Below are 117,540 nucleotides of genomic sequence, written 5' to 3' on the forward strand. Positions count from 1 at the left end.
ACGAAATGTAAAACTTTTTTTATGAACAACTTTTGAAAACACTCATCAATATCTGTAGTTAAATCTGTTTAAAATAATTACGTCATCTAAATGGGTTTGCAGTCAAAAAAAAATGAGTTATAAGTATAGTGTTCATGTTGTTATTCTATCTAGGTATGGGCTCCTAGTTATGAATTGATGTTTTGTTTTAAACTCTCCGAGGGACTACATTTCTGCCATGCATATAATGCGGGAAATGACATTGGCAGTTTGTTGTATTTAAACCTTCATGATCACAAAACAATACAGTACAATAGTTTTTTTTACCTCGTTTGTACATTAAGCTCAGAAATTTGGGGGTTCAATGAATATTATATGATTGTAAAGGTACACCTATTATTTTGTAAACAATTTCTCAAAGTTAAGAGTTCTGTAAAAAATGTGTGGCTTTAAGTGAATGTGGTATATTACCAATATTCTTATTTTATGTCTTTGTGTAGAAATTTGTGCAAAGTATTACAAATGCCTGTAAAATATGATAAACATTCTGGATAGTCAAGTTAGGCGTACATGGGCAACTTATATCAAATAAATATTGTTTTCATATGGTTTTGGCTATACTTGGATTGCCAAGGGTGCTGGAGATATAAATATATTTTTGTATAATTTTAAAACAAGAATTGCTGATTTATGTAGACAAACATGGCTTGATGATGTAAACAAATCCTCACGTTGTTATTCTTATAAATGCCTTAAGTCTTATTGAATGTTGAAAAATACCTTAATATCAGATTACCGTTTCCTGTACGAAAATCATTGGCTAGACTTAAAACCTCTAGTCATAAACACCATATTGAATTGGTCGATTTTTTAGTATTGTTAAAGATTATCGCTTTTGTATTTCTTGTTTATTGGAAAAAGACATACTTGGTATTGAAGATGAATATCATATATGTTTTACGTGTTCATGACATCCACGAAAATTACTTGTTTTCTTGCTATCGATGAAATTGTGGCATTGTTCATTTCTATAATCTGATAGCATCGGAAAATTTAACCCATATTAAATCCACAGCTTATTGCGTTCACGTAAACTAATGTAAGCTATAGATAACACTTAACGTTTTAAACCAAGAGACACAACGCAACTCATATTTATCATGGGTTGGAGTCCTTTTATTGAATAAAATTTCGTTCATTCCTTTATAGGAAAAAAACTAAAATCTGAAACGCATCATATGATAGTTATAAAGCTCCCAAAAGGCACACTTTCTTAAAATGTAGTGAACTTGTTGAATAAAATTTTGTATTATATAATGAACCCAGATGGATCCTATTATGTATGAAACAGTTTTGTCAGGTACAATAATTATTCAAGTTCATTTTGCTCTTGAATTAGATATTCATCAGCAAAATTGATTAATGGTCATATTGATCAACACAGTACATACAATGTTGCTTTGTAAAAAAAGGAGTAAATCATTTATAATATTGAATCATGTTATGTCATGCTTATATGTGGAAAAATGAGTTTGGATTGAGACTGAAAAATGACTTGAGCCTTTTCGTGAAATTGGGGTCTTATGTTGACTGAGTGATCAGAACAGCGATTTGGCCTGGTCACTGTCTTATCTTGATCTACCTCGAACGTTTGTTTAGATAGTGTGTCCGTTTGATGGATACGTCACTAGTCTGGGATCAAATGTACATTGCATGATGTCCGTTCGATGGATAAGTCACTAGTCTAGGTTCAAATGTACATTGCATGATGTCCGTTCGATGGATAAGTCACTAGTCTAGGTTCAAATGTACATTGCATGATGTCCGTTTGATGGATAAGTCACTAGTCTAGGTTCAAATGTAAATTGCATGATGCCCGTTCGATGGATAAGTCACTAGTCTAGGTTCAAATGTACATTGCATGATGTCCGTTCGATGGATAAGTCACTAGTCTAGGTTCAAATGTAAATTGCATGATGCCCGTTCGATAGATAAGTCACTAGTCTAGGTTCAAATGTACATTGCATGATGTCCGTTCGATGGATAAGTCACTAGTCTAAAGTCAATTGTACATTGCAAGTTTAGATGTTGCTTCCCTTCGATGGATAAGACACAAATCAAAGGTGAAACAAATGGAAACGATTTAAGCCCAATAAGATCATACTTTAACGTTATGTGACATGAAGGCAAAATGGTTCACTTGTATCTATTGTTATAGCATTTTAAAAGCAACTTTATATTAAGCCTAGAAAACCCATTTTCTATCATAGTTGTATAAACTATCAACACAGTCAACTGTCAAGGATAAGCCTTTTTGAAAATCTCATTTGCGTCAAGATATTACGGAAAACAATATACCACCAAAACTTAAACGGATCTATAAAGAATAATACACAAGCAATTTAATCGTTACTTTTTCTATGGTGCAAAATAGCCCCAAAACTTTATCACTTGAAATATTTGTCTTGATATTGAAACATATGAGAGGTATAATGATAGCATCTGAAGTTTAGCTAAAAATATTTATATAGTTTTTGGTCCAATTTTTGATCGTTTCTATAATGATTTAAGACTATCAGAATTTGGAAAGAAAACATCTGTGTTAACCTTCTGCAGAGAAGTTTGTTAAGATTAAACGAGTTGTCACCCAATTAATTCCCTAACACTGGTCAAGCAAAAATGATTATGCTATCATAATATGCAAATATGCATGTAAAATGTATATAAGTATCCATTTTTTATATATAGATCTATTTTAGAAACTACTGTTTATATTTTAATATCCCAAACAACATTTGTTTTCGCATTTTTAGCCTAATTCCGTTTCGAAATATCAAAGATCCGTGGTAAAGATAACTCACTGTACATTAATATTATTTTGTTATTACAACTATTTTATGGTTTACCACTTAAAGTCATTAGTCTTCAGGATTTTAAGAAATGATTTATCTTGAATTAAAGAAAGCGTAACTCAAATAGTCCTATAGGGATAGGATGATCAAGATGCCAAGATACCATACTTATGTAAAACTGAAGGGCTAATGTTCAAAACTACACAAACAATCATTACCAAAGCGGTGAAATTATTACTTCGTTTTGAAGATCTATAAATAAAAAGCTTACAAAAAATTCTTGATTATCATATTTATTCAAGTATTTATTAAATTTAAAGGGTATATATTCCGGTTTCTTTTATCCCTTTATATCGTTATCAGTGCTTTTTTAAGTCAATATTATACACTCCCATCTCAGATAAGCGTATAGAAGTCGAAACCTTACGGCAGTTTTGTTATTGAGATGTTTATGAGCTATCTTTTATATAAACGGTTGTGTTTCGTTCGGTAAAAAGATATCTTTGTTTAAACAATCATCGCTGAGACGGTTTTTATACTTTACCTCAGGAAGTGTTCATACATGTAACATGTATATCTAAATCATATTAAATTTAACATGAATACATATGTTCTTAACACTGTAAATGATAATGTTTGGTATCATTATAAATCTTTTCTCATGGCATGAAAAGGTGTTTCCCATTGTCGATATAACAGAGTGGTCGATGTTTGATAATGTCCTTGTCGATGAAAAAGTGGTATCCATGGTCGATGTTTGATAATGTTGTTGTCGATGAAAAAGTGGTACCCAAAGTCGATTTTTGAGAATGTTCTTGTCGAGAATAATTGCCCATGATATTTGTTTGTGACTGTTGTTGTGAATGAAAAAGTGTTTCCCTTGGTCGGTGTATGAGAGTGTTGGTTTCAATGAAAAAGTGTTACCCATTGTCGATGTGATAGAGGGACTAGCAGGGCAGGATAATGGTTTCCAGAGTCGTCCTATGCGGCGTTACTGTTTCATGTTTTGTTTTTCAGCATTTCGACTTGAGCCTAAAATATAATTGAATAATTATGAGCTTTCACGTTAGACAAACTCAAGCAAAAAGCCATAACGCACAATTCACTAGAAAGTAATATTCATCAAACTTGATGACGATGTATTGTGGCATTTGATATCGACCCTGTTTGATAAAAAACAATTTTATACAATTAACAATCATGCATATTAGCTTTTTCTACTAAAAATGGACGCTACGGGCAGGCGACATATTCAATTTTAGGATATTATTTTATAAATAGTCTTACAGTGCTTAAACGCTGTTACAATTTGTTTCCATGTATTTTGAGGCTATAGGCGTTCGTGTTATATGCAAATATGATAACCTTTATTATCAAACCTTTATCTCCACATGTGTTTGCATACTTGCCTGATACGTTTTGAACCATTGCAAAATAGGGGGTTCGGGTGGTGGTCATACTTACGACTCAACACTTTTGAATGCTTAGAATCTTAATATACTGTACTTTCTATTTTTTCTTGATCATATTCAAACTGGCATGCCGTAATGTCAGTTATATTGTATCAGTTTGCTAACACCTATATTCATTAAACTATAACATTTTGCAGATGATGCGGTAATATTCTCTTATTCTTTACAATCGTAACAACACATAGTTTCGCAAATAAATGATTACTGCGATATGTGGGGTTTAAAACTTACTAAAGTAATGATATTCGAACAAGGAAGACACACACCATATAATAAATTCATAAATAACCATACAATAGAAGTTGTACAGTCCTGTAAATATCTTGAAGTTCACCAATTTAAAAATATGTATTGGTACAGAACACAATATAAAATAACACAACACGCATCACACTCATTGCGCAATCTTTTTATAATCGATAATCAAACAGATTTACCAATCTCTGAACAAAGCTCGAAATATTCAGCACATTAGTTGCATACTATGGCGCTGAAATAGTTTGAAATCACGAATGTAAAGAAATCAAACTAAAAATAATCAAATACTGCAGAAAACGTTTATTTGTTAATAATCAACAACTACAGATGCATTAAATGGAGGATTTGGGATACTTCCAATGCAAATACAAAAAGGTCAAATTATTTAAGAACTAGTCAAAATTGCAAAAACGTAGATAGAACTCGTGATTATTCAAATCATATCGCATGCTGAATATTCAGTTGACAATGGATCAATAAATAAGCCAAATAAGCACTTCAAATGAATAACATTCTACAAAAATATGAAATGAGTGACATTTGTATAAGTCAAGCAAGAATTCAGTTTAATACTGTAATAACTATACAAAGAATAACAGACAGCTATAAACAATCGTGTACTCAAGAAAAAAAATCGCAAGTAAACTTCAAACATATTGTCTATTTAAACACGAAGTTGTACTTGAAAATATTTAGTTCGAATTGTAAAACAACAAACAAACACTTAATACCACTAACAAAATTAAGAACCAGTTCTCACACACTGCTGGTAGAAGCTGGATATATAACTATAAACTATGAACACAGAGTGTACAAACTGCCATTTGAACCAAGCAAAATATGAATTCCATTTTCTTTTCGTATATCCTAGATTCCGGGATATACGTAAACAAACCATGCTATTGCCTCTGGCCTAATATACACCAGTTTGCAAAATTATCATGCGAATAAACTAATAAACAAATAACATGACCATAATATGTAAAAATGAAGCATGTATTACAAATGGTTGCAACAAATTATAAAGTGCTGCAACAAATTCACTATATATTTATATAACTGAACATATATCTTTTACATGAACATACCACTATATATAAAATGTAAATAATCTTGTTAGAAGTAATGCAGTATTAAGATAATGATAAATGTCTGTTTTCTATTCTATTACTATAGGATCATAGCTGTTAATCTTGTACATTGACGCCTACTTGTAGAACGTTGAACAGTGTCATCGCCGCTGCCATAGGGAAGAATGACAGGAAAAAGAGTGGTACTACTTTTTGTTTTCATTCGATTGTGAAGTTTGTTTAATAGCTCAAAATGAAGTGTTCAAAATCAATACCGGGTGAAAATCTGGGGGCTGTTTAAGTACGGCATTTAAACAATAAATTGCTTGTAAATATGTTCACTTTTTTATTTTTTTATGTTTGTGTTTTCTTTCTTTAAACTAGTTTAAGTTCAATAAAATCTGATATATTGCACATTAATAGAAATTTGAGACTAAGATCATTTCAATTTACGACTATGATCGACCAAAATCTTTATTTAGACGGCCCTCAGTACTGGTTCCTGGTATTCGAGGCATTAAGAGTTTCTACCCGGTATGATATGAACCTACATGTAGAATGTATACGAAGTCGCTATAACTTGCAAAGTCTTTGACGTGGTAACACACGACACTTGAGTATACGAGACAATGCCTTGCTGTTTCTTACTTATGCACTCAAGAATATGTTGATTATCATGCATGCTGATGTTCATCTCAGCAGTTTAAATTTTACCTTATAACAAAATATCATGGTACTACGATTTGGTCCCATGTAATTTAAAATGATTTTTATGTATTAAATGGTCTTTAATTTCTCTTAGCTCGTGATCTTGTTTTTGTTTTTGCTGCAGGTTTATCCAAGATGCTGTTTCAACCAACGAAGAGGTAGACGCCATATTGTTATGGTGCTCTTTTCGGCTGTTCCTCTGTTGCTGGTGTATTTTACATTTTACAAGTATCATGTTGGCGTTCTGAAGAGTGATTTCCTTATACAGATGAAAGAAAACAAAAATCAAGTGAACCCAAACTTTCGGAGCGAAGAGATTGTGCGAAACAGAGGCGTTTCATCAAAATCTATAAAGGGATCGGAAGACAATGGGCAAGATTCAGAGATACATTATGAGACAAGTACAAAGAATTTGATTCCACCAAATAAACTATTAGCAGATAAAATCGACCATAAAACAGACAAATGGCAGAAAATTAGTTTGAACTCAGGCGTTAAAGCAGTATCTAATGAGTACAACAAAGCATTTAATGTCACATTGAATGAGAACAGAAACATCGCCAATAAGAATGGCTCAAAATATCCTAAAACGAGAAGAAACAATCGAAAACAGCCAGCGCCTATAAAACTGTTCCCAAGAAATATTAAACATGTTGACCTTATGAAAATGGTAAGAACCTAATTATTCGTCACTATGTCGGACATACTGCCAAAAACTGAGCTCTCTTGTATTTGTAAGGTACGGCTTTACACGTTTATTGAGAAATGGTGTTTTCTGTAAGTGTGTTTTGTAAGTGTGATCTGTTATTATCCGATATGACTAGTTATCACATTATATCCCAGTTATACGGTTAAAAACAAATATTTCGAATATGTTTATATTGCACATATGGAATATAACCTTGCTTTATTTCTTTTTTGGTCATTAAATTAAGCACTCAACGTTTCTGTAAACACTTAATTTGCGTTTTTGTTAATTATCAGGAAATTCGTACATATATTTTTTATTATTTTTTTTGTGATAAAGATTAATTTACACAATTGTGCAGCGTTAAAATGTTAAACAAAATAAACATATTCTCTGAAATCCTTTGGCCCAGACCCATATTGGTAGTCAGTGTTTGGTCCTTTACCAAGATTGTTAAAATGATCTCCCTGCAGTCAAAAGTGGACCCGCTCCAGGGGAAACTAGTTTTATATATACAGTTAAATATTCTTTTCTGCAACCACAAGGCCAAGACCCTTGACATCTGGTATGTAGCCTCATGATGTTGTCATTAAGAAAAGTGTTCAAATTATGTCTCTGATTAAAACTAGCGCCTCCGATTAAGTCACAAGTTTTCTATATTCTTATAAGGTGGATTTATGAAACTCGTCTTTGTTATATTGCATGGCATCGAAGTTTGATATTTGGCATTGCAGCCTTATGCGGATGCATTTTAGCAAGGTAAAACAAATTATGTCTCTTGGTCAAAGTTGGCCACGCCCCAGGGTAATAATGTTTTCTGTCATAATTCTCTGAAACCTGAATGCTTAGGCCTTTGATACCTTTTGGTATGCAGCCTGCTGTAGAGGCCTTTAAGCAGTAACTTTCAAGTTATGTCACTGGGATGAAAAATAGCCCCGCCCGAGAGATCATACTGGAGAGTACCAGATTTCAATATTCAAAGCACTGACAGTGCTGATGGACGGTGCCATTTTTCGGTCTGCTGCAAGTATACAACTTGTTTTTTTTCTCTTTTCAACACAGGTGATCATCGGGACCAAATCTTGAACTTAGGGCATAATTTTAACACTCTTATTTGAGGACAATAAGACAATGCTTCAAACCAAATATCTTAGCTTGATTTTATTTTCAAAACATGCAAATCTTATAGCTGTAGCTTTGAAAATAATACAAATTGTAAAAAACATCACCCGGCAATGTCAATTTTAATATTTGTTTGCAGAACCTTATCATGGTCCAATTTTCATTCCAGTAGCATAACACATACGCCAAAAGGACACAATCAAGATCACGGAAGCACAACATTTAAAGATGTTTTCAAAATGATACACATGGTAGAAAGTTCATTGTTGTACTCAAAAATAAGAAAGTAGGCCTTAGTTAAGGTAATCCAAGAACAACAACGATATATTGGTCAAGATTTCATTGCAGTAGCTTCAAAAACAAATAAGTAGGTCAAACGGTCACAATCATGGTCATGCAAACATAACTGCAACGCGTGTAGCGCGATAATAACCAATGATTATCAGCAGCGCAAGTGGAACAGGTACTTCTTTTTCGGTATATTTTACTCGTAAAAAGCACGTGATACACATAATATGACGCAATCATTATTCAGTACACATTTATCAACTCGTTCATTTTACATGTAAATAAGCTCGCCTACTAACAAATTTCAGAAACTCGATCAACAAACTGTTTGTTATAGGACGACTCGTGACAAATCCTCTGCAGATGAATTCAATCTCAAAACAACTTCACAACACCCTGTTATTTTTGTACTGTTTTGTACTTCATTAATGCCATAAATAGTTTATCATTGTACGACAAATAAGAAATAATTGGTAACCGTATTGCTTCTTGGACCGTTGGACTACACTTTGACCATTCTGTTATACGGTTGTTAGGAGAAAAATGTTACATGTTCGAAACACAAGAGCATTCGAATTACACATAGTGACACGTACCATTTGAACGTTTCAGGAGCCGTTTACATTTCTCGAAGAATATAGAAACCCATGTTACGCTGTTGAGAATGACCGGCTCTTGCCTTTACGGTGTATACCATACTTTTATCTTATTGGTGCCCCAAAGTCCGGCACTACGGACTTGTTTAGCAGGCTGATCAAACACAGGGAAATCTCAGAGAATGTTATAAAAGAACCACAATGGCTAGCGAAAAGGAGATTCTGTAAGTAATTTGGCATTTACCACAGAGACAGAGTGGTCTTTAAATTAACAAAATTAATGTCTTTGTATTGGATAATTTAATCGTTTAAGGCTATGCATTTGCTAAATGTTTAAACGTTAAATTGCTTAAATAGCTTCGACTCAATCAATACCATGACAGGGTGTTGCCATAATTCGCGTTAAATGTCCAAAATGCTATACATTTGACTTATCGCTCAATATTTATAAGGTTTTATTCATTAGTGTTATCCTTTAACGTACGAAGGGCTGAACTAGTTGACTTATAGTTTAATATTTAGACTTATATTTAGTCTACAGAATGAAAAAAGATGCCTGATATTAATTTGCGTCTGAAATATTTGAATCAAAATACTATGCAAGGCCTAGTATGATAAGATTTGTTGATTTGTTACAGTCAAATAATAAGAAAGGTCAGCTAAGATTGTGTAAATATATATTTATTCATCGTAAGAATATTGTCAATCAAATTGTTTAACATTCTATTTACAATTTACAATTGATAATTGTGTGGTCATTTTGTATTTTTCGTAAATATTGTATATATTATACAGGTTCACTTTACTATAAAGTCCACCCTCTCCTTACTATTTCTTACTTTACTTTTCATGATTTAAAAATACTATGTTATGTAATTACTGAACCATCTTGTTGTGATATAACCTTAATGATATATGATTTTCTTCTTTTTCACGTTTTATTCTAAAACTATTTACGTTTCTGTATGTTGTTTAACTCATTATATCATGTAACGAGAAGCATGTATATGTTTAAGTTTCTTAAAGAATATTTTGAACCTTGAATCTTGAATCTATATTTGACGATTTAATCTTTGACATGTTATGTTTATATTTTTATTTATCATATGCCTATTATATTCCCTTTCCCTATCATACAGTGAAAATACAGCACGTCGTATTGAAAAAAACGTATCATGATACTGTCGTTTTCTGATTCCGTATCATGCGAGTACCGTGTGTAATCTCGGAACTATTTTCGCGTTGCAAAAAATAACATGACCAAAATTTTGGTAAAACCTGCCAACTTTTTAATATATTAAACTATCTAACTTTACTCACGCTCCAGAAGCATGTAAATATTCAGGAACATGGTTCTCATGTTCTTCAAAGGACCATAAAGATAAGCATGAAACAAAGAACACTTCCAGTCTATCTAGATAGCTACTTCAGTGAACTAGTTGTTTGTCATTTCGAAGTTCATATATTATTGCATTAATAATTATCCATGTTTATTATCATAAATGTGAGCAGCTCGCCAATATAAAGGAGAAGACGAATTCGCGTCATCGATAGAAATAGCGATTGACTCACGAACTTCCCTCAATTCTGCATTTTTTTATCGTAAAAATAATCCCACGTATATATTTTCTTTTTTTAAAAATGTCCGCGTTACGTCTACAGGAAATGACGATTAGTTTATACTCATAAAATAAGTACCGCTTTCTGATGTTTGTTTTTGTGCTGTGACATTTAATATATGTTTTCGTTTCAGCAATTTGTTAATTTTGCTAAAATATAAAATATTTTGATTTTTTTGCTCAAGAAAGTGAATTCTGTAACTTTTGACTTCGTTTCGCTGTGGTAGCCTCTCTTGACTTCATTACACAAATTACACTAACACATTCGAATTCATACGCGCATTTAACAAAAATTAATTAGGAATAATTAAATAGGCATGTATATAATAAATTGAATATTACGATAAAACAATTTTCTGGTGACCTGCATCACGTCGAGTTTGGTGAGTGAACATGCATGCGTATTTACACACCGAACTCGAAATGAAACAGGTCACAAGAAAAGCGTCCTATCATAATATCCCCTATGTATATCGAGCAAAAATACTGGACACGTCAATTATTTTATGTTGAGACAACATGACTGCATGTTTTATTTATTGATTGATCGGTTGATTGGTTGATTGATTGATTAATTGATTGATTGATTGACTGACTGATTGATAGACTGACTGACTGATTGATTTACTTATTGATTGACTGATGGATTGACTGATAAATTGACTGATTGATTGATTGACTGGTTGTTTGTTTGATTGATTGAATGATATATCGATTAATTGATTGCCTGACTGGTTGATCGATTGATTGAGTGATGAATGACTGATTGATTGATTGATTGAGTAATTGAATGATTGAATGAATGACTGGTTTACCGATTGATTGATTGATTAATTGATTAATTAATTGAGAGATTGAGTGATTGAGAAAATGAGTGAATAAGTGATTGATTAATAAAGTGATTAAGTGATTGATTGATTGGTTGATTCATCGAATGATCGAAGTGTAGATTGACTGACTGGTTGATCGATTGATTGAGTGATTGATCGTTGAGTGATTGAATTTTTGCTTGTATGGTCAGTAACCGAGCGTACTCTTCTACAGTAACATAGTATTTGAACCATTCTTTTCAGCTTCAAATCCTAATTGGGCTTCTTATGAGAAATACTTCATAGCTGCAACAAGCGATATTTACGCCAAGAAAGACCCCGACGGTTTTCATCCAGTTATTGTTGGTAAGGATGCTAAGAAAATGAATAGCAGAAGCTACACAATTGGTCATTAGTGTAAACGACAAGGGCACCACGTTCTCTTTGCCTCCTCATTAGAGGTGGATCAGTACTCGTGTCTAGCCAGGAAATGGTCTCAGTAATGAGGTTATTGCTGAAGTAATTGCTAACATAAATGAATGTTAACTTGCTGCTACGCAAAGCGTTTTACTGTCGAACCCCGTTGGCTCGAACAGGGACCAAAGAGTTCGAGTCAAGCGGGAATATTTCCCTTCGGTATAAAAAAGTTGAAAGAGGTAATATTGCCAAGCGAGCTCGAACCAGCGGGGTTCGACAGCATAGTTTACATGTCAGTGTTTCTTCAGGCGACGGCAGTCCCTCAACTATGTGGGTCAACGATTATTGGACCTTTCTGCCAGAATACAAGAACCTTACTGAACCTTTATATACAAATGCCGATTATATTCACCATTTTAATCCAGATGCAAAAATTATTGCGATTGTGAGGAATCCTATTGACAGGTATGTTAGATATTTCCGTATTAAATACTGAATATCATTCTTCCAAAGAAAATATTAGTGTGTTGTATGATCGACAGTAATCTCTTTTTTTTAAAGCGTTCTAAAGAATCTACCACAGCCCGCAGTTTTATACTATTGGCGGCAGAAGGTTAATGGAACTGAATGTAATCATATTATAATACATATACAGCCGAACCCCGATGGCTCGATTTCGCTTGGCTCGATCTTCTCGTTAGCACAGGTCCGACTTCTTTTTACTGATTCCCGCTTGGCTCGAGCTCCGATAGACTTCGAGATATTTTCGCCGGTCGCTGTGAATTCGAGCCAACTGGGTTCGACTGTAACTTATTTTGTGTCAAAGTATACGAACGAGGTCAGTAGTTGTGTTGCTTCCGTTTGAAGTGAACACATATATATCACACTGTTGTTCTATTTTTCAGATTGTATTCCGATTATTTATATTTCACATCAGGCAAGGACAAAGGACCAGATAGATTTCATGAAGGAGTGAAGTTTGTCTTAAACACGACCAGATCTTGTCTTGAACGGAATACTTTACGGCATTGCCTATACAAGCCTGATGTTACCGTTACTAAATCTAAGGTAACATCATTAACACGAAATATTTACACCTCAACTTCCTTTCCTTAAATGAACTGCCTTTCGGCAACTGCGCTTTTCAATCGATGAACGCAACATCTTCGCATATGTTCGGATCGCAATTCTTCGCATAACGATATACATGAAAACTATTGATCTTGTTATTGTTTGTATTGTGTCAGCAGGTCCCGTTAAATATAAATCAACATTTTAGAAAGTGTTAATTTATTATATTTTAAATGTATTGTGCCATAAGTGTTTCATTGTTACATTTAAAAGTGAATTCAAGTGGTTAATCTTTTCTCGCGTTATTGTGATGTCATTTGAAAAAAAATGTTTTTGATTATGTCGGCTCGTTCTAATTACTGAATGGGTAAGAAAGGATTAGTGAAAGGTTTTCTTAAATGAAATGAAGTATTTTTTCAACAAATCTTGAATGAAACAATGAACTATTGTTGTAAATATAAGGAATGCATTGCAGAGTTGATGTCAACAAAAGGGATATGAACGTAATTGGGCTGGTCAAAGTTCGCATGGAGTCCATCAAGCCCGCAATTCCTTTAATAAGTCCCCAAAAACCTTTAATCGCATACAGTACTGTTGAGACCAAACTTGACAGTATGTACACTTCTTGTGCATTCTCAGTTCACCATGACTGCACTTCGTAGTGCACTAGGGTAAGACAAAGCTAAGACTAAATGTAAACAAGGGGCTGACCAGATAAGGCTTCTTCTGTCTATAATAAATGCTATCTTTACAGTGAAACTTCGAATGATGTGTGAAGTTTCAACAGATATTTTAATGTTAATTAATATATAGAGAATAATTATAATTGATTTGGTCCTTTCATCTTAATAATATATTATTAATATTTTTTTATAAAATTAAATAACTGATGTTGTTTAATAAAAATAATTCATTTGTCAAACATTAAGATATCTAAATGTTTTTTTTCTTAAAAATATGCATTGAATTATTTTGATATTAATTGATAGGTATACTGATATAATTCTTGTTCTAAGTTAAAGGGTTTCATCTTCAAAACTTATTAGACATAAGGATGAAAGGAATTCATGAGGAATAAAAGAATCTATCTATCTCTATTTTTACGCCTTATTGTTCTTCAAGCTCAAACTGTGACATTGTTGATTCATTCAAGGGATATATAAACCATGAGTTTCTTCCATTTTTTCTGATACTTCAATTTTATGTTTATTTTTGTGTTGTAAATGCGATCGGATTTAAGATGACAGTCAGACAGCAATCAAATACAGCATTATTAATTATAATATATTTTGTACATTGTACCAAGATTTGATAATTGCATTTCTAATTTGAATCTACATAATAATATATAGAAACACATATATTTCAGAGGTATAGTATATTTGATGTTGCGGCTTCATTATTTAAAATACTGTCCATTGAAGGCGTAATTTAAGCCTTCTTTAAGTGCCCGCACCCCCTCCCTATAGTACACAATTATGTGTATTGATCTTTATCATTACTGCCTCCTGCTGTCTATCAAATCTCAGATCTGCCAGTGTTAGCTGTGCAGAACTGGAGGTTTTATAAAAGAAACCAACAGAACATCTTAGCATTTCATTTTGTTTACTTTTTAAATCATATTAAAATCAATATTACAATGATTTAAAGGAAGAATAAGAGTAATGTTAAATGTAATATATAATAGCACAATAATATGATTTATATTATCCATTAGTTTATCCAAAGTGCACATCTTGTTCACTATGACTGCACTCCTAGTGCACAAGGGTGTAACGTTTGGTCTTAACAGTACTGTATATGAATACCTTCTAGTGGTCAACATAAAATGATGCCCTAACAGAATGTTCTTCGATATTGACGGTTGACTCAACACCCATATTTCATGATACAAACTCTAATACTAAGAAAAATGTGTTATATCCAATGATTATTCGCAATTGTTTGTGCTAACACGATCTTCAAATTTGTATTTAATAAAAGGCAGCGTATTATTTGGTCTCGTATTCATGCCCTGTTTAATTGTGAAGTGCTTTCGTTATATTTTGGAACATAGATGAACTTAAAAGACTTCTTAGATTAATGTTTATATTATGTTTGCACTAAAAAAAACGAGTGAATAATATAGTATGAAAAAGGCATCGGATAATTTTTTCTCAACGAACCGGAAATAGAAATTGACAGCTACGTCATCAGCTTTAATTTTGAGTCCCACGGGTAGCGACGGAATAGAACTATCTATTCAAGAAGAGGGTATTAAGGAAAATAAAATTAAATACTAATACAACTCCGAAAGTAAGCATAAAAGAAACAAAATAATTGTTTATTGCAGTTTACGATCGTATTTTTCGCCACTCATGAACATATGTTTTTCTATGACACTCGTGAAATAAAATACGACCTTAGGCTGAAATCAACAAATATCCTTAATTTGTTTGTTAGCATATACTAACATCAAATAAGTTTGCAAGAACATACTAACAATCTTTAACCATTATTTAAAGAAATCAGTATGCATTTACCAAAATTACCACTTTGCATTAACCATTTCTTATGGTAAAAACATACTAAGAGAACCTAAACTATTACTGTTTATCTTGATTGGCAGTGCACCCATTAGCATGTAGTATGAATGGAATGATACCATGGTAATCGAAATGCATTCTCAATGAACAAAATATAATGTTGACCACTAAATTATGTATCTATTTACGGGCGCCCGTAAACTGAGCAGATGCCATGAAGGGAGCTGTTATTAGCGTTTAGTTATCTAGATAAAAAAGCATTATCATAAAACTCCAACACCAACGGTATTGGTTATTAAACAAAGATTTGCTGATTGTTTAGAATTTGTGTTCAAGTTTACACAGTTGTGATCGGCATCATTGTTAAGTTTCAAATTAATACTGCACTTGAAGTCTAATGGATACACTTGTGATCTGGGGGGTTTTCTGAAAATATTTTGACACCTGTTTCAGCTGTACTTGTTTAATGCATATATATATGAGCCCACCATAAAATAGTTCAACTTTTAAAACTACCCACGATGCTGTTAACAGCGAATCTGACATTGACAAAGTTCTGAGGAATCGGCCAATTGTATTTTCTCCCGATCATTCCTATTGTGTGTTTTTTCTTTCAGGTCCGGTTGCGTATCGGTGTCTACCATCTGCATTTAAAAGAGTATTTCCGTGTTTTTCCAAAACAACAGATCCTTGTTATAAAAATGGAAGACTACTCCAAGCATACATCGGAGCATTTAAGTAAAATATTCGACTTTTTAAACGTTGGTACGTTGGTAAGGGTTTGAATTATTTGATTGTTTTGTGAACTTAAATTGCATTATTGGTTATCAACTATAAAACACTTTCGGAAATGTTGAAATATACTTGTTATTACAGCTTGAATAAACACATTAACCGCTGGGCCAATGAGACAAAATCAAACAGGTTACACGTAACATTTTAAACTGTAGGGTGAAATTGTGGTGTCGGTGTAGTGTTCTTAAAGAATGATATTGTGTTGGTGTATTGTTATTTAAGGATGCCATCGCGTGAGTGTTTTGTTCTTAAAGGAAGGAAATATGTGGGTGTATTGTTCTTTAAGGATGACATCGTGTGAGTGTATTGTTCTTAAAGGATGACATTGTTTGAGTGTATTGTTCTTAAAGGAACGAAATATGTGAGTGTTTTGTTCTTTAAGGATGACATCGTGTGAGTGTATTGTTCTTAAAGGATGACATCGTGTGAGTGTATTGTTCTTAAAGGAAAGAAATATGTGGGTGTATTGTTCTTTAAGGATGACATCGTGTGAGTGTATTGTTCTTAAAGGATGGCTGTATGTGAGTGTTTTGTTCTTAAAGGAAGGAAGTATGTGGGTGTGTTGTTCTTTAAGGATGACATCGTGTGAGTGTATTGTTCTTAAAGGATGACATTGTGTGAGTGTATTGTTCTTAAAGGAAGGATATATGTGGGTATTTAGTTCTTTAAGGATGACATCGTGTGAGTGTATTGTTCTTAAAGGATGACATCGTGTGAGTGTATTGTTCTTAAAGGAAAGACATATGTGGGTGTATTGTTCTTTAAGGATGACATCGCGTGAGTGTATTGTTCATTAAGGAAGGAAATATGTGGGTGTATTGTTCTTTATGGATGGCATTGTGTGAATGTATTGTTCTTCAAGGATGATATTGGGTGAGTGTATTGTTCTTCAAGGATGACATTATGTGAGTGTATTGCTGTTTAAGGATGGCAATGTATGTGTTTATTTTTATTTCAGAATGTCAATGTGTGGGTGTATTGTTCTTTAAGGATGACGGTATGTGGGTGTATTGTTTTTAAGGATGACGGTGTGTGGGTGTATTTTTCTTTTAGGATGACGGTGTGTGGATGTATTTTTCTTCAAGGATGACGTTGTGTGGGTGTATTGTTCTTTAAGGATGACGATGTGTGGGTGTATTGTTCTTTAAGGATGACGGTGTGTGGGTGTATTGTTCTTAAAGGATGACGGTGTGTGGGTGTATTGTTCTTTAAGGATGACGGTGTGTGGGTGTATTGTTCTTTAAGGATGACGGTAGGTGGGTGTATTGTTCTTTAAGGATGACAGTGTGTGGGTGTATTGTTCTTTAAGGATGACGGTGTGTGGGTGTATTGTTCTTTAAGGATGACGGTGTGTGGGTGTATTGTTCTTTAAGGATGACAGTGTGTGGGTGTATTGTTCTTTAAGGATGACGGTGTGTGGGTGTATTGTTCTTTAAGGATGACGGTGTGTGATGTATTGTTTTTAAAGGATGACGATGTGTGGGTGTATTGTTCTTTAAGGATGACGGTGTGTGGGTGTATTGTTCTTTAAGGATGACGATGTGTGGGTGTATTGTTCTTTAAGGATGACGGTGTGTATTGTTCTATAAGGATGACGATGTGTGGGTGTATTGTTCTTTAAGGATGACGGTGTGTGGGTGTATTGTTCTTTAAGGATGACGATGTGATGGTGTATTGTTCTTTAAGGATGACGGTATGTATTGTTCTTTAAGGATGACGGTGTGTGGGTGTATTGTTCTTTAAGGATGACGATCTGTGGGTGTATTGTTCTTTAAGGATGACGGTGTGTGGGTGTATTGTTATTTAAGGATGACGATGTGTGGATGTATTGTTGTTTAAAGATGACGATGTGTGGTTTATTGTTGTTTAAGGATGACGATGTGTGAATGTATTGTTCTTTAAGGATGACGGTAGGTGGGTGTATTGTTCTTTAAGGATGACGATGTGTGGATGTATTGTTCTTTAAGGATGACGATGTGTGGATGTATTGTTCTTTAAGGATGACGATGTGTGGATGTATTGTTCTTAAAAGATGCAGTATATTGTTGCTAAAAGACGACACAATGCGAGTATATTGTTATTAAACAATGTTAAAATGCGAGTATATTGTTGTTAAATAATGTCATATCGCGCGTATATTTTTGTTTAAGGATTGCATAATGCGAGTTTATTGTTCTTTAATAATATTATATCGTGCCTATATCGTTGTTTAAGGATGACATTATGCGAGTATATTGTTCTTTAATTGTGTCATATTGCGAGTATATTGTTGATTAAGGATCACATAAAGGAAGTAAATTGTTAAAGTATGACATATTGCGAGTTAATTGTTAAAGGATGGCACCATGCAAGTATATTGTTAAAGGGTGACATCTTGCGAGTATATTGTTAAAGGATGACATATTGCGGGTATATTGTTAAAGGATGTCATATTACGAGTATATTGTTAAAGGATGGCATCTTGCGAGTATATTGTTAAAGGATGATATATTGCAAGTATATTGTTAAAGGATGACATATTGCGAGTATATTGTTAAAGGGTGACATATTGCGAGTATTTTGTTAAAGTTTTTTTTTTGCGAGTATATTGTTAAAGGGTGACATATTGCGAGTATATTGTTAAAGGGTGACATATTGCGAGTATATTGTTAAAGGGTGACATAATACGAGTATTTTGTTAAAGGATGACATATTGCGAGTATATTGTTAAAGGATGACATATTGCGAGTATATTGTTAAAGGATGACATATTGCGAGTATATTGTTAAAGGGTGACATATTGCGAGTATATTGTTAAAGGGTGACATATTGCGAGTATATTGTTAAAGGGTGACATATTGCGAGTATATTGTTAAAAGATGACATATTGCGAGTATATTGTTAAAGGGTGACATATTGCGAGTATATTGTTAAAGGGTGACATAAGACGAGTATATTGTTAAAGGGTGACAAATTGCGAGTATATTGTTAAAGGGTGACATAATACGAGTATTTTGTTAAAGGATGACATATTGCGAGTATATTGTTAAAGGATGGCATCTTGCGAGTATATTGTTAAAGGATGACATATTGCGAGTATATTGTTAAAGGATGACATCTTGCGAGTATATTGTTAAAGGGTGACATATTGCGAGTATATTGTTAAAGGGTGACATATTGCGAGTATATTGTTAAAGGGTGACATATTGCGGGTATATTGTTAAAGGATGTCATATTACGAGTATATTGTTAAAGGATGGCATCTTGCGAGTATATTGTTAAAGGATGATATATTGCAAGTATATTGTTAAAGGATGACATATTGCGAGTATATTGTTAAAGGGTGACATATTGCGAGTATTTTGTTAAAGTTTTTTTTTTGCGAGTATATTGTTAAAGGGTGACATATTGCGAGTATATTGTTAAAGGGTGACATATTGCGAGTATATTGTTAAAGGGTGACAAAATACGAGTATTTTGTTAAAGGATGACATATTGCGAGTATATTGTTAAAGGATGACATATTGCGAGTATATTGTTAAAGGATGACATATTGCGAGTATATTGTTAAAGGGTGACATATTGCGAGTATATTGTTAAAGGGTGACATATTGCGAGTATATTGTTAAAGGGTGACATATTGCGAGTATATTGTTAAAAGATGACATATTGCGAGTATATTGTTAAAGGGTGACATATTGCGAGTATATTGTTAAAGGGTGACATAAGACGAGTATATTGTTAAAGGGTAACAAATTGCGAGTATATTGTTAAAGGGTGACATAATACGAGTATTTTGTTAAAGGATGACATATTGCGAGTATATTGTTAAAGGATGGCATCTTGCGAGTATATTGTTAAAGGATGACATATTGCAAGTATATTGTTAAAGGATGACATATTGCGAGTATATTGTTAAAGGGTGACATATTGCGAGTATTTTGTTAAAGTTTTTTTTTGCGAGTATATTGTTAAAGGGTGACATATTGCGAGTATATTGTTAAAGGATGACATATTGCGAGTATATTGTTAAAGGATGACATCTTGCGAGTATTTTGTTAAAGGGTGACATAATACGAGTATTTTGTTAAAGGATGACATATTGCGAGTATATTGTTAAAGGATGGCATCTTGCGAGTATATTGTTAAAGGATGACATATTGCAAGTATATTGTTAAAGGATGACATATTGCGAGTTTATTGTTAAAGGGTGACATATTGCGAGTATTTTGTTAAAGCTTTTTTTATGCGAGTATATTGTTAAAGGGTGACATATTGCGAGTATATTGTTAAAGGATGACATATTGCGAGTATATTGTTAAAGGATGACATCTTGCGAGTATTTTGTTAAAGGGTGACATATTGCGAGTATATTGTTAAAGGGTGACATCTTGCGAGTATATTGTTAAAGGATGACATATTGCGAGTATATTGTTAAAGGATGACATCTTGCGAGTATATTGTTAAAGGGTGACATATTGCGAGTATATTGTTAAAGGGTGACATATTGCGAGTATATTGTTAAAGGGTGACATATTGCGAGTATGTTGTTAAAGGGTGACATATTGCGAGTATATTGTTAAAAGATGACATATTGCGAGTATATTGTTAAAGGGTGACATATTGCGAGTATATTGTTAAAGGATGACATATTGCGAGTATATTGTTAAAGGATGACATATTGCGAGTATATTGTTAAAGGGTGACATATTGCGAGTATATTGTTAAAGGGTGACATATTGCGAGGATATTGTTAAAGGGTGACATTTTGCGAGTATATTGTTAAAGGGTGACATAATACGAGTATATTGTTGTTATATTTTCAGCTCGTCTTCCTATTGAAGATCTGCAGGAAATCTCAAATGCAGCCAAAAAGAACACTCGGAAAAAATGTGATATCAAGATTAGAGACATGTTTCCCGAAACGAGAAAACTATTGCGGGAATTTCACAAAAGCCACAATAACAAACTCGGGCGGCTGCTGGGCCAGCACTTTAATTACAATAATGATGAACAAGATTTGCTCACTTAGAATGGTTAAAGACACGCGCTTATTGTGTATCAACGTGTTTTACATTGTTATTTATTTTAAAGGATTGGTTTATTTTATTATCATAAATTATTCAACATAAGTTGTTGTTTTTTTACTTGTGTATGCCAATGACAATTGAGGACTTATTCAGAATTGTATTGTTTATGTTGTTTTTTTGTAGATCGATTCTGACGAATGCATAAACTATAGATTTTTGCTAGTGCTGGTAACGAAAGTTACATATACTTGGTGTTTGAATTTGTGTGTACATTAATGGCAATTAAGGATTCATACCTGCTACGTAGATCGATTCACAAAACTACACCAACAGCCAAATTTTGACAGAACATAGAGTTCTTTGGCGCCAAACCTTAACTCAAACCTTGTTTCCATAAGAAAAATATTTTAACTTTCAGGCGTTTTGGCGACTAAAACATCACTATATATAAGTTTATTAAGTAATTTATTATTTTTAATATTCTTTAAAACCATTCACTGCATATACGAGCCTTCTATTCGATGGCATTTTGGTAATCCTTATAGTGTTCAATTAAACAATGACAGAGGCTAAGCAAGTTTTAAGCAGATTTTGCTCACATAAATTTAAGAATACATGCAAAAAATGGGAATCCGTATCTAATCAAATCACCACATTCAGGACAAGGGTTTGCATTAAGTCTGTCAAACATAGATAACATTTGTGGACTTTACCGGTTCACTGGGGTAGGGGTGGGTGAGGGTGGGCGTTGTTACACTTGACTGGTGCATTACTGTTTTTGTAGAAAACTGGATTTATTGTACAAGCATTATAGAGAAATCTTTTTCCCTATGACTTTTTGTAGTTATGTAACACGGCTGTTTGTCCCATTTCTTATGTATGATTATGATTATCATTTATTTTGCATCATAATGTCTCTCTTTCTCTCTCAGTCTCTTCGTTTTGGAAGAAAATGATTTAAAGAAAATTCATTTTAAGTGTGTAAAATTTATGAAAGTATACACAAGGGCAGTAATGTTATTCGGGTAAATATTATGTGTCGGAGATTTTCCAGATTTGGGATGAACCTAGGTTCTTTGAGTGTGTCGGTAAGCCTAGTAAGAACGTGCACTGTTTGCTTAAGATATTTTAAAAATAAATAAATAGAAAACAGTGGTAATACTCAACGAATTGAGGACGTTTTCCACTCAAAACAATGAACCAGGAAGCATGGATGCACCTGACATTACTGCCCTTGTACAATATTCATAACATTTACCCCTCGAAAGAGAGTAACTAGAAATCTGTTATATCTGATGTAGCGACTCATATAAGTATTTGTTAAATAAAATTGATCAAAGAACTAGAGCGCAATGTGTTACTGGTAATTACGTTCATAAAAATTGCTAGAGCGGCATGTCTTACTGGAAATATTGTTCAAAAACATTAATAGAGTGGTGATTCTAACTTGACGCTATGTTCATACACACTACCAGAGCGGTATGTCTCACAGGACACTACGTTCATTTATACTACATGGACGATATGTCTCACTGGAAATGTCACACTCGACACTATAACGCTTATGAACATTACAAGAGCGAAATGTCATGAACAAGAGCGGTTTGTCTCATTGGCTATTACGTTCATACCCATTGCTTAAGCTGTATGTCTACTATAGCGTTATATCTTATTAGACATTACGTTCATAACAATTATACGAGCGTTTTGTCTCCTTTAACACTTTTTCATAAGCACTCCTGGAACGGTATGCCCATACAAACCATCTACATCGACATATTAGAGCGCTACGTTATACTGAACACGTTCATAAACATCACTAGAGCGCTACGTTATACTGAACACGTTCATAAACATCACTAGAGCGCTACGTTATACTGAACACGTTCATAAACATCACTAGAGCGCTACGTTATACTGAACACGTTCATAAACATCACTAGAGCGCTACGTTATACTGAACACGTTCATAAACATCACTAGAGCGCTACGTTATACGGAACACGTTCATAAACATCACTAGAGCGCTACGTTATAATGAACACGTTCATAAACATCACTAGAGAGCTACGTTATACTGAACACGTTCATTACCATCACCAGAGTGCTACGTTATAATGAACACGTTCATAAACATCACTAGAGCGCTACGTTATACTGAACACGTTCATTACCATCACCAGATTGCTACGTTATGATGAACACGTTCATTACCATCACTAGAGTGCTACGTTATACTGAACACGTTCATAAACATCACTAGAGCGCTACGTTATACTGAACACGTTCATAAACATCACTAGAGCGCTACGTTATACTGAACACGTTCATAAACATCACAAGAGCGCTACGTTATACTTGCCACGTTCATTACCATCACCAGAGTGCTACGTTATAATGAACAAGTTCATAAACATCACTAGAGCGCTACGTTATACTGAACACGTTCATAAACATCACTAGAGCGCTACGTTATACTGAACACGTTCATAAACATCACTAGAGCGCTACGTTATACTGAACACGTTCATTACCATCACCAGAGCGCTACGTTATACTGAACACGTTTATAAACATCACTAGAGCGCTATGTTATACTGAACACTTTCATGAACATCACTAGAGCGCTACGTCATACTGAACACGTTCTTAAACATCACTAGAGCGTTATGTAATACTGAAAACATTAATAAACATCACTAAAGCGCTACGTTTTACTGAACACGTTCATAAACATCACTAGAGCGCTACGTTATTCTGAACACGTTCATAAACATCACTAGAGCGCTGCGTTATACTGAAAACGTTCATAAACATCACTAGAGCGTTATGTAATACTGAAAACATTAATAAACATCACTAAAGAGCTACGTTATATTTAACACGTTCATAAACATCACTGGAGCGCCACCTTATACTGAACACGTTCATAAACATCACTTGAGCGCTATGTTATACTGAACACGTTCACAAACATCACTAGAGCGCTACGTTATACTGAACACGTTCACAAACATCACTAGAGCGCTACGTTATACTGAACACATTCATAAACATCACTAGAGCGCTGCGTTATACTGAAAACGTTCTTAAACATCACTAGAGCGTTATGTAATACTGAAAACGTTCATAAACATCACTTGAGCGCTATGTTATACTGAACACGTTCATAAACATCACTAGAGCACTATGTAATACTGAAAACGTTCATAAACATCACAAGAGAGCTATGGTATACTGATCACGTTCATAAACATCACTGGAGCGCTACGTTATACTGATCACGTTCATAAACATCACTAGAGCACTATGTAATACTGAACACGTTCATAAACATCACTAGAGCGCTATGTAATACTGAAAACTTTCATAAACATCACAAGAGCGCTACGTTATACTGATCACGTTCATAAACATCACTAGAGCTCTATGTAATAATGAACACGTTCATAAACATCACTAGAGCGCTATGTAATACTGAAAACGTTCATAAACATCACTAGAGCGCTACGTTATTCTGAACACATTCTTAAACATTACTAGAGTGCTATGCTTTACTGAACATTACGTTTATAAACATCACTTGAGCTCTACGTTATACTGAACACGTTCTTAAACATTAATAGAGTGCTATGCTTTACTGAACATTACGTTTATAAACATCACTTGAGCTCTACGTTATACTGAACACGTTCTTAAACATTACTATAGTGCTATGCTTTACTGAACATTACGTTTATAAACATCAATTTAGCTCTACGTTATACTGAACACGTTCTTAAACATTAAAAGAGTGATATGCTTTACTGAACATTATCTTTATAAACATCACTGGAGCGCTATGTCTCACTAGATGATACAGTAATAAATTTTATTGGAGTGGTGTGTCTCACTTGACGTTCCGTTGATAAACATTAATAGAGCGCTATGTCTCACTTGATGTTGATAAACATTTCTTGAGTGGTATAATTATCTCACTTGACATTACGTTCATAAACATTAATAGAGTGGTATGCCTCAATTGATGTTACGTTCATAAACATTACTAAAGTAGTATGTCTCTCTTGACGTCACGATCATAAACATTACTAAAGTAGTATGTCTCTCTTGACGTCACGATCATAAACATTACTAAAGTAGTATGTCTCTCTTGACGTCACGATCATAAACATTACTAAAGTAGTATGTCTCACTTGACGTTACGCTCATAAACATTATTAAACTTAAACTAAAGTAGTATCAAAGTAGTATGTCTTACTTGATTTTACGTTAAAAAACATAACCAAAGTAGTATGTCTCACTTGACGTTACGTTCATAAACATAACTAAAGTAGTATGTCTCAATTACGTTACGTTCATAAACATTATTAAAATAGCATGTCTCACTTGACATTACGTTCATAAACATTACTTGAGCGTCAAAAGAATATAACTCTGGAGCTACCCAAATCATTACCGATACTGACTTTAAGCGTTTGACCGTCCAAGAAAGTCAACAGAAGACCCAAAATGTAAGTATAAGTAGCCAAGAATTACATAGTCATTTATTAAATAACAAAACTAGAGGGATGCGCCAAGTAGCCCGAACCATAGACAATGTTATGTTTAAAGGCACAAAGATAATTTCCAAACTTACATTAAACACGAGCCAAAACGCTTTAAGGCAACAAACATTAAACAAATATTGAAATAGCGTCATCGGTAAATGTTGAGGTAACCGTGTTGGCAGAGTCAGTGAAAAATAAGTTAAAAATCACTGGGGGTTTGTATACTACATTTGGGGTAACTGTCCTGGTACGGTCAGTGAAATGTAAGTTATAAATCACTGGAGGTTGATATACAGCCGTCGTGGTAACCAACTTGGCTCGGTCAGTAAAACGTAAGTTAGAAATCACTGGGGATTTGTATACTTCATTTTGGGTAACCGTCTTGGCACGGTCAGTGTAAAGTAAGATAGAAATCACTGAAGGTTGTCATACAACCGTTGTGGTAATCAACTTGGCTCGGTCAGTGAAAAGTAAGTTAGAAATCACTAGGGATTTGTATACTACATTTGGGGTAACCGTCTTGGTCAGTGAAAAGTTAGTTAGAAATCACTGGAGGTTTGTACACTACAGTTGAGAAAACCGCATTTGCACGATCAATGATAACTAAGTTTAAAATCACTGGGGGTTATTATACAACAGTTGGTGTAACCGCCTTGGCTTGGTCAATGCAAAGCAAGTTAGAAACCACTTGGCGTTTATATGCTATATTTGAGGTAACCCCATTGGCACGGTCAGTGAAAAGTAAACTATAACTCACTGGGAGGTTAGGCTGGTTTACAGGCGCCCAAACTTATACTTTCACCAACAATTATTGATAAAGTGCAAAATTAAACATAGCCGAAAACAAGTCTAAACATTAAAGTATGATAAGATAAATGGATTGTTTCTCTTTATTGAGTAATTCAGTTTTAAACGTCACCCGTTTGGGTTTTACCTGTGACTCTTAACATGGTTTTTATTTGAATGTTTGACTTACGGGTTTGTAGTTTTCTTAATAGTCATTCCTCAATCTCAAAATAGACTGATTATTCCACATTAAAGGGACTGTGCACTAGATTGGCACCAAAAAAGTTTTTCTCTGTAACGAATCTCAGGACAATTATTAAATAGAATATGTTACGCTTCGATATCATAATTGTTAAAAGGTACCAAAATGTAAAAAAAAAGATTATGTCGGAGACCGGGTTCGGACCCGTGTCGCCAAAATGGCATTCTATCTTTGTATCCAATGTGCTATGAATACTTACTTCAAAAGAGTGGTATATTTCGGCTATATACCTAACTTGGTAATATCACGTGATAACACCGACTAGCCAATCACGCATTGGGAATGAATTCTACTAGCTGGACATACCCAGTAATCTTTTTTAATGGAAAAAGACGAAATATCTGTTAAACTTAAATAAATTGTAAACGGTGTGGTACTTCAGTTAGTAAGTTTCAATGCATTGTACACATAAATACCAAGTTTATGTCAGTTTCCGACAATTTTCTTTTTTTCTTGCAATTTGATCAGGTGCACAGATGCTTTAAAGCATGGAATGGTTTTAAGAAGACTAAAGCTGTACAAGATTTAAACGCGCATTCTCCTGTGCATTATGTCGATAAACATCATTGCTCAATATTCAAAAAATACATCTAGTATAAAATGAACTCGATTAATTTAATAGGTTTATTTGTACAGCGTTTTGATTCAAGCGCTATAACACTCGAGTAGATTTTTGCACACCAGATTTCTTGAGGCGCGAGAGTAGTAAAATCAAATACTACCTGATTAGTTCAATAAGAATATTTCAAATAAATATATTGAAACATTTTCAATCATTTTGATTTAGCGATATGTTCTAGTTGAGCTGCACTGGTGTTTCTTTTCCCAATATAAAGTAAGGTCATCCCGTCCATGTTTGCTGTAATTAAGAAACTGTTTTTTCACGAGATTATATCTCAAATAATATCAAGGGATTTCAAATTTGTTTCTTATTTCCAGTGTGATTTAGATGCTACTTCATGGTATATCAAGTTAATATAAAAAGAATGGACAGATTATTTGGTGAATAACTTAATATTAATAAAAAAGCTAAATAGATAATTGAATAAAATATCCTTCGCGAATTATTACATTCGTTATCTCTATTTTCGTTAATGAAAATATATTAGCTTGTCTTTTTCTTTGAAATTCCAGTTCATTTTATCTTTTTTTAAGTAAATTAAATATCTTCAGGCAAAGTAAAAACGACCACTACATCTGGTTATTAAAGCGGCTTTGAATATGCGACGTCCTTGTTTCGTGAACTATGTTTTTTCTTGATTATCCTTCTTCTAAAAGGTAATTAATACTGAGAGTATGATGGTTTTATTTTATAGCTTAACTCGACTTTTCGATTTCACGCTTCTGGCAGCCCCGGGCAGCCTAAGGCGTATAAAGGTATTTTTACACGGGCTGCATACAAGGCTTTATGTATGTGTAACGTATGATTCCGAGTTTAATGAATTTAAAGCAAAGATAAGATGTAAAATAATGTTACAGAACACTGATTATTTAACGTAATCTTACTAGAATTTAACTCGATTTGTATCGCTCTGCAAAGACGAGAGGCTGTCAGTCTGCTGGGCTGCTGAATTCACGCTGCTAGACTGCCAGTCTGCTGGGCTGCTGACTTCACGCTGCCAGTTGCTGGGCTGCTGACTTCACGCTGCTAGGCTGTCAGTCTTCTGGGCTGCTGACTTCACGCTGCTAGACAGCCAGTCTGCTTGGCTGCTGACTTCACACTGCTAGGCTGCCAGTCTGCTGGGCGGCTGACTTCACGCTGCCAGGCTGCCAGTCTGCCAGGCTGCTGACTTCACGCTGCCAGGCTTCCAGTCTGCCAGTCTGCCAACTTCACGAACATCCAATCATCAGCGTAAAATTAATAGCCAAACGTAACAGCTGGATTCAGAAAGCGCGAGAATAGATATCATCTGTGTCATTATTTGAGCTAAATAGCAAAAAGGAAGACTACGAGCAAGCATATAATAAGATATAATAAAATAATTGATATCTTTTTAGATGGGACTTCGATTATTAGTTAGTTATTATGTCTGTGATCCGTGCATTTGCTTTAATAATTCGAACGTGCACCATTTAGCGACCGGATAAACTTTAATTCTGATGAAATGTGAGTTTGTCATTTTAATTACGGTACAACATTGTGAGCTCAAAATAATTTTTAAGTAGAATTTTGGCACGCTGGTACAATTTTGAGGGGGAAACGAAATAATGCCTTGATGATATTAACACAAGTTATGTTTTGAATTTGCTTTAAATATTAGTTAACATACATTGACAATATTTCAATGTCATGTAGATCAAAGATTTATATTTATGTATTATTATCACACCTGGGAATAGACTGGTTGAATTGTTCAAAGGTGCACTCCCACAGATTGACCGTTTAGACAAAAAATATTTTTGTCTCAGATTTAGCTTCTGTACAAAATCATTCAATTCAAACATATATATCACAGTATTAAAACGGATCTTAATTTCTTAAAATACTGCAATTTTTTATGCATTGAAGATATGTATACATTTTGTCACATTTTCTAATGGTTTTTCTATCACGGGTTTTTCTAACTTCACGGGGAAGGAGGGTCCGTGTATATACCGTCTTTTTGTTTTTCGTTTTCTTTTACAATTGAAAGTAAAAAAAAAAAAACAATACAAGGAACATTCAAATGTGTTTTTTTTTCATTTGTCTAATGATTGAATAGAAAACCAATATTGATAGGCTTTTTCCTTTTCTTAATTATAACCTCGGAATACAAAACAAGGAAACTATTTATTTATACCGTTTCTTTGTTACAAAGTGTAAAACGAAAAACGAAAAACCAGCTAGCATATATTTACCGTTTTTAACGTGTTTCGTTTTTTATGATTAAAAGTAAAAAAACGAGAAAGGAACATTCAAATCATTTTTTCGTTTTTGTTATGACTGAATAGAAAACCAAAATTGATAGGGTTTTTTTCTTTTTCTTTTCCATGATTTCAATTTTACTCACGGAAATCAAGACAAGAAATTGATTCATTAATACCATTTTTCGATTTTTGTTTTACAAAGCGCAAAACTAAAAACTAAAAACGAGTGGCGCTGCAATTTTCTGTTTTCATATGTACTTGATTGCGTCACCATATATGTTAACGACTTATAAACTACAAAAGGGGCAATATTTCCAGATGCCTTTCAAGAATCTAACGTAAAGTTAACACAGAATTATTTCTGAGGAGAGTATTTTATATCAAATACATTGTAATATTTTGTACCTGCAGCATGATTTAATAATTTACCGAGTGCATTGGAATACATCCCTTGTTACAATTCGGCTTATATGTAATCCTGTGAAAGTAGTTCTAGAGATTTATACGTTAGACAGTGATCTAACATAGTTACTGACATGTTAAGTAGGATATATCTTTTAACAATAGTTCTTAGAGACTACATTTCAGATTACATGTTGTTTTTGTTTATTGCATATGTGTAGTATGACATATTGATGTCAATAACACTGGCGGTCTAGGAATTCATAACTGAGGCGGAATCCGTTTTCCAGTCCCGTACACATTGCGTGTACGAGGTCCGTACTTCCATCCCGTACACGTTGCGTGTAAGGGGACGTATTTCAATCCCGTACACGTTGCATGTACGGGGTCCGTATATCCATCCCGTACACGTGACGTGCACGGGGTCCGTTTATTTATCCCGTACACGTTGCCGCTGCTCCTCCTACTACTACTACCACTACTACAACAACTACTACTACCACTACTACTACTACTACTACTACTACTACTACTACTACTACTACTACTACTACTACTACTACTACTTCTACCACCACCACCACCACCAAACACCACCACCACCACCACCACCACCACCACCACCACCACCACCACTACTACTACTACTACTACTACTACTACTACTTCAACTACTTCTACTTCTACCACTACCACCACCACCACCACCACCTCTACAACAACTACTACTACCACTACCACTACCACCACCACAACCACCACCACCACCACCACCACCACTACCACTACTACCACCACCACCACCACCACCACCACCACTGCCACCACCACCACTACCACTACCACTACCACAACCACTACAACTACAACTACTTCTACTACTTCTACTACTACTTTTAACGTAGTATGGTTTTATCCCAAGCCAAGAATATGTAGTGCACTGAGCTTAATCCGGTTATAAGGGATATATAGGGGTTTGATCATTGTGGTTATACTGGCATATAATGTGGGTTTTATGTACATGTAAAGTAAATGTAAAATTTGTACCGAAAAGAATCATCAAAAAAATCTGTCTTCCTGTAAAGATTGCAAAATAGGTCATTTCACGTCAAATTTTATTTAAAATAAAAGTGTACTATGTGCGTTTGGTCATGTAATTTGTACCTCATTAATCAGTGATGAAATATCGTTCAAATGATGCCAAACTTTAAAAGGCGACTTAAAATTAAATGCTGGATTTTTATCCCTGTGTTAACCCTTTTTACCGCCACCCCTCAAAGTGTATGGACTCAAATAAAAATGTTGAACTAAAGTCTGTATTTGCGTACTGTCCGAAAACGGCATTTATAACATAACTTACGGAGCAGGAGTGATATGACCATATGCAATAATTTTCATATATAACTAGTGTAATAACTATGTAAATTAAGTAACGCATCACATAAATATTTATTCATACGCGCTGTCAAATATGTAAACAATTATTAGAAACGATGTTTCAAAAGAAATCATGTCGGTGATCACAGCGCCAGAAAATAGCTCGTCCAGAAATTGAATGATAACAATGTTCCTGCGAACCAGATTATTTATGAAAACATCGGTACACAAAAACATTGCATCTATAAACAGCTATAGCCGCATAAATTTCAATCAACACATAAAGAAAATGTTCAGCATCCTGAACTCCAGTCAAAATACCCGTCGTCTTAAAAAATGCTCATTCTAGGCAGTTCGCCAGCAATGCTCAAGTTCACACACTGTCACAGTCACTGATTCCACATAAAATGCCACTTTATCTGGTGGATTTTACAACATTTATGGTGCTTCCATTCACTGAAGTAATGTCCATGTGCACATCCATCAAAATGACAAAAATCCATGCTGTAATCGACCAGCTACAAAGCGAATTCGCACTATTGAAAGCGACTGTGACGCTGACTTATGTTCTTTTTAAACTTCAACCACCAAAAGACATGTAAACACTTGCATGATTACTTATGACGTCACGCAGTTATGTCATTGCTCTTTTTATTGATTTGCTTGAAATATGTATTTTTGTTGTTTTTAATAAATCTAATGAAAATCGGTTCACAACTGAGACATGATTTATGCTTTTTATTGTTAAAGCTGCACTCTCACAGATTGAATGTTTTGACAACTTTTTTTTATTTTTTTGTCTTGGAACGAGCCAATTTATGCGAAAATGCATGTAAACCAGTCATATAAGACTGCTGACAAAACATTAGATTGCAGAATTTTATATTTAAGTTAAAAAATTGATGTTTTGAGTTTTTCTTAAACCGTTAGTAACAGCTTTATCCATAAAACATTAATTTCGGAACGGAAATATGAAAATCTGCGATCTTATCTTTTGAAAGCAATCTTTTACTACTGGTTTGTAGATATTTACGCAAAAATGTGCTCTTTCCAAGACAAAAAATTAGAAAGTTGTAAAAACGGTAAATCTGTGAGAGTGCAGCTTTCATAGAAAGTTTTTATGTCGGTTATTTTCTTTCCTGCGGATGAAGCATCCTAATAACACACAAGGTAAATACTTGGCACTATGACAAGAGAAGTGTATTGAAGAAACTTTGACCTAGATTTCGACCGTAAATGCGTTATGTTATAAAAGGAATCTTAAATTCGTGTTTATTTTGTATCAAATTTATTAAACTCGTCATTTAAAAACGATAAAAACTCGACAGAGCCTCGTTTTTATCGCATTTAAATGAACTCGTTTAATAAATTTGATACAAAATAAACACTCATTTGAGATCCTTTATTTATTCATACCCACGATTTGATGTATATCATTCACATGTAAAAAAGAAGAATTGTTTCGATCGTGTTCTTGGTTCGTCTAGAAACAGGCATATATAGTCTTCTATGCAATAAGAAAGAGCCCCTCGCCGCATCCATTTAAAATGGATGGAAATCTAGCAATTAATCTATACTAGTCATCATTATTTAACATCAAGGTCAATGGCAATTTCAGAGAGCTTATGGGTCGGATTTCTTAACTAGTTTTTCCTCATACTTTTGAATTTAAAAAAAAAATAGCAACTTTTTTTTGATGGTGCTTATTCCACTAAAAGTAAAAATGTATCAGTGTTAAAATAAATTTGAATATAACGTAATGAAGCACTTCATAGTCAAAATAATGAGTCCTTACTCTCTAAGTGTTTGATATTATATTTATTCCAAAGGGATGGCATTATTTTTCATATTTGCCGTACATTTATTTTGGTAAATCAGCAGTCACCAATTCTTGATTTTCATCTGACAAAAAAAAAGGATTTAAAAATAATGAAAAAGAAAAACGGATGTCTAAATACACTAAGCTGATTAAAGAGGATGCATTTATCTAATAATTGGAATTATAGTCTGTTATACTATCGGCCAATTGTTCAGATCTATGTTTTCAAAAGATTGCAACGTGATTAACTTTTAAACGTGCAATAATTCGATGATATGTTTATATATATGAATAAAACAAGTATAATTTAAACAGTTGTCAAAAATCTGATAAGAAGTACGACAGTATTAAGATAATGATATATGCCTGTTTGCTTTGTTATTATATTATTATTACTATAGGATCATAGCTGTTAATCTCGTAAAGTGGGGCCTTCTAGTTGAACGTTTACCAGTGGCATCGTCGCTGCTATAGGGAAGAATGACTGAACAAAGAGAGGTACTACTTTTTTTGTTTTCATTCGATTGTGAAGTTTGTTTCAAAAACATTACAGGGTGAAAATCTGGGGGCCGTTTCAGTAAGGCATTTAAATAGTTTAATAATTGTATTATTTTAGAAATGGCAACACTTTGTTTTTGTGTTTTCTTTCTTTAAACTGGTTTAAGTTCAGCTCGATTAAATATAACGCACATTAAAAGAAATATGACACAAAGATAATTTCAATTTACGACTAAGACCGACCAAGTTTTTTTTATTGAAACGGCCCACAATACTGGTTCCCGGTATTCGAAGCATTGATAATGTATACCCGGTATGATATAAACCTACATGTAGAATGTATACCCGGTATGATATAAACCTATATGTAGAATGTATACCCGGTATGTTATATACCTACATGTTGAATGTATACCCGGTATGATATATACCTATATGTAGAATGTCTACCCGGTATGATATATACCTATATGTAGAATGTATACCCGGTATGTTATATACCTACATGTTGAATGTATACCCGGTATGATATATACCTATATGTAGAATGTATACCCGGTATGATATATACCTATATGTAGAATGTATACCCGGTATGTTATATACCTACATGTTGAATGTATACCCGGTATGATATATACCTACATGTAGAATGTCTACCCGGTATGATATATACCTATATGTAGAATGTATACCCGGTATGATATAAACCTGCATGTAGAATGTCTACCCGGTATGATATAAACCTACATGTAGAATGTCTACCCGGTATGATATATACCTACATGTAGAATGTCTACCCGGTATGATATATACCTATATGTTGAATGTATACCCGGTATGATATATACCTACATGTAGAATGTCTACTCGGTATGATATATACCTACATGTAGAATGTCTACCCGGTATGATATAAACCTGCATGTAGAATGTATACCCGGTATGTTATATACCTATATGTTGAATGTATACCCGGTATGATATATACCTATATGTAGAATGTCTACCCGGTATGATATATACCTATATGTAGAATGTATACCCGGTATGTTATATACCTACATGTTGAATGTATACCCGGTATGATATATACCTATATGTAGAATGTATACCCGGTATGATATATACCTACATGTAGAATGTTACCCGGTATGATATATACCTACATCTAGAATGTATACCCGGTATGATATAAACCTACATGTAGAATGTATACCCGGTATGATATATACCTACATGTAGAATGTATACCCGGTATGATATATACCTACATGTAGAATGTCTACCCGGTATGATATATACCTACATCTAGAATGTATACCCGGTATGATATAAACCTACATGTATAATGTCTACCCGGTATGATATAAACCTACATGGAGAATGTCTACCCGGTATGATATAAACCTACATGTAGAATGTCTACCCGGTATGATATAAACCTACATGTATAATGTCTACCCGGTATGATATAGACCTACATGTAGAATATCTACCCGGTATGATATAAACCTACATGTAGAATGTCTACCCGGTATGATATAAACCTACATGTAGAATGTCTACCCGGTATGATATAGACCTACATGTAGAATATCTACCCGGTATGATATAAACCTACATGTAGAATGTCTACCTGGTATGATATATACCTACATGGAGAATGTATACCCGGTATGATATAAACCTACATGTAGAATGTATACCCGGTATGATATAAACCTACATGGAGAATGTATACCCGGTATGATATAAACCTACATGTAGAATGTATACCCGGTATGATATATACCTACATGTAGAATGTATACCCGGTATGATATATACCTACATGTAGAATGTATACCCGGTATGATATAAACCTACATGTAGAATGTATACCCGGTATGATATATACCTACATGGAGAATGTATACCCGGTATGATATAAACCTACATGTAGAATGTATACCCGGTATGATATATACCTACATGTAGAATGTATAACCGGTATGATATATACCTACATGGAGAATGTATACCCGGTATGATATAAACCTACATGTAGAATGTATAACCGGTATGATATATACCTACATATAGAATGTCTACCCGGTATGATATATACCTACATATAGGGTGTTTACCCGGTATGATATATACCTACATAAAGAGTGTCTACCCGGTATGATATATACCTACATGTAGAATGTCTACCCGGTATGATATATACCTACATGTATAATGTCTACCCCAGTATGATATATACCTACATGTAGAATGTCTACCCGGTATGATATATACCTACATGTATAATGTCTACCCGGTATGCTATAAACCTACATGTAGAATGTCAACCCGGTATGATATATACCTACATGTATAATGTCTACCCGGTATGATATAAACCTACATGTAGAATGTATACCCGGCATGATATAGACTTACATGTAGAATGTCCGGTATGATATATACCTACATGTAGAATGTCTACCCGGTATGATAATATACCTACATGTAGAATGTCTACCCGGTATGATATATATATCTACATGTAAAATGTCTACCCGGTATGATATAAACCTACATGTAAAATGTCTACCCGGTATGATATAAACCTACATGTAGAATGTCTACCCGGTTTGATATAAATCTACATGTAGAATGTCTACCCGGTATGATAATATACCTACATGTAGAATGTATACCCGGTATGATATAAGCCCACATGTAGAATGTCTACCCGGTATGATATAAACCTACATGTAGAATGTATACCTGGTATGATATAAACCTACATGTAGAATGTCTACCCGGTATGATATATACCTACATGTAGAATGTCTACCCGGTATGATATATATATCTACATGTAAAATGTCTACCCGGTATTATATAAACCTACATGTAGAATGTCTACCCGGTATGATATAAACCTACATGTAGAATGTCTACCCGGTATGATATAAACCTACATGTAGAATGTATACCTGGTATGATAAAAACCTACATGTAGAATGTCTACCCGGTATGATATAAATCTACATGTAGAATGTCTACCCGGTATGATATATACCTACATGTAGAATGTCTACCCGGTATGATATATACCTATATATAGAATGTCTACCCGGTATGATATATACCTACATGTAATATGTCTACCCGGTATGATATATACCTACATGTAGAATGTCTACCCGGTATGATATATACCTACATATAGAATATCTACCCGGTATGATATATACCTACATGTAGAATATCTACCCGGTATGATATATACCTATATGTTAAATATCTACCCGGTATGATATATACCTATATGTAGAATGTCTACCCGGTATGATATATACCTACATATAGAATATATACCCGGTATGATATATACTTATATATAGAATGTCTACCCGGTATGAAATAAACCTACATGTAGAATGTCTACCCGGTATGATATAAATCTACATGTAGAATGTCTACCCGGTATGATATATACCTACATGTAGAATGTCTACCCGGTATGATATATACCTATATATAGAATGTCTACCCGGTATGATATATACCTACATGTAATATGTCTACCCGGTATGATATATACCTACATGTAGAATGTCTACCCGGTATGATATATACCTACATATAGAATATCTACCCGGTATGATATATACCTACATGTAGAATATCTACCCGGTATGATATATACCTATATGTTAAATATCTACCCGGTATGATATATACCTATATGTAGAATGTCTACCCGGTATGATATATACCTACATATAGAATATATACCCGGTATGATATATACTTATATATAGAATGTCTACCCGGTATGAAATAAACCTACATGTAGAATGTCTACCCGGTATGATATAAACCTACATGTAGAATGCCTACCCGGTATGATATAAACCTACATGTAGAATGTCTACCCGGTTTGATATAAATCTACATGTAGAATGTATACCTGGTATGATTTAAACCTTCATGTAGAATGTCTACCCGGTATGTTATAACCTACATGTTGAATGTATACTCGGTATGATATATACCTACATGTAGAATGTCTACCCGGTATGTTATAAACCTACATGTAGAATGTATACCATTTATGATATAAACCTACATGTAGAATGTCTACCCGATATGATATAAACCTACATGTAGAATGTCTACCCGGTATGTTATAAACCTACATGTAGAATGTATACCTGGTATGATATAAACCTACATGTAGAATGACTACCCGATATGATATAAACCTACATGTAGAATGTCTACCCGGTATGATATATACCTACATATAGAATGACTACCCGGTATGATATAAACCTATATGTAGAATGTATACTCGGTATGAAATAAACCTACATATAGAATGTCTACCCGGCATGATATAAACCTACATGTAGAATGACTACCCGGTTTAATATAAATCTACATGTAGAATGTCTACCCGGTGTGATATATACCTACATATAGAATGTCAACCCGGTATGATATATACCTACATATAGAATGTCTACCCGGTATGATATAAACCAATATGTAGAATGTATCCTCGGTATGATATAACTTACATGTAGAATGTCTTCCCGGTATGATATAAACCAATATGTAGAATGTATACTCGGTATGATATATGCCTACATATAGAATGTCTACCCGGTATGATATAAACCTATATGTAGAATCTCTTCTCGGTATGAAATATACCTACATGTAGAATGTCTACCCGGCATGATATAAACCTACATGTAGAATGTCTACCCGGTATGATATATACCTACATGTAGAATGTCTACCCGGTATGATATATACCTACATGTAGAATGTCTACCCCAGTATGATAATATAAACCGTCATGTAGAATGTCTTCCCGGTGTGATATAATCCTAAAAGTAGAATTCGTACCCGATGTTATATTGACCTGCATGTAGAATGTCTACCCGGTTTGATATAAATCTACATGTAGAATGTATACCCGGTATGATATAAACCTACATGTAGAATGTCTACCTGGTATGATATAAACCTACATATAGAATGTATACCCGGTATGATATAAATCTACATGTAGAATGTATACCCGGTATGATATAAATCTACATGTAGAATGTATACCCGGTATGATATAAACCTACATATAGAATGTCTACCTGATATGATATAAACCTACATGTAGAATGTATACCCGGTATGATATAAATCTACATGTAGAATGTATACTCGGTATGATATAAACCTACATGTAGAATGTCTACCTGATATGATATAAACCTACATGTAGAATGTATACCCGGTATGATATAAATCTACATGTAGAATGTATACCCGGTATGATATAAACCTACATGTAGAATGTCTACCCGATATGATATAAACCTACATGTAGAATGTATACCCGGTATGATATAAACCTACATATAGAATGTCTACCAGGTATGATATAAACCTATATGTAGAATGTATACTCGGTATGAAATAAACCTACATATAGAATGTCTACCCGGTATGATATAAACCTACATGTAGAATGACTACCCGGTTTAATATAAATCTACATGTAGAATGTCTACCCGGTATGATGTATACCTACATATAGGATGTCTAACCGGTATGATATAAACCTATATGTAGAATGTCTACTCGGTATGAAATAAACCTACATATAGAATGTCTACCCGGTATGATATAAACCTACATGTAAAATGACTACCCGGTTTAATATAAATCTACATGTAGAATGTTTGTTTACCCGGTATGATATATACCTACATATAGAATGTCAACCCGGTATGATATATACCTACATATAGAATGTCTACCCCGTATGATATAAACCTATATGTAGAATGTATACTCGGTATGATATATGCCTACATATAGAATGTCTACCCGGTATGATATAAACCTATATGTAGAATGTCTACTCGGTATGAAATAAACCTACATATAGAATGTTTACCCGGTATGATATAGATCTACATGTAGAATGTATTCCCGGTATGATATAGATCTAAATATAGAATGTCTATCCGGTATGATATAAAGCTACATGTAGAATGTCTACCCGGTTTAATATAAATCTACATGTAGACTGTCTACCCGGTATGATATATACCTACATTTAGAATGTCAACCCGGTATGATATAATCCGACATGTGGAATGTCTTCCCGGTATGATATAACCCTACATGTAGAATGTCTACTCGGTATGATGTATACCTACATCTAGAATGTCTTCCCGGTATAATATAAACCTTCATGTAGAATGAATACCCGTTATGAGATATACCTACATATAAAATGTCCACCCGGTATGAAATATGCCTACATGTAGAATGTCTACCCGGTATGATATATACTTAAATATAGAAATATAGAATGTCTACCCGGTATGACATATACCGACATGCAGAATGTACAAACCTACATCTAGAATGTTTTCTTGGTATAAAATAATCCTACAAGTAAAATGTCTACCCGGTGTGCTATAAAACTACATGTAAAATGTATACCCGGTGTGATAAAAACCAGCATGTAGAATGTCTACCAGGTGTGATATAAAACTACATGTTGAATGTATACCAGGTATAATATAAACCTACATGTAGAATGTTAACCCGGTATGATATAAACCTACATGCAAAATGTACAAACCTACATGTAGAATGTTTTCCCGGTATGATATAAACCTACATGTAAACTATGTACCCGGTGTGCTATTAACCTTCATGTAAAATGTATACCCGGTATGATATAAACCTACATGTAGAATGTCTGCCCGGTGTGATATAAACCAGCATGTAGAATGTCTACCAAGTGTGATATAAATCTACATGTCGAATATACTCCAGGTATGATATAGACCTACATGTAGAATGTTGACCTGGTATGATATAAACCTACATGTAGAATGTTAACACGGTATGATATAAACCTACATGTAGAATGTTAACCCGTTAAGATATAAATCTACATGTAAAATGTACAAACCTACATCTAGAATGTCTTCCCGTTATAATATAATCATATATGTATAATGTGTACCCGTGTGCTATTGCGTGCTTTTAACTTACAGGTAAAATGTACACCCGGTATAATATAAACCTACATGTAGAATGTGTCCCCGGTGTAATATCAAACTACATGTAGAATGCATACCCGGTGTGATATAACCCAGCATGTAGAATGTCTACCCGGTGTGATAAAAACCTACATGTTGAATGTCTTCCCAGTGTGATATAACCGTACATGAAGAATGTGTCCCCGGTGTAATATCAACCTATATGTAGAATGCATACCCGGTGTGATATAAACCAGCATGTAGAATGTCTACCCGGTATGATATAAACCAGCATGTAGAATGTCTGCCCGCTATGATATAAACCAGCATGTGGAATGTCTTCCCGGTGTGATATAACTCTACATGAACAATGTGTCCCCGTGTAATATCAACCTATATGTAGAATGCATACCCGGTGTGATATAAACCAGCATGTAGAATGTCTACCCGGTATGATATAAACCCGCATGTAGGATGTCTACCCGCTATGATATAAACCAGCATGTAGAATGTCTACCCGGTATGATATAAACCTACATGTATACCAGGTATTATATAAACCTACATGTAGAATGTCTACCCGGTATGATATAAACCTACATGTAGAATGTCTACCCGGTATGATATAAACCTACATGTGGAATGTCTACCCGGTATGATATAACCCTACATGTAGAATGTCTACTCGGTATGAAATATACCTACATGTAGAATGTCTTCCCGGTATGATATAAACCTACATGTAGAATGTCTACCCATTATGATATAAACCTACATGTGGAATGTCTACCCGGTATGATATAACCCTACATGTAGAATGTATACTCTGTATGATATAAACCTACATGTAGAATGTCTTCCTGGTATGACATAAACCTACATGTAGAATGTCTACCTGGTATGATATAAACCTACATGTAGAATGTCTATCCGGTATGATATAAACCTACATGTAGAATGTCTACCTGGTATGATATAAACCTACATGTAGAATGTCTACCCGGTATGATATATACCTACAGGTAGAATGTATACTCTGTATGATATAAACGTACATGTAGAATGTCTTCCCGGTATGATAAAAACCTACATGTTGAATGTCTTCCCAGTGTGATATAACCCTACATGAAGAATGTGTCCCCGGTGTAATATCAACCTATATGTAGAATGCATACCCGATGTGTAAGAACCAGCATGTAGAATGTCTACCCGGTATGATATAAACCAGCATGTAGAATGTCTTCCCGGTATGATATAAACCTACATGTAGAATGTCTACCCGCTATGATATAAACCAGCATGTGGAATGTCTTCCCGGTATGATATAACCCTACATGAAGAATGTGTCAACGGTGTAATATCAACATATATGTAGAATGCATACCCGGTGTGATATAAACCAGCATGTAGAATGTCTACCCGGTATGATATAAACCAGCATGTAGAATGTCTACCCGCTATAATATAACCAGCATGTGGAATGTCTTCCCGGTGTGATATAACTCTACATGAACAATGTGTCCCCGTGTAATATCAACCTATATGTAGAATGCATACCCGGTGTGATATAAACCAGCATGTAGAATGTCTACCCGGTATGATATAAACCCGCATGTAGGATGTCTACCCGCTATGATATAAACCAGCATGTAGAATGTCTACCCGGTATGATATAAACCTACATGTATACCAGGTATTATATAAACCTACATGTAGAATGTCTACCCGGTATGATATAAACCTACATGTAGAATGTCTACCCGGTATGATATAAACCTACATGTGGAATGTCTACCCGGTATGATATAACCCTACATGTAGAATGTCTACTCGGTATGAAATATACCTACATGTAGAATGTCTTCCCGGTATGATATAAACCTACATGTAGAATGTCTACCCATTATGATATAAACCTACATGTGGAATGTCTACCCGGTATGATATAACCCTACATGTAGAATGTATACTCTGTATGATATAAACCTACATGTAGAATGTCTTCCTGGTATGACATAAACCTACATGTAGAATGTCTACCTGGTATGATATAAACCTACATGTAGAATGTCTATCCGGTATGATATAAACCTACATGTAGAATGTCTACCTGGTATGATATAAACCTACATGTAGAATGTCTACCCGGTATGATATATACCTACAGGTAGAATGTATACTCTGTATGATATAAACGTACATGTAGAATGTCTTCCCGGTATGATAAAAACCTACATGTAGAATGTCTACCCGGTATGATATATACCTACATGTAGAATGTCTACCCGGTATGATATATACCTACATGTATAATGTCTACCCCAGTATGATAATATAAACCTACATGTAGAATGTCTTCCCGGTGTGATATAATCCTAAAAGTAGAATTCGTACCCGATGTTATATTGACCTGCATGTAGAATGTCTACCCGGTGTGAAATTAACCTACATGTTTAATGTATATTCGTGGTGATAGAAACCTACATCTAGAATTTATACCCGGTGTGATAGAAACTTTCCTGTTGAATGAATACCTGGTATGATATATATTTGCATGTAGAATTTATACCGGTGTGATAGAAACCTACATCTAGAATGTATACCCGTGGTGATAGAAACCTACATTTAGAATGTATACCCGGTACGATAGAAACCTACATCTAGAATGTATACCCGGTATGCTAGAAACCTACATGTAGAATGTATACCCGGTATGATATATATCTACACGTAGAATGTATACCCGGTGTGATAGAAACCTACATGTAGAATGTATACCCGGTATGATATAAACCTACATGTAGAATGTGTACGAAGTCGCTATGACTTGTAGCGTCTTTGACGTGTTAACAAGCTGTGTAAGAGTATCCGAGGCAATGCCTTGCTGTTTTTTACACATATAATGTAGAATATCCTGCATGCTGATTTTTAATTCAGCAGTTTTAATTCACCTTATTACAAAATATCATGGTACAATAAGTTGGTCCCATGCTATTGAACATGAGTTTTAAGTCTTAAACTTTTATAAAGCTCGTGTTCTTATATTTGTTTTGCTGCAGGTTTATCCAAGATGCTGTTTCAATAACCATGGAAGAGGTAGACGCCATATTGTTTGGGTGCTCATTTCGGTTGTTCCTCTGTTGCTATTGTATTTTACATTTTACAAGTATCATGTTGGCGTTCTGAAGAGCGATTTCCTTATACAGCTAAAAGTAAACAAAAATCTAGCGAACCAAAGCGTTCGGAGTGAACAGATTGTGCGAAACAAAGGCGTTTCATCAAAATCTATAAAGGGATCGAAAGGCAATGGGCAAGATTCAGAGATACATTATGAGACAAGTACAAAGAACTTGATTCCACTGAATAAACTCTTAGCAGATAAAATCGACCATAAAACAGACAAATGGCAGAAGGTTAGTTTGAACTCCAGCGTTAAAGGTATACCAAATGAGTACAACAAGGCATTTAATGTCACATTGAATGAGAACAGAAACATCGCCAATAAGAATGGTTCAAAATATCCTGAATCGAGCGGAAACAATCGAAAGCAGCCAGCGCCTATAAAACTGGTAGCCAGGAAGTTCCCAAGAAATATTGAACATGTTGACCTTATGAAAATGGTAAGAACCTAATTATTCGTCAATATGTCGGACATACTGCAAAATTTGAGCTCGCTTGTATTTGTAAGGTACGGCTTTACACATTGATTGAGAAAGTGTGTTTTGTAAGTGTGATCTGTTATTATCTGATATGACTAGTTATCACATTATATCCCAGTTATACGGTTAAAAACAAATATTTCGAATATGTTTATATTGCACATGTGGAATATAACTTTGCTTCATTTCGTTTTCGTTATTAAATTAAGCACTCGACGTATCTGTAAACACTTAATTTGTGATATTGGAAATAATCAAGAAATTCGTACATGTATTTTTCTTTCTTGTTTGATAAATACTTATGTGAAAAGCTACAGAAACAAGCTCAGTAGCAAACAGATTTAAACATAAACCCGCTTAATGGCACTGGGTAAACGCCAAAGACATAGAACACAAAAACAAAAACTCACAAACAAGAAAAACATGAAAGAATAGCACAAAACACCACAAACGCATGTTTGTGAAAATCTGGGGGCCGTTTCAGTTCGGCATTAAAACAGTTTAGTGATTTTAAATATGTTTATTACTTTATTACACTTTTTTTTTCTTAAACTGGTTTAAGTTCAATCCTTTTAAATTCATAGCAAATTAAAAGAAATTGTCCAGTGGTAAAATTAAAAAAGCACAACAATAAACATATTCTCTGAAGCCCGCTAGCCCCATCCTCGGCACCCCATCGTATCATAATCTATATGATTCCCTGGGCAAATTGGCTAGGGAAACCTCGTTAATCTTGAATATTCCTAAGCATTTCTTGACCAATGATATAGCCGATAACAAAGGGAAAGAATCTTTTTTGTGAAGAGCCACTGGCATATTTAACAATATCCTGCCTAAAACGATTTTTAAGCCGTGATCTTATTGGATTATTTCGTACCGAGATTACATCCGTTACTTGTCGGCCATTTCCGCACCGCATAAGGTGTGTCACATGCGACCAATCAAGCGGCTAGATTTCACCTTATTTATTATTCATAAGTATGATATTTTACAGCGGATTTGCCCAGGGTATCATATAGGTTATGATGCGCTGGGGTGCCGAGGATGGCTAGCCCAGACCCATAGTATTGATATTCAGGTATTGGTCCTTTACCAAGATTGTTCAAATTATCTCCCTGCTTTGAAAAGTGGACCCGCTCCAGGGGAAACAAGTTTTCTATATACGTTTTACGGTTAAATCTTCTTTTCTGCAACAACAAGGCCAATGCCCTAGACATTTTGTATGTAGCCTTATGATAATGTCATTAAGAAGAGTGTTCAACTTATGTCTCTGATTAAAACTAGCGCCTCCGATAAAGTCACAAGTTTTCTATATTCTTATAAAGGTGGAATTATGAAACTCGTCTTCTTTTGATACTGCATGGCATGGACCTTTGATATTTGGCATTGCAGCCTTATATGGATGTGCATTGTAGCAAGAAACAACAAATTATGGCTCTCGGGTCAAAGTTGGGGGGGGGGGATCATGTTTTCTGTCATAGTTCTCTGAAACTGGAAGGCCATGGCCTTATATATTTGGTATGTAGCCTGTTGTAGAGGCCTTGAAGCTGTAATTTTCAAGTAATGTCACTGGGGTGAAAAATGGCCCCGAGACCCCGAGAGGTCTCAGTATGAGTCCATGTCCATGTGCAGTTGAAAATCATACTGTAGAGTACCAGAATCAATAATCACTGAAAGTGCTGATGGACGGTGCCATTTTTTGGTCTGCTGCAAGTATACAACTTGTTTTTTTCTGTTATCAACACAGGTGATCATCGGAAAAAATCTTAAATTTAGGGGCATAATTTTAACACCCTTAGTTGAGGATAATTAGACAATGCTTCAAACCAAATATCCAAGCTTGATTTTTATTTTCAAAACATTGAAATTTCATTGCTGTAGCTTTAAAAATAAAAAAGTTTATAAAAAAGGTCACCTGGCAATGTCAATTTTAATATTTGCTTGCAGAACTGCATCATGGTCCAGTATTTGTTCCAGTAGCATAACAAATACGCCAAAAGGACACAATATCACGGAAACACACCATTTACAGATTATTTTCAAAATAATACACATGGTCGAAAGTTCATTGTTGTACTCAAAAATAAGAAAGTAGGCCTTAGTTAAGGTAATCCAAGAACAACAACGATATATTGGTCAAGATGTCATTGCAGTAGCTTCAAATGTAAATAAGTAGGTAAAAAGATCACACTCATGGTCATCCAAACACAACTGCAACGCGTGTAGCGCAATAATTACCAATGCTTACCAGGAGCGTAAGTGGAACAGGTACTTCTTATTCGGTATGTTTTACCCGTAAAAAGCCCGTGACACACAGAATATGACACATTCATTATTCAGAGCACATTGATCAACTCGTTCAGTAAATATGTTAATAAGCTCGCCTACTAACAAATTTCATAAACTCGTTCAATAAAACTGTTTGTTATAGGACGACTCGTGACAAATCCTCTACAAATGCATTCAATCTCAAAAACACTCATCACAACACCCTGTCATTTATGTACTGTTTTGTATTACATTCATGCCATAAATAATTGATCATTGTACAATTAAGAACTAATTGATAACCGTATTGCTTCTTGGAACGTTGGATTACATTTTGACTTTCCTGTTATATACGGTGTTAGGAGAAAAAAGTTACATTTTTAAAACACAACAGCTTTCGAATTTCACATAGTGACATGTACCATTTGAATGTTTCAGGAGCCGTTTACATTCCTCGAAGAATATAGAAATCCATGCTACGCTGTTGAGCAAACCGAAGACCGGAAACTGCCTTTACAGTGTATACCATACTTTTATCTTATTGGTGCCCCGAAGTCCGGCACTACGGACTTGTTTAGGAGGATTACCAAACACCGGGAAATCTCAGAGAATGTTGTAAAAGAACCACACTGGCTAACGAGAAAGAGATTCTGTAAGTATGTTGACATTTACCATTGAGTCTTCGTTAAATTAACAAAATTAATTTACACTGGACAACTTAATCGTTTAAGGCAATGCATTTGCTGAATCGTTTAACGTCAAAAATGCTGAAACAGCTTCGATTTAATCATAACCATGACAGGCTGTTGGCATTATCGCTAAATGTCCAACATGCTATACATTTGACTTATCGCTCAATGTTTATAAGGTTTTATATATTAGTGTTATCCTTCAACGTACGAAGGGCTGAACATTTTGACTTATTTTTTTTATTTAGACTACAAAATGCAAAACATGACTGTAGGTTAAATATTGAAAAAGAACATGCATTTGAATAATAATTTAACGCACACAAAAATATGTATATTGGACAATTTAATCTTTGACATGTTATGTTGATGTTGTTATATATCGAGCAAATTTTTTATTTTGGGACTCCATAAAAACATGGCTTTGTATGTTTTTATTTATTTGGTTGATTAATTGATTAATTGACTGACTTATTGATTGACTGGTTGATTGATTGATTGATTGACTTATTTATTCATTGATTTATTGCCTGACTGGTTGATCGATTGATCGATTGTTTAAATGATTGATTGATTGACCTACTGGTTGATCGACTGATTGAGTGATTGGGCGTTGCGTGATTGAGTGATTGAGTGATTGAAGTATTGCTTGTATGATCAGTAACCGAGCGTACTCCTCTACAGTAACATAATACTTGAGCCTTTCCTTTCAGCTTCAAATCCTTATTGGGCTTCTTATGAGGAATACTTCCGAGCTGCAACAAGACAAATTAACGCAAAGAAAGACCCCGACGGTTTCCATCCAGTTATTGTTGGTAAGGATGATTAGAAAAGAATAGCAGACTAATCGATTTAAAAAGCTCCGCTCTCTTGTCGAGAATGGAAGCTATCCTTTTTAAATAAACAAAGTAAGCAAGGATGTTATTTTAATTAGAACACCAAGATTCAATGATAACAAAGGAGGACAGTGTTTTCTGAAATATAAGCGTGATTATGAGTGTAATAGGTGGTCTAGTGGTCTAGGTGTCCGCCGCTAGACAATTGATCATTAGCATAAGCGACAAGGGCACCACGTTCTCTTTGCCCCCTCATTAGAAGAGGATCAGTACTCGTGCCTACCCAGGAAATGGTCTTAGTAATGAGGTTATTGATGAAGTCATTGCTAAAATAATTAAATGTAAACTACTACGCAATGTGTTCTACTGTCGAACCCCGTTGTCTCGAACAGGAACTAGAGAGTTCGAGTCAGGCGGGAATACTTACCTTCGGTATAAAAAAGTCGGCCCTTAACATCTAGTTCGAGCCACAGAGTTAATCGAGCCAAGCGAGTTCGAACCAGCCGGGTTCGACTGTAGAGTTTACATGCCGCTGTCTCTTCAGGCGACTGCAGTGCCTCCACCCTGTGGGACAACGATTATTGGACCTTTCTGCCAGAATACAAGAATCTCACTGAACCTTTATATACCAATGCCGATTATATTCACCATTTTAATCCTGATGCCAAAATTATTGCGATTTTGAGAAATCCTATTGACAGGTATGTTAGATATTTCCGTATTAAATAATGAATGTCATGCTTCCAAAATAAATATTATTGTATGATCGACAGTAATCTCTTTTTTTAAAGCGCTCTAAAGAAGCTTCCACAGTCCACAGTTTTGTACTTTTGGCAGCAGATGTATACAGTCGAACCCCGATGGCTCGATTTCGCTTGACGCGATCTTCTCGTTAGCTAAAACTGGATGTACAGGTCCGACCTCTTTTAATTGATTTCCGCTTGGCTCGACCTCCCATAGACTCGAGATATCTTCGCCGGCCGCTGTGAATTCGAGTCAACGGGGATCGATTGTAGCTTATTTTGTGTCAAAGCATAATAACGAGGTCAGTAGTTGTGTTGCTTCCATTTGAAGTGAACACACACGCACACGCACACGCACACGCACACACACACACACACACACACACACACACACATATATATATATATATATATATATATATATATATATATATATATATATATATATATATATATATATATATATATATATATATATATATATATATATCACACTGTTGTTCTATTTTTCAGATTGTATTCCGATTATTTATATTTCACGGCAGGCAAGGACAAAGGTCCAGAAAGATTTCATGAAGGAGTGAAGTTTGTCTTAAACACGACCAGATCTTGTCTAGAACGGGATACTTTACGGCATTGCCTATACAAGCCGCCTGCTACCGTTACTGATTTTGAGGTAATATTAACACGACATAAGTCCCCTAAACCCTTTATTAACATACATGAGCACATATGTAAGTGGTCAAAATAACATGATGCCCTAATATAGTTCAGTATTTCCCCTGCTTTCCAATATATTTATCTCGGTTTATCAGCAGTCAGCCATTATTGACTTTAATAAGGTGAAGCGGTTGATATAAACAGAGACTGTCCACTAAGTTGGTAGTTTTTACAAAATAGAAGACTAATACAACTTTTCTTTCATGCTTTTCGAGGAAAACTGGTGATGATTATTCACCTCACCTACGCCTCAAAGTTTGTCAGAAAACTAGCATGGTCTTCACCCTTTTCGAGGAAAACCACCTCTCTTCAAACAACTCAGACGGGTCTCTGACATTGATGGTTAACTCAATACCCATGGATGTATCATGAACCAAACTATTATACTAAAAAAATGTGCTAACACGATCGACCTTCAAATTTGTATTCAATAAATGGCAGCGTAGAAGTTTGGTCACATATTCATGCCCTGTATAATTGTGAAGTGCTTTCGTTATTTACGGAATGATACTATGGTAATAAAAAAGCCTTCTCAATGAACAAATTATAATGTTGACCACTAAATTATGAATCTATTTACGGGCGCCCAAAAACTGAGCAGAAGCCATGAAGGGAGATGTTATAAGCGTTTAGTTATCTGGATCAAAAAACATTTGCACAGAACTCCAATACCAACGGTATTGGCTTTTAAACAATAATTGGCTGATTGTTAAAGGGACTGTACACCAGTATGGCATCGAACATTTTTATTTCTGTAATGAATCTCAGGACAATTCTTAAATAGAACGTGTAACGCTTTGATATCATAATTGTAAAAAAGTACCAAAATGTAAAAACAAAAATTGTGTCGTAGACCGGGTTTGAACCCGTGTCGCCAAAAAATTGCAGTTGAGCGCTGTATAAACTGAGCTACGAAGGATTACTCTAATCGAGTGGTACATTTAAGCTATATACCTAACTTGATAATATCACGTGATAACATAGACTAGCCGATCACGCATAAGGAATGAATTCTACTAGGTAGACATACCCAGTAATCTTTTTTAATGGAACAATACGAAAACACTGCGAAAATTGTTTTTGTAAACTTGGTGGTACTTCAGTTAATAAGTTTCAATGCATTGTACACATCGATACCAAGTTTATGTCAGTTTTAGACAATTTTCTTTTTTTTTTGCTATATCATTATACGGAGTACAGCCCCTGTAATGGATCCAGTTGTTTTTTTGTTAACTTTTGTATTATTATAACATCAGTAAATATTATACACATAATACTTTTGAACTAGTTACATGTTATTAATATCCATGTATATATATATTTTACAAAGAAACATATACAGGTTATGTTAACAATAGTTAATGCTGTTGAGGAGAGTGTTAGATAGAGATTAAAGGTAGGTTAATTATAGAAAGAAGGGAGAAAAAGAGAAAGATAGTCCGGTTCCGGGTGAAAACTGAACAAAGATTATCGCAGTCAGCTTTGTACGTAGAACTGCTATGTTCATTCATCTATATACTTTTTTTAATAATAGAAAGAGGCAGAGGGTATGTTTTGCAAAGAAAAAACTTGAGTTTTATGTGCTTTTTCCAAGACCAGTCGATTCCATTTTCTATTATGTATGTTCAGTTTGTTTTTAGTTAAGGCTATATGTGCTTCCGTTTCTTTTCTTTCTTTAACGAATTTAATAAAATATTCGTATTTAAATTGAAGTTTGTTCACCTTACACTTGTAGATAAAGTATTTTGCTGCTAATATAATGAAGTTAGTTATTACGGAATAATCTGTTTTGGGCTCTACACCAAATGATATTGTTTTATAAGTAATTAGTTCTGGGATATTATTTTTACTGATTAGTTTTTTTTATAATTGACCAAAAAACGTGAATATGATGGCACTCCCAGAACAAGTGCTTTATTGTTTCGATAGTCATGTTACACATATCACAAAGGGTAGATTGGACTAACCTACAATTGAAAAGATATGTGTTCGTTGGCACTAATCTATTGATATACTTATATTGAAACGCTCTAAGTTTTGTGTCTATAGTACATTTAATGGGATTTAATTATATCGATTTCCAGTCGAGGTTTTCAAATATATTATTCCATTTATTTTGAGGTTTATTTATCACTCCTTTAATGGTTTGTTTCATATAATGTTCATATACATATTTTTTTTTTTATTCCTAGTATTTTGTCAATCAAATTGACTTTTGGGCTCATGTTCGTACAGTTGCTTTTTAACGTACGTTTCCATTTATCTGGTATGCTTGAAATAAGTGAATGATATTTTAGAAAATCTGTGTTCGGTATATTATACTTTATTCAAAGTTCTTCAAATGTGTAAAATTGTTTTGTCGTGTTATTAAAAAAATGGTGTATGTAAATGACACCATGTGTATACCATTCTTTGTAAAAGAATAGGTGTTTACATGTGTTGATATATTCATTATACCAAATTATTTGTGTTGAAATATGTTCTATTTCCTCAGTAAAAATTATTCTTGTCCAACTTGTAAGTACATCTTTTAGAAATGTATTATGTATATCAGGTAGGATATATTTCGGTGAAAAATTTCCCTCAAGTAAAATTTTACCACCAAGTTTATTTATTTCCTTTATATATTTAATCCAGCTTGTTTTTATTGTTGATATGAACATATTAAATGTTGAATAAAGTTTTTCAATTTTACATTTGTAGTTTAATTCTATACGTTTGTTTCTATCATTTGTAAATACAATGCCTAACGTTGTCGCTTGATCCGATGTCCACTTAAATTGCTTCATTTTGCAAAAAATATCAGTGAAGCGCAGTGAACCAGCCCTCAATACTATAGACTTACTCATATTCAATTTTAAACCTGAGCTATTGCTAAACTCTTTAATTGTGTTAAGAAGGACGTAATTAGAAGCTTCAGTACCATTAACAAAAAAATTTGCAGCCTCCGCGAATAAAGTGTTTTTGAATTCTTCGTTATCTTTGATTATTCACTTTATATTAGAATTTTTTCTTATTGCTATGGAAAGCATTTCTATACATATTATAAATAGATAAGGGGATAGGGGACAACCTTGCCTTACACCGCGTTCTGTCGTAAATAAATCTGATAAATAACCGTTGTTAGTTTTACAAGCCTGCATATCGTAATAAAATAGTTTTATCCATTTATTGAAAGGGTTACCAAAATTAAAATATTCTAGAGTTTTAAACATGAATTCATGATCAATACTATCAAAGGCTTTTTCAAAGTCTGCAAACAGTAGAAGGCCCGGGTTATTAGTATTATCTAAATGATCTAAAATATCATATATCAGTCGGATATTTTCCCCAATATATCTGCCTTTCATGAAACCTGTTTGAGAGTTATGAATTATACTTTGAATAACCAGTTTCATTCTATTGGCAATATATTTTGTGGCAATTTTGTAATCTATATTTAATAAGGATATAGGACGCCAATTATTTAATGAGGAGGTGTCTTTATCTTTTTTTGGTATTAAATTTATTATTCCTTGCTTTTGTAATTGTGTAAGACTCCCTTTGGGATATGAATAATTTAAGGAATTTAAAAGAAACAACTTAATTTCAATCCAAAATAATTTATAAAACTCTGTCGTTAAACCGTCAGAACCTGGGCTTTTGTTATTATTCATTGCTAATAAAGCTTCAGCACACTCATTTTCTGTTAGCTTTCCCTCTCATGACTCTTTTTGTACATTTTTTTTAATTTAATTTATTGGTATTGTGCTTAAAGAAGTCATCTTTAGATTCGTCTAGTTGTTGTTTTTTATAAAGGTTATTATAAAACAGTTTAGTTTCGTTGAGTATATTCTTGGGTTCAGTTATTTCAACGTTGTTGACAGTTAATTTAGTTATGTATTTTTGCTCTTTTTTCTTTTTCTCAATATTAGCGAAATATTTTGAGTTTTTTTCCATGCCTTCGATAAATTCTGATTTAGATCTAATACGATAGCCTTGAGCTTGCTGTTTTGTTATGTCTTCTAGTGATTGTTTTTTGTCCTTTAATATATTCTCTAAATTATTGCTAGGATTATTGGCGAATTGTATTTCTATATTGTTAATTCTTCTGTTAGTTTTTGTTCTGGCTTGATTCTATCTTTCTTTTTATATGTGCAATATTGAATAGTAACATTTCTAATGGCACCTTTAATAATTTTTCACAAAGTGTTTGGATTTGCATGATTATTAATTTCAGCTGTATCTTTAATGGCCTTTTTAATTTTTGCTCGGTATTCAGCCTCTAATAGAACAGAATTGTTAAGTTTGAAATATCCCGGACCTCGTTGATGTTTAAACAGAACTATCTTTATAGTTACGATTGAATGATCCGATCTTATGCCAGTGGATATTTTACACTCCGATATACTATTCGATATATTGGTCGAAACCAGAAAGTAATCAAGTCTGCAAAAAATAGGGGGTTTATTATTTGAGTGCCACGTAAATTGGTTTTTTATTTGGATGTTTAATCCTTCATATATCTACTAAATTATAGCTTTGAATACAACTATTTAATTTGTATCTTCATTTTTTATGAGTATTTTTCTGTCCGTTTCGCTTATCATATTCTTCATTTAGTACTATATTAAAATCACCACCGACAATTATTGTTTTTCCATCATTTTCCGCGATAAATTGTTCTAAAATATTAAAAAAAACTCCCCATCATCTGTATTTGGGCCATATATATTTATCAGCATAATATTTCTTTCTTCTATTTCAATATTTACACATTGTAGTCGACCCTTTATGATCTCTTTATGTTCTATAATTTTAAAGCTATTATTCTTTTTTAACAATATACATGTACCTGCACTATTTGAACTGTTACCATTAAAATATGCATCAAATCCCCATTCCAGTTTCCATTTGTTATAGTCCGACGTTTTACAGTGTACTTCTTGAAGAAAGAAGATATCATGGTTATTGTTTCGGAGCCAATTAAATATTTGATTACGTTTTTTGTTTTCCCCTAACCCCTTTACATTAAAAGTACAAATTAATATGGGCATTTATGGTACATTTTTTATAAAAAGTACTTAGACTATGAAATCCACTGATCTGGTCATCAACCTTGATATAATAATGAGATACACTTTGCAACTCTTCTAGAACACATGTACACAACAAATCAATATGTAACAAAGCTGGTGCCATATTCGACTGTGATAAGAAATAGACTTATTAAGAAAAGAAGAAATATTCGACTGTGATAAGAAAATAGACTTATTAAGAAAAGAAGAAAACATACGCTTTTTTGAGCGAAACCTCTTAACCTTCTAAATTGGATTTGTGGTTGCATTACGCATGTTTCCACGCTACAGTTTCCCAAAACAAGTAGTGTTAAATACTATAATGATACTATACATAGAAAAATATGCCAAACAGATTCATATGTGTAGAAGTATTGTGTTGAGGAAGTGTTCACTGCAAATGACATTCCATAATACAGTTGTATTTATTAACATTTTGATTCAAGTATTTAGTCATCCTATAAAGTGGGTTAGAATCTAGTAATAATAGTAACATCAAATCGTCATACATTGGTTTTAAGGTACTCTCTACATTATGCAAAAATAACACCTAATTATTCATTAAAAGAAGTGAAAAAACAACAACGACATAATCTGAACATTTTAAACTTGTCAACATTTTGCATCATAACTCAAAGTAAATTTCTATAGCTCTATAGTTTCTACCGTAACTTATCTAGATATAATAATCCAGCTAATACATTTCTTACTCTTGCAATTGTTAAGTTTTCACATAGGTGAGTTATAATTCTGTGTGGTTATTTTATGCTTCTAACTTATAAGGATTTTTTTTAAATACTTGGATCTAGATCGAAAACGAAACATTTAGAACCATAGTATATAATGTAAACAATATAGTGACATAATATACAAGCAGCAGCAGTTGCAGGCTTTAAGCAGTAAGAGTACATCTAAACACAAAGAAAACGAAACGGTTTAGATGTTCTATCGTTTAGATATACCATTTCAATTAAGTAACATATGTGACCACACTGTTATGATATATGATTGTTTAAGAATATCTTTATAGTCACAGTGTGCTATATTGTTAGAAATCTTAAAGTGAGGTTATACACAAAGTTTGTACAATATAATAGCTAAGAGTAAATTATATCCATTATATTCGTAAGTCTTTACTATATGTTGACAAAATGGTTATCGTAAGATAACAAACACCATAAATAGCATTATCTTCTAACTTATTACTTTAACTACAAATGCGGTCTTACAAGTATTGTATAATATATGCTTTGTAGTAACTCAGCAATTATATCATTTTATACAATTTTAGCAAAATAAAAATATATATATTTTTTAATAATACACAGTAAGTAGTTATATTTTTATTGTTATTAGTAATTAGAAATTCATTGTTAAGTGGTATTGATTAAACAATTAAATGACAAACGTTTTTTGTATATATTAATACATTTTACAAAAGTGAGAAATCAAATAAACAGACCAAGGACATGAATAAGTGTGCAAAAGGGCTTTAATATGGGAATTCTTTATAATATTCATAATATGTTGCTTTGGTACATATATCCCAATATTATTATTTTATAAAGCGACATATGGTATTAACATACCAAGTTAATGCCTGTATATACAGTAAGGCTTAATTCAGTTCTATAAAATAGTACGTATGCAAAATTACACTTGTAAAGAAGTTTATCCGTCTGCTTTATTCTAAGTCTATAATGAAAGTTAGTCGCCTATTCTGCCAGCTACGTCTCCTGTGCCTGCTTCTTCTGGATTTGGCCATGCAAGGTTTAACCATGTCTGAAAATCAGCATATTTTAATTGTATGGCTCGTTCTTTATCACAGAATTTTGCAAAAATGCGGCCTTCGAATGACCAGCATTTTTCAACTTTACTCTTGTCTTTAATGCGCAAGGAAGATAGTACATGATTGTTCAATTTGGTCAAATCTTCGTTTATAAATACATGCTTGCGCGAGTTTTTGAGTAGTTTTGCCCTCCTCATTACTAGACTTTTAACCTCCCTGCACACGAATTTGACAATTATGGGGCGGTTTTTCTTCTCATTGTATTTTCCTAGTCGATGCGCCACATCAATTTCGCCCATTGCAATATCTATGTCTATGCTTGCTAGATTCTAGAACTTGTTGTGCTGTTTCATGTGAGGTCTGGCCGTTGGAGTCCTTGATATCGCCCGTTATGCATATATTATTACGTCGGCTGTATTGTTCAAGGTCATTGACCTCCTCAATTAGCTTTTCGTTTTGTTTATAAAGTTCTGTTTTAATAATTTCTGATTGCTTTTAATTTCATCATTTTTCTTTTTTTGTTTGTCAAGCTCCTTCGTTAGGCTATTGTTTTTTTTACTATTGTTTCATGTAGCTCACTTTCTAAGATCTCAACCCTGTGTACCACAGATTTTAGCAAAGTGTCCTTTATTTCACCTAAGGTATCCATTATTGATTATGTTTTGAATGAAGGAGCGGTCATTTTTTGTGAGCATGTTGTTCAATTTTTGGTTTATGTCATCTTATTTATTTTCTTTTTGTATGTATGAAGTACATGCGTCTGTTTCTTCCTCGCCTATGATTTTTGTTTTTTTTCTTGGTTTGTTTGTCTTTCTTATTTGCACTACCTGCATTTTCATTGTTTTTTACCAGAGTATCAACTTCCGCCATTTCAACCTCGGATAATTCACTTCCCGTGGATGATCTTATTCGTTTTTTGTCACTTTTCTTTGTTGAATGCATAGTGTAAGCTTTTAATAATGTGTTTCATTATTTGTGAATTAATGTATTGACGCCTGAAGAATAACGCGTGCACTCAGCCGTGGACAATTATATCGAGTCAATAACTGGTGTGGAGGTCACTAATCGGCAACCAATTTATTTAAGGCTATCAGCGTGTTCAGTAGAGCGGAACGAAAAATCGTCCGTGGTTCTCTTTATAATTTCACTTTGAGAACAAAGAAAAACGTATGATCCGCATTTAAAAAAAATGTCTTGAATTTCAACCCGTTTTATTACCACACACTAAGCGCACATTATTAAATGCCTCCTTACACTTTCATATAATACGGTTTCGCTCCATAAGCGTAATTTCCAAGTAGTTTACATTTGGTAAAAAAGTTGTCGTGTTTACATTTTCACACCGGAACCGGATGCCAGTTGTGTTCTGTATTTTTTTCTGAAATATTTAGACGACTGTTTCAGCTTTGCTTGTTAAATACATATATATGAGCCCATCATAAAACAGTTCAACTTTAAAGACACCCACGATGCTGTTAACAGCGACTTTGACAAAGTTCTGAGGAATCGGCCAACTGTATTTTCTCCCGATCATTCCTATTGCGTTATTTGTTTCAGGTCCGGTTGCGTATTGGTGTTTACCATCTGCATTTAAAAGAGTATTTTCGCGTTTTTCCAAAACAACAGATCCTTGTTATAAAAACGGAGGACTACTCCAAGCATACACCGGAACATTTGGATCAAATATTCGACTTTTTAAACGTTGGTACGTTGGCAAGCGTTTGAATTATTTGATTGTTTTGTGAACTTCAATTGTATTATTGGTTATCAACTATGAAACACTTAAATGTTGAAATATACTTGTTATTACAGCTCGAATAAACACATTAACCGCTGGACCAATGAGACAAAATCAAACAGTTTACACGTAACATTTTAAACTGTAGGGTAAAATTGTGGTGTCGGTGAAGTGCTCTTAAAGAATGATATTGTGTTGGTGCATTGCTATTTAAGGATGACATCGTGTGAGTGTATTGTTCTTAAAGGAAGGAAATATGTGGGTGTATTGTTCTTTAAGGATGACATCGTGTGAGTGTATTGTTCTTAAAGGATGGCTTTATGTGAGTGTATTGTTATTTAAGGATGACATCGTGTGAGTGTATTGTTCTTTAAGGATGGAAATATGTGGGTGTATTGTTCTTTATGGATGGCATTGTGGTAGTGTATTGCTGTATAAGGATGGCAATGTATGAGTTTATCTTTATTTCAGAATGTCAATGTGTGGGTGTATTGTTCTTTAAGGATGACGGTGTGTGGGTGTATTGTTCATTAAGGATGACGGTGTGTGGGTGTATTTTTCTTTAAGAATGACGGTGTGTGGGTGTATTTTTCTTTAAGGATGACGGTTTGTGGGTGTATTGTTCTTTAAGGATGACGGTGTGTGGGTGTATTTATTTAAAGATAAAGGTGTGTGGGTGTATTGTTCTTTAAGGATGACGATATGTGGATGTATTGTTCTTTAAGGATGACGATGTATGGATGTATTGTTTTTTAAGAATGACGTTGTGTGTGTGTATTGTTCTTTAAGGATGACGGTGTGTGGGTGTATTGTTCTTTAAGGATGACGATGTGTGGATGTTTTGTTCTTAAAGGACGGAGTATATTGTTGTTAAAGGACGACACAATGCAAGTATTTTGTTATTTAACATTGTCAAAATGCGGGTATATTGTTGTTAAATTATGTCTTATCGCGCGTATATTGTTGTTTAAGGATTGCATAATGCGAGTTTATAGTTCTTTAATAATGTCATATCGCGCCTATATCGTTGTTTGAGGATGACATTATGCGAGTATATTGTTGCTTAAGGATTACATAAAGGAAGTAAATTGTTAAAGGATAACATATTGCGAGTTAATTGTTAAAGGATGACATATTGCGAGTATTTTGTTAAAGGATGACATCTTGCGAGTATATTGTTAAAGGGTGACATATTGCGAGTATATTGTTAAAGGATGACATATTGCGAGTATTTTTTTAAAGGATGACATCTTGCGAGTATATTGTTAAAGGATGACATATTGCGAGTATATTGTTAAAGGATAACATATTGCGAGTATATTGTTAAAGGGTGACATATTGCGAGTATTTTGTTAAAGGATGACATCGTGTGAGCATATTGTTAAAGGATGACATCTTGCGAGTATATTGTTAAAGGATGACATCTTGTGAGTATATTGTTAAAGGATGACATCTTGCGAGTATATTGTTAAAGGATGACATATTGCGAGTATTTTGTTAAAGGATGACATCTTGTGAGTATATTGTTAAAGGATGACATCTTGTGAGTATATTGTTAAAGGATGACATCTTGCGAGTATATTGTTAAGGGATGACATATTGCGAGTATATTGTTAAAGGATGACATCTTGCGAGTATATTGTTAAAGGATGACATATTGCGAGTATATTGTTAAAGGATGACATCTTGCGAGTATAATGTTAAAGGATGACATCTTGCGAGTATATTGTTAAGGGATGACATATTGCGAGTATATTGTTAAAGGATGACATATTGCGAATATTTTGTTAAAGGATGACATATTGCGAGTATATTGTTAAAGGATGACATATTGCGAGTATATTGTTAAAGGGTGACATATTGCGAGTATATTGTTAAAGGATGACATATTGCGAGTATATTGTTTAAGGATGACATATTGCGAGTAAATTGTTAAAGGGTGACATCTTGTGAGTATATTGTTAAAGGATGACATATTGCGAGTATATTGTTAAAGGATGACATATTGCGAGTATATTGTTAAAGGATGACATCTTGCGAGTATATTGTTAAAGGATTACATCTTGTGAGTATATTGTTAAAGGATGACATCTTGCGAGTATATTGTTAAAGGATGGCATAGTGTGAGTTAATTGTTAAAGGATGACATATTGCGAGTATATTGTTAAAGGATGACATATTGCGAGTATATTGTTAAAGGATGACATCTTGCGAGTATATTGTTAAAGGATGACATCTTGTGAGTATATTGTTAAATGATGACATCTTGCGAGTATATTGTTAAAGGATGACATCTTGTGAGTATATTGTTAAAGGATGACATATTGCGAGTATTTTGTTAAAGGATGACATCTTGTGAGTATATTGTTAAAGGATGACATCTTGCGAGTATATTGTTAAAGGGTGACATATTGCGAGTATATTGTTAAAGGATGACATCTTGCGAGTATATTGTTAAGAGATGACATATTGCGAGTATATTGTTAAAGGATGACATATTGCGAATATTTTGTTAAAGGGTGACATATTGCGAGTATTTTGTTAAAGGATGACATATTGCGAGTATATTCTTGAAGGGTGACATAATACGAGTAATTTGTTGTTTTATTTTCAGCTCGTCTTCCTATTGAAGATCTGCAGGAAATCTCAAATGAAACCAAAAAGAACACTCGGAAAAAAGGTGATATCAAGATTGGAGACATGTTTCCCGAAACGAGAAAACTATTGCGGGAATTTCACAAAAGCCACAATAACAAACTCGTGCGGCTGCTGGGCCAACACTTTAATTACAATAAAGATGAACAAGATTTGGTCACGTAGAATGGTTAAAAACACGCGCTTATTGTGTATTAACGTGTTTTACATTGTTAGTTATTTTAAAGGATTGGTTTATTTTATTATCATAATATATTCAACATAAGTTGTTGTTTTTTACTTGTGTAGGCCAATGACAATTGAGGACTTTTTCGGAGTTGTATTGTTTATGTTTTTTTCGTAGATCGATTCTGACAAAATGCATAAACTATAGATTCTTGCTAGTGCTAGTAACGAAAGGTACATATACTTGGTGTTTGAATTTTTGTGTAGGTTAATGGCAATTAAGGATTCATACCTGCTACGTAGATCGATTCACAAAACTACACCAACAGCCAAATTTTGACAGAACATAGAGTTCTTTGGCGCCAAACCTTAACTCAAACCTTGTTTCCATAAGAAAAATATTTTAACTTTCAGGCGTTTTGGCGACTAAAACATCACTATATATAAGTTTATTAAGTAATTTATTATTATTTAATATTATTTAAAACCATTCACTGCATATACGAGCCTTCTGTTCGATGGCATTTTGGTAATCCTTATAGTGTTCAATTAAACAATGACAGAGGCTAAGCAAGTTTTAAGCAGATTTTGCTCACGGAATTTAAGACTTCATGCAAAAAATGTGAATCCGTATCTAATCAAATCACCACATTCAGGACAAGGGTTTGCATTAAGTCTGTCAAACATAGATAACATTTGTGGACTTTACCGGTTCACTGGGGTGAGGGTGGGTGAGGGTGGGCGTGGTTACACTTGACTGGTGCATTATTGTTTTTGTAGAAAACCTGATTTATTGTACAAGCATTATACAGAAATCTTTTTCCCTATGACTTTTTGTAATTATGTAACACGGCTGTTTGTCCCATTTCTTATGTATGATTATTACTTTTATTTATTTATTTTATTCATAATGTATCTCTGTGTCTCTCAGTCTCTTCGTTTTGGAAGAAAATGATTTAAAGAAAATTCTTTTTAAGTGTGTAAAACTTATGAAAGTATACACAAGGGCAGTAATTTTATTCGGGTAAAAATTATGTGTCGGAGATTTTCCAGATTTGGGATGAACCTAGGTTCTTTGAGTGTGTCGGTAAGCCTAGTAAGAACGTGCACTGTTTGCTTGAGATATTTTATAAAAAAATAAATAGAAAACAGTGGTAATACTCAACGAATTGAGGACGTTTTCCACTCAAAACAATGAACCAGGAAGCATGGACGCACCTGACATTACTGCCCTTGTACAATATCCATAACATTTACCCCTCGAAAGAGAGTAACTAGAAATCTGTTATATCTGATGTAACGACTCATATAAGTATTTGTTAAATAAAATTGATCAAAGAACTAGAGCGCAATGTCTTACTGGTAATTACGTTCATAAAAATTGCTAGAGCGTCATGTCTTACTGGAAATATTGTTCAAAAACATTAAGAGAGCGGTGATTCTAACTTGACGCTATGTTCATACACACTACTAGAGCGGTATGTCTCACAGGACACTACGTTCATTTACACTACATGGACGATGTGTCTCACTGGAAATGTCACACTCGACACTATAACGCTTATGAACATTACAAGAGCGAAATGTCATGAACATCACAAGAGCGGTTTGTCTCATTGGCTATTACGTTCATTGCTTAAGCTGTATGTCTACTATAGCGGTATATCTTATTAGACATTACGTTCATACCAATTATACGAGCGTTTTGTCTCCTTTAACACTTTTTCATAAGCACTCCTGGAAAGTATACCCATACAAAACATCTACATCTACATATTAGAGCGCTACGTTATACTGAACACGTTCATAAACATTACTAGAGTGTTACGTTATAATGAACACGTTCATAAACATCACTAGAGCGCTATGTTATACTGAACACGTTCATAAACATCACTAGAGCGCTACGTTATAATGAACACGTTCATAAACATCACTAGAGCGCTACGTTATAATGAACACGTTCATAAACATCACTAGAGAGCTACGTTATACTAAACACGCTCATAAACATCACCAGAGCGCTACGTTATACTGAACACGTTCATAATCATTACTAGAGTGTTACGTTATAATGAACACGTTCATAAACATCACTAGAGCGCTACGTTATACTGAACACGTTCATAAACATCACTAGAGAGCTACGTTATCATGAACACGTTCATAAACATTGCTAGAGAGCTACGTTAAACTAAACACGCTCATAAACATCACCAGAGCGCTTAGTTATACTGAACACGTTCATAAACATTACTAGAATGCTACGTTATACTAAACACGCTCATAAACATCACTATAGCGCTATGTAATACTGAACACGTTCATAAACATCACTAGATCGCTATGTAATACTGAAAACGTTCACAAACATCACTAGAGCGATACGTTATACTGAAAACGTTCATAAACATCACTAGAGCGCTACGTTATTCTGAACACGTTCATAAACATAACTAGAGTGCTATGCTTTACTGAACATTACCTTTATAAACATCACTGGAGCGCCACGTTATACTGAACACGTTCATAAACATCACTAGAGTGCTACGTTATAATGAACACGTTCATAAACATCACCAGAGCGCTACGTTATACTGAACACGTTCATAAACATCACCAGAGTGCTACGTTATAATGAACACGTTCATAAACATCACTAGAGTGCTATGTTATACTGAACACGTTCGTAAACATCACCAGAGCGCTACGTTATAATGTACACGTTCACAAACATCACTACAGAGCTACGTTATACTGAACACGTTCATAAACATCACCAGAGTGCTACGTTATAATGAACACGTTCATAAACATCACTAGAGCGCTACGTTATACTGAACACGTTCATAAACATCACCAGAGTGCTACGTTATACTGAACACGTTCATAAACATTACTAGAATGCTACGTTATACTAAACACGCTCATAAACATCACTAGAGCGCTATGTAATACTGAAAACATTCATAAACATCACTAGAGCGCTATGTTATACTGAACACGTTCATAAACATCACTGGAGCGTCACCTTATACTGAACACGTTCATAAGCATCACTTGAGCGCTATGTTATACTGAACACTTTCATAGACATCCCTAGAGCACTATGTAATACTGAAAACGTTCATAAACATCACAAGAGCGCTATGGTATACTGATCACGTTCATAAACATCACTGGAGCGCTACGTTATACTGATCACGTTCAAAAACATCACTAGAGCACTATGTAAAACTGAACACGTTCATAAACATCACTAGAGCGCTACGTTATACTGATCACGTTCATAAACATCACCAGAGCGCTATGTAATACTGAAAACGTTCATAAACATCACTTGAGCGCTATGTCATACTGAAAACGTTTATCAACATCAATAGAGCGCTATGTTATACTGAACACGTTCATAAACATCACTGGAGCGTCACCTTATACTGAACACGTTCATAAACATCACTTGAGCGCTATGTTATACTGAACACGTTCATAAACATCAATAGAGCGCTATGTCATACTTAAAACGTTCATAAACATAACAAGAGCGCTATGGTATACTGAACACGTTCATAAACATCACTGGAGCGCTACGTTATACTGACCACGTTCATAAACATTGCTAGAATGCTACGTTATACTGATCACGTTCATAAACATCACTAGAGCGCTATGTTATACTGATCACGTTCATTAACATTACTAGAATGCTACGTTATACTGATCACGTTCATAAACATCACTAGAGCGCTATGTAATACTGAACACGTTCGTAAACATCACTAGATCGCTATGTAATACTGAAAACGTTCACAAACATCACTAGAGCGATACGTTATACTGAAAACGTTCATAAACACCACTAGAGCGCTACGTTATTCTGAACACGTTCATAAACATTACTAGAGTGCTATGCTTTACTGAACATTACCTTTATAAACATCACTGGAGCGCCACGTTATACTGAACACGTTCATAAACATCACTAGAGTGCTGTCCTTTACTGAAAATTACCTTTATAAACATCACTAGAGCGCTACGTTATACTGAACACGTTCTTAAACATTACTAGAGTGCTATGCTTTACTGAGCATTATGTTTATAAACATCACTGGAGCGCTACGTTATACAGAACACGTTCATAAACATTACTAGAGCGCTACGTTATACTGAACACGTTCATAAACATTACTAGAGTCCTAGGCTTTATTGAGCATAACCTTTATAAACATCAATGGAGCGCTACGTTATACTGAACACGTTCATAAACATTACTAGAGTGCTATGCTTTACTGAGCATTACGTTTATAAACATCACTGGAGCGCTACGTTATACTGAACACGTTCATAAACATTACTAGAGTGCTATGCTTTATTGAGCATCACGTTTATATACATCACTGGAGCTCTATGTCTCACTAGATGATACAGTAATAAATTTTATTGGAGTGGTGTGTCTCACTTGACATTCCGTTGATAAACATTAATAGAGCGCTATGTCTCACTTGATGTTACGTTGATAAACATTTCTTGATACAAGAATGTTTATTTAAAGTCGTGTAAGCGTTAACTAAAAACATTAGCTCAATGAACTATTTTCCGACACGAATAACAAAAATACATGCCTTTTAAAAAATAACTATGAGATTGTGACCTGGAAATAAAAGTATATAGATTAAAATCGACACATACTGGAACAAGCATTTACAAAAGCAATTCGTAATCATATTCATGCATACAATTACAAATAGTTAATTGGATTAGAGCATTGAAAACAGTGCTAACATCAACAAGTTTCCCCAGCTGTACGGGCATTCCATTCTACGGACTTATAATTAATCTAGTTTGATAGGATAAATCTTTAGAGTATTGCTTAGAGGAGGTTTTATGTTTATCATGTAGTTTTGCTTTAACTAGACCTTGCTGTTATTATCAGAAAAGGTAGTGTACAAAAGCGTGTGCTCGACAGATGTTATATAAATTTGAAACAATCAAGATATTTGCCCATTTTTTAATTTGATTATTTGTTATTTTTAAAAGAATTCTAACATAATTGTTAACCGTCCATGTACATCCGAGGTTAATTTCGATGGAAAATGGCCGATGTTTTCCGAATGCAATTTAGTTGAAATGTCTTGTCCACTGAAATTCAGTATACTAGCACGTTTGGCTTACCGATATCCTACGACACAAAATGTCTTGATAGACAAGTCACCTTGAATGGTTATAATCGTGACAATAGTGAACATAAATGTTCATGAGTATTCTTGCAACATATTTTTCGCACCATACTTTCAGAACTCGATATTACAAGTTAGGGTGTTAGCTTACCTAGGTCTGTTTCAAACAGACAGGGCGAAATAGGAGAAAATAACATAACTGAACAATAATTATTAACCAGAGAAAACGGCGATGTTGTACAGGTTTATAGTCTCTGAAAAATTTTAAACGGCGATAATGGTATAATGTTGGCAGCATTGATATGAATGCTAACGATTAAAATGATCATTTTGTGGTGGAGGTTCTAATCGTGACAATAGTGACATTAAATGTTCATGAGCATTCTTGTCACATCTTCTTTCAAGATCGCCGAGGCTATGACAATTCATCGAATTGTGTTTCTTTTTCATTTTAACTGAGCTAAAAGACGATGCCACGATGTCTCGTAGATGCCTTAATATTGTCAAATATAGACAGTTATCATTCTCTGCCGTAAGGGTTTTTGCATATTTAACATAAAATGGATGATTATTTGAGGACCGAAACAAAGGGAGAACTTTGTTATTATGGGTCGATCTATTAAATTGTTATCCCACCGATGTTGCGGACATTGTTGAAAGTCATACATTATTAAAGACACACTAAGCATTCATGAATGAGAGCATACAGACTCGGCATCATACAGCTGCAGTGCGCTTATGGTTTGAAAGTCATACAATATTAAAGACACACTAAGCATTCATGAAAAAGAGCATACAGGCTCGGCATCATACAGCTGCGGTGGGCTTATGGTTTAACCCAAAGTCACTTAAAACTTCACAGGTAAACTATCCGTTTAAGAATGCCGTATTCTGACATCGTTATTTATGAATATAAATATTAAGTTATTGGTAAGTACATATTTTAAATGCTATAATTTTCAATTACAAAATACTCGTTCACCATGGATGTTAATCTGCGAATTGTACAAAAAGACTACCAGTTCGAGTGTGATATGTGTGGTGCATTAAACGACATTCGAAGAGATCTAGAGGTTCATCATGCATCCCATTGAGGGTAGAAGAAGAACAATAAGCTGCGGGTAAGGGTTCCGTTCCCGCCTGTCCTATCATAGAAAGCTCAAAAGGGTGCAAAGCATTGATTAAGTAAATGGTTATTGTTAATGGAAGTTGTTGTTTAAAGATGCACTCTTACTCCCAAATAACGTTTACCATAATTAATAGTATTGTTTTAATATCCCAAAAAGGATAAAAAAAATGCCAAAAAACAATGGTTCTTATGAAGGATAAATAGTTAATTTGAAATAAATGAGAATAAGCTATGCTATTTCTACTTTATAAGACTATAGCAGACCACAGTAGATCTTTTAGCATTTACCAATCATTTAATATTTTTTTGCGCTTTCTGCTATTTAATACACGGATACAATCTAGTTATCAGTCATTAATATGTCCCATAAAGGCATTATTTAGTAAGGAGTTACAGATTGATCAGTCAAAGTTTATGTTTGTAGATGTGTATGCATTGATTTTAAATAAGAGTGTCACATTTATTACTTTACACACCTGACAAAAGCTAGGCTTTGGAATAAAACATTTTATCATAATAAAAGACATAGTTAAATTTCAATACCAAGTATGCACTTTTTGATCCTGTTACAAATTTGCTTAGTAAAACATTTAGAATTACTTTACATTTACTACACGTGAACTTTTTTATAATTTTGTTACCGGACTCCATCAGTCAACTAACCATTTGGTAACGATAAGCGATTATTTATAATGATTCTTTTGTTAAATATAATTTTGTATTAAGTTCCCAACAACAATAAGTGCAAACAGCCGATTGTATATATCCTGACATAAATGCACATAAATAACATAACTGCCATATTTACGTCATAGTAAGTATACCTGCTTGATATACACCTATATCCACATTATTGGGAATACCGTAATGTTTTATTCCATAGAGACTATCCTATAAACGCGCAACTCCAGAAGTTTTGAACTTTGTAAGAGTTAATTTAAGTGTTCATAGTTTCATAATATTTAGACCTTAACTTCCGCGACTTTTCAGAAATTGATAATGTTTGATTTGCGAATCATCGCGTATTGACATAAATAGCATACTTATATCTATCTTGTTATTGATCGTATTGTGTCAAATGGCCACGGAAAACTTTAATCTAAACGATGAAACGTCTTAATTTATGATTTGTTAAATAAATTGTTGTCATTAGCGTTTAATTTTGCGTTAAAACGTGATAATATTTTTGGACCATGGTTCATACGTGGCATTAAACTTTGTCATTTGTACTCCACACTCTTCAACCAACCCTACTTCGTTCAAATCCCGATAATGACTTCAATCATTTAAGGCATAGGGGTCAAACAACAAACACAGATTGCATATAAAATGTCATTATAAATAGACGCTGGTGTTATCACCTCGGGACGATCTGTAAAAGATTTACGACATATCTACACATTTATATCAAAATATCTATCACGAAATGTTGCAGTTTACACATTGGAATGGTCAGTAAAGGGTTAACGAAATATAGACCCGTACATAATAAATACAGTTATCAATAAATGTCGGGGTTACAACCTTGGCACGGTCATGAATAGTTAAATACATACTAGCAATTCCCTACACTTTTTAAATATTTTTTTTTGAATGATAATTGAGACCACTACCTTGAAATTGTCAGTAAACAGCTTGAGACATATCCACCCCATACTTGCTCTAACATTGATTTTATCAGTTTAAAGCTGCATAGCAATTTCCTATTTTGACCTTTTATAGATAACGGGGAACAATCATGTTCCGAGAAGCACATTTGAAGATATGAAGATTCCATCCTGTCTAGCAATAGAAGTTCTACCATAGTTCACGGGGAATTGGGGCGCTCTTAAAAGTCGCCGATCTTGATTATAATTTGATAATTGCGACAAGTCCGCTCATTAATCTTGAACACTCTTATCACATTACTTGCGGCACAAACTAATCGCAGACAATTCTCTAGCAGATGCAAAATGAAGAGCTAGGGCTAATTTATGGCATCAATTACACTTATATACCATATACTCTCTTTAAAGTACACAGTTTTATGACTGCGACCTAATGTTAAAATCGTGCCTGTTTCTTGTACTTGATATTTTTTACACCGAATATGATCAGACCCACCATAATTCAAATTTAATTTACTTTTGCAGAATGAAGCTCTAAAGTATTCAACGTTCGATTTTCTAACTTTCGTTTGTCTGTCTTTCCATCCGACGTCAGATGTTTTTAATGAAGCTTGTTAGCTTTGTTAAATATGCATTCTTACTTCCAATTAAGGTGTAACACAATGAATGAAATGTTTTAAATTTACTAAAAAGGAGGAAAAAATACTCGAAGACAAGCGTTCTTATGACGGATACCGTGTTCAATTTGAAAGAAAGATGCAGAAAGACGGTATTTCTACCATATGAGTTAATAGTTGATCACTGTAAATCTTTTAGCACTCACAGGACATTTGATATCTGTGCGTTTTTCAGCTATTAAAGACACGGTTATAATCTAGTTCTCAGTAATTAATAGTTTCCATAAATGCATTATTTAGTAAGTAGTTGAAGGTTTATCACTCAATTTTGTTTGTTTGTAATACATGTGTGTGTATTGATTTTAAATACGAGTGTCACTTTAAAGACTCTTGGTATTGGCTAAAAGGAAAATGAAGCCATTATGAAAGTCAATTAAAATATGAAGATGTGGCTGTTATTTAGTGAAATAGCAACATATTAAACGGATCCTGGATAACTTAAAACTTACGTAAATTTTGAACAAACCTCACTAAGGCTTAAAATAGTCATGTTAGATTTAAGAACCATGTGATGCATAGCGAATGAAGTTGATATTTTGGATTTCATTTCCTTCGTTGCATAAATGTGGTTGTTACGGTAAGGGGTGTAATCAAAACAAATAATGATTTTTCAATAAATCATAGAATGTTATTATAAAAAGGTGTTTTCATAAATCAAAGAAAACTACGAGAGAGCGGTATGAGCAATACCAAACACTTTCAACAACTAAACTAAAACGGTTTATGTAGTTCGTTAAGGATATTTAGTTCAAATGGCATTTACACCTTTAGCAGAATGTTCTATTACCAGCAATATTCAGCGACTTTCTCTTTGAAGATCTTTAATTCAGCTTCTATGATTGTCGTTGGCTTCCGAAATGAAGAAATATGTCATACATGGTTTCATTTGATTTGATTGTCGAAGCCAAAAGATGACCAAATTGTTAACGGGATTCTCGTTTTCGTCATGGTCGAATCGTCAAGCCTACAAAATGAACTTGTTTTACTTAATGACACAATGAGATGATTCTTTAGTTTGCAACGTGATTTACGTCATTGTTGTAAATGTTTAAAATCTGAATTGCTATGGAAGTTTAACGGCTTCTGTTATGATCTGCAGTATTCCTAACAAGGTTCGGGACAACTGTTAAAGCTGTCCTTGATTTATCTAGTAATTGAATGATCAAATTAATTACTATTTCACATTTAAAATATAACAACGATGGCGTTAATCAAGTTGTTTACTTTAAAGCTGCACTCTCACAGACTGAATGTTTTGACAACTTTTTTTTATTTTTGGTCTTGAAACGAGCCAACTTTTGCAAAAATTTACGGAAACCAGTTATTTAAGACAGCTGACAAAAATAGATGGCAGATGTTTGTATTTAAGTGTAAAAATTGATGTTTTATGCATTTTTCTTAAACCGTAAGTAACGGTTTAAGCCATTAAACATTAATTTTCGAGCGGAAATATGAATATCCGCGATGTGATCTTTTGTCAGCAATCTTTTATCATTGGTTTGCAGATATTTACGCAAAAATTTGCTCTTTCCAAGACCAAAAATAATAAAACTTGTAAAAACAATGATTCAATCGTTGCATTTACATGTTTTTGTGCAGCTTAAATATATATTTCGGGCAAAATTAGAAGAACAATCTTTTATTCGCATTAGGCATTGAATATGAATGTTAGTTAATCTAGTTGCCCAGAAGTTTGATAGGGGTATCCAAGTGGTGTTTGATGGTAATTGTTTAATAATATTCATTTTGACCTCTTATCATTACAACACAGCAAGGCAAGCACACAAAATAAAGGCCTGTATACCCTCATGTGATCAGTTGCAGTTATTTTCATTTACTTATTTAACAAGTAACAAATTCAATTATTCTGCTGTCAAAATCTTTACATCTCAAATTATTAAGTTTTAAATTCTTTATTTTTTAATAATCGATGCAAATTAGTCACCGACTAGTCCCTGGCCAGTCGCAACCAGGTCTTTTCATACTCTTCAATTCCATTACCTTTCTTAAGTGGTATTACGATTGAAACCGAATTTCAACATTCCTATTGTATTTCGATACAGCACAATCGTTTTTAGTGTATTCTCTACGGACATTTTCTAGATAAGGTGAGGTTAAGTATAGCATTTCAAAACTATCCTCTCTTTGAACATGTTTTATTAAACAATCATTACCAATCGGGCGATAAAACGATTAAAAGACGCATGAAGTGTTTTGTTGATGCGTCCTCTCCTAATATCATATGATAGTGGAGAACCGCTTATGGTACACATATACATTATAGAAGACTTCTGGCTTAAAACAAAGCATACAGAAACAGTCCGTAAGGATAGGAATCAAGTTATTCCATTGAATTGAAAGATTGAGAAACTATATAACTAGGCCCCAGTTCACAGACTATATTGATGGTTACTCGTTTATGTATTATATCGGATTCAGCGAAAGTGTCGGCCATCACTCAATTTTACAAAAAGAGAAGTAATTTGTCTTGTTATCTTCAAAGTACTTTCCGTCCATTCTAAACACTGTTTGAAATGGGAACATTAACCATTTATACCGACACACACAATTGAGAGACTTACGATAATTGGGACCATAATTACCAGATGGTTAAATGCATGCAAATCGGTAAATGGAAGAACCTCGACCAGTATTTATATGTCTCGGCAAAATTTTCAGTGCACAATATTTCCTCAAAATATGTGTTTTTTTAATGATGTAACACATTTTTATGCAAAGTCCTTTCTCGACACACAGGAGAAACAATGTTATTCTCTATATAAACAAGTTTATTTATATGTAACATTAAGTACACATGTAAAGAAGAAATACGAGCTTAAATAAAGTTATCCTAAATATATAAGAATTGAAATACTTTGTGTCAATTAGGATTTAATAATTAAAGAAAAAAAAGAAAATTTAGTATATAACTATACTAGAGTCTCGTATAATGTCTGAATAATTCACGAGGTCAACACGATGCTTTATTAAAATGAAATGTATGGAATATACCAACGAAATTCATAACTGATCCCCAGCCTTAATATATGCTTATGAGGCAGATAATGGATGGAGCTTGGTATCAATGTGGTTTAGTGAGAATTCTCAGATAGATACTCGCTCATTTTAGTTTAGAAAGCAACATAGTTGTAGGCATTCAGATCGTCACGTGATATGCAAATGCTATGTAAATTCATTTGTTTATCATTCTAGGTATTCAAAAGATGAAAAAGGTTCAGGTTATGTTATGTATACAAATTCTCGATGTCCTTAACTATTAAGCATCGACCTTAAGCTTTAAGATCCTTCAAAAAGGCATGGTTGCTCCTATTATCCGATCGAATTTCTGCCCGGTCTCCGTCCTGACCATTTCAGCACCAATCACTGAGTAAGAATGTATTGAAAATGCCAAATCGTAACACCTTAAAGATCTTGTGTTTGTTCGATAGAGTTTAATGATGAAACAATTGAAACTTGAAACAATCATGAATAGATATAAGCCTTTGTTATTTCTTGTTATACTTTTCATTTATATTCAAAATGCCCGCTAAAATACTTTCCAGTATATGAATGTCACTTCTTATCAACTGGGTATAGGCTGAAAAGAAAACTCATTTTCTGTGGAGACAAAGGATAACATATATCTGTCAGGAGCCAGAAATCTCAACGGAATACAAGTAGACAATTTATTTAATATGACGTTATGAATCTTGCAAAAAGAACACCGCTATATTGAACCGATTTACAAAGGCGCTGACGTCTCTGCACTCGCTACTACCTTCTTGATATTCCAACCCCAAACAACCGAGTTTGTTTTTTATAGTTGAGTTTATTTTGCTTTTCTGAAGAAACAAGCTGTATATTGAAGATGATAAGTTAGTCATCTGTGGATATTAGGTCGGACATATGTAGGTACTATTCTTAACATATATAGGTGTTAGTTGGACATATATCGGTACAAAGTTGGGCATTTGTAGGTACAAGCCTTGGCTTCTGTAGATTCTGTGTTGAACATTTATAGGTACAATGTCACACTAGTGTACGTACAAGTAGGGACATTTGTTAGCACCAGACTTAGCATTTGGTGGTACAACGGTGGGCATTTGTAGGTATAAGGCTGGACATTTGCGCTTAATGATTTACTCAAATAATTATTTATACAAAAAAATCCCTTCTTTAAACACGACTTACAATATCACTGTTTTGTTACCAATACAGTTGTGTAACATATTCATGACATTAGAGCTAGGAACATGGTTGTATTATACAAATATCTCGGCTAGGAACATGATTGTATTATAAAAAATCAAAAGGTCCGAATCGAATCAACACCGAACAAGTTCTCCTAATGTCTCAAAAACTATCAGAACTGGGTGTAACCCAGCATTTTGCAAATACATGATAAAAGGTGGCACAATTGTGAGGTTGAATATATATATGAATAACATTCAACCATACCATACAAACGGAACTCCTCTTCAGCTTACCGTTCCATTGCGGTGACATTAATTGTTATATAACAGCATCCGGTATAAGTTTGCAAATCCGGTTTACTTGCAAACTTAGTTTTTATATTATCTTAGATATCAACTTCAAAAGCGACACATTTTGCGCATTAAAAAAGATTTTTTTTAAGTAAAATTAAAAAAAAAAGTTTTATGAAGTATGAACATTTTAATTCCAAAATTGATTACTCCCGTTAGCCACCAATTGGATTGTAGGTCCCCCGCGGGGTTTTGGCAAACTCCAATTGGAGAAATTTCCATATGAGCCGAAACGGGGGAAAAATCAGCAATTTGAAAAAAATCAAATATTACAATTTGGAACAGGAAATTACATTTCCATTTATGTTTTCAGTACTAGATTAATAAACTTTATTAAAATCTAAAAAAAAATTGATAAAATTCACCAATTGGAGATTACAGAAGTTGGGGAATACAGAAGTTGGAGGAAACACCAGTTGGAGATTTCCACAGTATAACAGCTGTTGGGGAAAAAGTTTGGATATATACATGTCATCATATTATTGCAAATTAATTTCATATTGATAGAATATTCGGTCTCAACGCGCGCGCCGTCCCCCACCCCTTTGAATCGTCCGTTTATACGTTCTCAGTCAATATCGGAAAAAATACAAGATTAAAATGTTGTTTTGATGCATGTATTGTATGTCGATGTTGTGTGTACTTTGTGCGACTACCTTTCTGTGTAGGTAAGGCCTAAGCCGTGTGCCTTTCAGTACTTTTTCACATATATATTTAAACATGATTTTTGTTTAAAAATCTGGTCACAAGGCTTTGCCGTGAAGTTTCCAATACTAATTTGATAACTTTAATAGAAATACGTATCAATTGAACTAAATACATTTTGAAATGAAAAATCTGATCTTCTCCATATCAGTTTGTTATCTTATTCTTCATTAAACTCTTTTGTCTTTTTATGTCATGGCCTAACTCTTAATTTACGTCACGGCCTAAAGGTCATTTTCAAAATATTAATTTCCTCTATCACGTCATTCTATATATTTCATTTCCCATGTAAAGTTAAAACGACTGCGTTATTATTTCAAAAACACAATTAAGAGATAAATGAAGTGGTTGCACAGTTATATTCCATGAGGGTAAATAGCAGTGATGTAAACTTATGTAATAAAAGCTTAATAATGATTCCTTTACACTTCATACAAGTCGATCCATTGTTCTATAAGTCGATGGATTAAGTCTTTCTTTCCTTGTTTTTCGTATAGTATTATAATATAATCATGTTTCTAATCAAATTTTCCGGCATGATTGCTTTACTTTGAGTTTTAAACAACAGGAATAAGAAACGCATTGATAATTCATTAACTGACTATTATTCGTTATTTCCAGGAAATGAAGCTTGTTTTAAAGTAAAGAGACACAATATACAGTTTCATAATGAGACCATAGAATACACTAGCACAGTAGGACACTGTTTTAGAAAAGAGCAGATATATTAAAAACTAAAACAGGCTCGCTATTTTTTAATCAATATTGAATTTCACCCACAAAAATGTAATTTTCGCTTTTGTTTTCAAGTTAATTCCAAATTTGAAAATTGTGCTTATCCTCTCATAATATTAAGCGTAAATGCGCTTATTATAAGACTAACATGATTTAATTAATCGTATAAGGATGGTTTAGTAAAAACTTAAAAACTAAATCTGATTTGGTTTTCACTTTAAATATTGTTTTATGTATGAAGGTTTATTACAAAAGGCACAACTGTTCAGTAGAGCAGGTCAACGAATGTAATCGGTAAACACCGAAAAGGGACGAAACTAACCGTAATATTGCATGTAACTATTCAATAATTGAAATCGTTTGCCATATCTAAATATACAACAAAATATTAAATTCAGAGATATAAAAAAGGTAAAAAGTATGTTATTAAAATACCGAATCTGTGAGACATAATTGTCTTTTTACTTACAAAATCGATAAGAATAAAGGAAACGAAAATACTAGTATCACAGAAAGTTAGTATTTAAAACAAAATCTGGAAAATATGTCTCTTTATAAAGCGTACTTATTATTTAATACATTCAATATAAATGCATTGCTTTCGTCTGTGTAAGCGGTCACATGTTTAATTAAGTTCATAAACTTCGAACATTCGGTTTTGTTTTAATGATGATTGTGTTGACGACTTTGCATTTTACCGGATTGTAAAAAAATACCAATAAATATAAACGTTTCCGTTTAAGGAAGATAATTCTTTATGAAACTGAACAACATTATAACTTGTATAGGGAATATATATATATATATATATATATATATATTCGCGATCACAGTTTCCAAATAGGTGTGAGGTGAAGATGCTTGACTCCCAGTGAAGCATGCATTTTATGTAAACACTTCCATACTTTGTTTCATTGAATTTCACATGAGAGACTTTTCTCCATATTGTTAACGCATAATTTTCTTAATTTCAATTATAAACATTGTTGGACATTCTTAGGATTAAGAGCCGCATATTTTTTTCTTTACCAGAATTTTTGAGTAAATTTAAATGTGGTAGATTGACCGCCATGTACCTAGGAGACGGAAAAGCATATCCGTTGCGCTTTGATATTGTAAATTTGGCTGCTGTTTTAACCAGCTTTAAACATTTTTATCATATATTTTGCACAATGTATTCTTAACGGACTAATTGCTATTAGGTTTAGAATAATCTATACAACCTTTATCTTTTAACAGCTTTTCCATCAAATATCATTTGGGCCTTATACCGAAATATGTGGACAATGTATAATTATTCACAATGCTGGTAGTTGATAGAACATCAGTGATTTTATTACTACAATGAAACTACAGGGAAAAGCCCAGTATTAGAATTCTAAAATAAACCCTGAGAAGAGTCAATGCAAGTGCCTTAACGACAACAAACTTATTAACACCATATACACAGTTACAAACACTGCATATAATCACTTACCAAAATAAATCCATCGATATTTGATGGGGTTACCATGCGAAAGCGAAGTTTGATTATTTCCTGCCAAATACCCGTTGTATTTCAGACAACGTCGCACATTGCCAAGTGATTACCATTTATTATAATTAGTGTTGGTTGAATAAAGTCTTATCATATTACTCCCGTTTTCAGAACGCTTAGTAATCTGACATTGGTCATCAGCCACTCACAGCAATGTTTTTATTAACTACCATTTAAAATATTTTCAAAACAAAGCAAAGCTTCATAAATAAATGATTGGAATGCCCGCACTTGTCAATTTTTCACCATTGATCATAAATATTAAGTGTGGAGATTATTATAAACTCTTACTATTGGTTATAATAAACTGGAGTTTTTCAGGTGTGTTGTAGATGAATTTTGTATAAAATACTTGATTTTCAAGCACTTGGTTTTATTGTTAAATATACAAAAATATTCAGGGTTGGTTTTATAATGATTATATAAAATATCGACTTTCTTTCAGTTGGATAAATCAAGAATTTTGTTACAAATTTCATGCTGTCTTTGCGGATATTCTAAATGACTCCATGATGTAACGCGTTTTGGTTCAAAAGGATACATGTAATACACCGAACGAAGTCGGCAGTAAAGCGATATATAGTAATGATCTTGATATTGTATGCCTCTTGCAATTAATCATCCTACTTGTACTGATTATATGAGTACTTGTACTGAGTACTGATTGTAGCCTCAATCGAAATCATTTCATTCGCATTTTAAAGTGAATTTCCCGAAATTTCAACTGCGCCAAAGATGTTATAAATTAAACTAAATTGATGCTTAAATGCCCAATTAAAACGCTGAATTAAAATTCAATGTTTTTTTTTAAATAATTATCTTCACAAGTTATCAATAAATCCATTCAAAATTGACAAAAATGCTTTGTGAGAAGGCAGTTTTCAATGAATGAAGCGGAATCTGAAAATCAAGAATTATAATTACTAAATTTCAATACTCCATGTTCGTATCATGCTAACGAAATGGCTGGATAATGATGACAATTTAGAGAACTGTAACATTTGAATTGTATTATTTCTTTTTTGACTATTTTCCATCTTAATACCGAATTACTTTAGCAAAGAAAAAAGTTTGATTCTATTACTTTTTGTCTTTTGTATTTTGATGTTTAAAATGGCATGAATGACTATTAACCAGAAGTCACAGCGAACCAGCAAGTATGGTCGAAAACATCTGGTCCGTTGGAACGTTAAGCTTCATACTATTTCAGTTAGAAAACGACAACAAAGTAGAAGTTGCTATGTCAAAAGTGTAAATTGTTATATTTGTTTGCCGGTGTAACACAATGACCCTCGCCAATCTGCTAAGGTCATTACTCGTTTGTTTAGCTACTATGTGGTCAAAATGCCATAGCGTTATTTTCATTGAGCTTCATTACCGTTACCGGAAGGTGTCAAATAGGTTTCCTAAAAATAGATGGAAAGGTTAATCTCTTTATCATATGTTAATAACGACCCTAAGGCTTGAATAATAATTATCAAATGATCTGCTTTCTAATAAACTCATATATTACTTGGTGCCGTCGAAGATCTATCAGCAACGGCCAAGGTCAACCGCTAATGGCTAATTTAATTACTGTCCAGAGATGAGCTTAATTACCTTGTTTACTAGAATCCTATCAAAGGGGTTTGGTCTAGTCCATTTTGACGTCACTAGACATATTGATTGACAAGCTCCTTTTTGTGGGGATAGCCAGTAAGATACTTTGAGTATGGTCACGTGAGGTCAAATGTATCACCTGATATCATTAAACTATTAAGGAAAATTAGGAAACACTTCTGAATGGTCAACTGCAATTTGGGTCAATTGCGAAATACAAAATCACTTACCCAGGGTTTAAGGGATAATTTTGATAGGTTTGAGAGTTTGATAGTTTTAGAGTTTGAGAGTTCTTGAGTAGTCCGCTTCTGGTTAGGATTCTGATAATATACATGTTTAAGATTTGAGAGTCAGCTTTGCTCTTGTTTAATGGAATACAATTAATTGGAACGAAGAAATAAATAATTGCTAACAATAAAACTTGTATAATCGGACGTGGTTGTTTTGACTTTGTAACTATACGATAGAACGGCTTAGTGTATAAGACACAGTTTAATAGTGAGGGTGCTATACCTGTTACACGAGATGGCCGTGAGGATTCACACACCGGCTGGTATCAAGTCTTCTAAATTCCCTATAAATCAAGTGTAAGAATATTTCATATCATGTGTGTTTTTTCGCTCTTCGCCATTCAATCCAGTTTACTTCATGAACACAAATCATATTGGGAGCCCCATAAACAACGGAACAGCGTCTCATTGAGCATCAAACAAAGAATAATTGCCACGTTAATAAATTGAATAAATGTAAAGGTTTCTTTTTTTTTCTAATCCTCTTTAGCTTACAAAAGTTTTGAATGCCTTGTTTTGATAAAACCTTGATTATAAGTATCTTCCATGGCCGAGAATGTAAGATAGGTTCATTCCGACCCGAGCGTAGGGTGTTTTGCGGAAGCGAGGTTTACCGAGTTTCCGCAAAACACACTGCGCGAGGGTCGGGATGAACCTATCTTACACGAGCGGCTATGGTAGATGCTTTTTCTCCCACCTCAGTTAAACAAAATTAAGTAGAAATGTATTTTTTTGCCGGAACTCTTTTGTGCTTAGTGAAAATAATTGCGTACGGATATGCAATAATTCGTGGTTGTCATGGATATTCGGGCAGTGATTCATAGTATGTAAATGGTCTGATCGGTCTTTAAATAGTTCTAAGAAGAGTGAAGCATTATTTCTAGAAAGGTGCGTGAAAACTGTTTTCTGGTGACATTTGAAGCGAGAAATAATTAGCTCGCGTTCTAAATATTGCCACCAGACAAGGTTTCCATGATGCGCTACAGACGACAGTCTTCAACAAGGGAGGTAATTATAATGTGGTGACCATTAAAAGAAGTTCCATACGGGCATTTAATATTCGCCCGTGGGCAAGATAAGAATTTCTAGCATGGTTAAATTGATGGATCTACTTATCTGAGGTGGGAGAAATATGATTCCGTTGCTTCCGAATTATATCAGATTATGTTTTAGTTTGTCCAAATATCGAACGTGAATGCTTCATATGGAGGAGTACTACTGCAGTTCGTGCATGACGACCTTTAACAGCGTCACATATTTGCATCAATCAAACCTGTCTGTTCCTCTGGGATATCGCTCTGCCGACCACACATATTATAAACGGCTTCGTGTCATCTGTAGGCCGCAAAAATCTCATACAGCGTATTAAACAAACGTATTAAACAGGATTTCAAACTTCGACGATAACGACATCATACTTTCCTCTACTACTACCATTGTAACAGTCGTAACAGCACTTGTCATCATAAAATAATTGTTACACAAAAGCAATTTCTTGTTACGATACAGTTTATATATAACGCATCTATTTGTTCTAAGTTCACGCGCGTTTAAGTATTCAACTTCAACTTCAATCCAAATTCTGATCTGGTTTGTCGTAATCATGATAACTGTTGTAAATATCCTAATAGAAATACTTGTTTTTGCAACATAAAGAACCTGTTTAATGACTTAAATGTGTCATTTGGTTTCCGTGTGGATTTTCTATTACATTTAACTCTTTGTCGGAGTTCTAAATTGCCTATTTACAACTACATGATCAATTCTATGTATTTGCTAGTGTTAAAATATGCCTTACTAAACTTTTAAGATGGCCTTAAGGTATCATATACGTGTGAGTCTTAAATATATGGGGTTCGTTTCAAATATTCCAGTCGAATTAAATGGTAAAATTAAAATATCTTAGCCTCATTGTCTCATTATTTTGCAGTATATTTGAGTGAATAAAACTTTAGTATGTATTATAAATGAAGACAATGTTGAGAAAATATTAACAAATCAATGTACCTGTATTGCCTTTTTGTTACGTTCATAGTAACTTCGTAAATATTTTATTATAGCTGCCCCAGAGGACTCCACAATAAAAAATAAAAAAAATTAAAGATGCCATAAGTAAAGAATATATCGCATGTATACATATGAGTACATACACAAATTGTTATTTAAAAGCAATTGTATCAAATGTTATACTGTAGGTAGAACTCTTACAAAGCTTTTAAAGGAATGACAGAACAGCTGAGACATATGCTTGAAAGAGTTCTCTTCCCTGATGTCAAAAAGCAACTTTTCCTGGCCTGAATGCAAGCAGGGCGAATATGTAAATAAAATAACCCAATGAATAGATAAAGTATATCAAAGTTTTTGACTTGTCTTAGATGTCCTCAACTTTGAACTGCGTAAATAACGACGCCATAAGAAATAGAAAAGAACAGAACATAAAAAACATGACAGTTCAAACATTCAATATAATTACATACAACGATAAATATTAAAATGATCATTTATCATTACCCGAAATATAATGGGGTGATATTTGATGGCGATCTGCGAGTCAAAATATGGCACGAAATAAATTTGAGTATTTATAATTTAGTTGAATAAAGAACACATTGTGGTATCTTGAAACGAAAACATTAATTTGATACTGAAGAAAATAAATTTAAAATATGACCTTGACATGTCATTATTTATAACTTGTCACACAATAGAAAACATCTATAAATATGCTTAAGCTACAGAATTAACTGTTTTCTTATTTCAAAAGCTCTATACAAAAACACAGCGAGGTTTCAAACCATGCTTGGATGTCTAAAATACTATCTGGGCAGGTATTTTTGTCTCATTTCGGAATACAAATTAAATTTAAAAAGGATGTGGGACTCATCTTCTAAAATGTTACATGATAGACACGTCTTATTAACCATCTCTGTAGTGTTCCATCTCCCAGTTTCGATACTTAGCCTATGTAATGATACTCTCAGTTTGCTTTTCTATACATTTCAATATTACCGCATTTGAAATGAAATTGGAAAACATTTATATACATTGATGTCGTAAAAGAATCGTTAAGCCTACCACAAACCTTTTGGACAAAGTTGTTTATTTTGTGTTTTATTAAGTTTGTTATTTTTAGGGCAATCTCCAATGAACTTAAAAGAAATTTACTTGGTTAGGTCAGACAACTTTTAACTGCGTTAATCACGCTATTCAAAGTGGAGATGTCGTTATAAGCGCCAAAACTTTAAAAATAGAAGACAGCGTACGTATCAGGCACTACTTCTATATTATCAGTGTTCATTTCTAATGGATTAGTTAAAGCAATTTGGAGGAAATCACAAGTCGATGTTAATTTATTAGAAATTTCGGGATTGTGTTCTTTTATAGTTAAAACATATAGTAAAGTAATTTTAAATGTTTTATTCTGATTAAATGGTAAATACTGTATGTTTCTATCTATGAAAATGCCACGTATGTTTAATCTAATTCAGCCTCAAGAAAAAGAAAAGATAAAATGTATGATTCAAATTTCAATCAGCCCTTTTTTGGTATCTTCTCACAGCAAATTTAACATATTTAACAGAAGTTTTCTTCTAAACTTATGGAGGATGGTTGTTCAATTTAGTTGATAGCATTTTAAGAAACACAAGGCTTTCTTGAGCAAGTGAGCTCAATTTCGAGGTCAAATCTTAACTTCAAATATTTATTTTGTTTCTTTAGATCATGATTTGCACGGACTTCAACCATTTATTCAATATCTTTTAATATTATTGAGAATGGCGTGGCGTCGTGTGGTTCAGAAAGTCGGAAATACCTTCTTGATATTGACCAGAACGAGAAGTACAGTTGATAAATATACCGTCACGAAATGTTTTCTTTTTTAGGATCAAATGCACAGATGATAGCAACAGAAAAGTTGCAGATCTAAAGGATTACGAGCACAGCATAATTGTAATGATAATTAAAATACATCTCGTTAAACAAACATTTTTCTTCCCAAATGTGAACGCACCTGCTCCAATTACAATCGTGAATACTAGGGTTTGAGAGTCTATCATAAAAGTTACAAACGTTACAAATGTTATACCATATGTGACTGTTTACGCTTATACCATGGGACACAGTTGGTCTTGAATGGGACTTATTATGTTTGAAAACGTGTAACTAACCACTTGTCTATGTGGTATGCTCAAACAAACGTTTAAGTTTTGCATATAGTTTCGACCAATAATTGTATGACATTGTCAATCTTATTAAACTACAAGTTCATTTTATTTGGCATGTGTTTTACATCTTAAAAACGCTCTAGTTAAGTTCTATGTTGCTGCAGTACGATAGTACAATTATCATACTTTATTGTATTGTTGTGATAGGTTTTTGAACATCCATGCGAAATGTGTCCGATCTTATTATAGTTGCCAATTTGAGGGTGGAAATGCCCTTGAACGAATGCCAAGGCTTGTCCTCGCAAACTTTACTCTCAATCGATATAAGTTTACCCGTGGTAAAGAAATGTATATATTTAATAGATGTATTGATATTATACTCATATCAACATTAGAGAAAAGGTTGTATTAAATGGGTTGGAATTACCGGGCCAGGGCCATGTTGAAAGCTGGTCTTTTATGGCTTGTTATTACTTCTATGGGTTGAAATGACTGAATAAACTGGTCGTAATCGAACAAAATATCACCTTCAAAGGATTGAATGACCGGATATTATGGTCCGGTTGGGATAACATTTGTCTTTAATGGCCTTAAATGACCGCATATTCAGGTCTGGTAGGAAAAACGTATTCCTCAATTGCTTAAAATATTCGGATACCAATATCCCTGATGGAAAAAAATCTTATATTTAATGGGTTGAATTTAGCAGAAATCTAGGTGCGACTGGAATAAATAAAAACTGATCATCGATAGGCTGAGGTGACCGGATATCCATTTTTCATGTTCCGTCATTGTATATTATCAGAATACATATGTTGCCTCTAAAAAATAAACAAAAAACTGATAAAAGTTATACTTACAAATGAGTAATATACTAAAAATGATTCAGAGTATAGTATATCAAAGAATTTTAAAACACGATATACGCCCATGCCCTTCCTAGAAATAAACGACATACATATATGAATGATTCAATGAAGTTGAAGGTATTCCATTATCCAAAATATTCACATTAAGAAATTCAGCTTAATTTTCAAATAATTATCTTATTCTATTTAATGCGTTTCAATTCAGAGATAGGAGCGGAAATTCCATCAACGTATAGGGCTTTCTGGATTGGATGCAACAATTTATTGTTGCTATGTAAATGACAGTGAGAGAACGTGAAAGGTTTCAACAAAGTTAAATTAATGAAGTTTTTTCCAAATACTGTATCGATAGGATATTTTTAAATCAAGGTCTAGTTTCACATCAATGTGTTAAGTATGCATTCGATGCATTTCCCAAGTTATTAAACATTGGTATAGTCTGGCCTAATTAGAAATTATAAATCTGTTCACTGTATAAGTAGCTTTTGATCCTATTATTTATATTGATAGTATATTTGAACAACCAATATAACAAACACATTTTATAGCAAGAAATGTACCTGAGACTGGCATACATTATAAGTCCAAGTTGATCTCGTGTTTTGCGTTCCAAAGTGGTGGTCGAATCATTTATCGTAAAACTATTTTGATTTGTGTGTGTTATTTATGGAGTTTGTATTTGCGCATTGGGATAAAACGTTCGCGTCCGGTTCATTTTCCTTTTGTCCGTTGCCTTGTGCTTCTGACAATGGCTTATACCGGAATATTCGAATACTGGACTTGTATAAAATGTAGTATAAGTGACCCGAAATGTGAAAAACGGGAAAGTTCGGATTCACCGGACAAATCGAATTATGCTTCTCCGTTACCTTGTGCTTCTGACAATGGCTTATATCGGAATATTCGAATACTGGACTTGTACAAAATGATGTAGTGACCCGATATGTGAAAAACGGGAAAGTTCGGATTCACCGGACAAATCGAATTATGCTTCTTTTAACTCAATTAGCGCAAATTAAGCACTTCATGTGAAAGATTTTCCATCCGAATGGCTAAAGGGCTTAGCTTTTTCATCTTTTCAAAGAACGTAAGACGTTGCACCATTTGTTGGTGTACAATAGCCTAACGCTACGTCGTATCACTATCATAGTAAGCTAAAAGTCCTATAAGATTTTAGCATGATAGTAAGGAATAAAAAATGTAAACACAATTTCTATTCACATATTTATTGTTAAAAGGAATAAGGCGTGATTATATAGATATATGTATATTTATTTATTCATTTTTCTATTTATTTTATTCATTATACTTTGTCAATCAATCCATTTTTCGGATAGTTGAACGTTTGCATTTATCTGGTATGTTTGAAATTAGTGTGAGTATATCTTTTAGAAATTCATAAATAGTAAGAACTTATGGGGAATATTCCTTGGATTGTGTTTGGAGTCCCTATCGTCAAGGTCAAATTCAATTTTATCAAAAATTGGAAAAAAAAACGGTTGGTATTGAATAACTTAATTAAGGATTGAAATATTGTTAACAAACTCAATATATAGTAAGAAGTTATAGACACATTTCATCACATTGTATTTTTGGCTCATAGTTTAACTGTCAAGGTAAAAATAGAAACAAATAATACACTTGGTACTGAGGCAGTAAGGGTTGACAAAGTACTTGGGAAATTGGAAGAGTTTATAAAAACTTCTCATTTGATGGCGTTTGGTTCTTACTGTCAACATAAAGTCAATGTTACTAAACATCGGAGATTAGGTTGACATACTGTGACCAACCTGGGTTTCAAGCTGTATATAAAGATATTTTTCACTCTATTCAATTTGGGGCCCATATGGTCAATGTCAAAGTCACTATAATAAAATAAAATTCAACTTGAAACTGAAGCTTACAACGGAATCTGAAGTTCTGCAGTCAATCACTAAAAACCAGGTTTCTTCATATTGCGGCGTTTCGTGTTTGGATTTCAATTGTTTTAAAATGAACGTGTAAATACGATAGCTTAGATGTCTTTGACAAACGATTTTCGCAGCCAATTGTATGGACTTTGCACCAATCAACTACAAAGTGTCTTTATACTGCAGATTTAAATGAGATGATTCGTCAGTAGTAATCATTGGACAAATAATGATCAATTTATAAACATTTAAGGTAGCTTTGAACATACCGAAACGAACAACCAGTCTACAAAAAAATGTTTGATAAATTTAAAATCGTATAATATAATAAAACACGACACTTTCAAATTTCTTGTCACATTACATTTTTAATCAGATTCAAATTGTCTGTCGCCATGGTCAATGCAACATTGTCGACACTTTTTTGTACTGTATTAGGACGTTAAAATTGATTTATGGTTTAAATTCCGTATCGCTTATCGCATTGCCTTTTTATTCAGAGTAAAAAAGAGATGTGTGATTTTTACATAATTATTACGACAAATGAAGACTACTTGCTGTAAAAAAACAACAGAATTAATGATAAGTGATGCCATAGTTGGATTTTATTTTTATTAAGACAAAACAGCCATGCATCGGAATTCCTGCAACTGAATTCATATTCAAACATGAATCTCTGCGCCAATCACCCACACATCATTTATTTCGACCAATGTTGTTTTTGTAATGTAATTGTACCTCTTTTTAATCAATTGCCCTGAAGTGAGATGTTCAAATATTGGTCTTAATATTGCAATTAATTGTAGTACGCAAATAAAAGGCTTGGTATGATTAGGTTTAGTATGAGTATGTACTTGTAAATTTGTATACTAAAGTATTGCATGTTCTTTCACTAGAATAACCTCGTTGGTGGTACGTATTTCTTTGTCTTATTCTGTCTTGTTGTACGATGAACTTGTCACTTGTAACTCATAAGATTATTCATTGACTTGCTTTTGCCTGAGTTAATAGGCTTGTTACGTATGCAAATATATGTATTCAGAATCATAAAATTTTCTTTGTTTGTTATGTCCCCCTTCGAAGAAGAGTGATATATTGCTTTCACATGTCGGTCGGTCAGTCAGTAGGTCGGTAGGTAGGAAGTAAGGTAGGTCGGTCCGTCGGTCGGTCCGTCGGTAAAACAAATCTTTTCAACAAACTTGACTTGAAGTTTGTGCCTGACGAGTAAATGCCCTCTATTGATTATAGGTGTTATCGGTGCAAAAAGTCATGGTCAAATTCAAAGTGACCTATAATGTTAAAAGAATTTCAAAGCTTGTCCGAGTGATAACTTAACAATGCTTAGGTAGGTAGGTCGGGCCGTCGGTCGGTCCGTCGGTAGACCAAAACGTACCCGAGTGATTCACGGATGTAAAGTCATCAATCTTGACATCGAAACACCTTTGATTTCAAAGGTTAAGGTCACAGTGACCTTGAATGCGAAAATGTTCTTCGAGTATTCACTCGACAATACCTGCACCCATGACCATCAAACTTGACTTGGAGGTTGGACCTGACCTGTAGATGACCCGTTTTAATTCTAGGAGTCATCGGGTCAAAGTTAAAGGTCACCATGACCTTGATTGCGAAAATGTTCTTCGAGTAGAAACTTAACAATGCTTGCACCCATGGCCCTAACACTTGACTACTTTGTTAGGCCTCACCTGTAGCTGGCCCATTTTGATTTTAGGGGTCATTGTGTTAAATGTCAAGGTCACAGTGACCTTGAACGCAAAAAAACTTGTTGTGTGATACGTTGACAAAGCCTGCACCGATGACCCTCACAAGGTTTAGGCTTTGGGTGAGCAGTGGATTTTGAGGTGTCATAGAATAATGGTTATGGTCATAACTCATGTTCATCATCAAAATTTCGTCGCATTTACTTATTCCCTGCTGCTAAGAGAATTTTATCTGCAAATATCAGTCATCATCTGAAAATGATTAAAAATTGTACCTACTATACTCACTCTTTGAATCGCCATAACCTTAACACTGCCTCAAAGGCATCCAATGTCAATGACAATCAGCTGTCATTTCGGTCCACGCATATTTCATTCAATTGTCCAAATAATCCTGACAACATGGCGCTCAGGGGGTTGGGTGTGCATAATTTTTGACAAACATCCCTCGTTTCAATCATGTTTTCATTACTTTAAGGAAACAGTTGACTTCAAAGGACTAAACAAAATCTGATGAAGACGTTTTTGAACTTCACCTTAATTATCCGGTGAAAAAAGGAAAGTATTTGCAATGAAACATTACAAATCAAATATATCAGAGGTATTTGTTATAGATTCTCTGTCTGTATTATTAATACAAAGTTTGAGACTCGGCGAATGATCTAAAATTGTAAAACAGTCTACACATATAATTGTACACATTATATTTTATTCAAATCCTTACTTTTTAAACCATCTATATTGGTATTCTGAAATAATCTTAAGTTATATTTTTTTAGCGGAAAAGTGTCAAACTAGGCTAACACTTACTTATCGTTCTGAAGCTGTAGCCCAAACATTTATCTAAAAACAGTGTAATGTAGTACAACTACGTCTTTGTTGTCTGGTGACAGTTTGTGTTTCTCATTCAGTGTCTGTTAGGCCTTAGCCATGTGCTTCTAAACTGGTCCATCGTTAACGTTTTAGTTACTAGAGTGGTCACTTCAGTTTTCAATGAATAATGAAGAATATTATTTCCAGATAACAATTAAGACATTACGGCGAAAATCTGCGTCAGTTGTAGTCAATTTCATGCACGTTCAATCGAATTTATATTGGAAACGAACTGTCTAATCCATGGCGCACATACAGTGATTTATATCATTTTTTATATAAATCAAGTTTTAATACCATGACAATACTAAAAGCATCACGCACAAGTGCCAGAAACTCACGAGGCGAAAACTGGTTGATTTATAACACATAAGATACTGCGACCTCTTGTCATTCGACCGTTTGAGGTTTGGATGTTGTATTTCTTAGTAAATTACAAGGAAGCCGTTTCTCTTTTGCGCGATTGTAAAGAAAAACCACAAGACACAACGAAGTTGAAATGAGAACATATGAAAGGTAACTATGTTTAAAAAATATAATAATCAATTTATACTTGGTCAACAATATATTCATAACGGGTTTGTGTTACAGTTCTTTTCCTAAAATATTTTCTGTGTAATTGTGTTTTGATAATTCATATCTTTTCTTCTCCGAAATATTTCTACTGTACATCTTTAACGGCGGATATCTACCATGTTATTCACTTCAAAATATTGTATCATTGCATTTCATTGTCACATCGTACCTGCTAGCTGGAATTTAGATGATAAATGGTTCGATATAACATGTAAGTTAGATAAATTTCAAAAATCCGACACAGAAGATCCGAAATTCCATACATATATAAGAAAGCCTGAACAACAGTTAATCGTTGAGAAAAACCTTAGGCGGTTCTTAAACTCAATATGAACTCATTTTACAACATAACTACATAGCATGAGTCAAAAAGTTACTTATTTTTGAGGGTTTTCTCTTATAGATAACGTTGATAAACAACAGCAGTGTTAAAAGTTGAAAACGTCTAAAGCAAGAATTGTAAAAGAATCCATGCATAATTATGAGCCATCCCATGCTTCCATGTTGAAAATGAATTGAAATTGGGATGCTTGTGTTGTTGAGGTCTTGTAAACCGTTCCATTGGTTGAATTCATTTGATTATGCGGTAATAAAGATGAAATTTAAAAAAAAAATACTTCAAACGTATGGTTTATGTAGAGGAAGGGAAACACACTAATGACGTCAATATTAAACCAGGAAATGTTTTGAGAAAGATAAAAGGAGATTCATTTGTTTTTCCCAACAACATAAATTATTAGCTTGTTAAAACATCTGCAGGAAACAGATATAAAGCGGAGTTGTTTTGAGTTCATTAAGCTTCTGCTTCCAAACAAGGTGGGAGGCGTCATAAGGGTTATCCGGTTTAATGCATTATTTTATGTTGGCTTTCTATAAGATACAAATGTGGATTGGAATAAACAAGTTTTTTTTTCAAAGTTTCTTTTTTATTTTGCTGTTTTCTGTAATAAAAACTATAATGAATTCAATAATATTTACGGAAATAATTTGATGATTTGTTGAATACATTGAAAACGTGCAGTTATTTAGCAAACAAATTAATAAGGGTAAAGGAAAGCTTGATTATGGCAAAATACGAACGATTTGATGAATGTTATGGCAGTATAATTTTTAAACACAAGTAGGAAATGAATAATTTTGCTTGGTATAATGGTATCGAATTATGTTAATTTAAAGATGAGCACGGTTAAAGGATGAATTATCAAAATAAGTTTGTATAAAATTATATACTTGTAAGTAAAGGCACAAGGTAGGGAGAAGTCAAGCGGCATAGGTGCTCGCCTCTCAGCGGAGAGGTTTTGAGATCAATTCCATGCAGGGATATCATCTCAAAGTGGACACTCATACTGGTTCCTGCCTGGGAATCAGACTCTAGCGTGATATTTTAAGCTGCTGCTTTCTTAACAAATGAGCCAAACAGATTTAGTATAAACTGTAATGAACACTGTGATGCCCTTATAGGTTATGTAACACTTGTTGATTCGTACAATAAATACATATATGACTACTTGTTTAATAGTACCGATATGATCTATATTTACCATAATGATATCATTACCATAAATTTGAATTAAAATGAGCTGATAATTAGTTGTTTTATTCTGTGATTTATTGCTGATCGCCAATTAAACAAAGACAGCAGTTTAGTTTATTATAAACAAATGTCCGTAAGAGATGACATTTTGTTATAAATGCTATAATTTTGTACGTAATATTCTAAAGAATATACAATTATTGCAATGTTCGTGCACGCATCTCAATGAATGTTTTAAAATACCGAACCTACAGTTTCTTTGGCTTCATTTTTCTTCAATCAGGAATTCCTATTTTGTACCTTTACTGAAAATACCGAGCTTACTATTCAGTGGAAAAGGACTAAAGCGACTTTGTGACAAAATATCGAACATTCATTGGACTGGAAGACGATATAAAAAAAACTAAACAAGAGGGCCATGATGGCCCTAAATCGCTCACCTGAGTAAAAGAGTTTAACCTTAGATATTAATATAGCTTGTTTCTCAAAGAATATTGAACAAGAGCTGTCAAAAATATGTGACAAATGCCCCCCAATGTGACATTGATCTATGAACAAGTACATAAAAAGTTGATCTTGCCTTTATGTGTCAAATACATATTGCAAGTTATTTAAAATGCCTCTGAGCATAGAAAAAAACAACAATCATACTAAATGACAGCCAACACTCTTTATGTCCTCATATTCAGCATTCCATTGTGAATAAACACTTAGTGTATCTTTCACCTTAGAGGTTGGGACATGGGTCTTGCACACGACACGTTGTCTTGGTATGTCGAAAACATATGGCAAGTCATTTTAAAATCTGTCCATATAAGAGAAAGTCACAGCGCGGACACGACAGCCTATATTTTCCTTCAGGTTGCCATGGACACCAGAGTTCTGCATGGAATTAGTTTTTTTAAACAATTTTGAAAAAGCACCAACCAAGTATCATTCCTATGAAGTTTCATCAAAATTGTCCAAGCGGTTTAGGAGAAGAAGATGATTGTAACCAATTGTTGACACTTTTCCTTTAGGTTGCCATGTCAACCAGAGTTCTACATGGAATTAATTTCTTTGAACAATTTTGAAAAAGCACCAACAAAGGATCATTCCTATGAAGTTTCATCAAAATTGTCAAAGCAGTTTAGGAGAAGAAGATGATTATAACCAATTGTTGACATTTTCCTTTAGGTTGCCATGGCAACCGGGCCAAACAAATTTATGTGAACAAATTTTAGAGAGGTCCATGCAAGGACAACCAAATTTGCTGAAGATCTGTCAAGGGGTTCATGCGAAGAAAATGTTAAGTTTTTTTTACTAATTTTAGCTCTGGCGGCCCTTAAAAGGGGCCAAACAAAATTATTTGAAAAGACCTGACAGAGGCCCATGCTAGGATGCTTCAGACTTGAAAAGCCATCAAGCAGTTAATAAGATCAAGTTGTTTAAAAGTTTTTTCTATTTTTTGCTCTGGTGACCCCTAAAAGGGGCCAAACAAAACCATTTGAACAAAGCAGAGAGAGGACCATGTAAGGATGCCACATATCAAGTATGGAGTCATTCTGACCTTTACTTTCAGAGGAAAAGATGTTTAAGTGACAAGACAATGTAAAAACAAATGACCCCTGAGCAAGGCCAATTTGACCCTGGGACAATAATTTGAATACCTTTGGTGTAGGTCCACTAAGTAACACTATATACCAAATATGAAAGCTTTAGGTCTTATATTTTGGAGAAGAGGATTTTTAAAGTTTTATTATATAAGACTATATAAAAATATTGAAAACCTAAGCCTATGAACACGGGGCGTGGCCAATTTTGACCCCAGGGCTAAAGTTTGAACAATCTTAATAGTGGTCCGATAAACAATGCTTCATACCAAATATCTAAGGCCTTCGCTTTTTGGTTTCGGAGAAGAAGATTATATAAGTTTTCATCATATACATATATAAGGAAACCCATGACCGCCCGGGTGGGGCCATTTTTTGACCCCAGGGCCAAAGATTGAACAATATTGGTACAAGTCAACTAGATGATATATCATGCCAAATATCTAAGCTCTTGTCACTACTTGATTTTACGTGTGTATCTATATATGTATAGTTGTTATTAATTGTTGTATGTGGCCCATATTGAAAATTGGTATGTGTACTAAATATGTTATCCAGTTTAAATTAAGACGTTACTTGTCTTTGTGAGTTCAGAGAAGATAACACATATAGAGAAAACCCATCAGCCCCGGGTTGTGGCCAATTTTGACCCCAGGGCCATAATTTGAACAAACATTGTAGAGGTCCACTAGACGATGAATCATGCCAAATATCTAAGCTCTAGTCCAGGTAAGTTAAGAGGAGAAGATTTTTGAAGTTTTAACTATAAACATATCAAGTATACCCATGACCCCCCGGGGCGGGGCCAATTTTGACCCCAAGGCCATAATTTGAACAATCTTTGTAGAGGTCCACTAGACGATGAATCATGCCAAATATCTAAGCTCTAGTCCAAGTAAGTTCAAAGGAGAAGATTTTTGAAGATTTAACTATAAACATATCAAGTATACACATGACCCCCCGGGGCGGGGCCAATTTTGACCCCAAGGTCATAATTTGAACAATCTTTGTAGAGGTCCGGTAGACGATGAATCATGCCAAATATCTAAGCTCTAGTCCAAGTAAGTTCAAAGGAGAAGATTTTTTAAGTTTTCACTATAAACATATAGAGAAAACCCATGACCCCCGGGGCGGGGCCAATTTTGACCCAAGGGCCATAATTTAAACAATCTTGGTAGAGGACCATTTGGTGATCCTACCTGCCATATATCAACGGCCTAAGCCTTGTGGTTTGGGAGAAGAAGATTTTTAAAGTTTTTCCTTTCCATTGCCATGGCAACCAGAGTTCTGCATGGAATTCAATTCTTTGAACAATTTTTAAAGGGGACCACCCAAGGAACATTCCTGTGAAGTTTGGATAAATTGGCTAAGCGGTTTATGAGGAGATGTCGTTTAAAATTGTGATCACAAAAGCTCACCTTGTCACTATGTGACAGGTGAGCTAAAAACGTATGTAGCAGTTATAGCAAAGGTCTTGTTTACCTAATAAATTAAAATAAATAAACTGATTGATGTAAGGAATACTAAGATAAGTACTAACTCTTTAACTATAGGAAGTAGGCACTGATTACTTTACTGATGATTGTGTTTATTTGGCCTAGGATTGACATCCAATTGTGTGTGTGACACGAATGTAAATAAACAAAGGAAACCTAAATGACTTTAAACACTGTTATCAAACAAACTCGTTGGTCGTTATTTGTATTGTTGTCTGATGTTTTTCAGACTCAGCGAAAATTCGGTACCGTCTATATTTTTTATGTGCAAGTGTACAAAAACCCTGACATACATATAAATACAGTTTAAATTCCAAAATTACAATTCAAATTATCTTAGGTTGTCTAATTATATAAATTAATCGAAATGTAATGAAGGTAGGGTAAAGAATGTTTAGGATATTGAATTTTGGTGTAATACGCGTTGGTAGAAAAATGTATTTTGTATTGTCCTAAAAAAGTTAAAATAAAGGTTCTGCGTTTTTAAACGGTGCCATCGATTATTATTTCGCATTATCACACAAATCCTGTTAATACAAACATCATTTCCATGTACCAACCATCCTTGATGTTTGTGTAATTTTTGACAAAACGTAACTATGAACCGTTTTCTACTTGCTCGTACATAAATGCTTTGTCTTGATATGTTCGGTTAGACAGACTCTGCACGACTTACCCTGCATATGTATCACAGAGAACCATGAAAATCCATAACACATAGACAGTCCATTTACAGTCAATGGTCAATACCACTACGAAAGCGCCATCATGCCTTGGTCTGAACGCTATTTATATTTTAAGAATCACGATTCACGAACCCGAGCGACAAACAGAATACGAATAATTACGCTGCGAAGGAAAAACAGGCGAACAACCGTCACGCGCGTGTTGCTTCCATTGTGTGGTCGGTCTTCTTTTTTTGAATTTGTCTTTCCAAGAACAATATCATAAGATATAAGAAATACGTAGTTTCATTAATGTCTAAAGAACATCCAAATCATTGAAGATTTCTCACTTCGATATTTCGAGACCTTTACACTTACTTACTTTATTTTCAACTGATAAATAAACATATACCAAGAATAAAAGGATGCATCTGTGAACAAGGCCTCATTTCAACCTTTACTAAAGAAGCAGTAGACGTACGATATGCTATATTTAATTGTAAGGAAATACAGTAAGTAATGTTTCCTTTTTACTTTTCAACCATAGTATAAAATGAAAAAGACAAATTGATTAAGCCATTTTCTGCTCTGTTCTGTTTAAGTTGTAACATAAGACGGTATTGTGACAATAACGTGTCAATTTGTTCGTGGACAGAAGCGGGTGCGTGATATAACGATTAGACGTGCTCCCAGAAAGTAATTACCTTCCCGGTCTAACAAGGCATTTGCAATGTTGGATTTACATACGTAACGTGTACTATAGGTGCATCTGAACACATGCAGTAATGCATGGCGCCATGCTGATTTAAATCAACCCAACGTTCTCCGTCGGAACAGACGAAACTGTAACAAGAACAAATGTCTTTTCACTTGATCTGCAATTCCAAATTTAATCAATCTACCACTTCTATAATCACATAATTCGTGACAAAATACATTCGCCGACCTGTATCAAGCAATGGGGAATACATTGAGAGTCACACTGAAGTACAATCTATTTTAGAACATTAGAAAGAATAAAGATGTTATACAAAGTTTTTAGGGATGATTTACATGTCTTAGCACAACTTTTCTTTCAGATCTACATGTACGCTCTCTTGAGTTTTGCTGATCGTGACTGTTCTTTTGTCAAAAGCACAACTTTGCATTAAGTGTGTTGTTCAACGCAATTCAGGAACTGACGCGCACCCAAAGATTTTAGTTTTAAATTATATCTAGATATAAATCGATTTGTTACTAAGCTTAAATGAAACATTTGCAACATATACATTATTGAGGAACATACACTTTCGAATATTATACCTGACATAAATGTGTCCCTTATTTGTGTATATTAAAATTAAAATGTTTCTAGAGGGTATCTGGATTAATAGACTCAATGAATGACTTGGATTTTATTTAGACCGTGGATATACAGGCAATATTTTGAAGAGTACTTGCCTTTTAGTTTTTGAGGATGAATTTCTAAAACAAAATATAGGGTTGAATGTAGCATGCTTACATAATTTTTCATTTAAGCTTTCAGTACTTCGATTTTATGAAAATTTGCTAATTAATGTTATCTTTAAAACTGTTTTTGGTCGACTCGGAGTGTTTTGGCATGTGACGTCATTTCTTCAAATAGTTGACATGGGTAATCATTTGGACAAAAAGATTAGCTGATACAAGTCGTTTTTATAGACCTCGGCCGATGCCGTTTTTATATACATCTTCGGCGGCTGACTGACTGGTCCATAAAATATCATAATAGCTTTCGTAACAATCAAGCTTAATAAACAATAATGCATATCGCTTAAACACGTTAGTACGCAAACTTTTTTGTGTATTTGGAAGTAAAGTACTCTAACACAGGAATTTGAGCACTTGATAATGAATGCCTATGACGTTGTCTGTCTGATTAAAATTTCTAATCGTTGGCTTACGAAATACGGAAATAAAGGGCTTACGAAATACGGAAATAAAGGGCTATATTTGAAAGTAATCTAGAGGTTTTCCTCTCATTGTATCATGGCCTCAACGTCAAAGTGTAGCCATAAAAAATCTATCCGTTTTGTCGATGTATTTTAACCATTTACTGTTCTCCATTGCAACACGCGACTAAAGCCTACCTGGATCATTACTAATTCCAATCTCTGGCTTCCCAAATGCGGAAATAAAGGGTCATACGTGAATTGCAAGTGATCTAGAGGTTATCCTCTCATTGTATCATGGCCTAAACGTCACAGTGTACCATAAAATACTTCCATCTGTTTTGTCGATTGTTCTAAACCATTTTCTGTTCATCATAGCAAAACGTGACTATAACGTTGCTATTGTAAAGCATATGTTAGCTTCATTCGTGCGGGTGTTTACCAAGTGTAGCATCAATCGAAGGGTTTACATGAACAATACCATATTTGATCTGATTGAGGCTATTCATCGACAGAAGTAAAAATGTAAGGAATTGAGGTTTCCATATTCATGTGTATGTTATGGACATTCAATAAACAGCCTTTTGAAAACGAAATGCGTAGTGATGGTATTTAAGTAATGTTTTCAACAGGAACATAGTTTTGATTCTTTTGTGTAAATAATAGATATCAAAAAGGGAAAGGCCTGCTGTGAGACTTGAATTTGACTTGTGGGAAATAGAGAACCTGTCTCAGCTATTCCGGTTCACAGAATTCCCTGTAGGAATTATTCCTTACAAATTTAAAGTATACGTCTAAAAGGATTTTGCAATCCTAACTGAATATCGGTAAAATATTACTTTAACGCTAACTATGAAATTAGCGGAAGGAATCATCTGATTGCTTTAAGCAAATATGGGGAGGTTCTCCTCTGCTTTAACTATATATACTAATACGATATGATTTGGGAAATTTATTTAATCCTAGTGTGTTGAATGCTAAAATTGGCAAAATCTTGAGTTCTTTAGCTCAAATTACAGACGGGTATAACCTTCAATACGAGTTAATGGTGTTCGCTTTACTTTGGCTGCGCAATAAGGCCCTTGCATTGTTGTAACTAAGCTTATCAAACCGAGAATGTTAAGTTATACTTTGAATGAACTTCATGATTCCAACTAAACCTCTTTCAAGAAGAGGTGGCAAACTATTCCATTTACATGTGTATACCCGTTTGTTTGCTTTTTGTTTCAAATCAGCACACGTACCAAGCTACTTCCCAAATATATGATACATATAATATACCGATAGAAGACCATTCAATGTCAACCAAATGATCGGTTTATATGTTTCACATGACGGATGCAATAGACCCCGAATAGTCTAAGCTCCGACACCAGCCTCATCCCTTGACCTGTCAAAAAACAAACTCTTTTGATCTCATCAAGGCATATACAATCATATGTGTCTCTGCTTCTCACCTAGTATGGTTTAATTGCTATGATGTGATATAAGCCATGCTTGAACTGATTGGTTTTGCTTTCTACATTCATTATATTACCATACTATCATACAAAAAGCGGTAAAATTCGTTGAGGTTTCCTATGATATTGCTTTGTTTTCTTGCATTGTTCTTAAAGACTCTTTATTCCAATCCATTCCAATCCTTGGTTGAATTAAACATTATTCTTAATTTTGTTTACAGAAATATCTGCTTGGTAACTTGCAGTTTAATGAACAAACGTGTCTGCAGTTTCGAGATTCAATATTAAATCAAAAAAGAATCCCCTTGTTATTTTCAACATTAATATTCGTTAATTTCCAGGAAATAAAGCATGCTTTAAATCATTGAATATCTGGAGACCGTTTCTTAATGAGGAATTGAAAAACACAAACAAAGCATTGTTTCAGACAAAACAGAAAAATTAATTACGTATTTTCTAAGAATGATGCAAGCCTAGATTACTTTAATCATGTAACGGAAACTGAGCCCTAGAGTGCTAACCAGAACGTAAATGCTAGCTTGCATATAATTTAACTATGATTCCATTTCCTAAGAGTCTTCCTTACTTCCCCAAAGCTATTATTCATGACAAGGAATCAATGAAAACACGATGTATAATTTATTCGACAATTTATTGTTTTGAATGGTAAGTTCTCCTGAAAATGGAGGCATTTAAGATTTATATAGAGGTGTTTCTCATTATATGTTTTGTAATTAAAGTAAGATACTCTTTCAAACAATTATATGTATGATAAATTTAACAGCACCGTTAAATATTACGGACCGGTATTCACGAAATGATGTTGCTGATAAAACAATCTTAAGGTTATTCATCTTGTAGTCTTGGAAACGAAAGTTGCTATAGAAATTCGGTCAAGGAGATGAATAACGGTAATGCATTTGGTATTTCTTATGACCACAAGCCAATTCTCACGAAAAAGCAATTTATTTTGACACTCTAGTCGGTGTTAATCATGATGCGATAATTTAGTCATGACAATCTGAACGCTGTTTGGTCAGGTGAGGTTCTAAATTTCGATGGAATGTATTTCACTATGTATTAGTGCACGAACATTGCTATCGTATCTCAATGCTGGGTAATGTAGATGCTTTCTAATTCATTAAGATACTTGTGCATACGAATATAGTGTTATTGTCGTTGCTTCAAATGAGTATGAGAATAAGCGGAAAAAACAACAACCTTGCATTGTTTTCAAAAGTTAGACGAGTCTTTTCATCAAGTTGTTTTACCTCACCTTCTGTGTAAGTGTTTGCCATATCAAACTAATATGGGAGGAACTGTCTGACATAAATAAAAGCACAAAGGAGTTTACGCCGACGTTTTTCTGTTTGTGTCAAGTATAATAAGGGCAATAAATCAATCAATAAACCATAAAGGGCATTCTTTCACACTTATTAATGCCAAGAGGTATAGGTCTTGATGTATATCTGCTTTTGTAACTAGTAATACAAATACGGTGTTCAGGTATAGATCGTGAACAATATTTAGTTATAATATATTAAAAGGCTTTCAAGACGATGACTAAAACCGTGTTTTTTTAAACGCGTCGTATTGAGATGTGTTTTAGTTTTACTGGTTTCTTGAATGCCAAAGTACAATGCATTTTTATATTCAGTATTTTATTGACAGCGTAGACAAAGTCTTGACCAAATCCTAACGTGTTTTAATATTTTGTTTGAATCAGTTTTGAGTGATTATCATTCTCAACAAAAACCGTATGTAAAAGAACGAAAACGTAAAGAAAGATACTTTTAATACTCTAGTAATATAAAGATATAAGTGGTAGACAAGTTTTAGTTGCCTAATTTCATTCTTTGAATAAAACCTATTGTTAGTGAATATAATACTGTCTGTCACGCCGATCTTTCGACGTTCTCACAAGACCATTCGACAAATGTGGGGAAACCACTGAAACCGACTCGCGAGAAAACAATAAATGGAATCACACCAAAAACCTTATTCAAAAGCTTTTAAGTTTCCTTTTTATCATTAACAAGGCCGTCTTGTTTCAATAAAATTAATGACATAATTTTGTTTTCATGCAAACCTTTTCAGCTTAAAACAGAGCAACACTTACTATTTTTAAAGATGACTAATACTCGTTAGCGTTTACACCAAGACGATAAAGGGGTTGCTTTTATCTCATCATGCAAAGGTTGTGTGTAAAAACCTTTGAACAAATAGTTGATATGTATTACTTGTATGTTTTGTTACAATATGTACACATCAAACGCTCCGAAAACAGCTGAAATATGCTGACTGTTAAGAGCATACTCTGATTCGGAAGTACGTTTAATATTAACATTAATTTTAAGGTAATAACTAGTTTTAAGAACACACATTTTGACGAACATAATTGTGTATACACTATAAAGCTCCGAAAAAAGCTGTAATGGTTTTATTGGGTCAGAGATTTTAATCATTACACAGAGTTGCCACGGTGGTGTACTTAGTTGACTGAAAATTGTACATAGTAGTTCGAAAAGATCAATCGTCTTTGATAAGATAGCCAAAATGAGGTGCTTTCATAAAGTGTTTACCCCGAGCGTCTTAATGGAAATGTATACAAATGTAGTATAAAGGATGGCTTGAAGAACAGGATAGCAGATATAAAGATATCATAGGCTAAACCTTATCTCAGAAATATAAATCATATAATGTGTGTGGGGGGAATTCAAAAGTAGTTAACATCTTGTATCTCCTGCTCCTTCTTATGACAAAATGTGATCAAAACTCCACAATTTATGAAATCAGCAAATTATACACGAGTTGCTAAATCATTGTCTGAATTCATTGCTTGATAGCAATGCACTTTACTTATATCAAACGTGTGTTAGTTTATACAGTTAACTATAAAGCTCGTATCAACAGTTATATACACTTACAACTACCTAGTATTCGTTAAAGGCATATTTTAGTCTCGTATTTTACAATTAATAGATAAGACAACTTGTTTGCTATCAATTGAAGTTGACGACAAATTAAATTATTATTTCTTAAAGTCAAACTTACCCTCAGACACAATACCTGTAAAATCGAGTTGACACAATTGAAACTTCATATTGCCGTTATACCATTTACAATAAAGAGGGATTTTAAATAACAAATATATTACTACATAATGTGTTTAACAAATCGTGGTATATTCGGGTTCTTGTCTACAGTCTTTGAATATTTCGATTGTGGATCAACTCATTTCTGGAACAGTTTTCAGAATAATAGCGACAATGTTATCTACTTTCAGTCACGAGTTGTTTGTTTTTTTTGGTGGATTATAATTAGAATGAAGATTCAGCACATTTATCAAGTTATTTACAAATAATTGCTCATTACATGATCAAAATATAAAATCAATTATATATATATATACGATGATAACACAACATGTTTGATTTTAAATCAAGATAGATAAAACAATTTATAATCAGTATTTCACACATTTTATTACCATTAACTTTTGTTTAAATTGACAATGAGAATGGACAATTAATCGTTGACAAACAAGTACTTTGTAAACAATTAGAATGTATGAATAAAGATTATGTAAACAAATATTTATAAAAAAATAAAGTTAAATTCTAAACGTAGGACTTAACTAAGTGTTATTGGTTACGAAAGTATTTTAACAATGTTAAGACATCCTTAAGAAATAAATTTACACAAATAAATTTGAATGGAATAGTTCGTATCTTGCATAAGGTCAATGGAATTCATCATGGTAGGTCTAACAGTGTATTTTTGTTTTAAATATGTTCTACGTTGATCATCAAATACCTTACAAACACACACTAGGTGAAACTCGTCTTCAATATCACCACTATTACATATGCAGCAATAGAATTGATTATGAGAAATTATATTGTTGCAATAACGCCCGTTTCCAATACGTAGCTTGTGAGACGAATATCTCAATTAAGTAAAAGTAATTCGATATCTTGAAGCAATTTCTTTGAGCTTAGAAGTAAATCCAATAAACTGACGGAGTGGATTTTGCATTATGAGGTATCGTTACCGAAATCCAATACTCCTTAATCTTAAGACCTTATTGTGTAGATTCAACATTAATTGTAAAGTTGATAATATCAAGAAATCATAGTTTTGCTTGACGAAGTACATGTATATGGTATTTGTTTTATACTTACCGCGATAATAAAACGTCCAACCATCTTTTCTGTATGGGCACCAATGACATTTCTTAAATTACATTCAAGACACCATATTTGTGTTTTACAATAAATGTGTCTTTTACACAAATATGTTCGTGTTATTGGAATAATTAATTATAATTGAAAACAAAAACAAAAACATTAGGAGAGCGTTGCTTGTGAACGAGTACTTGTATCGGAACCCACGTTCACGTTTTGCTGACTTATTTGAAATTGTAATTCAATTGTTTAAAATTATATGAATAACATAGCAGAGGGTTCAGGCACTTTTTAACCCTTTTGTCATAAATTATATTTAAAAATGTTATTGTCGATATCTCTTTTTTCTTTCCATACATGTGTTGATCAAATGTGTAGCCTTTATTGTCTTTGAGTTATTGATTGTAACATTCCTGTATTTAGGGGTATTTTCTCTCATGTTCTCCATTGAAATGTTCCAATGCCTCGGGAAATGTCAAAATTAGACAACGTTTATTTATGTTTACATAATTCGACCTCTACATTTAATATTGTCAGTGAAAGTGGGCTGTGTAATCAACATTTATACGAAATGGTGTGTCTGATGATGTGTGTACATAGTACCTTACATCCATTACACAGCTGATTTAAGTACAAGCATATTTCTTCTTAGATAACACATTTTTGTTAAAAGCAAATTCAAAAAGCACAAACAAACATCACTGTTTGCCTGACATCATAACGCAATGGGAATAGTTTTGCTAAACGTAATGGTTCGTAGTCATTTATGGAAGTAATATAATGTAACTGATTTTAAGCAATGTTCAACATATTTTCATGGCGACAAAAACGCCAATATAGCTGTCATGCATGCGAAACAAACCATTGTAAGGATTTTCGAAAAAAACAACAACGAAAAACGACTGCAATAATTGAAAATGAATATTATTACTATACATATTTAATGGCATTTTTTCCGTGAACTAATTAAGAATTTGATATGTCCAAACGGACTGTATATGACTTCAAGTATATAGCATGCGTCCAAGTTTTAGCGGGTGAGGCGAAAAAATGTTAATTGAAATGGCCAGTAATCAAAATGAATCTTAATAATCATATTCCGTAACGTTATCATTCATTAACATGTCTACATGACAATTAAACGCTTGACAGTCTAAGTTCCAAATAAAAACCCTGTTACTCTGTGTGGTAAAATATATTAGAACACATGGCAGATGATAAAATGATAACAATTAAGTGCCATGCTAAGTACAATCATTTATTTACAAAAACTAGCAATAATTGAGATGTCAAACAAAGTATAACGAGACATAACATAGCCTTTCATCTCGAATTAATTATGAACAAACCATAACGCAATAAAGCGTCCGTCGAAGATTAACAATAAGAAAGCAATTTGTTTTCACCATATTTCAATAAAGGCAGTTTCAATTTGTGACCATTTAAAAACGAGTCAGTCTTTTAACATTTAAACTGATTGAACATTTACCAATCCTCCCTTTAATACTTAAGTTAAGTAAGTGTACCATATGCAATACAGTTTTTGATGAGTTATGCAAATTACGTATTATTGCTATTCTATATCGGTTATTTCCATAATGCTGAGATATAAGGGTTATTTTTGCAGTCACTGCATTTGGCTGTGAGGATACACAATAGATAACATTTCAGCGGTTTGTTTCTCATTTACGTCATGATCAGACCTCATTATGTGTAACCTTGTATCGGGCTTTGATCAGCATCGTAGGTGTCCTTTATTCATAAACCCTTTCACCATAAACCAACTTTAACAATCTCCTTTTTGTTGTTTATGTTATGATATTAGTGTCATTACTGGGTACAAACAGTGATGTGGGTTTGAAATCTCTATACGTGTAAGCGGTTTGCGATGTTTAAACCGCTACGCGGGGACATATCATTTGGGACCAGTCGATGTCGTCTCTTTTCTTTTACTTTGATAACTGCTTTACCCCATGTAATAACTGTATTATGACAAATAAGTACAAATGCAATGTACATATGCGCTTGTACCTGCACATCGGATTTCTCACGCATTATAATTGTTTTATTCTGCAACAGACAATGCTTATTTTGCAGTTATATACATTCTCTAAGACAGTACGTACCAGTTTCAAATGGGAAATGCCAGCGCTTGAAATGTTTCCGTGTAATTATGCTTAACAAGCATTCGATAGTACTTGATGTAATCTGAGATGATCTTATTGATGTAGTCAATAGGGAATATCAAATTGTTGACATTTCATCTGACAAGACATGTCTGACTTGTTTTGTCTTGTTCACGCTTGAAGAATAGGGGCAAACAGTTTCCTCAGACTCCAGTGAACATGCCTGAAGATTGCAACAAAACAGTCACAAACACACACACACACACACACACACACACACACACACACACACACACACACACACACACACACACACACATATATATATATATATATATATATATATATATATATATATTTATATATATATATATATATATATATATATATATATATATATATATATATATATATATATATATATATATATATATATATATATATATGTTTAAATTAAACACGATAAAATGAATTATAGTGCTAAGTTCTGCGGTTTCAGTCTTTTATGTCAGCCGTTCCATGAATTGTCATAATACCGGAAGAGCGACCATTAATACATTTAACAACATATATTCTTCTTTATTTTATTTTTTGAATAAGTCATGCTTAAATGTAAATACCTAGAATAAAGAATAAAAAATGCCCAAAGTCCAAAAAGACACACAACATCATCACTTATCCTGGTATGTTTATGACCACAGAATTAAATAGACATAATTAAAATATTTAAATACTATGAGAAAAACTGCAGAAACGAGCTCAGTAGCAAACAGTTTAAACATAAAACCACCGGTTTAATGGCACTGGGTAAACGCCAAAGACATAGAACACAAAAACAAAGTCAATACAATTTTCAGGATGATTCCCATTAAAGGTTTGAATGATGTAATCCTCAAATAATTACTTTATTAAATTAAAGGTTTTTTGGAGATCTTCCAGCAATTGTAAATCCTTTAAAAATTATTATTGTACCAAGAGATCAATTATGTGTGATTTTTTTTTCTCAAATGTTCATACTTTTTAACATTGAATGAATAGCAAATAATAGAATATGTTTTCCAAATTCTTGTTATAAACAAACTATTCATATCATAGGAGCATCTGAGAGTAATTTAATTAATCTAGGTCACCTTATATTGATATTTGATTATCAAACAATGACGAACTGAATTTGAATACATGTAACACTAAGCTTTAGGGTTTTGATGATTGGCCAATACTATTGTTTTCACTTCTTACTATATTTTAGCTCGAGCGATAACGTTGATCATTGAACTTAAACCCTTTGAGTTCACTTTTATTAGGTCAATGACCTCAAGTACTTATTCTGAGGAATTCTGATTTGATAAAGTAATAATATGTTTTCAGTTAATCTTCTTGTTAATTACGTTTTACGTTTATGGTAATGTATCATTTCTGCTGTCGCCCGTAATATATTAATGCTTGATGTTTGAGATTTCTCAAGACGTTATACAGTTCAAATCAGCTTGCAATATTTCCCGAGTACAAAACAAATTAGATTTATTGGCATAGGCGGCTTAGAGGACTTATCAGTGTTCTCGTGCTGTCTTATTGGAATATCGACAATGAAGAGGGAAAACTAGTTTTTTGATTACGAATAGCATTTTGTTTTTTAGAATTTATATTTGAAAAGGAAAAGTAATATTTTAAATTTCCAGTCTCCAATACCGTTCACAAAATTTTGTTGGTTGTAAAAAGCGAGCTGTATGTTATCAGAAATGACAGTTGCAAGCAATTGTATTTTCTAGTTTTCAGTATACTATTCATATGAGTTCAATGATCTCAAGTACTTATTCTGAGTAATTCTGCTTTGATAAAGTAACCATTTGATTACAGTTAATCTTCTCTTGTTGATAACGTTTTATATTTAATGTCATGCATCATTTTACCTGCCGTCCGTAATAAATTAATGTTTGTGGTTTTACATTTTTCAAGATGCTGTACTGATTTAGTCAAGCGTGCTATGTCTCCTGAGTTCGAAACGAATTAGAAATATTAGCATAGGCAGCGGAGAGGAAATCAGAGTGTTCTCATTTTGTTTATTTGTGAGATTATTGGAATGTCGGCAATAAAGAGGACATAACCGTTTCTTGATTACAAACAGCATTTGGTTTTTCAGATTTTATATTGGAAGGAAAAAATATTTTAAATTTCTAGACTCCCATACCCTTATCCAGTATTTTATAAGTTGTAGTAAGGAGAACAGTGAGTAATCAGAACTGACAGTTTTTGTTTTTGAGTTTGTAGTTTTCAAGCAACTATTCCTAAAGTGAACCAGCAATTTATTTCTTGTAAAGTGTGTTCAGTCAGGAATACTTCTGAAAATGGGCAGTAGCTCGTAAATGCTTGTTTAAATCTGCCTTTATAGTTCATGTTGAAATTATATGGTCAAGGCCAGGTAGCACGTAAGAAAATTATGTTCCAGTTTAAAGACGCACTCTTACACCCAAATAAGATTCACCACAAATAGTAAAATTGTTTTAGTATACCAAAAAGATGAGTGGATATATAAAACAATGATTCGTATAAAGGATACCGACTTTATTTTGAACGAAAGGGTGCAGAAAACACGGTTTCCTATCTTATGAAACGATAGTTGATTACAGTTAATATTTTAGCATTCACCAATCATTAAAAAAATGCGTTTCAAGCTATTAAATACACTGTTAAAATATTGTTATTAATAAGTAAAATTTTCCATAAATGCGTAATTTAGTTGATGTTAAAGATTTATCACACAAATTTTATATTTATTTTACATGTATATGTATTGAATTTTTAACAAGAGTGTCACTTTAATGAAATAAAGGTATCATTTGAAGGTAGACATGTCAATTTCCAACAGACGCTTGAAATGTGCATACAACGTTAAGAGGAAACAATGCATGCATATTAAATTCTTGTTTCCCATTAATCGTTAATTCAAAAGATAAAGATAAGACATTGTATAACATTTCATAGATACATAATAATTTGCCGAAAATGGCCGCGGCGCCGCCGGTAATATAATCATTATACAAGCAAGTCATTACACAGAAATAATAATACGTTTCGGCCAAATGCCCGAAATAATTTAACAAGGCATTTAATAATACATGTAAATTGAAAACTAACACAAAAAAAATACCAGTACGGCTAAGCAATTTCTTAAAGCTTACATCTAAACAATAGTCTGTTACATCTAAACAATAATCGATAGCAATAATGTCAGACCCTTCTTTAATACAAACAGCTGGACAAGTTGGGTTAACAGGTACCAAAATGCGCATATGAATGAACGCACGAAATAGACAAAGTTTGTTAGATATGCATTTATATAAATGCCTTGTTATATTTTTGTCGTCATATTAATTAGTCTCACCATATTTCAAAATAATAACCAGTCCAAAGTCACAGATGTGTTCATCCTGTCGACAAATATATCTCACAGGGTCAAAATCAGATCAATTAACTGGCGCGATACTAGTTTTCCTAGCCAAAGTAAAGCAACAAAATAAAAAACATGCACCATATAGTAGCATGGAAATGATCGGAATGAATCATAACGTCAAATAATTTAAACAAACCAAAAGTCGAGATTTGCGCCGCCTAGCGTGGGGTATGAAATAAACGTTTAGCCATGCTTCGTATAGTAAGTCTCTAAACAAGGGTCAAAGCTAGGAAAAACCATACCACAAAACTCATGACAGATTCTTACTCCATTTATATAATTACGAATAAACTGTCCTGTTTGAAATATACACACAGTAGAAGAAAAGCTTTTATCCGAGTTTGTAAATTTCTGAGTTCTCCGAGTTTGTAAAATTCCTACGGTTAACGCCGACTTCTGGTAGGCGTAAAATTCGGTTCGCAAGAAACTTACGGGCTCATTATTATCTGTTATGTAATAAAAATAATTATTAAACAAATTTTGGGTCAAATACTGGACCTCTGAAAAAGACGAAAATAAACTGAACAAATTGACTGCGCATAAAAGTAGTTCCTATAACAATAACATTTTAGGCTAACATGTGGTAAGTTCATGTTGGGGTGACGGCCCTGGCAATAACAGTGAAACATAAATCAAAGCTGTTTGGTGTTACTGGTTTGGCAAGGTCAATTAAAATTAAGTCATAACGCATTTGTGGTAATCTCTTAGGCAAGGTCAGTTAAAATTTAGTAAGAACTCATTTGTGGCTATAAAGAATATCTTATTTGTTGTTAGGCATGGTCGGTTAGAATATAGGAATTACACATTTGTGGTTATTGCTCGGGAAAGGTCAGTAAAGTAAACGAAGTAAGAACTCCTTTGTGTTTACTGCCTAGGCAAGGTCAATATACAGATAGGAATAACTCATTTGGGTTATTAATTTGGCAAGATCAGTTAAACACAGGAATACATCGTTTGTGGTGACCCTATGGACAAGGTCAGTGAAAACATAAGAATTACTTATTTGGTTTACTGCCCTTGGCAAGGTCGTTGAAACCATAGTAAAGGGTCATTTGGGTTTAGCGCTATGGCAGAGTCAGTAAAACATGTAAGACCTCATTTTGGATTACCGCACTTGCATGCAAAACGTACAATATACCATGCCATTACACATGCAGTCAAGGTCAGTAATGACATAGTTTAAGTTTATTTGTTCTTTGATTGAGTACACAATTTCAAATGTAATTTAATACATTAAATAGCCAATTAGCACCATCTACAACTTTAATGGTTTTATTATCATCATTTTTCAATCAAAAAAAGGACACGTGTACTTTTTTCTGTGTACGTATGACACATTGTTTGAAACTGACCATAGGCCAAGAGTCGTTGAATATTGTTTATCCATATAAAGAGAGAGAGAGAGAGAGAGAGAGAGAGAGAGAGAGAGAGAGAGGGAGGGAGAGGGAGTGAGTGAGACAAAGAGAGAGAGAGACATTAAGACACCCGGATATAATAATGTCGACTTCGAAGATGTCACCGAATAAAACTTATGTGAACAACTACAGAAACAAGCTCTGTAGTCAAAAGTTTAAACATAAACCCCGTTTAATGGCGCATGTGCCACGCAAAAGACATATAACACAAAAACAAAAAATCACAAGTTAAATAAGAAACATTGATCAACAGCACAAAACTCCACAAACAGCACAGTGCATTTATACTATATACAAAAACTAGGTATGTTTATCAAGGATTGTAAGGTACCGCCTTGGCACGGTTAGTAAAATGTAAATTTACTGGGGATTTGAACCAGTTTGAACAACCTCACTTTTATACCATCAATCCCGAATAAAGTAAAAGCGCAAATGGTAAATCTTATCAAAGTATGAATCTGGAGGAAACAATTCCGTTTGATGGCACAGGTTAAACATCAATGACACAGATCCCAAACAACACAAAACAATCACAAACTATTAACATGGAACAACAGCACTCAACTCCAGAAATAACTCAGTATATATATACCGCTCGAGGACGCCGAGGACCGAGCCATTACCTCGAGGGAACCGATGTCTCGAACGACCCGAATTCCAATTTTCCAGTCTGTTATGAAATATCATTCAGTTTATTTGAAGTTTGAAGTCGTGGAAGACGCCGATTATGTGTTGCGTTGTGGAAGTCGCTCATATGTTCAAAGGCTGATGTATACTAAATGTAAAAGAAATATCAATAAATGAACAAATAGAAATGTTTATTTTTTACAAAATTGCCATATTGCAAAGCAAAGTGACTAGAAGGAATTCATTTTAGATAAATACTTTATTAAAACACTTCAAAGAATTAAAAATATAAGGTTTATATAAGGCCACAGCTGTCGTTCGAGTTCGTAACTAAAGAATACGCTTCGAAAAAAATGAATGGTAAAGGTTATTGAAATCATGATCTAAAACTATACTGTTTTAAAAAAGACACGGAAAGAAACTTAGGTTCATTAAAAGGACATCATTTGTATGTCTGTAAAATTGTTAAGCTTATTTTGCTCCACGTAATGAAGCCTTTGCGTGAAATAATAATGAGAGATGAATGCCAAAGTAAGTCGTCCAGGAAAAATCCATGTTGCTATACTTAATTTGATATAAAAATCTCCAATTAGTACAATTTTGAAAACAGCTATAAAAGAGGTAGGAACTTGTCAGTTATAAAATGTTATTTTGATCTTCACTGGTAGAGGCAATAGTGACAGATCCGTTTGCCTACGCACACGTTATATTAAAAGAGCCGTTTGCCGACGCTCCAATTAGAACAATTGTGAAAACATCTATAAAAGAGGTAGGAACTTGTTAGTTATAAAATGTTATTTTGATCTTCACTGGTAGAGACAATAGTGACAGATCCGTTTGCCGACGCACACGTTATATCAAAAGAGCCGTTTGCCGACGCACACGTTATGTTGACAGAGCCGTTTCCCATCAAATGTAATAACGAACAAGTTTAGAAGTGAATAGTAAAATGTTTGATTCACTATAATGTGAAACATATATTTATAATTTCAGTGAAAAAAAACGTCATTTATCGACTAGTTTCTAGAAATTGTATCTTTAAAAGCCATTGCGTACATGGCGTATTCTGCCTTGGGCATGTACTAGCACTCAGGACCACTAGGGCTCACTCCTTCTTCGACAACAATCTCCCAGGATGATCTAGTTGCCTCATGAGCCCATCCTTTACCTTCTCGAGTTATAAAATAAGATTGTCCTTTGTGAAACTATGCCCAATGGCCCCACTTATCATTCACATGCTTCGGTTCGTATGTTTAATATGAAACGATCGTTGGATTTGGCTTCGACAATGCAGATGAGCACATGCCCACACTATTGGTTATTACTAGACTTCGATCAGCTTAAATTTTTCAGACATGTTACAGAAAGCATAGTTAGAATATTACTAACACCTGCAGCATTAAATCTTGAGCCTGAAACTCAATACGTATGACTTCTTGGAGTTATAGCAACTGTTACCAAGTGGGTTTATTGCAAATGTAATTGATTTGATTTCATCCACGATAATTCTGAATAGCAGTAGCAATTTACGCTAACGTTTCTATTTACACTGCCTTATGTAATGTTAGAAAAAGGTGATATGACGAAACTCTCTAGTATATTATAGCTTGGATTTACATACGACCCGCTTAAAACAACAGGACTATAATGCCTCAATTCCGAACACAACTATGCGTTCGGCGCCAAAAAGAGTTCCTCTAACGTACCAGCTTCAACAATATCTCGTAAGACATGATTTTGTGTCTTTACTTGTCTGGACGATCTTATATACAAAGTCAATAATCGATTTGTAAAACTGCGGATATCAAAGTAATATGTTATTTTAAATTTATACGCTGTATCCAGGTTCTTGTTTATCTTCTACGCATTTCATTCGTTTTTTTCAATGTCAGACATTGGTCGATGAACTACTACCACAGATCAATAAAGAAATTTTGTGCATTTAAAGTATGCAATATTTCCGTGGGTTGGGTATCTTTCTTGCTAATAAGATTTTTTTATGTCCAGCTGTCCTACTCATATATACAAGTGCTTATCAACCTATTTCCGCAACAACAAGAGCTACGAGAGAGTTGATTATCACCTATTATGTTGTAAAATTGTTTAGGTTGCAATCGAGATTGTTCTCAAAAACCAATAAATGGAAACACTTACAAATACGATTGCCAATGCAGGTCCAGCAAAGGCCCAGAAAAGTCCCGAATCAATGCTTAGCCAATAACTACAAAACAGAAATACAAAATTGGAGTCTATTAGAAACTTAATTCAAACAATTGTAACAAAAATAATTTCAGTTAATTATGGGAACTTTCAAATTGTAGTTTCCATAACCTTTCAGTTTAGATTATGCAGCAGAAATGATGACAACGATCAGGGGAATTCCTAAAAATAAACTATATATTAATCCCATTATAGTCTCGACCTTGTAAAAAGTTACAATACTTCATGACAGGTATTCAGTTGAAAAATAATAATAATAATAATAATAATAATAATAATAATAATAATAATAATAATAATAATAATAATAATAATATAAAATATTAATATTAATAATAATAATAATAATAATAATAATATGTATTACTAGTAAATTTCGATTGACATTGAACTTCGTGATTATGACATGATTTCATTTCTCATCAAGGTTAAAGACAACTTTTACAAAAACTGAACACAACTTTTATAATGAATGCACTGTTGTTTTTGTAACAAATAAAGATTTTGTAAATATAACACTGCAAATAAACTACTTTATACTTTAAATTGATACAAATAATATTTTGTTTATTTACTGATAATTTCATATATGTGTGTAACAACGACTTCGATAGTTTGGACACCTCATAATATACTAATGGCCAAAAGTCTTGTCCGGTCTACAAAAACTACAATATCTGTTTTGTTTTATATCGCACGCTCATAAATTTGGTATCGATGGAAAGAGGACATTATTATGCATTCCATGAAAAATGAATTTTGGAATTTGAGCCAGTACTGCCGGTACAGTAATATGATGAAAATTAACATTGAGGATTTGCAAGGCACAAATGATTGCGTTGAGTGTGTTTTAAATTCAACGGCGTTTTCAATAGTGTGTATGACCCCCATTAACCCGAGTGAGTTCAGTGCACCTTTTACGCATTGACGCTACCAGTCTGTGCAGGAATCTAGCCTGAAGTAGGCCCCATTCCTGAGCAATGGCGTCACGTAATTGATGGACGTTGTACACGTTCCGTGCCCTAATCCTCCGTTTCATGTAGTCCCAAACGTGTTCGATTGGATTCATATCCGGCGATAACGCCGGTCATGGCAACGTTTAGACATTGTTTGCCGCCAGGAAGTTTTGAGTCAGCCTTGCAGCATGGGGCCGGGCGTTGTCCTGCTGTAGGAGAGTACCTGGATGGGCAGTAAGGAATGGGAGAACAATCGGCTGCAACACCTGGTCTACGTAATGTTGTGCAGTTAAGCCATTACCGCGTCGTCGACCATATTCGATGAATACAAGTTGGGTTTTATGATGGTGTGTAAACCCTGCCCAAACCATACCGCTCGGCCCACCCCAGCGGCCATTCTCAATGACACAGGCGTCCGTAAACCTCTCACCAGAGCGTCGATAGACATGTTGACGTCGGTCGTTTGAATCAACGTTAAATTTACATTCATCCGTAAACAGAACGGTTTGCCATTGATTCAAGCGCCATCTTCGATGACGTATCGCCCATGCTACCCGCAGACGCCTGTGTAAGGAGTTAATCTTGCTCCACGATATGGCCGTCGGCAACGTAACCCGACTGCCTTGAGACGTCGCCGTACCGTTCTGGCACTTACGCGAGGTCGATGACGAGCAGGGGTGTTTCGTGCCGTGTCATTTGGAGCGGCAAAACGATGACGTAAGTGTATAAGCTGAATATGCCTATCCTGACGTAAGGTCGTTTCACGCGGCCGTCCGGAACGTGGGAGATCTGTCACGGTGCCATGCCTTGCGAATTTTGTACGTAATCGACGAATGGTTTTCTCATTAACCCCGAAATGACGGGCTACATGTGCGGCAGTTGCACCAGCCTCAAGTTGGCCTATAGCGCGCACGCTGCTCATTTGAAAGCTTCATTTCAAAATGAAAACTTCAAATATTCTGATGTCTTCCGGTCTGGATATCATTATACAAGAGGATAAGGTAAATCATTTTATCCAATTGGTCACAATTATGTATACATGAGGAAGCACGTGAAAAACGTCGCCGCTAGTGTATCTCCATTGTTAGAGCGCAGACGACTATCAAAACTCAGAAACCGGTTTGAAATACACGCGGTATAAAGTAGGCAAAATTTCAAGGTCGTAACTTCACGCGTTTAAAAGATATTATGGAAACCCATACCGGACAAGACTTTTGGCCATTAGTATAGTTGATAAAAAGACAACCTGCGAAGAAAAAAACATCAAAAATTATTTCAATTTGGCAATCACGTAGACACATATTGTATTTTTAAACCTTTTTCCTATATTATATGTGATAGGTGTTGGGTAGACATGAATATGTTTAATAGGTGTTGAAAATAATTATATGTTCATGGAAACGGTTTAAAAATATAACCAATAATAGGTGTCATGTGCAAATGATATACACTATCAAAGTTTGTCTTTTACATATAATCTGCTGTAAAAAGCATTTTAAATAAAGAATATTCTGAATAGAGGGTCTGAAATGAAGGGTTTTTTGTATCCAATTTATTAACCGATTTTATTCTAAATCCATTAAAATAAGACTCTGCTGTGTTTTTACTTGTTTAGTTAGATGACGAGTTTAATAAATTTCATGCCAAATTATCACACATTTTAGATTCTGTTTATAACAAAACTCAACTATGGTCGGAATGTAGGTCAACGGTTCTTCAGTACATATTATCTTGTGCGAAAAAATTGTATTGTGTGTTAATAGAATGCTTCATCCGCATAAATTATTTCATTAACTAAAAAAGCATAACTCACATCTCCATTATCGACCGATTTTAAAGATGCACTCTTACTCCCAAACAAGATTTACCACAATTAATAATATTGTCTTAATATTAACAAAAAGATGAATAAATGCCAAAAACAATAGCTATTATGAAGGATACCGAGTTTTATTGAATTAAATATGCATACAACACACTATGTATACAACATATATGTTTTTTTATACGTGTGTATATAATGCTTATGAATAAGAGTGTCACTTTAAGAGGTTTCACTTAAAACAACTAAACGTCATATTTGAATCTATTTAAATCAAGCAAATTGATACTAAATGCAATGTGTGGTGTCACTAGTAATCACGCGATCGTGGAAAGGTCAGTTTGCCTCTGACGTTTGAATTACTGCCAGTCAGCGTCAAAGTCGCGTTCATTTGTAGCCAAATCGGTTGTAGCTTGTGGATAACACTATGGTTTTCGGTCAATTTGATGGATGGGCTCATGAATATTACTTCCGTTAATTGGATGACCAAAACAGATATACAATAGACCAGAAAGCAGGTGAGATTTGACGTGGAATCAGTCACAAAGTGGACTTGATCATTGCTGGCAAATTGCAAAGACGTAGTTTAATGTGGCTATATTGTTAATAGATGCCATGTTCTTGTGTCTCGATTTTTTTCAAAATCTTGTAGGCATGAACATAGTTGTATGATATTTCTGATATACGATGTTGACTTACTTTTATACAATAATCGAATATGAAAACTCTCCAATTGAGAGATAAGTTCTATTTCAAATATATACATCTTGATGTATTAAAAAAACTATATAAAATATATTAGGCCCTGATGCACAGTCTATGCATGGCGGTCACTCTTGGAAAAGGTTATTACAATTAACTGCTTTGCACGTATTTGGTTGTTGCTTCTATAGCCAATGAGTATGCGGGTAATTCCATATCAACGCACAAATTTAAGTAAACTGACGTGTAATTCTTCAGAGTTTTCATTTATTTTCTGAAAGTTTCTTGCAAATTAACCACAGAATACCCTCATTATTTTAATTATGTTTGAAATGATTTTATTTAATGTAACTAATACTTTCCACCGTAATTTCAAGGTAATTAAGCTTCATCTTTAACAGCGAAAATTCTCGGTGACATTTTCAGGTATCATTAAGGCAGGTTTTGTCGCGGAAGTGAGTTATTGCTTGTTTGTTATCCAAGATTTTAAGATTTGAATCTACATTTAACGTGATAAAATAGTCTAACAACTATCAGCTAATTACAAAATTACAATAAAAAGGTCCTTTAAATCATCTGTACTTACCTAAAGTAAAAGTGTTATCCCCTTGGATAAAAACTTAATGAAAGAATATCTAAATCTTTGGTTCGCAAAAAAAAATGGATTTCGTGATACGCACTTATGAAAGAGACCCATATTGTTTTATGGCATATATATATTTATGTTGGCATCGGTTGACTGTCATGTACGGAACCCAAATGCAAATGAGTTTCCAGTTATGATTCATCACATCTCTAGGTATGAGTTGTATGTGTTGATGTTACAGAACATCGACAAAGTATAACTCCATACAGCAGTTGCACGTGTAAACGCTGGAGTTAAGACAGAACCCGATGGAGAGTAAGATTCCATTTTTCCCTTACTGTTGGAAGGTTATTCTCTATCATGACCAACACCCCCTGAAGAGACATCAAACCAACTTAACGTGTATGAGGATCCTACACGAACTACCGCTTGGATGCAGTTCTGAAAAATACAAAATACCAAAACAGCAACGCGGGAAACATATACCTCAGAAAAGATTAGCAAACTTAATTACTTAAATACCATATATGACATGTAGATACCGAAGAGGGTAATATATAAAACATTCTATTACTGGGCGGGTTAGGCGGGCATATTCGATCCGCAAATCACGAGGTTTGCCATAAAAGTGCGATTCACGATTCATTGACCGGTAATATATCGGTCCAAATTCTACCTTAAACTACTGTTAAATATCGTGAACCAGTCCGTTATAACTTAAACGGTAGGGACCGTGTATTCAGATTGCTTAGCAACGCGACAAACAACAATTTACTTCAATCTCGCGAAAAATATTTAGGCAAAATAAATTTATTAGATGACAAAGAATGTATTTGTTTTATCACATGACACTTACGTCGCTTAAAATGATGATTAAATAGTTTAGGGAAAAGTTTTGTAGTATAGTAATATGGCGTAATGACATTAATGCCAAGTTACATTACACAAGAGCAATTTTAGAAAAAAAAACGTCACGGTTGTATTGCACTCAAAACAAGGTACGCCATTTGATAAAAGAAATACTGGTCAAAATATATCAGGAAAACACAGTTGTAAAATATTTGTTAGCCTATACCATCTACGAATGTATTGCCGAATAAAATCCCAAACTGTCATAATCGAAGGTAAGGCGTTGAATTCCACTGAAATTGATCAGTTACACTTACGAACATGGTATAGCAGCGTCTTTAAATGCCAAGAAAGTATCGGAGAAACATTCTCCTAACCTGACGACATTAAAAGCGCCACTCATATTGGTAAAGACACCATTGGCTTTCATTTCTTGAAACGCAAACACCGTCCGATTCGTATTGGAAAAATGACGACACTTGCTTCATGTCATCAGTTGAGGAATTAAAAATGTTACTATAGCGGAATCAAAGGAAATATGAAATTTATTTATTTACATAGACATAGGAACTTTAATGGAGGGAATACTTTATTAATACAGGTAATTATATTGATATATACAGATTTGTAATTATATTTTAAT

General features: G+C 33.8%; 2 protein-coding genes across 2 annotated transcripts; both read left to right on the forward strand.

The window, feature by feature from the left end:
• The first annotated feature begins 6,963 nt into the window (after positions 1-6,963).
• On the forward strand, positions 6,964-21,355 carry LOC128204214 (carbohydrate sulfotransferase 15-like). Its single transcript, XM_052905604.1, has 7 exons — positions 6,964-7,009; positions 9,050-9,257; positions 11,726-11,827; positions 12,187-12,343; positions 12,784-12,946; positions 16,092-16,239; positions 21,075-21,355. Exons 1-7 carry the CDS (start codon positions 7,001-7,003, stop codon positions 21,278-21,280), a joined length of 993 nt encoding a protein of 330 aa, XP_052761564.1. The 5' UTR covers positions 6,964-7,000; the 3' UTR covers positions 21,281-21,355.
• Positions 21,356-28,855: 7,500 nt separating this feature from the next.
• Positions 28,856-61,854, forward strand: LOC128207005 (carbohydrate sulfotransferase 15-like). The gene is made up of 9 exons (XM_052909789.1): positions 28,856-28,980; positions 33,720-33,816; positions 43,931-44,491; positions 47,237-47,450; positions 48,201-48,302; positions 48,868-49,024; positions 49,580-49,742; positions 58,190-58,337; positions 60,985-61,854. The coding sequence occupies exons 2-9, from the start codon at positions 33,799-33,801 to the stop codon at positions 61,188-61,190; spliced, it is 1,569 nt and encodes a 522-aa protein (XP_052765749.1). The 5' UTR covers positions 28,856-28,980; positions 33,720-33,798; the 3' UTR covers positions 61,191-61,854.
• The last annotated feature ends 55,686 nt before the right edge of the window (positions 61,855-117,540 follow it).

This window comes from Mya arenaria, chromosome 10, assembly GCF_026914265.1.
Source record: "Mya arenaria isolate MELC-2E11 chromosome 10, ASM2691426v1".
Lineage (NCBI taxonomy): Eukaryota > Metazoa > Mollusca > Bivalvia > Myida > Myidae > Mya > Mya arenaria.

Excerpts from the sequence above, each read along its gene's own strand:
- LOC128204214 (XM_052905604.1), top strand. Across the intron at positions 12,344-12,783 it reads GTGAGGAATCCTATTGACAG|ATTGTATTCCGATTATTTAT; the intron begins GTATGTTAGATA and ends TCTATTTTTCAG. Across the intron at positions 12,947-16,091 it reads TTACCGTTACTAAATCTAAG|GTCCGGTTGCGTATCGGTGT; the intron begins GTAACATCATTA and ends TTTTTCTTTCAG.
- LOC128207005 (XM_052909789.1), top strand. Across the intron at positions 44,492-47,236 it reads ATGTTGACCTTATGAAAATG|GAGCCGTTTACATTCCTCGA; the intron begins GTAAGAACCTAA and ends TGAATGTTTCAG. Across the intron at positions 47,451-48,200 it reads GCTAACGAGAAAGAGATTCT|CTTCAAATCCTTATTGGGCT; the intron begins GTAAGTATGTTG and ends CTTTCCTTTCAG.